General features: G+C 36.6%; 9 protein-coding genes, 3 non-coding genes and 1 pseudogene across 14 annotated transcripts; 7 read left to right on the plus strand and 6 right to left on the minus strand.

Moving 5' to 3' along the window:
- The first annotated feature begins 10,893 nt into the window (after positions 1-10,893).
- On the plus strand, positions 10,894-13,219 carry LOC126056841 (uncharacterized; annotated as a pseudogene).
- Positions 13,220-17,431: 4,212 nt separating this feature from the next.
- On the minus strand, positions 17,432-17,503 carry Trnaw-cca (transfer RNA tryptophan (anticodon CCA)). Its single transcript has one exon. It is a non-coding gene; the product is annotated as a tRNA-Trp (tRNA).
- Positions 17,504-18,215: 712 nt separating this feature from the next.
- Positions 18,216-18,288, plus strand: Trnar-ccu (transfer RNA arginine (anticodon CCU)). The gene has a single exon. It is a non-coding gene; the product is annotated as a tRNA-Arg (tRNA).
- A 39-nt stretch (positions 18,289-18,327) lies between these two features.
- Positions 18,328-28,013, minus strand: LOC110374084 (uncharacterized). The gene is made up of 12 exons (XM_021331657.3): positions 27,855-28,013; positions 27,568-27,742; positions 26,805-27,104; positions 26,019-26,299; positions 25,530-25,715; positions 24,990-25,280; positions 24,332-24,449; positions 23,600-23,739; positions 21,478-21,767; positions 20,482-20,694; positions 19,421-19,610; positions 18,328-18,491 (listed from the first exon to the last, which is right to left on the minus strand). Exons 1-12 carry the CDS (start codon positions 27,892-27,894, stop codon positions 18,328-18,330), a joined length of 2,388 nt encoding a protein of 795 aa, XP_021187332.3. The 5' UTR covers positions 27,895-28,013.
- On the plus strand, positions 18,730-18,803 carry Trnat-agu (transfer RNA threonine (anticodon AGU)). Its single transcript has one exon. It is a non-coding gene; the product is annotated as a tRNA-Thr (tRNA).
- Positions 28,014-28,830: 817 nt separating the features above from the next.
- On the minus strand, positions 28,831-30,934 carry LOC110374083 (phosphatidylinositol glycan anchor biosynthesis class U protein). The gene is made up of 3 exons (XM_021331655.3): positions 30,072-30,934; positions 29,618-29,889; positions 28,831-29,261 (listed from the first exon to the last, which is right to left on the minus strand). Exons 1-3 carry the CDS (start codon positions 30,833-30,835, stop codon positions 29,008-29,010), a joined length of 1,290 nt encoding a protein of 429 aa, XP_021187330.3. The 5' UTR covers positions 30,836-30,934; the 3' UTR covers positions 28,831-29,007.
- A 648-nt stretch (positions 30,935-31,582) lies between these two features.
- Positions 31,583-47,695, minus strand: LOC110374114 (circadian clock-controlled protein daywake). Its single transcript, XM_021331698.3, has 6 exons — positions 47,472-47,695; positions 46,671-46,840; positions 33,114-33,184; positions 32,786-32,925; positions 32,401-32,550; positions 31,583-32,027 (listed from the first exon to the last, which is right to left on the minus strand). The coding sequence occupies exons 1-6, from the start codon at positions 47,539-47,541 to the stop codon at positions 31,870-31,872; spliced, it is 759 nt and encodes a 252-aa protein (XP_021187373.3). The 5' UTR covers positions 47,542-47,695; the 3' UTR covers positions 31,583-31,869.
- A 5,701-nt stretch (positions 47,696-53,396) lies between these two features.
- On the plus strand, positions 53,397-59,282 carry LOC110374118 (proclotting enzyme). Its single transcript, XM_021331703.3, has 12 exons — positions 53,397-53,680; positions 56,389-56,468; positions 56,543-56,713; positions 56,791-56,906; positions 56,997-57,151; positions 57,236-57,321; positions 57,401-57,496; positions 57,618-57,784; positions 57,916-58,051; positions 58,136-58,277; positions 58,520-58,665; positions 58,872-59,282. The coding sequence occupies exons 1-12, from the start codon at positions 53,542-53,544 to the stop codon at positions 59,025-59,027; spliced, it is 1,590 nt and encodes a 529-aa protein (XP_021187378.3). The 5' UTR covers positions 53,397-53,541; the 3' UTR covers positions 59,028-59,282.
- Positions 59,283-59,341: 59 nt separating this feature from the next.
- Gwl (greatwall) lies at positions 59,342-63,703 on the minus strand. Of its 2 annotated transcripts, none has more exons than XM_021331689.3 (12): positions 63,509-63,703; positions 63,171-63,419; positions 62,863-63,091; positions 62,598-62,771; positions 62,407-62,525; positions 62,127-62,311; positions 61,539-61,748; positions 61,232-61,445; positions 60,951-61,108; positions 60,680-60,804; positions 60,209-60,421; positions 59,342-59,609 (listed from the first exon to the last, which is right to left on the minus strand). In XM_021331689.3, the coding sequence occupies exons 1-12, from the start codon at positions 63,599-63,601 to the stop codon at positions 59,563-59,565; spliced, it is 2,016 nt and encodes a 671-aa protein (XP_021187364.2). In that variant the 5' UTR covers positions 63,602-63,703; the 3' UTR covers positions 59,342-59,562. The 2 variants fall into 2 exon arrangements, with proteins under 2 accessions (XP_021187364.2, XP_021187365.2); XM_021331690.3 differs by having other exon boundaries at positions 59,344-59,609; positions 62,631-62,771.
- A 485-nt stretch (positions 63,704-64,188) lies between these two features.
- On the minus strand, positions 64,189-65,412 carry LOC110374108 (MICOS complex subunit MIC19). Its single transcript, XM_021331692.3, has 3 exons — positions 65,208-65,412; positions 64,761-64,997; positions 64,189-64,383 (listed from the first exon to the last, which is right to left on the minus strand). The coding sequence occupies exons 1-3, from the start codon at positions 65,334-65,336 to the stop codon at positions 64,282-64,284; spliced, it is 468 nt and encodes a 155-aa protein (XP_021187367.1). The 5' UTR covers positions 65,337-65,412; the 3' UTR covers positions 64,189-64,281.
- Positions 65,413-65,730: 318 nt separating this feature from the next.
- On the plus strand, positions 65,731-67,856 carry LOC110374105 (splicing factor 45). 2 transcript variants are annotated; one of them, XM_049835927.2, is made up of 7 exons: positions 65,731-66,098; positions 66,190-66,370; positions 66,517-66,635; positions 66,797-67,003; positions 67,112-67,259; positions 67,366-67,460; positions 67,563-67,856. In XM_049835927.2, exons 1-7 carry the CDS (start codon positions 65,943-65,945, stop codon positions 67,833-67,835), a joined length of 1,179 nt encoding a protein of 392 aa, XP_049691884.1. In that variant the 5' UTR covers positions 65,731-65,942; the 3' UTR covers positions 67,836-67,856. The 2 variants fall into 2 exon arrangements, with proteins under 2 accessions (XP_049691884.1, XP_021187361.1); XM_021331686.3 differs by having other exon boundaries at positions 65,732-66,098; positions 67,112-67,265.
- Positions 67,857-68,195: 339 nt separating this feature from the next.
- LOC110374082 (gamma-interferon-inducible lysosomal thiol reductase) lies at positions 68,196-72,531 on the plus strand. Its single transcript, XM_021331654.3, has 4 exons — positions 68,196-68,597; positions 68,997-69,182; positions 69,346-69,519; positions 69,637-72,531. The coding sequence occupies exons 1-4, from the start codon at positions 68,484-68,486 to the stop codon at positions 69,865-69,867; spliced, it is 705 nt and encodes a 234-aa protein (XP_021187329.2). The 5' UTR covers positions 68,196-68,483; the 3' UTR covers positions 69,868-72,531.
- Positions 72,532-80,787: 8,256 nt separating this feature from the next.
- Positions 80,788-83,846, plus strand: LOC110374117 (general odorant-binding protein 83a). Its single transcript, XM_021331701.3, has 6 exons — positions 80,788-80,941; positions 82,190-82,265; positions 82,573-82,661; positions 82,883-82,985; positions 83,302-83,372; positions 83,756-83,846. Exons 1-6 carry the CDS (start codon positions 80,873-80,875, stop codon positions 83,771-83,773), a joined length of 426 nt encoding a protein of 141 aa, XP_021187376.1. The 5' UTR covers positions 80,788-80,872; the 3' UTR covers positions 83,774-83,846.
- Positions 83,847-106,659: the final 22,813 nt, after the last annotated feature.

The following is a 106,659-nucleotide window of genomic DNA, read 5'->3' on the forward strand; positions in this document are numbered from 1 at the left end:
AAAAGGGGTCGGAGCGTCTGAGCGGGGCGAGGATAACAATACGCGCGCTAGCTTATAACTAAAAGTCGTAAGCGACAAAATGGTTTTGTAATTTTAATATTTAGAAATGATAATTTAATAAAAATTCCTACTACCATTTTAAAGAGTATGTATATACTCAACTACTAAAAAAGTTAAGAGGCTTAAATCGGTCCCGTTTGCCCATAATATGTGAATCTCTTTTTAAAAAGAGGTATGTTTGATATATTTTTCTCTGTTATAAAAGTTACCTGATCATGTTTCTACAACTAACAAAATAAGGCTTATATCATGAACTTTCAGGTAACCAAGTTGTATTTTGATCCGTTTTGTATTTACTGAGAAAAATTGACATCCTTGGCGCCAAAAATTCCAATTCGTCCTCTTAATTTGTGAGTCTTCAAACAAATAACTAAAAAAATTCGCGCTCGCTTCGCTCGCGGCTACTTGTTGCTTAACAATGTACTTAATCAGGTACTTTTGTGTCGTAGGCACAAAAAATTTCGCGCTCGCTTCGCTCGCGACTACTTGTTGCTTGACAATGTACTTGATCAGGTACTTTTGTGTCGTAAGCACAAAAAATTTCGCGCTCGCTTCGCTCGCGCAATATTATACAGACTTTCCTTTGTTAACTTCAGAAGCCAAATCTACGCTGTCTTACCTTCTATAAGTCAAATGTAGCAAAAATAACTTTTTGTGTACATTAATCTGTCTCAACTCTCATTACTTAAACCTGGCCAACAGTTTGAGCCTACAATGATTTGAACACTTTTTTATAGTCATTTATTTTTTTCACCTAGCAAAAAAGTTACAATCGTTGGTGAAAATAAACATAAGTAGGTAGGTAAGCGGGGCGGCATTTTTCAGTTTTTGCCCCGCCTAAAATAAATTGAAGATCCGGGGCTGCTGGCCAGTACAAATAAGTATCATGAAGTACCACCTACTGCGTAGCAATTTATCTCAGTGATCGACAGCGCCAATGTCAAATCAATAACAATCACTTGAAACATTGAATTATTTTGTAGGCGACGCACATCCATCGACGGTGACCTGATCTCTCAGTCCCAAGTTAACCTGCCGCTGCTCCACTTTGATATGTTTACTTTGTATTTCTTTAAAATATTAATAGATTGTAGGTATTCTACACGTGCATTCATGATTTGTTCTTCAAGGTATAGAGAACTGCTAATAGGCGTTACTGGATTCTGCTCTTCTCCTCTGAACATCTACAAAACCAGACAAGATTGGTAGTTCCAGAGACTATATTACCACGGTAGAGCTCGATAAACCATTCTTCAGCAAGCTTACGCGACCAACTATGTTAATTATCGATTTAAGTGGAAAGGTAAGTAACAGTTTCAGCTCAGAATGTTTAAACAATCAAATGTCTATTTTTAATCAATTCTCAGAATTTACGAGCCTCGTGATATTGTGTATAAACAAATAATCATCAAGCCCTCTAAAGCGTCATCATAATATGAAGCTTTGGACATGTGCCAAGTGATGTTAAGAAGTACAGATATCTCACAAAGATATGTGGATATAAACATAGAAATTATGTAATTTCATGAATTTCATGAATTTATAGAATATTCTATAAATTGTCATAGGTCGTTGCCATTGTAAATAACTAGGTAATGGTTATGGCAAAGAGCCAACGCTCTCATTAGAACAACTGCATATTTTAAATGTATAGAATTTATCAACGGCTACTCGACAACAAATGGAAGTAGTATAGTAGGTGTGTCACTGATAAGAAATGGAATGTTATCAACATTGTTTGTTTAGATACTACTGTGCTGAGTCGCAAAAACATGACACTGTAATTGCAATAAATAACCAGATCATCAGAGATAAACATCTTTTGGAAAATTTGCGTCAACCTTACTCATGACTATTATAACTCACTATTTCCAACAACCTTGAATAAAATCTCTGTGTCATGTGATATACTTACCTTGGAAAGAAAAAAACTGTTTATTTTCCTGAGCTAACTTGCCAAATGTCAACAGTACTGGAAGTTTCTAAAATTCAGTAAGTATCTACAGTAAATGGAATATAACGATCGGATAATGAAATAAACAATAAGGCAAAACAACAGAACAACTTAAGTTAAACAACAGAAGTAAGAATGAAGTTAAACTGGTTAAACTATTGAATTTATTAATAAGAATCACCCACAGTACTCTCTTCTTCTAACCATTTCAACATTAGGGTACAATAATTACCAAAAATCGTTTACTCTGTTTCAACCTGCAAGGAAAACAGACATGGAACCATGAATACGTTAGGTAGTTGTTTTAACTGTTTCCCAGAAATACAATTCGGTAAGAACGCACGTTGCTTTGTTAAAGACAAGAAACGCGACGAGACAACCCAGCCAGCCTTAGAGCTTACACAGTCTTGGAACTTACTACATGAAACCGGTATCGAAACCAAGATTCCTTCGAGGTGCAGACTTGTGGTGCTAGTTCGTAAGGATAAAATAAGCCCCTGTTATCTTGTTTGAGTAGTAAAAAGCAGGTTCATCTACGACATTCCTTTCATGATGTACTGGGTAAATGCCTGTAATATTAATATTACATAGTTGTAGATACACCGCTTGTAAAGGACCTAGGTATTAAAATAGAAAAATGCATCGACGCTCTTTGTTTGTTATTGTAATGTAAATCACAGGAAACAGTCGAAGGTGGTTTGTGCTACTAGGTATTAATTTAACTGACGTCAATTAACAAAGAAACAATTAACTTTTGTAATAGTTTGTGGTTTATTTTATTTTTAATCAATGAGTCTCCTTTAAGATGCCTTTCAATTTCAATATTTACGGTCTTCTTTATGGTTTTCCTTAGGTACTTTCAGATGATTCACTATATCGTAAGTCAATTTTCACAAATACCTACAATATCTTCAGTAGGTACGCTGAGCTATTATAATTTATATTATTTACAAGGAACATTACTTCCTAGTTTAGTTATTAGGTACTTAACTGTAAACGACCTCGATGCAGTAATCAAAATTTTTTCGCGTTTTTATCGTACGATCGATTCAGCAAATTGTGAAGTCAACGTCGCGCAAAATATTGCAAACATCACGTGCCTATTCAGCTAGCCTTGTAAACAACTCAGTGCTTCGTCTAAAAAGTTATTTATTAAATTGTATAGATCATAGTTGAGTTCCTAGTGTTTTTTGCTCAATCAGCACTTGAAGACTGTTATTTTGAGCGGAGCTCGGGGCGAACAAGGCACGTTTCGCCACACCCGGCCAGGCCTCCAATGCGAGCCAATCGCGCGCCGCCACCGCAAGTATAATCAGTACTTTCGATGCATCGGACTATAGACAGCCTTGGACAGTAATAAATAAACAGATATTGCGTCAGGTAATGATGATTATGACTATGCTATTTAATTTTATAATCATAATCGAAGAAACCGCGCTCTCGTAGATACCTACATGTTTTTACCTGCTTATCAAAAATTTGGCTGATGTAATAACCTGAAATAACCAACCTTAAAATGTTTAACAAGCACACTAATGCATGCCTTATTTGCTTTGTCTAATAAGCTCAAATGAACAAGACACAAAGCACTCCTTCCTTACAGCGGCTGCTAATTGTGTCGGAAATGTTTGCCCTCCTAATAAAGATTTGCGATTTCGTCATATTGGTTAACAAGGGTATTAGTCATCAGCTTATGGCATTCAATGCTGGATCTGGGAACAGGTACAACTCTAGGTAAGTATTTTATTTACGAGTTGTCTATCCTGCACAGGCTTTATTTTTTCTGTCCATTTTTGCTTTTTATTTAATGTTTTAGTTTTTTCAAATGCGTCCTGATTAGGGTTGCCAGGTCCTCAGACGCAAAAGCCGGACAGACCTGTGAGTTTGTCCTGACATTTGGGTAAAAAATACGGACATTTTTATAAAAAGTGTAAAACTATTTTTTTTTGTGCTAACATTCGGTCGAAAAACCCGGACGCCTCACATTTTTGAAAAATTTTGGTCAGTACAGCGGTCGGCTGTTCTCGGGTAAACTCGGCTAGCCGAGCGCGCGGCCGCCGGTCGCCGCACCCCGTGTCGCGCCGATACTCGTTCGGCGTGATTCGATCTCGATCCGCGCGCGAATTTCGAAATTGAAAAATCCTACCTAAATCCTAACAGGCCGGATGCCGCTTATTTTTGCCGGACAAGCAATCAAAAATCCTACGTATGTCCTGCTTTATCCTAACGCCTGGCAACCCTAGTCCTGATAGAACTAGGACGTGCACACGTCTACGGCCATTACGGTTTGCATGATAACTAAAACCATTTTGAACTTCAAATGCAAATTGAAATGTAAGTATCTATTCATTTCTTGAGAATCACTAAGATGTCTGTTATAAATTCAATATGTGAAGCAATTCATCAACAATATGGTCACTGTGACCGCCATCGGCAGTAACTTTCCACTCGCTGCGGCTCGCTGCGACCAATGGGTAACGAGCCGATGTTTATGAAACAAAACGCTAAAGAACATCACTGTGTACATACAAGGCGAGTATTCGCTGCAATACGAGCCTCGAGAAAATTCGCTCTCGTTTCATGTTCGAGTGCATTGGCGGGAAAGTAAAGTATTCTGGAACTTCAATTGAATTTCGCGGAGTACCGGTAAACATTGGACTACGTAAGCGACTGATGTTTATTTTAATGCCTGAAACTTGAAACGGCCGAATGAAATCCATCAATGTATAATGTGACGATACTATCCATATTTGGAAAAGTTTTTGGCAGATAGATACCAAATCAAGCCAAAAAATATACCTGCAGCCAGTATAATCTTTAATTAGTGAGAGTGATCGACTACAGCACGATGGCTGTAATGATGATGGTTTAAATTAAAACTCTCACAGGCAAGGACCAGTTTCCCTAAGAACGGCGGCGTCGCTGGGACCCGGTACTTATGTGGAATTGTTGATCAACTGGTACCTCTACTTACTGCATCATCATGATTCATTTTACTGAATCAAGTTCGACATTCAAAATTGAACCAACATCTGCAAAAATGGCAGAAGAAGACGCTTCTTTTATAATCTCTACATTAGTTATTTAACACTTAAAATCTAGGAGCATTTCAATTATTTAAAACTTCAACCTTTCAAGGAACGATACAATGTTTAGGGCGCCACATTGGATGCTTAGAGATCTTATTTAACAATCAGTACCTACTCTACTATGAATCGTTGTTCAATAATAGTGTTGCAGGAGTGATCTGTATTTATAATTTGTACATTGCTTCGATATTACGCCAAATAAAAAAAAAACTGAAGCCTAATTGCCAATTAAATTCAAATTTCGTGTCTAAAATCAGGTGTTGTGGAAATCCGCTAATTAGATAGGTATGCTAGTGCCTGTTATAAACTAGAATAGGTTTTATGAAAAAAAACCTCTATTAGAAGTTTTAGCAGTCTTATCTGATCACATAAAACATAGCATTGGAAAACCTCTAAGATTTACGACGTTATTAAATATTAAATTACGATCTACACAACGTACTTATCCTTTATAAAACTGACTGTTAGTTCTTTAAGTACTCCTGAGGATAACCGGTGCAATAATATTTACTTAATGTTAACTATCTAGCTAGGCAGTTTGCTTCGATCGTACCTAAGTAAGTAGGTAATGTTTGGTGAGGATCAGGACACGCGAGCTCAGAGATATATATTTTTCTTTACTTATCTAGGTACATACCTACAGCAGAAAGTGGATTTTCTTTAGCGAAACCCACACGAGGGATTGGTAGCATTTTTGTCTAATATAATCCATACTTGTTTTTATGCGCATAAATCGAGCAGATTAGTGTTACCCAAATATTTGAATGTGCGTCAAAAGACCAAATGTAGGCATGAATACTGAAAAACAGTATAGGTAAACAATAGGTACCTACCTACAGTACCTATGTTTCAGAGTGTGTACTTTATCAATCTATCCTTGATTGTATGTATTTCATGTCAATAATGGGCTATTTATTCCATTTTAAAGGCAAACGGAAAATTCCAGCCTTGATCAACAACAATTATATCAATCAATTGTCTGATTGTCCGTACGATGTCCAATTTCATGATTCGCTAGCACACATGAAACACTGGGCTCGATACGTGTAAATATGTCGCGTTTAGAATACCTAATAGATGTTTGTCTACAAATTGTCAGTTTCAGTCCAAAAACAAATGATTTACATAGTTGAATTTTTTTCGTTTTTTTCGATTAAATAAGAAACGATAGATGCAAATCGCAGCCAAAAAATATTACAATTAGATGTTAATTGATGCACATCTACATAGGTTTACATAACATATAGGGTAATAACATTTTTAACTATAAACGGTTTTCCTATTTCATTTTAGTGGTGTAGTGCTTGAAATTAATTTAGTCAAACTATTAGTTTGCCCAGTGAATATTTCATAGTTTTTCCATTTAGAACATAGGAGGGCAATATTGCTACAATTTTACTGTCGTAAGAGTGCCTACCTAATAATTACTGATTTGGGAACCCAAATTATTCCTCAACTTAGTTTAAAGTTAACAAACAGATATCGTAAAATATTTAAGCCTTTTCGGCAATTTGTACTTTTGTAGACCAAAAAGTCCCCGGCAATATCTTTTAATTTAATAAAAATTATAATGTTAACGTCTACATTGGTTTCTTAGATCAAGTTGGGTCATCTATTACAAGTTTTATGTCTGACCAAGTGTTACCTATTTCCATATGACATCTAGACATTGTTCTTATTTCATTATTTTTATCTATGGACTTTTTTTGTACCTATAAATATATTATTATTCTGGCTAAACTTCTCAATGAAACTAAGGATGAATACAAAATGATATGTCATTATGAGAAGGCATTCTATATGCATAAAAGCTCTTTATAAAAATAATATAAACTAAAACATGTTTCTAACATATTTTTTTTTTCCCAAATTTCCCAAAAAATTATCTAATTTCATCATTCATTAACCTACAAAGAGAAGCATACTCTGACTAGCTTGTTTGAGCGAACTTTTAGACACTTCACAGATGTCTTGACGCCTTGGACTTTGCTCCGCCACACCCGCCTGGTGTAGGTACCTTCCTATATACCTACTCACCAAGGCTTTGCAGGTAATTGACGACATTTCATCATTATTTACCAGCCTTTTATATATTCACCAAAAAATATTATTTCCATTTCCAAGAAACCTTAAAAATAGCGAATAAAGTCTGAAAAGTAACTATTATATAATCTGTGGAAATGGTTCATTATTATTGAACTTGTCCATACATGTTATACTTAGGTCTAACCTCAAGATTCTTAGTACCTTGGTAAGTACATAATTTGATGAAAAGATTAGGTACTAATGCTGTCAATGTGTATATCGGGTGTGTCGTTCATAATCACATTAAATTAAATGCGTTAATATACTAGTATATATGTGTCGATTAACACAAAGATAAAAGAAAAATACGTAAAAATAAAAAAAAATATTTTTTCAAACAAAGTAAATGGAATAAAAATGTGCAAAAATTAGAACACCATATAAAAGTCAGTCATTACAAACAACTGAAATTCTCCCTTGAAAACTGACAGCTGTCAACTGATCAAAACATACGATACTCCTAACTTTATCTCTGCTTTACACATGATGTTGTACATTATAAAAACTAAAAATGACTCATGTGGGTAAACCACTGAATGGATTAGGTTATTTTTTTTACAATTCGCCATAGAATATCATAAAGTATATGCGATATGATTTAATGTGATTGTGAACGACACACCCGATATACAAAAAATAAAGTCAGCAAACTTAACCAGAAGTAAGTACCTATATTACCAGTTTTTATTGTCCGATTTTGTGTGAGTATTAGGATAAACGTAAAATGAATGAACTGAAAAAAACTTAGGTAGGTATTGCAATATATTAAGTGCATGAGTTGGAAGGAATGCATACCAATAAATGCTGTAAACAATGTGTCACTAACTAAATACTGTGACGGAAAACACTAAGTGGAAATCCACTCGGAGCAATAAATTCCAAACATTTGTAATACCTCGCGAACGAGGGCTTCTTACAATTAATTGCGTCACTTCTCCACCTGCCAAAGTATCAACATGAGGAAAATTTGTTACTTCGGTGCACATACTCCAATAATTCGTAATATTAGGTATCATCAGGCTATTATTAAATCTTAATCCTGGTATTGGGATATACAAAAGTCTGGGTTTTCCTTTTAGATACTTATTCTTGTTTTTCAGGAACCCATAGTTTGATCTGCGGTTGTGAATACATATTTGGTGTAAATAACCATCTCTAGCTGCATATTGAAGATATTCGCTCGAAACACTAGTAGCATTTCTCTCTTCAATTATCTGAAATCAGTCTTGGCAGTCCGAAAATACTGCAAATCTAAAATTACATACTCACCACGAATACTGACGGACGAGGCGCCGTTCATCTGTTTTAATTACAGAGTGAGTTCTTTCTTTCTACCTACACTTGCAGGCGTAGGTGGTTCATCCATCGCCGATCACATGGTTGGCACAGTTACCTACAAGCTAAAAAAGGAGCAAATGCTGAAATTCGTTGGTTAAACAGAGGTCAATGACGTGTATTCTTAGAAAGCGATACGTTGCTACGAGCAAGTACTCAGGTACGCAGTGGAGGTGTGGCGCGCGCGCATCGCAACACGCAACCATGTGCAATCTGCAGGGTACCAACATACTCGTTCATGGGTCGACGCACACGCCTCCCGCAAATACACTGCTTCAATCTAATATTGTATTGCATCAGCAGCAGTAAACTATTTTTATGTGCAGACGTTTATGATAAGCAAGAATGAATTTAGCACAATTAATATGCATGCACCTAGGTATAAAAATTTCTGCAAATTACCGCAAGATAATTTAATATTTCTTTGTTTATAAGCCTCGAATGCATATCTGTATTTCCGTTTATCGTAAAAATGCGAATTATTTTTACTAAACCAAATAGTGACGAGTCTTTAAAATGGGGTTCATTACAAGTTCTTATCTGGTTAATTATGAAACAAATTGAAACAGCGATACCAGCATGCCTACTGCTCACACCCACACGCCGAGTTGATTGCCACATTTCAATTTATTTGCCTGAATATCGCCAAGGAAAAGAAACACATTGTTTTACGTCTCTGACGCATACGACCGCGGCGGGTGGCAGCAGCTGATTGGTTGGCACAACCAAGCCCCCCTACGTCACACCGTGTCTGTCACGCAGGCATAGCTCGTGACCATGGCTCCATATCGCTACACTACATTCATTGTGAAAATTATAGAATGTGTATATGTGTATAAGCATACGTAAAGTAAATACCTACTATATAACTCGACGTGAAACGATTGTTGCACGAAAACCATATACCTAGGTAATCTCGTGGATTTTAGAGCCATTACACGTGTCTCCGTCACGATAGTTGGAGAAGTCTGTAACTGCCGATTGGGTTCGCTTGAAATTTTGTAATTAGAGAAGCCTTAGACAACTATATTTCTTTGGCTCCTTAAAATATTCACCTAGGTCTACTATCTGTCTATGATAAAATCACTGACTGATACATGTTTATTTAATAGCCTAAGTAATAACTGTTGTGTCAGGACTGATGAAATTTTGCAAGTCAAGCAAGGACTATCAATGACTTACATTGGGTTCATGGATCACATGACTGAGTTGCTCAAGCGAGCCGCGAGCGTCATCGAAGAAACATGATGCTAAACTCGTGGGTGTGGCTCGATTTGACCTTGAAGCTACTTTCAATGATTTTATACAGCATACGTAGGATGTAAATAGAACACATATGTCGTGAAAGACACATACGACACAATAGGATAGTTTACTGGTTCCGAATGCCATATATGCCATGGCTAATTCTCCGAAGTGATCAGATCGAACTTCCGAATCACATGAGGTCCGAAAGCCGAAATTCTACGCTTCGATGTACCGAAACTCTTGACAGCTATTCTGCGCTGTCTTAAAACGAAAAGATGAAACAGACAAAAAGAGACATTCGACGTGAGAAGATAAGTTACAATGCCAAAGGCAAGAATGATCTTCGCTTACCGAAATCTATGTTACCCCATACTTTTCAAGATATTTCAGCCTTATAATTAGTTTTGTAATTTCAGTAGGTACTGTCTGAGCTGTAAACGTCCATAGGTTTTGGTCAGTTGAGTTGAAAAATATTTTTCCTTCAGGGAAAAAATCTTCATCTTTCCAGGAAATAGACTGCATAAATTAGTGTACAATTTATGATTTTATTATCTAGGCGAGGCAATCTTAGTCCAAATATTTATATTAGAGGTACAAAGAATAAAGTCCTCGGAAGCAAATTATTTACACCTCCTCTAATCTTGTGTAAAAAATGACTGTGGATTTTGAACTGTGAAAATGGATAAGGATAATCTTTTTTGCACGTTTTGTGATAGATACGCTTCGTTATCACGATTTTATGCTTTTGACTATCCGGTATTGACGTTTCAGCTCAATAACTGCTTTCAGTGACACAATTAACTAAGGTAAACGCGGGTGAAGTCGTCATGCCCCAATAGTCGTCAATTAATCAAAAAACTTTTATTTATTTTTTCTACTGAACTTAAAATGGGCCGGTGTATATGTCAACATATTGTTGATAATATATTGCACAATTGAAATAACAATACGGGGTTTTAACAGTCATGGTATCGGAGATATGTTAGTCGAAACGTGTGTGCCCTAACGAAATCGTTTTTTCTTGAAGTTCGGCTATCAAAAGTGAAGCACGGCACGTGGTTTTGTGTTTTGATTTACATAACTCCAGTGGTGTCTGTGGTATGTTTCTTTGTTTAATTGGATAGTTAAGTTTATTTGCTAACGATGTAATATGCAATTTGGAATACTTTTAACATAGAAGATATATTTTTTTAATGTGACATCTATTGGTACTTTAAAACTCCCATTTGACCCAAAACTCGTCAATTTTAGAATTATTATGACGACTACTGGGACATTGCACCTAAACTCGTCATAATGAGGATATTTTGTGTTTTACAGTACAAAATGCGAATAAATAGCTAATATCGGGACTTTTACAAAATTGTTAACTCTCTAGGACAAACATATTTAAGGTTTAGACTACATTTGTTGATAATACTGTGTTTGTCTTGACTTTTTGTTCGAAATAACTGCATGTCGTCACGCGTATAGCACCGCGTCTCCCTAACGTGTCTTAATAGCGCCTGTATAAAAATTATATCATTCAACTAGCTAACTGTTTTGATGCAAAAAATATTAAAATCAGTTTCAAAACTAAGATGACATAGCTTCCAGCGTTGTCACTTCTTTGCTTGTCGTATTCGATATTGATGGGTAAAGAGTAATCTTAAGTAAGATTTTTTAATTTAAAATTGTATGTACCCAGTGATTGCATGATCGTCATTTTAATAGCAGATCATGACTGTAAGAGACTACAAGCAAGAGGGCCTTTTAAAAGTCATAGAAGCTGTTTAGAATAGAATAATGAAATTCTAAACCGCCGTGGAACGCCGGCTTAGGCGTTCCCCAAATCATCCCGTAGGTGTCGTAAAAGGCGACTAAGGGACAAACCGGAGGTCGGGCAGCAGCGCCCTCCGTGTACCGCACACCCTCACTGCGATCGCCAACCCGCCTGCCAAGCGTGCCGATTAATGGCAAATTATGATTATGATAGGCACAGAAACCAGGCCCCCAGTCCCCGGCAGCTCCGCTATCCCTGGCGCGGGTAGCGGTCAAGGTAACGGCGGAGCAGGGGGTGCTAAGAATCCGCGGAAGAGATCCAGCTATCCACCCCCACGACGACTGGCCCTGGTAACACTCAACATACGCACATTGAGGACTGACGAAAGGATCTGCGAGCTGGAAGAGGAGTTGAGCAAGTTACATTGGGAAATTATAGGGTTATGCGAAGTCCGTAGAGAGGGAAAGGACACCGTAACCCTGAAGTCTAGTAACTTGCTCTACTACCGGGAAGGCGGCCAACAGTCCCAAGGTGGTGTCGGGGTTCTCGTTCACAAGTCCCTCGTGAGCAACTTAACAACCATCGACAGTGTGTCGAACAGGGTGGTATACCTAATACTGAGAATATCCGAAAGATATTCGCTGAAGGTCATTCAGGTGTACGCACCGACCTCGTCACACTCCGATGATGAGGTGGAGACTATGTATGAGGACGTAAGTAGGGCCATACATAGTTCCAAAACCCACTTCACTGTTGTTATGGGGGACTTTAATGCTAATTTGGGAAAGAAAAGCGGTGATGAGTTGAGAGTGGGGCAATTAGGGTATGGGAAACGGAACCCTAGGGGACAGAGGCTGGCCGACTTTCTGGAGAAAGAGGGACTCTTCTTGATGAACTCTTTCCTCACAGGAAATGGACCTAGTTAAGTCCCGATGGTTTCACGAGATAGACTTCTTCATGACCGACAAGAAACGGGTATTCAGCGACGTGTCTGTGATCAATAGGGTAAAAACCGGTAGCGATCACCGAATCGTTAGAGCCTCCCTGAATATTAATGTTAAACTTGAAAGGTCCAGTCTGATGAAGTCTACGCTCCGACCTACTCGGTCCCATATTCAAAACCCAGAAAGCTTTCAACTCGAGCTCTCTAATCGCTTTGCTTGCCTTGAGAACCTAGCATCAGTGGACGAGATCAACGACGGGTTAGTGAAAACTGTCCGCACGGTAGGGTCTAAGTTTTTTAGACCCTGTCGTAAAGATAGATCTCAGAAACTGACCGACCAAACCTTAAACCTCAAGGCTGAATGACGCTTGCTACAGTTGCAGTCTTCCAGCGACGCGAAGTCATATAGGCAGCTCAATAGACGAATATCTAAGTCCCTGCGACACGATGTGCGTCTTTTTAATACAAATCGTGTTAAAGAGACCATACAGCGAAACCAAGGCTCGACGCCTTCAAGCTCCTGGAATGGGAAGAACTTGGCATCAACATCAACGGCGAATACATCACTTATCTTCGGTTTGCCGATGACATCGTAGTCATGGCAAAGTCGATGGAGGAACTCAGTATGATGCTCGATAGCCTCGACCGAGTTTCACAACCGGTGGGCCTGAAAATGAATATAATGTCAAATGTCAAGACGAAAATAATGTCAAATGTCCCTGTTGAGCCCACCTCGGTCTCTGTTGGAAGCTCAGTACTCGAAGTTATTGACTCATATATCTACCTAAGACAAGTAGGTAGTCCAATTAGGTAGGTCCAACTTCGAGAAAGAGGTCACCGCTGAATCCAACTCGGCTGGGCAGCGTTCGGGAAACTACGCAATATCTCTGCGTCCGGCATACCTCAGTGCCTCAAGACGAAAGTCTTCAACCAATGTGTGTGCCAGTGATGACTTACGGCACCGAGATGAGTTAAACGTGGTCTCTCACTATCGGCCTCATCTCAAAGCTCAAAGTCGCTCAACGAGCTATGGAGAGGGCTATGCCCGGGGTTTCTCTATGTGATCGAATCCGAAATGAGGAGATCCGTAGACGAATTAAAGTCACCGATATAGCCCACCGGATTAGCAAGTTGAAGTGGCAATGGGCAGGCCATATTGCTCGCAGAGCAGATGGCCGATGGGGTCAAAAAGTGCTGGAGTGGCGACCACGGACTAGTAAGCGCACGCAGCGTAGGACGTCCACCAACAAGGTGGACAGACGACCTTATAAAGGTCGCCGGAAGACGCTGGATGAAGGTTGCCTCTAACAGGTATCTGTGGAGATCCAAGGGAGAGGCCTATGTTCAGCAGTGAACGTCCTATGGCTGAGATGATAAATGAATGTGGCGTTTATTTTTTGTGAAAACTGATTATTTTATTTTACAATTTAAATATTTTATTTTAATAGTAATAATTTTCCTCGTGCCACATGACTGCACGGTTATTATGATTAAGAAATATAACATATACATATTTTACAGATTGATTTTATGATTCCAAGCGTTTGATAGTTAGGAATATAAATTAAAATGCAACTATGTATCTGTTTTATTGAATACCTGCTCTTCTAACAGATTATGACCTGCTATTCTAAATAGGGATTTGATTTTCTATCTATCTACCTAATTTATTTATTTTAAGAAGGCTTACAGACTAATAACATAATATGTAACAAAAATATATTTTCCAGTTGCTAATAACAAGCCTCCACAGATATATAATATTTAATTATTTTTAATGTAAATGTTTCAAAGGCACAAGTATGCTTAACAAATTCAACCACAAAAAAAATTTACATAACTTGAACTTTATGTTCAAGAGCATAGAGTTTACATTAGCATTAAAAGTTGTCGAGTACTGGGAATATTTGACGAGTATCCGTACAAATCAGACGACTATTGGTACAAATCGCCCTTTTTTTACTTTTGCCTTAATAAGTACATAAACCCATCAAAATTATTAAAAAAACATTAGTTACTTAGAATAACGAATAAATTCTCTATCACGTCATGCAAAAATTTACATTTTCTATTGAATATTTAACACACAGTAGCGCTTCAAACTCAGTGATTTCCGAAATCCGACGAGTATTGGTACGTTTACCTTAACTGTCACTGAATTTTGGCTATTTATTTATCACTTCCCTATTTATTTATCTGACTGTCAAGACGGGCTATGTTTTATGGTTTCTAAATGAATTCAGATTATAAGTACCTAATAAGAATTTCTATTAATAATACGTTCACGATATTATTAATATAAATTATCTAGGTACCTAAATATTAGCCTCAACATGTAAGAATCAAACAATTTATGTTTTAATTATAATTATAAGCTACTCTAATCTGCAATACCTACCTGTAATTCAAAAATATCTTGATATCATATGCAAAAAAATCTGCGAGACAATGAAACGTATAGGTAAACATGCCTGGTAATTAAAACGAGCACGTCCTTAAAGCAGAAAAACATTCTGATTGTTCATGAAATGCTCAATAAATTAATGTTTATGACAGATGTGACTGTACTCACGCACAACCACTGGAACGAGGGTCAATTGGATCAAGAAGTTCACGAAAACTTGATAGACAATAACGAAGATATATTGGAGACGGTCGAACTGCGTCAACTTTGTTGTTCGTTGACGTCATCAATACTTTAGAAGCCTTGCATCGGGGGCATGCAAGGTTAGAAAAACAAACTGAAATGTCAGTCACGCTGAGGATAGTTAACGACCACAACGGCATACAAGACGAGGCCGTCATACAAATGCAATTTAAATAAGTACATATTTGCTTATGATATGAAAGGCCGTGCCCAAACAGTCTGCAGTCCTTATTTCGGCAAATCTGAAAAATCATCAAAATTGCACTTGACTAACAATTAAGAGAATCAGCCAAAACACTAGTTAATAACTGTTCACTAAAGAACGTGTATGTGACGATTGATAAAAAAGTGTTTTTACTTTGCATGAGCCTACCAGCAATCACTTTTTGGCCTCGAAACTGAACACAGACAAGCCTTCAGGCACACACACATAGACAAATTGGAAGGCGTGTTCGTGTACATGCACATAACTGGAAATAGTTATGCGGGAAACACACAAGGATATTCCTTGGTGGTAGTGCGATAGGGTTATCAATGCTATAGTGCACGATAAGTTTTTATTAATACACTCCCAAAACATACGTTATCTACATTACACAGACTACACTTCAGTGTCATACTATGCCTATACCGCAAGTAGGATAAAAAAATATTTGCATTTTCATGGATATGCAGGAAGACAGTCGTTTTCGAACTTGTATATAGGTAATTAACAATTATTAAGTAACAGTAAATAATTACCCACACATCATGCAAGCAAGCCAACTTACTATCAACTACATGAATTAGAAATACGATTCAGCAACCCTAGTCTATGTACAAGAATGCGATTCATTTGAAAAGGCGCCAACCGACACGTAAGCCAGTCACCTGACCGTCTGGAGCCCAAGCTCTGAAACCAAAAAGGCCGTAATGACTGCACTAAGTACTTAAATAGGCTTTATTACCGACCAGCAAGACTCATAATGTAACAACTTTGCTCAAGTCTGTGAAGCACAGAAAACGTTAAAATCTTGATTTTCTAGTGTAGATTATTAATTGATTATATTTAAAGATTTGATGAACTTTGAGATGTGTTAGTACGGTTATGGGCTTTTAAGGTTTTTACAAGAACTTTGAACGTATTTTTTGTGTTGAACCTTGATTTCTGTACAAACCGGTACCGTCTCACGACTGCGTCTGTGACGTAGAGCCACTCCCGCTTTTGAAAGTCACCGATGATGTGACGTGATGCATAGAGGACATACCTACTTATCTTATAGGTATGGGTTTTTCTATTTATGTATTCATATTAATTTACGAAAAATGTTTTATAAGTTTGTTTCCCTATTATTCAATACTCCAACGCAATTTCACAAAAGATAGGTAAGTACTTACCTACAAATGGGAGGCGTAGACAATACCTACATAAGGGAACATTGTCCTCATAACACCTGGCATCATAGGTTTATGTTAATGAAATAATGTTTATTTAATATTTACCTTGTTTTGTTTTAAAAGGCAATTTGAAAAGCTGTTTTGTATTCAACTGATGTCAATCAAGACAATGAATCTATTCAATTGAAAATCTATTAGTTTAACGCCTTAGGGATTGTGGTAAGTTTGTATCTAAAGTACCTACCTACAAGATTAGTTACATTTTGTTTTATTGTTCCTAAAATTAACTTCTTTTTATTATTTTCTCAAGTTATTCTGTTAATTATCATGCTATGCAGATAGGGAGGGGCAGATTCTTCTACACATTACATTCTGTCACTGTCACAATAGTGTAGGTATGTAGGTAAACAAGTTATTGACACAATATATTATTCTTATTCTAAAATAGGTAGATGCTGAATCTTAAGAATTAGATAGACCTCTACCTGTTTAAAATTCGTACTAATTAACATAATCTAAATGTATACAAAAATAAGTAAATAATGATTTAGCAGTTGCCACATTATTTATTATTGCAAGTGGTTACAAACAAAAACGTTTTGTCATGTATTTGCTAATGACAAAAGCAAACCAATTGGCCACGAAGTGTCATGAATATCCGACTGAAAGCGGACTGAACTGCACAGAAGAAGTTCTTTTATCATATTCGCTACTTCTAACCTGTTAATGCTAAATACAAGAGTTTATTTGCTAAAAGGCGCTAATCTCAGGTACTACAGAAAAGTTCAATTTGAAAAATCTTTCATTGTTAATGGTTCCAGAAAACCGCTGACTGAAGCTTGTTTTATAATATAAAAACAAAAATGTGAACGAAAAATACCATAGTTTGCATGTTATTAAAAATATCCTAAAAATGTAAAATAGGACGATTTGACCCCGACGTGATTTGAACACGCAACCTTCTGATCTGGAGTCAGACGCGCTACCGTTGCGCCACGGAGTCGTTGTTAATACACTTGAAATACAGCAATAAGAATGTATCTCATTAGAACTAATTCTGAATTATTGTTTTAAATATTTTTAGGATCGCATCACACCATGGCCAAAATTACGTAGATAAGCAGTTAAAAATTACATCTCTTAAACATAATGTTAAAGTTATTCTAACTGCAATAAGTAATAAAGTTAATTTCAGTCATCAGTTTATAAACAAGGAATTTTATTAAAGTATTTTTTAATGTACATTCAAATGTATTTGGATATCAAAATGTTTAAACAAATACTTAAAACATCTTAGCATTAGCAATTACCATAAGGCGACATCTGCAGCGTAAATTATGAACTATAAGCGAGTATGTAAGTAAGAGTATACACATAGATGGCGCTGTACAGTTCAAGCACTGTGGGATAAACATGCAAAAGTAAAGCTATTGGTAAAAGTAAAACTAATATTGTACTAAGCATATTAAATTTTAGTGTGACAAAGTGATTCTTTATTCAGTCATTCATAACAAACATAACAATACTGAAAAGCCTATACACAGATTTAAACTATGTATATGAAAAACTGGTATTGTATTTTCCCATAAATCATATTTTTACCTGAATCCTGTAAATTCAGGCAAAAATATGATTACAATATTATGAAACCGTAGATATTCCAAATGCCTAACAGAAGAAACGTAATGATTGTGAAATTCATACACATTGTGCAAGCCCCTGTGGCCTAATGGATAAGGCATCGGCCTCCTAAGCCGGGGATTGTGGGTTCGAGTCCCACCAGGGGTACAAACTATCTTTTTGCCTTTTAAATGAAACTCGTCAACGTTATTTTTCACTTATGTTTATTTGTAAAAATAATAGTGCTATGCTTATTAAAAATAACTCAATTGAAAGTTTTTTATTAAATGCATGTCCTCGCAGAGGTAAACAACGGAGTCCTCCGTGAGTTATGTAGTATCCCACTTGATGTGGCAGTCGGCAATCATTATCTGTAGATAAATAATTTGTATTAACGGTATTAGAAAATGGCAAATGTATTTTTTTCGTAATTTTTATCAGTAAATGAGTTAGTGATGACATAATGAATTACTTATCAGGTATAAATGGAATTATACTTTAATCTGCAATTGAATAAATAATGTAGTGGATTCTTATGGAAATGTGCTAATATATTATGTATTTTATTCTATTTGATATTTGAACCATAATTTAGCGCCAACACTCATCGGCGCCGTGGCTTAGTTGGTTAAAGCGCCTGTCTAGTAAACAGGAGATCGGGGGTTCGAATCCCCCCGGGGCCTATGGATGGTTAACTCTTTTGCATTTTTTTAACGATTTGCAACGAATTTACTTTTAAGGGCAACATTATTTTGAAATTATTTTAGTAAACTGATAAATATAATTTTTCGAGTGGTTATGCTATGGAAATATTTACTGGTGACAAACATAAAACAAAATTGTAACGATAATATGTTGAAGACTATGTAAGTTAGTTAAGAATATACATAGATATATTAGTATTATATGAGAGTAATATAAGGAGGTATTGATTATTGATATTGAGTATTTTAACCTATGGAACGGAATATTTCTGCTCATAAATTGAATGATTAGTATTGCATGTGTAGGTAATATGTGTATGTGTCGTAATACTCGTAATCGTAAGAGTGAATGTTAGTTAGGCTCAAGGTATTCTTCTAAGATATAAATATTAAATAAATTATCTGCACTACCTCATTATTAGAACCCAATGGAAATATTATAACAAAACTAAAAAGCCAATGTGCTGAAATTATAAATGGGAAAGTAGCTATCGTTTACCACGGAGATAGCGTAAAATTAAGGACATGGAGTAACATTTGGGGGATGTGGCAAATAACCAATTTGATATAACAAATATGTTCCTTAGTAAACTTACTAGCACAGAGATTGGAGGTGGAGGTAGCAGTGACGGTGAAGTAGGCCGGTGGACAGAAGTCAGGGGACGGGCAAGGTTTGGTCATGTTGAACACATGTAACCCTCGCTCCATGATAGCTTGACAACTGTGGGTCGCCTCCGCCCCTCGCCACATACACACCAGCAACTGTCCTTGGCCATCATTACGAAACTGGATAACAAAAAAAAAAGAAATTCACCTCTAATAAATACTTCATAGCAACGACCTTATTTAAAATTGGAACTGTTTAGTTACAATGTGTGAGATAACCCAAATGTTTATTTGCTTTAAATACACACAGAGTTTGTGCGCTTTTTAAAATTGATAGTCTTTTATTTTTATTAGACACCTAAATATTTTTTGTATGTGCTGTTAAAAAAATACCTGTAATAAATAAAACGCTTCCCAGACAACAAAATTGCATACATCGATATCTGACATTCTACATAGGATAAACTAAGACTAAAAATAAAGTTACAATCTCGCAACAAATTCTCCTAACCAAGGAACGCAAAACATCCAGTCCTGTAACCAGTTTTTCAAACTGGTAAGATAAAAATACTATCCCACCCAGACCAAAATAGATCACAGACGAACAGTCGGTCACCGATTAGTTGAACGCATAGCATGGCTGCTTACATTGAAATAGAGCTTGCAAGTCATGCAGATTATTATGTTTAGAACTAATATTCAATGTCTGTCAATAGGCAGGTATACATAGCCTGTGTGTTACATAAGAACTTTGAAAGAGCTAGACATTTTTTATGAGGGTACGAAACATGTCTATTTGGTACTAAATCAATTTCAATCAATTCTGTGATCTTTCAATTCCCTGTAATTCATCTTTTTTACTTTTTGCCTGGTAGTTATAAGCTACTTTATATTTGCTGTTAGATTACGATGCATCTTTGATACATTTTGATAAGCGTAGCAATGGTTAAAAGTTGGGTTTCTTCGAAGAGCCAAATTGGAGACCTCATTGGGGCAATAGCCTAACACTAGAAATATCACAACACAAAAACTTACACAGAATGATACCCACCTGAACGCGTATAACAGGCTGCATCCTCAAGTAAAAGGGGTGTATACGGTAATACGTGGGCCTATTCGGAAGCACAAAGTCTTCGAACTCGACTTGGTTGAACACCGTACCGTTGACGGGGCACTGGGCGCCTATCAACCTCTGTGGTATGGTGCTCTTTATGAGGTACACGTCTACCGCGTTTATAATGTCTTGCACGCTCGTTGATGGCGTCTGGAATTGAAACAGGAATCAGGAGTTGCAAAAATGATAAAATGCATTTAACATGAAAAAGAACTAAATAAAAATATGTAACTTAAATAATGGAAAGCGATTAGACATAATTAACAAGTCTGTAACATTGTAGTTTTGTATGCAACCGGTTGTAATAATTATAGCCAGATTTTTAAGGCTCGGCCTTGTTCGCTTATGTAGTTCAAGGAAGTAAAATATATTTGTAGACGCTACAAAATGACCAAAGCTAACAAAAATGCGCGGCTGATAATCAAAAGTAAACACAGCATCACATGAATCTTGGAATGTCGTTTAGTAACTCGAGGATCAACGCTCCTATAAAATTAACTGGCGTCTGCGACCAGTTATCGCAATTAGCTATGTACCTTAATTACACATTGCGGGTACTAGTTAGGTACACATACATTACTGCAATTTGTTTTCGCTTCAACAAGTGCAACGACACGCGTTATAATCTTTAGGAATATTGTAAATCTGAATATATTTTAGTAATTTTGAAATAGGTATTAAAGTCCTAGCTGTAATTTGTACCTCTTTGGCAGGCTTTAGGGTCAGAAATCAAGAGGACTGACAACCACTCTTTCACTCCAAAGGGAAATAACTGGGTTAGAAAATCAGATAAGCAGTTGCCCATGTAAAAAACGTCTATTCGGGTGCATTCGGTTAGACTGGAAACAGTTAATAACTGAGCTAATATACCTACATGAGAAAAGGCTGAACATAACGTGAGTGAAAGTGAAATCTTAGGCACACAAAACTTACTGTTAAAAACAGCTCCGAATAGTCCAAATACTCGTTGTTAATGTTTTGGAAGTCTGACAGGTCTTCAGCCACATACGTGAAGTACACATCGAAGTAGGTACTCCTAAGTGACGTCATCAGTTCCCTGGCTCGGTCCATCTCGGTGGCCGAGGGTCGGTCGCTGGGACTTATTACAAGGACCACAGTACTGGGGCCTGCGCTCGCGTTGTTTGCGATTTCCACTAGGGAACTGTTCAAAGAATGCTGCAGCACCGTTGATATGACCCTTGGTAAGTTGAGGCGGTTTGGCCCTAAAAGTTCATGAAAAATAATATTTATTGGTACAGGAAATCGATGAAAAATTATCGAGTGTGTTGCATACAGATAACGAAGTAGGTAGATTAATCGAACGCAGTGTGATAACGATGTTATTAACTTTTTGTAGCATTAGAGTGCTTGATAGAAAATTGGATGGCACTAATATGTAGGTAATCACGTACTTATTGTAAATTTTCACGACCTTAATTCTTTTCAAAATGTTTTTCGTTGAGTTGCGTTTTGAAATTGGTAGCAAGTAAAATTTATTTTTACAAAAAATTTAAAAGTAAACAGGTTTTCAGGGCTAACACACATTGTTTATGCTAAAGATACCCATTATGCCTTGGAATTATTTGTGGCATCCACCTAATTACATACGTTTTGCAGTAATTTCACTATATTGCATTCTAACAAGACGAAAGAAAAATAAAATATTTAAAAATACTTATACGTAGCTGAAACTAGGCCACGGTTCGATAATAGGTACCTCAAGCCGCGTACGCACGTACGAACAAATTTGTTGCGTTACATGATATGCAACAACTTGGTTCGCACGTGCGTACCACTATCGAACCTCGAACACTCTGTTGGTCAAACATGTTCGCGGCGATCCTTGTAGTGTGTTCTGTATGGACGGTGTTCGAAGCGCTTTAATAACTAAACAATCGACCACTTCCAACGGCGCCGTCAAGGCTACTAAGATAGAGTTCACGACTGTTGTTCGCGAACTCGACTCGAACTATGTTTGCGTTCGTGTTCGAATATGCCGTCCATACGTACGAACCAAATGTTCGGGTCTGGTGTTTGTGTTCGCTATGTTCGTGTTCGTACGTGCGTACGCGCCTTCAGGTGTGAAAATTAACGCCATGCAATGTCGAGACTGACATTTCGAAGATACATACTTATTGTTTTCTTACAAAACTAGTGAATACAAAAATAACATGAAAAATATTTCAATATTTTTGTATTGAAAAACGGAAACCTAATATTTCCGTACGTACCTACCTAATTATGAATCATATTTTAGAATGTTTTAATTGAATTAGTCGGAAAATTTTGCTGCAACAAAAATAACTTGAAAACCTTGAAGGACATAGCTAATTAGGTTTCCGCGAATGAGTATTACGACAAAAAAAATGCATCGCTAAGCACGTTCGTACCAAGAACACTGCACCAGCAAAACAATGTTATTAATAACTACGTAAATGGGTAGAATTTTTATGCTGAAATTAAAAATAATCATATATTGAATAGCTTTAAATTTTTCACTGTTCCATCCTACTAATATTATAAACGCGAAAGTTTGTATGTATGGATGTATGGATGTTTCTTACTCTTTCACGCAAAAACTACTGAATGGATTTTAATGAAACTTTACAATAATATAGCTTATACATCAGAATAACACATAGGCTACAATTTGTAAACATATTGTTCGAAATACTAAACCTGCGCAGACGAAGTCGCGGGCACCAGCTAGTAATCCATATAAATACCAATTTTTTCACTCAACAAAGCCTTTCCTTTGTCTCTCGACCAGGAAAAAAATTACGGCGTCAACATCATATTATCATTTGGATCTACCAATCTATACTAATATTATAAAGAGGAAAACTTTGTTTGTTTGGTTGGTTGTAATGGATATACTCAAAAACTACTGGATCGATTTTACATATTCTTTCACCGTTAGAAAGCTACATTATGTGCGAGTAACATAGGCTATATTTTATCCCCGTACGGACAGTAGTTACCACGGGACGCGGGTAAAACCGCGGGAAAACGGCTAGTACATAAATATATAAGAAAGTGTACTAAGAATACTTACATTCATCGGTATAATTCTTGATATAGGAAAACATGGTGGTGAGATTATATGACGGAGGAGCTATCCAATCTCCTGTGTTCCCATGAAGGAGAGATATTGAACCTCGTTGCATGTTTATCTCCAATGAACCGCCGATCCATCTGATAAAAATATAACATTTTTGCTTAATTTTTTATACGCGAACAATCTACTGCAGATTCGGATGGCAATTTTGATCCCGAAAACCCACTCATTATGAAGGATTCAATGAATCATGCAAGAAACCCATTTATCCTATTAATTTTTGAGACAAAAAGTTGTGGTTGGATTTCTTATTTTAACGTTACAATTCTGTAAAGTCATCAAAAATCCACTGTTTTTGTTTGTGACTATGTGTGTGTGAGGTCTCTATAAGTATACCTTCTCTCTCACATTTAAATGTGTGACAAATCTGATGGAATAATACCTTTGTGCTGTGCATAACATGAATACAACCAGGATGTTTTCAAAGCTCCAAATGACAAGCCTAAAAGTCACCGAACGAAAAAACAGTTTCGATAAGTTAGTTAACATTTTTTATAGCCGTAAATATTTACATACTTGCAAGCGTATGCACCGAGGTCATTCCAGCTTTATCTAATTTCCTGTTTGGGCAGTTTTTTGCAATCGTCTTTTAGTTTTAATAATTAAATTATGCACAATTACGTAACGTACGGCCTTGTGTCTGAGAGAGGTATTTAGTGTTGTACTCACGACATGAATTGTTCGACGTCGTAGCCTTTCCATGACCCGTCCGTGGCGACTATTAAGTCTATGACAGGAGCGCTGGTTAGCACTTGACAGTCTCGGTGATTTCGGCGCAGTAAGGCCGCTGCAAGTGAAAATTTATTTGCACAATTACCTTAATATAGTGAAATCAAAAACAAAGAACTGAGCATGTTTACGGACAGCATTCCAAAAGCAGGCTCGCTAAAAATGCAGTTCGAATGCAGTCGCATGCAGACGATCAACAAGAAATGTAACTGTATGTCGTCCTCAAGTGCCCTACAAGCCCTGTGGTGTTATTACTTTAATTCGTTACACACTGATGTAATACACGGATGTACCGTATTGATTTACGTATATCTTTGCGTAACCAAAAGAGAGGATCTTTTGAAGTGTTAGTATTGTTCTGCTTACATACACACCAACTAAGTTAATTTCCATAAGTATGTCGCAATGGAATATTGTAATGGAAAGGTTTTTATGAAAGTTTATAAATAACGTGCTGGGTTTTCACCACGGAGCCAAGCTCATGCCAGATTAGTCACAAAGACAACCGTATAATTATTCTGGTAAACAAAATAGATCTTATATATACAGTATGCTCTTAAAGACTTCATGTTGGAAATATCTCATAATATGAACTTACGAGCGTATTCCATGAAAGCAGTGACCGCGGCATTGGTGATCCTCTCCATCTCTTCAACAGGCACATACACAGTTATCTGCCTTAAAGACAGTACGTGAGCAAATCTAGAAGTTTCTATCAACAACTCGTCCTTATTCACTAAGCTCGAGAAGAGATTTTGACGGTTGCATGCTCGGATCGTGGGGTCGAATGAAACACCGCCGTCGGAATAGTACATGTCTAACACCTGTGATAGTCTGAGCGTACGTCTTTGTTCCAACCATTTTGGTATGTGGTGGGCTAATATGAAACCTGAAAAAAGATGTACACTTAAGAATTTATATGATGAAATGGAAAATGGACCAAAAAATCTTCAAGGGACGATATTTAATAATGATCTATTGCTAAATATCGTTTACCGAGTAGTCTGTCAGCAAAAACACTATTTCCTAATCATCATCGTCCTCCTGCCCTGGAGTCGGCGCAGCATGTTTTCTTTGTATATGTAGGTACATACCTACAAAAACACTATTTCCTATACGTATAATTTTCAAATCTTACCATCAACACCAGCCAATATCTCGGCGTCGGTAAACTGCCAGTCAGCCACTGTCAAGTTCTGCGGGAAGAGATAATGGTCTCGCGGCAGAAACGTGTCGTTCCAGCGATTGTTGCTGCCGATCACCATGTTCTGAGCCACCGAGCTCACGCGAGGGCCCTGGTTCACTACTACTTCTGCTAAATCCCCTGGAATTTAAAAAAAAAAATGCTATCATGTTTTGCATTAAAATTTTGGGTTTGACGAAGCACTAAGTAGGTACTTAGGTAACAATGCATTTGTGAGGTGTTCCATTTCATTAAGCAGATAAGTGTGTTGGTAAGTCTACATTTGGCCAGATTCTATAAACGGTAGGTTTGTTCATATCAAGAATTTATTAACTTCATATTTACAATTCATTAATTAGCGAGTCGCGACATAGTTTACACAACCTATAAGGAAGGAAATGGTCCTGATAAGTCATATCAACGTTTAAACAAAAATTTGCCTACCGGCGAGTGTGGCGACCCAAATGTTGCCTATGTCTGCGACATCTGACTGCCTTTGTATGGTTGGGTCTAATGTTTCTATATCTTCAAACCACTCTTGTTTAGCAGATACCATCAGGGGCTCAGCCACATCTTCTTTGAAAATGTTGGCGTTAAGTATGTCTGTGACTGGGACCCTTTGAGATTCCAATGATGCGGCTACTGCTGCCACTAATGTGCCAGATGCTACGGTTCCCCAATTCGTTTGTATTACGCCTTCTTCTATAGGACATCTGCTGATTACTCTGAAAATTTATTGGAAAACTATTAGTCTTAAGTCAAGTTTTATAAGAAATGCAATCATAAATCAAACCTCATTCAATTCTACTTAGTCTAGCAAAAACTGCACCCATTAATGACAAGCCAACAACGGCCCTTCCTACTCGCTGAAATTCTTGTCTAGTCATCCAATATACTGTGTAGTTATTCAGGTATTGTTGGTTAAAATAGGTCAACTACCTAAGTCCACCTTTGCTGACGCAAATACAAAAATCTTAAATAATAAAACCTGACAAAATGACGTCAGCAGTCTCATGTTAGTCGATAAAAATAATTTATCGATTAGGCACTGCCTTACTTTGTTTGTATACGGTAAATGGCAGAGAAGTCTTTTGACCTTATGATAGTAAAAGTGATTTATGAAACGTAAACAACCTACGTAAAGTTTGGCAAATAAATTACATTTCGTCATCAGTAGGTATGCCTACTTCTTTGCATAAGTAGGCAGTCAAAGTTTGTTTACATACTCACCTACCGGCACTCTGCGTTTGCATATTATTGGTGCCTTGAGACAGCTGAGCTGATAAGGGGCATACGAGACTTTCATCGCCTCGCTCCCATTGTCGCACTGTTGAACTCAGCATTTTGTGCAAAAGACATTTCTCTCCTATGGGCAGAATTTCGTCGGCTTGTAAGAGATTTTGGCTCGGCAGAAAAATATCCATTAGGATCTTGTATTTGTGGAATTGGAAGCTAGATGCCCTGTACGGTAGTATGAATTCGGTTTCCACGGCGTTTGACGACGACTGTTCAACGCCATCTAGCCGTAAGCTGGGGAAATAACAAGATATATATTTATTTTGGGCTAACTATGTTCTAATTTTCCAAAATGATTTGAAACCCTACCATGCAGATGTTACGCTACTTAGCTTTCATAATACTTGTAGCTCGCAATTTTCTTGTGATTACAAACTCGATTTAGAATTTAATTATTACAGAACTTGGCGAATAGGTATAGCTTTAGGTATCACTTAGATAAGGAGGTATAACACAGATGGCGTTGTTTTGAAGAAACAGTTTTCTTTTAATTTCCTGTAGGTAAATCACTTTTGAATGCGGCAGAGAATTCAAAAGCAGCCCCAGATGCAATGGCACATTTGAAATACAAAACTTTAGCTACAACTAAATTGTAGTTTCTGTGTCCTCTCAACACTTAACTATGTACATAATTGCAGTATGTAATATTACAGTTTACAAAAAAGTGATATTCAGAAGAAAGTATAAGAACTGTTACCTTCTAAGTAATGCAGAGCTATGCAGTCTCATATCCAGTTGTGAATATCGTTCGAGCTTCCTCAACAGCGACAGGAACACATCGAGGCGTCTCGGAGCCGGCAGCTCAGGAACTCCGGACCGGTAACAGTCCCGTAAGTGGCTCGGAATACTCGGCACTATTGCACATTTTGCAACTAACCAACAACGAATATTTTATCTTTATTATACTTTAAAGGTATTCGACATAAAAATTCATAATAAATAAGGTGTGGTTTAAATTTTCTTTGAGGACCGCGTAGTACTTACAGCTAGTTAACAATACAATATACAGTATAAGTTTCTTCATGACTTATGAACTCGCATTATATTTGTGGTAATAATAGAACAACAAAACACAATGCGTGTTGAAGCACGCGTAGGAGTGCTACTATAAAGATCACAGCGCAATGATAAGATAGTGATAATGAGTCGTTGCGAAACCAGGTTGTCACTATAGCTATTATGCCGTAACAGATTAACAAAATGAAGGGATATGATTAATAAAATAATTATAAAAATAATTTACCTTTTATTCACGATCCGTCTGTACAATATTAGCCTAGTTTCAAAAAAACTTAAATCGTTTCTTACATTATTTGGTATTCAAAGATTAGAAACAGAACACAATATTAAAACGTAGATAAGTAAAAAAATATTGTACGATAATTTTAAATGCAAATTGTGACGTGAAATTAATTTTGTGATGAAATTATTTTCACTTGGTAACACAACCAAATACGCTAATAGGTATCATAAAACAAATTATTTTCATATTTGTTCCCTTTCAAATAAAATAAAGAAGTATTATATTACAAAACGTGTAATTTAAGTAGAAAAAATAGTAGGTTTTAATAGGATTTCGAAGTACCTACCTACAGATGTTGACTGAAGCAAAATTAAACATAACGTCTCTTGCTAAAATTCTTAAGACCTATTTTAAATTAACATATGGTTGGTTTTATTTGTTCTCCAATAAATAATAGTAACATTTCGACATGTGCCTAGTGTAGCCACCCAAATATACATAAAGTCCACGTTTTCCATTGTTTAGGCTACTTCAATTTAAATGCAAATACCTGTATTGCCATGTGATATGGCTTGTAACTTTTTGAATGATAACTATGCAGTCATATAATCTCAAATACAACTTTAAAGACTAAACTTATATAAGAAATCATTTGTTCTATAAACCAGTCACAGTACATAAATGTTAACAGAATAAATATATGTTATTTAGGTCGCGAATGTTAAAATATAATAATACTATGTATGTTGGATGGATTTAAAAAGGTTTAATGCAAAAATGCACTAACCTTTATAACCCATGTTAAGCAAAATTAAGCTTTATGGAAATAAAACGTAAGTTATTCACAGCAGTGTTAAATGCTACATAATAAAAATACAAAAACATTAAAAACTATTATCGAAGTACTAATTTGGCCGGCTTTCCATCCACTTGACGTGATGATCCATGTTTTAAAGTAAATTCTCTCTTAATGTAAGCAAACAGTAAGTCTGTTATTAGGAATATTTGTGCCGTGGCGAAAGAGAGCGTGACTCCGAAGAAGAAGTTAGCGTTGGCTGATCCTGAATATATCCACAGATGCCAAACTGTTGGTCCGAGAGCAGATGTGATGATAAATGTGCAGCCCACTATGAATTTCTGTTGCATAACTGTAAATAGATAAAAGAGCACATAAATATAGAGCTTGTTATTGAGAAGATATTTGTGTATTTGCATGACATGGTGCTTGTAGTTTTGTACAAATAAAAAAGGTCCAACAGAATACTGGTAAACCCGTGGGTGGAAGCTTAATATAAAAGCAGGCCAGATAGATAATATTCCCTCAATACAGAGATAATATGTTTGATGTAATATAGCTCATTGCACAGCTAACATAAAGGTAAGCATAAATTAACATTATCCTGACTTGGTCTGTATTTAAATGCTAATTTAGTATTAAAAGGTATGATTTCCATAACTGTATTTGTTTGCTGAGGTGAAAACAATGCTTACACTACATACTTACATGTAAATAAATGTTTCCACATAGGCAATAATGCCAAGTAGAAGCCGACGTCACCCACACAAGGATAAGATCTGAATATTGTTGATAGGGCAATAAGCACGGTAGCAAGTAATACTGGTTCTCTCTTGAACCGCAGAGTGAGGGGTACCACGTACAGGGCCAGGGCATTTATTTGGAATGCACACACAAATAACACTCGGAAATGTTCAAACATTTCAGTGAAGAAGTACCAGAACAATCCAATGTTTGGCTTCAAGTCAGGCACCGTCAATCTGAAATAATATTGAAAAGTACATTAATTTAATTGGAAGACATTTTGAATCCATTGGTTTATTATGGTGTTCTTATAAAGCAAATTTTACTAAATTGTATTTTTTCATTTATGTACTGAGTTATATAAACATACAATGGTCACTTCTACAAAAAATATAATAAAACCACAGTTGAAACTTACATGAAACCATAAGTATTATAAACATATTTGTAAGATCCGTCCATAATGTATGCTGATAAATAAATAAGGAATCCCCAGCTCAACACAAATACTAGTAGTGTTCTGATGTAGGAGCATTTAGTGCATCCTTTGTTGACATCAGCCAGTAGTATAGCAATGGGCACAATGAGCAACAGCGGGTACAGTGCCTGGTGAGTGGCCAGTGCTATGAACACACACGCCACTATTCTCTGCCCACTTGATGCACCCCACAGAGCAGTAGCAACCAACAAATTCTGAACAACTGTTGTGGTCATGCCAGCACAATTCAAAACAGAGTATGGGTTAAACAAGTAAACTGATAACACATATTCAGCCGATTCTTTCAACTGGCTATCATCCAGAAGCATGGGCTTAGATTCCTCAGCTACTTCAAGCAGGTTCTTCTCTTGCGACTCCTTAAAAATCCGTACAAAAGCCTTGGAAGTCTTATAAAGAAGATGAGCAGTCAGGAGATCCAGTAACGTAAATAAAACTGGCAAAATAAATGGCACTTTCTTCATGATATAGTAGAACGCTAATAGCATTATAGGAGATTCATGAAATGAGTCTCCTTCGTAAGGGTTAATGTTATGATCATATAAATAAACGCCTTCCATTAACCTCTTCCATGAGTTTAGAGGCGTCGCTATTTCTACTCTCGTAGCTATTGTTTGCCAATAATCCAAATTTATTAGCCAGTAACGCACCAAACCGGCTACCACATACTTTAAAATAACACCCATTTTTCTGCAAAATACATAAATAAAATTGATATTTAATAAAACTCGAACCGATAGAGATAAATTATTTAAAGTGACATTTGCGTAAATTGAACCTGTTGACATTACGATTGACAGTTGACGCTGAAGACAGAAGCGTTTCATTCTACCGAGACTTGCAGTCAAAACTTTTATTTGTATCGTGTCAGTCTCAATCAATACTGGAATAAGGAGTGTCTATTTTAATCATTGCCTATCACGTAATATCATTATCTGCATAGACTTTTTCGAATCCAAACTACCAGTACTTTTCATGGAGCTCCTAAACCATATACTTGGGCATCCCGATACCTATCCCATATCGGCCATATCACATAGTAGTTAGTACATACTTAGTATATCAATTCGTCAAAGCCTTTATGAAAATATTATAGCTTTATATTTGCTAGCTTACTATCTCAGTATTTGGAAGTTTATGTAGTTTGAGCTTGTATATGTAAAGGAGGGAGTACCTACATGGAGTACCTACCTAACCGAGAACATACGGAAGTTTATAGGTACGGAGTAGATACTCATTTACTCCTTTGGAATACATACACCTTTGGAAGGTTCACAATAAGGTAACAAAAACATTAGTCTTATTTTATAAAATAAAAGTCCAAACGATCAATACAAAATATGTTTTATTTACCAACAGTATACAATGAGAGCAAGATTGCAATACCACGAAATCCTCTTTATCATCTAACTAAGATACATCGATTTTTTTTTTGAGCTTATTAAACAGCAATATGATGTACCTACTAAGCTTCAATCAACAGTAAGGACTTTACTTAACTAAGTAGAAAGTAGCCATTCCGGAAGCGTAGATTCGCATGAGACAAAAGTTGCCGGCACGACCATGAATGAAAAAATTAAGTTTCGACAAACCAGGTACTCAATTTTATTGGTAACGGTAATTTTTACCCTAGGAGTTTAATATTATTTATTTATCACAGAACACCGATTTATACCTTAAATTAAATTAAAATCAACCCTGAAACTAACTTATTTGAAAATCACGACGATGTAGGAAACAGTTGATCATAAGGAACTTTCAAAAATAGCTTGTTGGCAACTTTCGTTCCAATTTTATTCCAGTTCGCCTGGGCATAAGGTAGGAATTCTCTGTACAGGGTTCTCCAATTTTCGTTCGCGAATCTCGTTCCCAAGTCGGCTGAAAAATAAAATGGCAATGGTAAATGAAACACTCCCTGTTAATTTTCGAGAATAACGGTAGATATAGGATTCAAAAATTGATAACGAAATGCTATTAGGTAAGGTACGAGACCTGATTCAAGAGTCTAAAAATAGACTGTCTTGTACTGGTCTCGCCTTTCAGCTGAAGATAGTGGAAAAACATTTTCTCTTATGAGGGAAAGGGAACCAGGATCTTCTCTTACCAGGATCATTATCACGTAGATCACTAATGCTTATCGATTATATCGATTCCAAATACATGTCTAGGTATCTATCTAGGTATTTATCATGCTGTCATCTCGGTATAATAAGACTCAGAGTAGTTTAAGTGAATACTAGTTCTAACTTACTCAATTCCCTTGATTCCGGATTATCGTTCTTGAAATTGGTTACAATACTTCCAACGTCTGGCCTCATGTAGAATTCTTTGATACGGATGTACGTTTCTGTGCCGTTCTTTTCCGGAACTCCGTCGAGCTTCCATGTGTAAACTAAGTCAGCTGCAAAAGATATTATGTAAGAATATAATTTATAAAGCGTAATTAAGTATTTTATGTAGTCTTGTACGATGTTGAAGATCCAGCCATCCTGGACTGTAAGAAAAAACATATCTATCTTCCTAAGAAGCGTACCAGCTCTTGGGTTATTGAAGGGTGAATACTTCTGAATGACCGTCATTGCGATCAGAGTGTTGATAAGTATAGTAAGTCAGCATTGTAAAATTATTTTACTTACTCATGGTAGTATTGACTTCACCGAAGGCTAAAATCCTAAGAGAATTGAATTTTCCCTCTCCATGGTACTCAGCATGGACCGTAACTTTTGGACTAGTCAGGTCTACTTCTAAATGGAACTTGTCGTCATCTGCACGCAGCCTGTAATAAAATACGGTGTTTAAACTTGATTTGAATAACAAACTGTACCCAACATGATGCTTGTTCTATTTGTTGAACCCAATACATTTAAGCTAATATTCATTATAAAGTTAAAAATTATGATATTTCTCAGTACCTATATTTTTCTGGAATAGACGTATCATTTTTTTAAATCTGTTTTTCTTTACCTGGCATCATGAACCTTGGCAGCTCTCAAGCCTTCAACTTGTATATTTTTCATATTCAATTTTGCCGCTATCTGTAATGCATAAGAAAACATAATATATAAGTAAGGCGTAGGCAATATAAATTAAAGCTAAATTAAATGACTCCGTCGTATCTTATAATTAATTTGAATTGCTAAATACGTTCAAGTAGAATAAGGACTGCTTTGAGTTACTTGAGAGATAAGTAAGTACGTAAAGTAAAAAAAGTAAGCTTTATAGCGCGTCAAAATTCGAAACATAGGTTTCGCCCCGCGCTCCAATCGAACCGTCGACGCCCGGCGCGCAAGAGACGCGCACGATCCGCTTCAAACCGGCGCGCGGCGGGTGCTGCGTCCCCGCCGCCCGCCAGTCCAAAAGTCTAGTTAGTCCGCGACCCGCTCCGTCAGCAACAACACGCGCGCGCGCTGCCGCGCGCCGACCCTATAAGTCGTGTTTAGCTCTAGTTTTCCATGTTTAAGTTTTGTCTTGTCCTCCCATTGTTGTTTACACTTATATATTTTACTCATTATACGTCCTTTTTACACATTTCCAACGTTTTATTCATTAGTTCGCGTACCCCGAGCTATAACTGGCAGCCCAACGTGACGCAGTGAATCAGTGTTAATTTGTGTTAACTTTTGCATTACATAACAGTTTTGGAACATTAAATGTGTATATTGTGTAATTCGGTAAAATCAGTGTTTAAAAACAAGAACGTTAGTTGTCGTAAATAATATCGCGTAGGTACGCTACGCGCTCGCTAGGCTTGGTTCGTCCGGTATATTCGCTACCACCGCCGTGCGCCGGGGAGGCTGAAGAGGCGGGGGGAGGCTAGGCGGAGCCAAGCGTGCTTCGCGTTCGAAACATTACCATATATGGTTACGGATTTGGGCGTTCGATCGACGCGACGCGACGCATCAATATTATTTACGAGAGAACACTAGAGAGTGCTAAGTTGCGTGACGAACTGTTAACACGGGTTAGTGTGTTCCGCGGACTCAACTCAATCTTTTTCGGTACTTGTTTCGTACTGCGATGTGTAGTGCGGTGCCGACGTGACTTTTAGAACATTCTGGAACCTAGGTAGTGCGGTGACCTAGGATATCTAAGTAACGTTCGTGTATGTTTTCGGTACTTGCTTCGTACTGCGTTGTATAGTGCGGTGCCGACGCGAACTTTAGTACATTCTAGGACCTAGGTAGTGCGGTGACCTAGGATATCTAAGTGACGTTCGTGTATTTTTTCCGGTACTTGTTTCGTGCTGCGGTGTGTAGTGCGGTGCCGACGCGAACTTTAATACGTTTTAAAGCCTAGATAGTGCCGGTGACCTAGGGTACCTAACTGTTTGTACTTGTTGAACTTTGTTGGTACTTGTTTCGTACTGCTGTATGTTAGTGCGGTATCAACGTGAACTTTTACGCATTGGAAAAACCCAGGTTGTGTCGGTGACCTAGGGTACCTAAGAGACTTTTGTGTACGTCGTTTGGTACTTGTTTCGCGTCGTGTTTATCGGTGCGGTGCCAACGTGGACTATTGTTTATTCGACGTGTGTACGCGTTAGCTCCGAATAATGGTTCTAACGAGATCGCGTGCAGCGAGCCCGGCTTCGGCCGCCGCCCAGTCTGAGGACTTGGCGCCGCCGCTCGCGCCTGCGCCGGACTCTCATCCGCGCGGCGCTGCTCCTGCACAAATGGAGAACGCGCAAGCTGTCGCTGGCTCTGCTCCGGTGGCCATGACCACTGACCAGCTGCTGCTGCTCATCGAGAGGTTAAGTAATCGTCGCGATCCTGTAAGTACACCTGTTTATTCTGGCCACTTCGCGAAGTGTACTGCGCGCTTTGATGGGGACAAAGCGAGCGACGTCCTTGCATTTATTGACGCCGTCGAGACCTACAAGGAGTGCGTGCGTGTCGACGACGCTAACGCCCTGCGTGGGTTACCCATGTTATTAACGGGGCTTGCCGCCACGTGGTGGCAGGGTGTTAAAGAGACTACTTACACTTGGCATGATGCCGTCGAAGCATTAAAGGCTACATTCGGTCCAAGATTACCGCCTCATAAAATTTATAGGAAAATCTTTGAGCGTGAGCAACGTAACGACGAGTCCACCGACATATTTGTGTGCCACGTTAGGGCGCTGATAGCTCAGTTACCACCGTCTTCTCTGTCAGAGGTGGTACAGCTGGATATGGTTTACGGGCTCCTGAAACATCGTATTAGAGAGAAGGTAGCCCGCTCCAGCTTTGGTACGTTTGCGGAGTTGGTAGCGGAAGCGCGCCGTGTCGAGGACATTCTCGACGAGGGTCGGCCGCGCCCCGCTCCTGCTGAGGTTAAGTCGTCGACCTCAGCCGCCGCCCCGTCTTCGCCCGTTCGATCTTCGGCTTCTGTTCCTAAGGCCCGGCCTCAATGTAATTACTGCAAGCAGTTTGGCCATTTGAAAGAGGCGTGTGAGAAGTTAGCCAAGAAGGCCGCCGATGTTAAGGCGTCACCCGCGCCTGCGCCGACGCCGATCATCACGTGTTTCGGGTGTGGAGCACCCGGAGTCATCCGATCGAACTGTCCGGCGTGTAAGGAAAAGAACAGTGTTGTGTCATCATCAGTGTTTCAATCAGTGTCCGCGAGTGATACGCGCTTAGATTCGCGAGTGCGACCGATTCTAGAAGTTGAAGTGTACGGTGTTATCGGTAGATTAGTGTTGGACACTGGCGCTAAACATTGCATCGGCAGTGTTTCGCTAAGAGCGCATTTAGTTAATAACGGCCAAACATTTTCCAATGTATTTACAGAATTAAAATATGCCGATGGCAGAGTTTGTGCGCAAATTGTTGAAACAGCGCAAGTAAATGTAACTGTGCGCGGGGTGACACTGAATGTTGTTTTTCTTATGTTACCTAATGCTACAGATAGCTTATTAGGAATGAATTTCATACGGGATGCTGGCATGGTATTAGACTTCTGTCGTGATGAGTGGTATTTGCGTGATAATAGGGCCCCTCAGCCCATTATTTATGAACCAAGCGCGTTATCCCTGTCATGTTCGTCTGTGGGTCTTCGCGAGGACGAGGGCTCACATCTTGACGCGACTGAACGTCCGCGATTGTCCGACCTTCTGAATGTCAATGCAGACATTTCCGCTCCAGGGGGAGGACCGACTGATTTTGCAGTCCATCGCATCGACACAGGAGATGCCACACCCATAGCTAGCCCACCGTATCATGTATCTCCTTTGAAGAAGGATCGACGCTGGCACTGGGGGGAGTCCGAATCCGAACAGTGCGCGTTCGAGGGACTGAAGGTGCGCCTTTCCACCAGTCCCATACTCCGCCAGCGTAACTTCGAGGAACCATTCGTGTTAAGGACAGACGCTAGTTCGCGTTACTCAGTTGGTGACCTCGTCCTCGTGGAGAGCCATCGATTGGGTCAGGCCGCCAAGGGTTTCACAAGTAAGTTTGCACCCAGGCGTGAAGGTCCTTACAAGATAAAAAGTGTTGTTTCACCGACGATTTTTGAGATCGTTGACAAAAATGATTTACCGCGGGGTAAATACCATGCCAACCTCCTGACCCCTTACGTCGGCAGCGGTGAGGCTGTCGTTGACTCTCGTAGGGTCAAGGTTTCCAAGTCGGTTTCAGAGCCTTCCACCGACTTGGAGGGGGAGGATATAGCGCGTCAAAATTCGAAACATAGGTTTCGCCCCGCGCTCCAATCGAACCGTCGACGCCCGGCGCGCAAGAGACGCGCACGATCCGCTTCAAACCGGCGCGCGGCGGGTGCTGCGTCCCCGCCGCCCGCCAGTCCAAAAGTCTAGTTAGTCCGCGACCCGCTCCGTCAGCAACAACACGCGCGCGCGCTGCCGCGCGCCGACCCTATAAGTCGTGTTTAGCTCTAGTTTTCCATGTTTAAGTTTTGTCTTGTCCTCCCATTGTTGTTTACACTTATATATTTTACTCATTATACGTCCTTTTTACACATTTCCAACGTTTTATTCATTAGTTCGCGTACCCCGAGCTATAGCTTTTGGATATACATATTAATTTATTCTCATGAACAGGTATTTTAGGCGTAAGTAAATTCCTACCAATGACATTAAATCTACTGGGGCAAGGTCAACAGGAAATTATTTTTCTTTTCACGATATGAACTTGGGCTTAACCTACTTATAGGCGCCTTCCTATCATGTGTGGAGCGATAACAACTATGTACCTACTTAAAAAATACATTGATATGGTAGGCCTCATTAAGAAGCTCATTATTTTTAAACGGTTTTTAAACGGTTTTATTTAGCTCACCCAGTTTGTTTTATTTATTATTTATTCATTCTTGGGTCAAATTTAGTAATTCAAATTTCACCCTCTTCCTGTCAACCGATTGATCTGAAATTTTGTATACACCTTTAATTCCGATGACAATACATTAAAGTAATATCAATAACATTGTAAATCCAATATGGCCGCCGGCACAAAATGGCGGATAACGTAGATTTTATCAATCCCATCAATATGGGTATCAAATGAAAGGGCTCAACAAGCAGAATACAATATACTATAAAAAATTGAAATCCAAGATGGCGGCCGCTACAAAATGGCGGATAACGTAGGTTTTATCAATCCCATCAATATGGGTATCAAATGAAAGGTCTCAACAAGTAGAACACAATGTACTATATAAAATTAAAATCCAAGATGGCGGCCTCTACAAAATGGCGGATAACGTAGGTTTTATCAATCCCATCAATTTGGGTATCAAATGAAAGGTCTCAACCAGTAGAATACAATGTACTATATAAAATTAAAATCCAAGATGGCGGCCTCTACAAAATGGCGGATAACGTAGGTTTTATCAATCCCATCAACATGGGTATCAAATGAAAGGTCCCAACAAGTAGAATACAATTTACTATGCAAAATTAAAATCCAAGATGGCGGCCTCTACAAAATGGCGGATAACGTAGGTTTTATCAATCCCATCAACATGGGTATCAAATGAAAGGTCCCAACAAGTAGAATACAATTTACTATGCAAAATTAAAATCCAAGATGGCGGCCTCTACAAAATGGCGGATAACGTAGGTTTTATCAATCCCATCAATATGGGTATCAAATGAAAGGTCTCAACAAGTAGATCACAAATTACTATAAAAAATGAAATCCAAGATGGCGGCCGCTACAAAATGGCGGATAACGTAGGTTTTATCAATCCCATCAATATGGGTATCAAATGAAAGTTCTCAACCAGTAGAATACAATGTACCATATAAAATTAAAATCCAAGATGGCGGCCTCTACAAAATGGCGGATAACGTAGGTTTTATCAATCCCATCAACATGGGTATCAAATGAAAGGTCTCAACAAGTAGAATACAATTTACTATGCAAAATCGAAATCCAAGATGGCGGCCTCTACCAAATGGCTGATAACAATTTTTTATCAATCCCACCAATATGGGTATCAAATGAAAGGGCTTCAGAAGTAGAAAACTGTCAGTAACTCCAGCGGGGCCCAACAGGGCCAAGGCATGCCTGGGCTGCGAGATTGTTCGAAAGAGTTACCGCGGCCCGGGTACATAAAAGGCCTACGACGGAACAAAACGGTTTTTAGTCAAGAGTCTGGCACTCCCTCACCGCTGCTGACCCACAGCAAGAGAGGACATGTGATGATTTTTGGGGTTGTTAAAAAAAAAGTATCTGGAAATTGTCAGGTAAGAGACCGTGTAATAATGATGCACTAAATGAATTAGATAGAATGAGGAATATTCGGTAGGCATTTTCATTAAATACTAAAACTAGAAAATAAAAATCGGTAAAAACTTTTAAGTTAAACGGTTTTATCTTATGTGCACTGAAAACTAGAAAATAAAAAAATAGTTACTTACCTGTCAACCTACGTAGGTGGTCCCGGTCACAGTAAACTAAAATAAAAACGTGGGGCCCATGTGAATTCCTACCTATGGCAAAGCATATCTTTATACTTTGGTAGATCATGAGCTCGGCGTTCGCTGGTGATGCCGCTACGGCTGATTATTGATTGTCAAAATCTCCAGTTACGATTATAGTAAGTCGATGCAATCCACACCTATTATACCTCTAGAAGAAAGTACTACAGCAATAGTTAATGGGCCCCACGTTTTTATTTTAGTTTACTGTGACCGGGACCACCTACGTAGGTTGACAGGTAAGTAACTATTTTTTTATTTTCTAGTTTTCAGTGCACATAAGATAAAACCGTTTAACTTAAAAGTTTTTTTACCGATTTTTTATTTGTTCTCAGAACTAAGTAAGCAAGAGCAAAAGAAAGACACTGCATGCATACCTACTTGAGAACCTACACTGAGGTTTTGAATGCTGCGTTCTCATGATTATTCAACTATTGTTAAAAATTAAGCAATATATCCCTGCTTCCAACTCAATAATGCAGCAGTTAAATCATATACCTTTCAATGTACCTGCACGCTACTCTCTATTAGGAAGTATATATCCAACTTATATTAAGCAATTAGGTTTGTCAAGTGTTGTCCGCAATCAGATACAAGTATTTTAAAACAAGTATGTTTTTCAGTATTCATCAGTAAGAAGACAACTAGTGACGCGCTTTCGTACATACCGACTTTTGTTTCTGTATCTAAGCATAAACAGAATTAGTAAGTAGACAACTATGGTCACGGTTGGAAGGTCATGATCTTATTCCACTATGCATATAAGGTATCTGCGTATTTATCTTCATAAACCGTAGTTACATAGATAGTGGTATCTAGGATCAACATTAATTACAGAGTAGTTAGACCAGTTAATTGCATAATAACTTGAGGTAGGTATGGGGTTTTACTAGATTTTCTTAAACATAAAAACTATTTACTTAAGGTCACTGAAAAATATTGAAATTTTAGATAAAGAATATTACCAATATATTTTTCAAAACAATATTGTTAATGCTTTATTTGCTTGGTAAACGTAGGAGTTTTAGAGATATTGCCTATTTAATAAAATCAGTGAATTCTGTTCGAGTATTCAATCAATCAATATTTAAGGCACGGATCACAAGCCTATTCAACAATCGACTTATATCGGGTTGGTGATGCTATTTATAAAGAAATACTCACCTGCCTTAGTTATGAGTAGGGCTGCCATTTCGAATTTCGCCAAACCCGGACAAATATTAAAAAAACCCGGACATTTGGCGTAAATAGCATTTTTTCCCCGGACGAGTCCGATTTTTTTTGTTTAACAAAACAAGACCTAATTTTTAATATTACCATATTACTTAAATTCAATGAGGTCCTTCATGTAGTACCTAGTATTGAAAGATTGTGACTTAATGTATTTCGAAGGTCATAATTAAGAAAGCTCATATGGAAACTAGGAGTTACCTTCTTGATAGGTTAGACAAAAAAATTTAGAAAAACACAAACAACTGTAACGTGAAGTCGCCGCGAGCGCAGCGAGCACGAAAATTTTTGAGTTTTGGGTCACTAAAGCACCTAAACTTGTATAATAAAAAAATCCGCAAAGTGAAGAAGCCGCAAGCGAAGCGAGCGCAAAATTTTTTGAATATTGGGATATTAAATAGCTAAACATAAAGAAAAATGTGTTAAAAAGAAGCCGCGAGCGAAGCGAGCGCGAAAATTTTGGACACTTCGACTTCTGCATTATTAGACGCCCGGGTAATTCGCCTACCCAGGCACCATAGGTTAAGATGGCCCTATGAAAAATGTCCGGGTTTTCCCCGGACACTTCTTGAAACCCCGCCCGGACGGCCCCCGGACGGCCACCAAACGAGGACAAATCCGGGGAAACCCGGACGGATGGCAGCCCTAGTTATGAGTAATGTGTACCTAGATACCCATTTACGGTCTCCGAATACTGAATGTAAAACAACAAAATGACCTTCTATTTTTAAGTATCTGGTAGGTATTAGTTAACTAACTACATACCTAATTACCTAAAACCACATTCAAAAAGTTACTTCTCAGTTAATAAACATTTAACGATTATAAAATTATGCTACCATAACAAACAAGTTTGCAATCGACATTTTATTTTATTTTTATCAATTCCTATTTCCATATAATCCTGATTTTCTCACGTTAATATAATAAGTAATATTTGCTTATCTTTTACACCGAAAACACATTTAATAAAGACGAAACCGGTTTTGCCTTTTTTCTGAAGCCTTAACCAGCAAGTACCTACATTGGTATATTTTGATAATAAAGATTTTGAACGTTAGCCACATGATGGAACTCATGGAACAGGATTCCGCGAACAACAGAGCTACTTACCTATCTAATTTTCGCACTAAGGTATCATGGCTTTAAGTGTCAAATAAATAATAGGTATCTATAAAAAAAAAAACATTGGCTGATAATACTACACCATAAATTACCTATATTTAACAAAAAATCCTCAGCCAAAGTGTCATAGTAGAATGGAATTATGTAGATTTACCTATGTAGCTTTAAAAGGACACTGACGAAACCTTTATCACCTCTCATGCCTCACCTTGAACGCGAGCTGAATCGTACATATGTCGTTAACATTTAGGATTTAAAAAATAGGAAAAATAAGCTATGTATAGCCTTATATATTATTGAATTTCCTATTCGCCTTCAACTGCAATCCAGTTTATTATTTTCAACTCAGATGGCAAAGAACTGCTTGAAGGTTGGCACTGCCACGAGGTACTTATTCAATTTTAACCTTTCCCAATAAGTTGGTAGGTATGTAATTTGCTGACGGCTACATACAAAAACTTACGAAAGTGACTGAGAAATCAATACCCTAAATAAAACCCATTCCAGTGAAAGTAAAACTAAATTGCCAGAAATTATAAAAAGAGGTAGAGTCCGCGCGATTTCTTCTAACAAATCTATGAAAACTGCTGACCGTACTCGTTAATATTAACATGTAGAAAAAGAAAGGTTTTTTTGGTAAAATCCCTAAAAATAATCAAATGGTATTGTATAATCAAATGTCCGCGTTTGCATGACGCAACAAAAACAATTAATTTCTTCTATCTTCGAGTGATGAGTACAATTTAATCCGGACATTAACTAGTAATAAGCGGAAAATTAGTACGTATGAGTATGGTTGGTAGCCCACTGGTAAGTCCGAATACAATATATATTATGACTAGCTGTTGCCCGCGACTTCGTACGCGGATCCTGTCCCTTATGCCAGCGACTACGGGGTCAGCAAAATCAAAGATCTGAATAGTCTGATATTGAATTTTAAGGGACCGAAGAGAAACATTCTATATACTTAATTTTTGTACTTTAACAGCAAAAGCACAGCATACTAAACAAAACGCTGAGAACTGAACCGCAATAGACGTGACCATAGGGATAAAAGTAGTGATTCTAATTAGTCCGCATTTGTGTGTGGCAAAAATATTACACAAGTATTATTACGTAAAAAAACATTAAATAGATGACAAAGTCGTGGTGACTTAGTGGAAGTCGTTGTGGTTTAGTGGGTAGAGAACCAATCTCTCAAGTATGAGCGTGCGTCTTTGATTCCAGGTCTGGCAAATACCTGCTAATGCAACTTTTCTTAGTTCATATGTACTTTCTACGTATATTTTGGATACCAATGACCGTCATTTGGAGGGGATGTTAAACTGTAGGTTCCGGCTGTCATTGAACATTCTTGGCAGTCGTAATGGGTAGTCAGAAGCCAGTATGTCTCACCAAGGGGTGTTGGGTTGAACGGGTAACCGGGTCGTGGAGGTCAGATAGGCAGTCGCTCCTTGTAAAACACTGGTACTCAGTTGCATCGTGACTGGAAGTCGACCCTAACATAATTGGGACAAAGGCTCTTGAGATAATAACGACAATAATAATGAGATATAGGTACCGCAGGACATCTGAGGCTGGGAGACGGGGAGTAGCGACCCCACGGGGCTATATATACTGAGTTCTCCAGGGAGAGTATACTGTCCCCCATCTCCGGCCGGTCGGAGTGAATCATGACGGGGGTAGGTCTCACGCCTCTGGCTTGGCTTGGCCGTCCAGAGTGGAGTCGCTAGAGCAGGATTAGTAGCCCTACTCGGAGGGTAGGTGCCTCATGGTAAGCACAGGGAGCGCGTAATCTGCGTTTAAAGTCCACCGAGGTATCCTCACCCTTCAGCCGCTCATGTCCCTGTTGCCCTCTTGTTGCTATTCAGTGACTGGTTCCCGGGGGGCCAGTAAGTGAGGTGGCTAGTCTCCACCTGCCATTTTTAGATGTACTTAATAGGTACATTGTCATCCACTAACATCCCATCACAATAGCCCAAGTAGTTTTCCTCCATAGTTAACAATATTTTAGCACAAAACCGGGGATTGTCTTTTTTTAACGACGTCTACCGGGGATTGTCCTTGGGTTCATTTCTATAGTGTATAAAGGGATAATAGTCGGTTTTGTGTCACCATTTCATTAAAGTTGTCTCAAAAGGGCTTCAGCGAGTTTTCTTCGGCCCCACGTTTGCCTCCCAAAAATTCGGAACTCTATAGTCCCGAGGTCTGGAAGAGACATACAATATAATAATGAGATATAACGCAACAAAGTCGGAGAGTGGGGGCTCGTGACGCCACGTCTAGGTATGTAAAATTTGTACTAAGCAGTGAATTCAAGCGTTGTTGTATCTTCGTTATTATTTGTTTGTGAGAGAGAAAAGAAAATACGTGTCTAAAAGACGGACTAATTACTTTTTTGATTCACCATACCTATTTCATAACATTCATTTCTATACATTTCAAGTGTAGTATTGCTCCTGAAGTTCCACATCAGGTGTTCCAGATTTTCGATGTTTATACGTCAATAGAGAGTGCATCAGATTGAACCACTTTTGCTAAAACGTCATATCTTCATATGCTATAGTCTAGCTGGGCTCCTGGAGTTCCACATCAGGTGTAGGTGTGGTTCAATTTTTATAAGTCAACAGAGAGTGCTTATCAGATTGAACAACTTTTGCTAAAACGTCATACCTCTATATGCTATAGTCTAGCTGGGCCCCTGAAGTTCCACATCAGGTGTTTTAGATCTTCAATTTGTGTAAGTCAATAGAAAGTGCTTATCAAATTGAACAACTTTTGCTAAAACGTCATACCTGTATATGGTATAGAGAAGCTGGGCTCTTGGGGTTCCACATCAGGTGTTCCAGATCTTAAAATTTATTATCTCAGCTGAAAATGCTCATCACATGAAACAATTTTTGCCATGGCACCATTTTTGTATCTCTTATAGTTTTGTTGGTCTGTTGGTGTTCTGCATCAGGTCTTCAAGTTTCGGAGATAAATTATAGCCTATATGTTGACCAGACTTAATACTGATACAACAAAGAAAAAATCATTGAAATCCGTTCAGTAGTTCGGAAGATTAGCGTGTACAAATCTAAGAAGGTGTATACAAACTTTCATCCCCTATTTTATCCCCTTAGGGATGGAATTTATCAAAATCCTTTCTTAAGGGTTGCCTACGCCATAGTAGCTTTATGCATGCAAAGTCTCAGTCCGATCGGTTTAAAATTGACAAAGTTTCATACAAACTTTCATCCCCTATTTTATTCCTTTGGGGGTAGAATTGATCAAAATCCTTTCTTAGCGGATGCCTACGTCATAACATCTACCTGCATGCCAAATTTCAGCCCGATCCGTCCAGTGGTTTCAGCTGTGCGTTGATAGATCACTATGTCAGTCAGTCAGTCACCTTTGAGTTTTATATATTTAGATGAGCAAAAACAAAAGAAAGTGGATGTGCGTGAAATCAAAGTACTGCTGCAGCCATTAACTATTTGACTATCTATAAAAAGTTTTCAGACGTGTTGACATTTGTTCATGAAAACTTTGAGGAAGTTGTACCCCTAATTTGAACTGGTTCAGACATAAGATAATAAATCTCGCTAGGTACGTAAGTAAGTATTTGTCTTTGTTTGAGGTCGTACTTATGGTTCTTTAAAACCCTTCCTGTTTTACAAAGATACCATTATTATCTATGAAAAGATTTGTCGTCAAGGTTAACAGGTTTCTAAATTATAATTAATTTTGTTGAAACAAACTGTTTAAATAATAGAGTTTTATGAGGTTAGTAGTTAGGTCAAACACATAGAAATACACTTTACGACTGTAACATTCAGTTGAAGGAAATACGAAACGTTTGACGCAAAAAACTTTAAAAACATTTTAGACTTTTTATACATAATATGTACTCAAATGTTCAAAACTCTGTCTGGAAAAACGTTTTCAAAAGTTTATAAGGATCTATGAATAGAACTTGAATAAATCCTGATATTATTTGACGGGGATATGGAAGTACAAAATAAAAATAACAATTGGACCATCTACTTATGGATTTAGATCGAGCAAGCATTTCGAAAACGACGGATAAAATTACTTTTTCATCCCACCATCTCGGAAAGAGTAGTTTTACCCTTTGATATCTGAGCGCAAAAGTCGTTTTTATCCTCTAGAGCGGCAAAGTGATTTGAATTTAGAACATCGTGTGCAATACTCCATTTGTGACAATCTTGATAAGACTTTTCATACAAATACATATTAAACAAATAAAATACTGCCTAAAATAATTATTCAATTAATTAAGTAATTTTTATTATTGTTTTTACATAGATTTTTAACCTCGTTTCATTTTTAAACTGAGTTTTCAAATAAATGAACTTTATTAGGTACTTCTTTTAAATTTGACACTCATATGTGGGCGCCATTTTGTTTTTGTAATTTCCTCGATGAGGTGGGATGAAAAGTTACGTGTTGCACTCGAGTGCAAAGATTTTTCACCTTGTGCTCTTTTGATTCCCTCGCTATCGCTCAGGATTCTAATTATTGAAACACTCGCTACGCTCGTGTTTCAATTTTAGAATCCTTCGCTTACTCGGTCATCAAAATTGAGCCCGCGGTTAAAAAGCAACTTTGCACTCTTGTATAACAAATAACTATTTTAACTTGCTTTGTAGCTCAGTATGTAAGGACATTATTCTTTCATATCATATTTTACTACATGATTCTATTGTTTATTTTTGAAACACTAGGAAAGATATGTTATCCATTTTCATTTCCTCATTCGTTTCCGTCTTTTTTGGAGGAAATCTTGCTTCTAGACTTCTAATTAACATGGCAACAATTTGATTTGCCTAATTATCTAGACGGAATAATTATTATTTTAGTAAGGTTCTTTTATTTTTAGTTTCCTTTGTGCTTTATCGCATTTTGAACGATCTCATTGTTCTTTGTTACCTATTTTCTGTTATATTTTTTGTGCCTAAATCTAATTCATTTTAATGGTAATTTTGGATGATTTTTTACTACATTGAAAGTTCCAAGAAAATGATCATTACTTGGTAGGTACTCTATTAAAAATACCAAGGTGCATAATTAATAATTAACCTACATCATTTTATTACACTAGTAATAATTCGATTAACGTGACGTGCTTACCTAGATCGGTGGATTTTAATTAATGGCAAGTCCTTCAAACGCTGGTTAAAAGTCGGCTTAACAAAAAAAGGGTAAAACTTTTGTTGTACTTGTTTTATATGAAATTAATTTGGTACCTGATTATTTTTGTACTCCAAACGGAAATCCTTCTGCAGGTAAGGATCAATCGGGGGTATTCCCAACTCGTCTATGCCATTAATCATGACTGCAATGCCTTTTTGGACCGCATCTGCCATACAGTCATTTACATCTATTGCATTTCTGTTGCATGTCTTGAAATACTTTGCTGAAAAATGAAATAAGATGTCATAAAATATATACGAAAAAATTCTGAATAGATCAGAATAGATCTAGGATTTGACAGTTTTTCTGACAGTTCTAAATGATAGTTAAGTTGTTTTTCTTTCCGTTAATAATTGTTAGTTTTGCATAAATACGTGGAAATGGGTATGTCACTGAAATTAAGTGATTGTTAGCGTATCATGGCGCTAATTGTGGAGAGGGGACAAAGATTATAGGGTAAGGTAGTGTTGGTGGTCAATTAAAGTGTGCAGTAGACTGTTATTATAATTTTCAAGCATGCTCGTGTAAGCCGAGCATCTAGGTTAACATTTAGCGGAACTTAGTAGTGAATGTGATGTTAGAGGAAAAAATAAAAATAGAGGAAAGATGAACCAGTTCACGTTTAAGGATTTGGTTTGTCTTTTGAGCCATAGGTGCACACGTGAATGGGAATTACCTATAAATTAAAATAATTCTAAATCATTTTTTAATTTAATTATGCTAAAACTAACTTGTAGTTAAAATAAATTAAAAAGTAAGCTTTGGAAATAAGTAAGAGTAACAATTAATTATGAATTTTGTTAAACTATTATCAAAATGAATATTTATTTTAAAACAATATTTAAATTACTTACTGATATCAACTGCACCATAACAAGCACTTAACACGGTTAATAAATAGAAAACTCCTTTCGACGAAAACATTTTGAATTATTAAAAAAATATTTGTTATTTATGAAAAAAAATAGTCACAACAGACGAGTACTACGGTTTAAGTTGTGGCATCGTTTGTAAGTTTCGGTCCAGTGGTGCGCGCGCGCCGCACCGTCCACCGTACATTCAGCTGATTGCATAAAACGCAACCTACTCTTCAATGTCACTACTGGTTTGGTGAATACATAACAAAGTTAGGTAATGAATATTATCTTATCATATGCATATTGAGATTTTAATTGTTCCTAAAGTAGTACATAACAACAGGAAACTATGAACACAATCAAATAGAATGTGTCTAATTATTTTATTGCTTTGGTATTTTTGTTAACCTTCCTACACCTTCACTATCGAAATTTCTTAAAAGCGCCATCTGTCGCAGTCAGTGTGTGAAAATATAAACCTTTCAACTGGAAACAAACAAGTAGGCCGGCCTTACTTCATCCTTTTGAATCTCGCAAGGAGGTCTGAGCATGACCTAAACTGCATGCGAAGTTATTGATATACTTGTGTTTACATAAAGCCTCACCGCATCCAATGTAGGTTACGTCGTCTTTGGACAACCTTGATGCCTTCAATGCATAAAAATATTTTGAATAATATTTATAGAAGAGTTTAGCGTAATTTTAATCTTTGATAAGTCAAGGTTTTAGCCTAATATCACGGCAGATTTAAAATCACTGTCTTTTGCCCGGGACTTCCCTCGCACACTATTAACAGACTACTTACCTCTAATTCCAGGGTCTCATCATTTCAATGCTTTATTTCATACAAATCCGCCATTTCAGCGTGAAAGCGCAACACGTAAAAACCTTACTTTCGCATTTATAATTGTACCTACCTTAGGATTAGTAAGTTTGAAATTAAGCTCAGTTTAATTATGCAATCTTTGTGACTAATAATATTAAAACAAGCAACGTTTTGTTTTATACGTTAATAGATATAATTTTATGTTTAGTTAACAGTCTTCTACTAACTTTATTTCATTAGGTAATTACATTAAAAATACCGGTTAAATCGTCGAAGAAGCGGTTTCAGAAATGATATAAATTATTGATTTCATATTTATTAATTATATTGATGACAGTGGCAGTTACTTAATTTGACTATCTCTTATTTTAATTGAGACTTATTACCAACCCGATGGATGTTATAAATTAAACGATTCTTGTTTTTGGCTCGGATATTTTTTGATTTGCGGAGGAGACCAACCTGATGTTCCAAAAATGGTTCTTTTAATGTGCCAAAATTAAAACAATGATATCATAATTATGTCAGAATCTTCTTATCTAAAATAAAATGCGTTTTTATTTAGATTAAGATTTAATGTCAAGATCAGCTATTACCATATTTTTGCGAAAGACTAACTGCGCTGTTGGGGTACCAACTTTTTAATATACTTATTATCTACTTGTAGTTAAAAAAATAAAAAAAGTATTACTTATGATTTTATTATATGCACTTGTTTACCTTCCGTTCGTAACCTAATCAAATGGAGTAAAATAAAATTGGATTATAATAAGATGAGGCTTCATAAAATTAAAATATTTATAAACAGTAAGCACTACCTATCAATTGACATTCATTGATGACAAAGGTGCCTACGCAAGTTTTCCATATTCACCTCAGTTGTGGTTCCATTTACCGTATTTTATCAAGCTAATTCCTTTGAACACTTGCTGAATGTTTAAGCATTTATTTGTTCTTGAGGAATACTTGACGCCTTCTATAGTTCTATAATTATGAGGCAAAACCGTATTCTCACAACAAGCTGACTGTATATTTTTAGGCGCTTCATGATTGTGTTACGTAATGGTATCGACGCGGAGAGATCTTGGAATTACGGTTCTGCAAAAATGCTATATAATATCGAAGTGCTGCTTACTTGCTTTTCTTTTATTTTTTTAATCGTATCAAACATGACTTCGGTTGTGGTTCTCCAAAATACGAGATGCGATAGGTATTCTTGCCAAAATCATATATCAACGCTATCTTCGCGACGAAACCAATTTATGAAGATTCTGCTACTGTAAAGTGACCTCTATCAACCCGTATTGAGCCTGCTGGCTGAATTACAACTTCCTTCTCGCAGACAACAAGAAACCTTCATCCCGGATTGCCATAAAGCCAGTGGCCATAAATACGCTCACGTATGTAGGATTACTTATATCGTGAATTGTTATTAAAAATAAAATGTAGGAACTCGATAAAAGTTATTCCCACATAAACGGAGCTGTATCAATATCAGTCATCACAGTTAATCTTGTCATTATATTATTTTGAAATATAACATTTAACCAGTCCAAATATTACTTTAAAATAACGGTCAATGCTCACAGCTCACAAATTAATGTAACATGATAAGTTGTGACTGACATCGACAAAATGAGCACTACATTGAATGCTGTTATAATTATTAATTAGATGGATATAAGTCGATAACTCGTGTCGTATTTTATAGGTTGACGATCTTTCACCATTTAAATACTTATTTATTGCAAACGCATCCGTAGATCGGTAGTTAATTTCTTAAAATGTTTACTTGGACAGCGGTCTTTTGACGTAAAAAAGAGTCGGCGCTTTTCAAGTTTCAAAACCAGTCCAAATTGGATCAATTCGAGAAGTTCCAAATCGAAAATTAACATAATACGGCAGTTTTATAAATATATGAACGACACAAAAATAACTTCTCCAAAGTATGCCACATAACTGACATAACACCTTAACATCATAAGCATTCAATAACTTAACGAAAATAATATCTTTCTGAAAAACAAATCGTTAAACGTGGTTTTTGTGGCAAACCAATTAAAACAAAGCTTTCTTCTCAGTAAACAGCCAACACAGAATGGCGCGATAAAGGTAAGTAACGAGTGTCTATATGCACAACAGAACACACAACAAATATTTGGATAATGTTTAAAAGTTGTTGGTGAATCATAAAAACGAAAGCAAGACAATAAATTCAATTCAATCTACCTAGGAACGTAGAGCCTTGTGTGGTATCAAAACGTAATACATCAGGCAAAATTCAAACTCAACGTATGTCAGCCATTTAATTAAAGCAATCAAAAGTTCTTTCATATTTATCACCTTCGTCACCGCCCCATGTCATCACAACTCTGTACCTGGTGTCTGTAAACATAATAATTCTGCATAATTTGTTACTTTGGACCTCACGAAGCTCGAATGTTATTGCCCACGCAATGAACATTGTTTAAAATGTGAACGTAAAGTAGCGTCAGTCCGTATTACATTTTTGCACAGCACCGACTGATACTGATCTACGACATTGACATAACGGGACATTTAAAGATTAATGACGCTAATATCGTAGGTACGCGCTTCAGTCTAATCGTTCGGCTTGCTCCAGAACACGACGCGTGTGATTAAATCCACGTCTTGTTCTGTTGTGATCTAGACAAATTATTTACATTTGAAACACTTAGCACTATCAATGTAAAGCAGTTTCACTATAAGTTGTTGCGTAGGGTGTTATTTTTTAGAAAGGCTTTAGTTTATCATCACCAAGATGATTCCAAAGATGTTAGGATTGTTTGCATTTTGAATATAATATCAATAATATAAATCACACTGCAACCTTAACTTCTAAAGTTCGTAAAGCTCCGAACAATATTTCTACTGTATAGCTATATGAAAATTGAAGATATAGGAAAACTAAATAGGTACCAGCTTTCCGCTGAAAGTTAGTTGACCGTAAGATGTTTTTATCAAAATTCTTTTAAAAGTTTTTATTTGTATGGGACATGTATAGTTAGCCACGGATATCTTCTTACATATCGGCAGTTTAATGAACTTACATTGAAAAAAGCTCAGGTGACAAAATTTTGTGTGAGTACTCAATACACAAAACACGTATTAAAAGAAGCCAAAATATTTATTCCAGATCTTAAATTTTTGCGGCGAATCTGATGCAAAGCACATGCTAAAATTTTGTTGCATATATTATGTAGTATTAATTGTACAAAGTGAGCAAACAGTCGATACGGGATTAAAAGCTCCTTCGTTTGAAAAAGGTCACTGACATTAAAAATGAATGCCTGTTGCGGTTTTAGTACTCAGTTACATTTTAGACAGGTATGATAATCTTATCACATGCATCAAAATTGTGACGTTGTAAACAGGAAAAATCATACAATACTTAAGGGTTGGTGAATTCCATTACCTTTTTGGGATCCTTGTCAAAGGATAAACGTCTACTAAGTGAGTCGGTTTTATTTGTAGGGGCATGAAGATAAAAATAACTTTGGAAAAAATCCATAATCCATAATTTAGTAAATGGGCTTTGTTTCGATTAGGTTTTTATCAAATAAATAAATAAACTTCTTAATGCCACTATATCTATACTTATAATAAATCTGTAGAGAGGTCAATTCTGTACATTGAATATATTTCCAAAATAACTATTAGGGGGTGATTAGTGATCAATACTGATGCCAAAAATGCAATCAGAATTTTTTTTGTCTGTCTGTCTGTCTGTCTGTCTGTATTTTCGTTATGGAAACAAAAACTACTTGACGGATTTCAATGAAACTTGGTACAATGATTCTTCATACTCCTGGGCAGGTTATAGGATACTTTGCATCACGCTACGATCAATAGGAGCAGAGCAGTGAAGGTAAATGTTGGGAAAACGGGAGAAGTTACTCCATTTTTTAAGATTCCGTCGCGTGTGCAGCCCTAATGGTTACAGCTACACAGAAACCATGTATGACGGAAATGTTCTTCATAAAATTATGTAAAAAATATCCCATGACAGTATATATCTATCTTTTACGGTTGACTCACAATAACACGTAAAACTCTCGGTAGCTTAGCAGTTCGGAGTTTTCTGATTATATTTGTCTACTATTACGTTTATAACACTCTCACTCACACTAATTAAAAATAGTTAATAGTATTACCTATTCATTAAAAAAAGATTCATATAAATCGGTGAAGAAACACCAAAGTTATACATGAAAAACGGATAAGCCATCGCGCGTGAATACTGAATCACGCTATAAGGATCATTTTTGTGCAACTGTCGCCGCCTGCGCGAGTTTCATACAATATTTGGCTCTTGGTGCGATTGATGCGAATAGACGTTCAGAGTGTTCAACCTTATTGCGCGACTTTTAGGTTTTAAATAATTTATTTTTAACTTTCTTTTGTTGTTATTTTATAAAATAGGTTAGTACCTATTAGTTATTTTGGTAGTGTTTAAATATTCGTTCAAATTACAAATTATTATTAGTTTACATTTTATTTCTTAAAGTAGTAGTAGGTACGCATAGATTTAGATAATTGGAGGGGCTAGTGTTTATTATTTCTTTCTCTCTTTGCACGAAGTCCGACTCTAACGCGTTGATAATAAAATTTATTAAAACTGTTTTTAGCGATTTCCAGGTTTTAAGTAGGACTTTACAGTTTGGAAATTTACGACACTAGACCATGTATGGTGCTGATGGGCGCCACCATAACCAATAAATTTAAATAATTGCTTGTAGATTTGTTCAAAAGAAGACTGTATCAGCAAATATTTACATTTCGTCAGTTTTGTCACCAACCCAAATGAAATGTTACTATAGCCTATGGTTTTAATATGATTAATTTTTGAACAGGTTCATTGATCTCATAAACAATTCTTTATGTTAGTCCATGGTGCCGTGTGAATGCAGCAAAAATAAACACCATCCATCGAATCTTTTTCGGGCGTGCTGAGCGAAATGGTTGTCATATTTTATAAAAGCTCATTTGTATTGGACGGCAAATGTCAGTCCTGTACAAAAGGAGAAAAAGCTCTGTTATCTTTTTTAACCTAATGTAGAGCGTCAGTGCAAAATATTATAAAGGCGTGGAGTCAAAAGCCCGAAGCATTTTGCGAAGCGACTCCTTGCGGGCTGGACACCCGCGCGCGCACCTACTTATATCACACACTACTGTTCGCTACACTTTTAAGTAAATGTCGTAAGTTAACAAAGCGTTAAAATGTTGTTAGGAACGAAATTAACGATTGTTTGGGTGGGACTATTAGCGACTAGTTACGGTAGTGACTCCGACGTTGTTACGAATGGATTCTCGGCTGCTGATGGTGCGTTTTACACCGATGATGCGGTTATCTTAAATGGTAAGTGACTAAAATAATTTTGCCAATACTAAAAAAGTTCACAAAAATCAAATAGTTATAACTTAAGAAACGTCGAAAGAAACAATAGAATATTCTTTACTGCTTTTAATGGTTTTCTTTTACATCAAAATGTACAGTCAGCGGCAAATGTAGTAACCGTAAATAATAAAATTATTTTTATTATTTCATTTTATTTAAATACTTACATGTCATGATATTATGATCTGTTAGCATATTAACCCACGAAAAACATTCGCATTGTGCTTAGCTTATTTTTGTACCTATTTACAACTTTTCCATTTCGGTCAATAACTACTGCCTAAACATGTGCTAATGTGGACAGTTTAACTGTAACATAAAGGTTTACTCACTCACGTACGGCTTATTCATAGAATGAGTATAACGTCCAGTATTTGTATTACGGGGACTCAAAACAATGGACAACACATGTGGGTATGGGGTTTTGAGGCTAGAGAAAGTTAAAATTTGCAACTAAGATTTATGTTCATTGTAAAAACAGCGATCGATAGTACATTTAAAACTAATTTATCAAAGCCATTCTAGGATACACCCTATTTTTTGTCTTCATCATTATTTACTGGACTGTACTCAAGGAAGACGTTGGTCATCAACCCGTGACTGTGTTGATACTCAGAACTTCTAAAGCACGTGGGCTATTATTCGAAAATACCTACCTATGGGATCAATTCAATGCAAATTGTCATACGCCCACACATCCAAATTCGATCACATCAATCACATCATTGTCCATACTACGGCTCGAGTTGTTAAACTTTTTGTGACTCATTTCGAGGACATTAATTAGATCGGAGACCGGCGATTGAAGCGGGATGACAAAGCTGACATTTCCTCGCTATAGATTACTGAACCCGGAATCCAGAGCCAAATGTTAGGCGCTTAGATTAATATGCATTGCCGAGCAGACTTGTTATTGTTGTGACAAAGCCAGAGCACAAAAAACTTCGCCACATTGGCACCTCTCTGCTTTATTATTATAAGAATGCTAAGTTTGATATACGTATAGGTACTTTTATGACTAGAATTTATTGCTTTATAAACTCCACCCCGAAGGCAAATTAAATTACTTGTTATTGGTATCAAGTTCAAGGTGTCGCGCCAGTTGGCATACCACTGGCATGCCATTAAAATAGCGTTGCAGTCTTTATACCAGGGCAAAATATTCTGAAGCAACTTCATTATAAAGGCTACTTTTGTTTGACACCAACTTAAACGATTTTTTCATTTTAAATCTAGGAACCTTTAAAGGTCGTATATTTTCATTTAAGGCACTTCAGAATATCAGGTTTAATTATTTAGAACCCTAGGTCGTAATTCGAGTACGATTCAACATCAACTGCCAACATCTTCAAGGTCGGTTATTTACGCGTATAATTTTACTGGTAGGCTTTTCAACGAGTACATAACTACCACACGGACCAGTTGACTTTTAAATGGCTATCTACTCATCTACATCTGGCATCTCGATTCAATAACGTCTGCAAAAAAAAGTTAAAGGTTTTCTAATGACATTTTGCTGCAACAATGTTTAAAGTAAGAACACAGAGTACATATTTAGGTCATTTATATTATTTGCATGCTGCACATAGCCATCTGAGGTTTGAATATAACGGAAACCGTTATGCAGCAATCCGAAATAAATAACATGCATGTTTACGACACGTTTGGTACGCTGTTGTACTCAAGCTATGCTTTTAGATCGCCTGTAGAATAATAATTTTCCCGATGTTTACGATGATCGCTGGCAAAAGTTCGTTTACTCTACTGTTGATATTGTTCAAAATCAGGTACGGAGCATGTGGTTAGTTTTTCACACAAAGATATGTCATTCTGTTAGGACTCAGTTTACCCGAGAACCCTACTATTTAGTAGAAAGTAGTATTTCTATGTACTGAAAACCTTTATGTCTAAAACATCATCTAAATAAAAAAAAAAACAAAAGTTTAGAAGTTTTCTAGGAAACAAAAAACTGACGGGGCACAGTCAATTAGCAGCATTTATCGTCAAAGTAAAAACCTACGAGTCACTCACAATTCATAAATAGTAGTGAGAGGACAGGTTTTAAAGACGATAATTAATAAATAGAAGTTATACTTTTTAGACCTTAATACGGTACATGTTCATTGGACTTGATTAAAGAAACCGTTATTCATTTGCGTTGTGATGGAGCAAATCATAAACAACAGCCGTCATTATGTGACAGGTTCAATGGACCAAGCACATCAGTTTTTTACTTGAGAACATACTTTATATTTATTATGTAGCCAAATTGCGACGATTTATAAACGAAGCTGTTGATTAGCAATCATAAAAAGGGATTGAACATTTTATTTTTATTACATGTCGATTTTAAGATTGCAGTATAACGAATTTATAATGGCTTTTTTAGGGTTTAAGGGACTGAATTACAATGTACAAAAGTGGAGTATTAATTAAATTTGGGTGCATCGTTTAACAATTCCGAAGTTATTAATAAACTGGGATGATTTAATATGCGATCGTAAAAGGCCAGTATTTTAATTGTTTTATTTTCAACCAACTTTTGCGCTGACTGTACCTTTATCCAATAAAATATTTTGACGTTATCCTCTCTGTAGACAATACAATTTATGATAATAATAAAATTTAATTAATCAATATAAATCTATAAGATCAATTTTCTTTTTCAGCATACGTCGGGCGCGTTAAGCGCGACACTTCGAACTCAACACGAGATGGAAAACAATTGATACTGCTAAGGCCTAGACAGGTATGCATAAACATATTATCATTCTGGAATTTCTTAAGTAGATGACCGCTTCTACTTGTTTCTTATTTTTTTAGGCCGAAGAATCTTTCGGTACCGACTGCCAAACGACTCTAGGCAAGAAAGGGACTTGCAAGAGTTTTCGCGACTGCTACCCTCTGTTCAAAGTAGCCGACTTCTCCGGCTGGGATGGATGGGTGATGGGCCATTACGATACTTGCAGCTACATCAATGGGGAGAACATGGAGGTACAGCAAATAGTTCACTTTTTTTCATCTAAATCCAAGGAGTTGCCAGACCATAGAAGTATTTTTTTTATCGACAGGTATTCGGGGTATGCTGCACTGAACCAGTGGGCACACCACCACAACAAGAGCCTGATGTTCAGCGACTTGGCTATCTGCAGCCAGCTGTGCCTGTTCAGCTTCCAGCCTTTGCAGGGTATGGCCTTACAAAAATCACTGCAACTCAATTCAATTTGATCACAGGACTTCAAAACAACAGGTTACTAATAAGTCGTTTTATTGAAAGAATTCCAGGTGGCGTTCTTTCAGCGTTCTCAAGATGGTCCTACAATGGTGACAACAACAATTTCCGTCAGATCCCTGCGCAGTGGCCGCCAACAATCCCCCCGCTGCCCACACACCCTCCTGACCACACCGCACCTACTCACCCACCTTCTCTAGGTACGTATTTATTCAATATCTAGACTAGAGAACATAAATATTACGTCTTCTAGCTGCAACTACAACTCTCAATTTTGTCGACAGTTGCAGGCGTCACGACAAAGCCACCAAGTAACATCCCTGCATCATCAACGACTTGGGCAACTAGGCCTCCAAGCACAACGAAACAGGTAGAAGACAGTATTCAATACCCTTATAATTATTTTGCGAATATTTTTGATAAGATATTAATCGAGTGGTATGATTTAGACCTGGGCGCCAGCATACCCTACGAAGCCAAGTGTGCCTGCACAACCGGCTCAACCTGCAGTGGATGGATCTTGCGGTATTAAGAATGGACCTCAGGTAAAGGGAATTCAAGAATGTAATCAATCATAAAATATAGAATAACTTTGGTATTGCCTTCCCAGGCAAGAATCTAACGATACGATATGGGAATCATTATAACACAAGCAATTAATTACAGACTTACGAAAGCACGTATCAAGACGAGGAACGTATAGTGGGAGGTCATAATGCTGAGCTCAACGAGTGGCCGTGGATCGTGGCACTATTCAACGCTGGACGTCAGTTCTGTGGAGGCTCCCTAATGGACGATCGACATGTCCTTTCTGCAGCTCATTGCGTGGCGCAGTGAGTAATCTTATGCGAAAATGTTTAAGTATAATAAAATAAATAAACCAGGCACTTAACAATTCCCGTAGAAAATGTTGAAATAAGTAGTGAGTAAAATTCGTGATCAATAACGTATGAATTATTTCCAGTATGACCTCATGGGATGTTGCGCGTTTAACAGCAAGACTTGGTGACTACAATATCCGAACGAACACTGAGACTCAACACATTGAAAGGAAAATCAAGCGCGTAGTGAGACATCGAGGTTTTGATATGCGTACTTTGGTAAGTATTAAATCTATCATCACGTCCACTTTTTTAAATTATTTGAACTTATTATGAATTGTAATTATATAATATTTTTTTCAGTACAACGATGTAGCCGTACTAACAATTGATCAACCAGTATCCTTCACGAAAAATATTCGTCCTATTTGCCTGCCAGTTGCTGGCAGATCCACATACCAAGGCAAAGTTGCGACTGTGATCGGTTGGGGAAGTTTGCGCGAAAGTAAGTATCGTCACAAAACTGACTACACACGACTACAACCGACACGTCAACGTACATTATTTAGTGCGAAATTATTTTAAAGCAATATGGACTTCTTTTATTGTAACAATAGAAATTAGCATAATATCTTGAACAGTGTTGTTACAAAGAAAATGTTCCGTATTATTTAATTTAGGACATGTTTACGTTTTGTAAGGACATAATTATACATATTACTCATTATGTTTTTTTGTTGTGTGAAGGTGGACCACAGCCGTCTGTTCTACAAGAGGTATCGATTCCAGTGTGGTCGAACCAGGAGTGTAAGTTGAAGTACGGTGGTGCTGCTCCCGGCGGCATTGTGGAACATATGCTTTGTGCTGGAAAAGCTAGCATGGACTCTTGCAGCGTAAGTTTTCACAACTACCAACTTCTTTCATGACATGGGACATATTTTTGATATATAAATTTAATAACAGAGTAAATGAGGAGCTACATTTGCCAAAAACCTGTTTTGCAGTTTGGCAAAAGTAATAGTAACAAAACATTGTAGAATTTATTCGGAATAAACGTTTATTTATTTATTTTTTATTATTTAAATGTATTTTTTTACAGGGTGACAGCGGTGGTCCTCTCATGGTAAACGAGAACGGTCGCTGGACACAAGTGGGCATAGTTTCCTGGGGCATCGGTTGCGGCAAAGGCCAGTACCCCGGAGTGTACACCCGCGTCACCTACTTCCTACCTTGGATCCAGAAAAACGCCAAGTAGAATAGATTTAAAGCGAAGTGCGATTTCATAACATTAAAACTTTGCCACTTTTTGAACCGAGTACCTCTATTCGAAGTGAGCATTTTATATTTTAATTTTGTCAATCGTATCACAAATAATTTTTCGGACAATTATTTTGAGAAAAACAACCGAACCTTGCTTTTCTCAATTAATTGCAAAATTAACTTTGACATTATGGAATTTGTGCCAATTAATTTTAAGTTTCTAAATTAAATAAAAATATTTTATTTGGAATGTACTGTTATTTATTTTAAAATCTTAAGACTACACGATAAACACTGACTATCAAAAATCATTACCTATGAAAAATCGCTTAAATAGTAATTAATGAAATGGCATACAGTTCATAAATTCAGTCTTTAAATATATGGTTTTGATTAGTACATTATTGTAAGTAAAAAATTTGCTATAATAATCACAATATTAAAATCGATTATACGCACTACATATCACATTATCTACGAATACATTTGTTTAAATATTGAGTAATATGTCTACCTACAGTTACCTCCTGTTACATGTCGAAGTTCGAAACATGCAAATGTTGCAGGATATTGCGAGCTGAAACAAGAGAAAACAAACACCTTTATATAAAGTAACTGTCTTATAATTATGTCAACAAACTACTTTCTACTGTAGGTATGTGTCACAACTTTTCATCGCCTACATACTAAACTACAACAGCATACTTATGAATTTGGATATTATTTCGATCAAGCATCCTAACTAATATGTAGATAATATTTTTTCTCTGCTTACCTAATAAAAAACGGTGTAGTTTTTATAAGTCGGACTAGTGCGAGTCCGTCTCGCCCACCGAAGGTGGACTTTAGATCATTATACACAGTTAGTAAAGTTTGATTTATAAGTTTTACACCGTTTATTTATAGTATAAAAAAATATGTCTTAATTCATATTTTTTAAACTCATGTGTCTTTCATCAAAATACCGAACACCTGGTTAATGCTTGATGATCGTTAATATCGAAAATTATTAAATAATCAGCTAAATCATCGAGCGATTTAGATCACTCATAAAACACCATAAAGATCATCATCTCCTATCTCCCGAGCCTTTTCCCTACAATGTGGGGGTCAGCTTCCGGTCTTACTGAAAACGCCATTAAGAATCCAATTTAAAATAATTAAATGCAATAATACCTTGAAAGTAGCCAGTATCGTGTACATCATCGAGGGTAGGTACGAAGGGCGGCTCCACATTGAGTTGGTTGTCCCAGTCGATGTTGCGGAATATAGGCATTTCTTTCACAGCTGTGGCCGCCGGCCGCGCTGCCGGCTCCATAGTGAGTAACGCCTCGATCGCACTCACTGCCTCCGGGGATAGTGCTTCGTCGTCTTCTGGCCATTCGATGTCTGGAATAATTATACATGTAAACTATTTTGACTTACCGAACCGAACCGGATAGATTGTAACCACCTACAGCTTTTATTGTCATACAGGCAATTAAGTCTCTTCTTTCTGACTTGAAGTTATGAAGAAGAGGCAAGTAGTGTTATTTCAATAAAAAGGAGAGATGTGATAACAATTAAAAAATTACGACGAGTAGTACACCAATCAAGGGTTGCCAAAGTGCCAAAAAAAAAACAAAATCGTGGATATTAAAAACTTACTTCGTGACAGTATGTTCTTGAAGACTGCTTGTGGTGTTTCATCATTGAAAGGCGGAACTCCTGTCATGAACTCGTACAAACATACTCCCAGCGCCCACCAGTCCACTGCAGGACCGTGGCCCTTTCTAAAAAGACAATGATTAAGTTTACAAAGAACATACCGTGAATTCACGAAAGAATCCACGCACATTATCCCTAAAAATAACTTTTAATAGTAATAAATAAATGTAGACTTGATAAGAATTTTCTTACTCTAGAATCTTCATTTTACCTCAAAAGTAACTCAGGTGCTAAATAATCAGGAGTTCCTAAAATCCTTTGGTCTGAAACTAAGTTGCCTCGCCGCACACTCTTCGGCGTCCTGTATGGCGTATGAGCGGTGGCTAGCGGAGTCCTACACAAATCTGTAGGCGACCGACTTCCTTCGCCCTGTAACATAATTTAATATAGGTTGAAAATATGTATAATTTTTAGAGGTAGGTATAACTGAGTATAATTTGACCACGTCAATTTACGTGTTAAAACAAAAAAAGAATATTGCAATCCATTTACCTTACTTAACCTCCTAGTAGGAAATATTTCTAAGCTTGTTGAAACATGTTTGCCAAACATTATAGTTTTTTCCTTGGTCCCCGATGGTGGGTGATCTTCTTTGGGAAGATTGAAACGTGTTTCTTTCTTCTTTGTTTCCGGCGACTTGTTTGATACGGGCGTAGAAAAAATTACTCCTACATTGAAATGGTGGCTATCATTTTGCGATACCCATCTGTAAATAATTTAAAAGAAAAAAAATACTAAATAAATTTTTACTTTTTTGAAGTGTGTTCATATGAATTTTAAATTAATATTTTGTACCTACCGTTTCTTTAACACACCCTTTATAGGATTTTTGCGTTTGTCCGGCGTAGGGTGTATGGACATTCGTTTAGGTGTGTTCTGACTCAATTCTAACGCCATAATTTCTTGTGTAAGGCCACTGTGATTTTCTTTAGACTCCAAAAGGCTTGTAACACCTGTAGGGGTGTCACCATCACAATCCAAAATCCTCTTTCTTTTTTTGGCTCTGAAACTGTAAAAATAATTCTTTTCAACATTTCAAATAGTTAAAACAAGGAGGTATACTAATATTTGTATGTATTTGAGATACATAAAAAGTGACTGCTCTCTCACTGTCATTTCATATTGGGAAAAAATGTAGGGCATACTTTACCTACTCTATGATTTTGTTGAGCAAGGACTAATCAGCAACTTTATTCAGAGCTACGTTATACATCATTTTAAGATTTAAATAATTTGTTAATTTACTTTTTTTAAGGGACAATTTAACCCCACCCTTTCGGTTTTATGGGTATTTTTGTTACATACCTACTGTAAATTGCATCAAAATCCATTGAGCAGTTTAGGTTCACAGAGTATCTTTACTGAGGATATATATAATATTACCAACCTGGGTATTCTCTTCAAGGAATGTCCCCTACACAGAGGTGAAGTGGACTGATCATGCTGTGAATCAGACAGCATAGTGGACTCTCCCACTGAACTGTTGCTACTTGGGTCTGTAGATTTGTTACTTCTAGAGTTCGAACTGTTCTTTGAACTTTCACAAGTGTGATATGAGCCTGAGTCTTGAGACTAAAAGAAATATGGTAGTTTAATTGATGGTCATAAATTAAATATTTTTCAGTTTAGGTCAATTGCCATAATTATGTTATATGAATAATACATACATTTTCGAAATTAATGCTTTCCGCACTCATAAATGGATGTATCCCTGACATCTGTGATTGATTCAATAATGGTGAGCATTCTAACCCACTGACTCCATCAAAAAGGTTTCTCAGTTTGCCTGCAAAATTTTATTGGTTATACTATACATAGTTAATATTGTAGTTGGTGTATTAAAATAATAGAAGCATACTGGTCTCTTTAAGCTCATCAAGAAGGTTCTCACAAGCATCTGTAGACATGACAGAGTTGTGTGTGCTGTTCTCTCCGGAGCCAAAGGACAAGTGAGATGTGAGTGACAGCAGCTGGCCTGGTGTTCTCATGTTCAGGCTGGGGGTGCAGTTCACAAAATCTGATATCTCCAAATCTAAAAATTTAAAAAACAAATAGATTTTTATCACAATTTTTAATATCTTTTTCATGTGTACAAGAAAAATTAAGATATTGGATTACAATACCTCTATTAACTTCAATTTTGGACAAACCAAAATCAGTAAGTTTTACATGGCCTGATCTGGAGATGAGCATGTTATCTGGTTTCAGGTCTCTATGTACAATGTTGTGTTTGTGCAAGTAGTCCAATGCAAGAGTGACTTCTGCTACATAAAAAACTGCCATAGATTCTTCTAAAAACCCATAAACACCAAGCAATGATTTTAAATCACCACCAACCATGTACTCCATCACCTGAAAGTCATTGAATAAGTCTTAGGCAAAGGCTTATCAGCAAGGAAATACATAGAATTGAGTAGTTTATGATTCTCACCAGGTATATAGATGAAGTTGACTGCAAAGAATAAAATAAATGGACACAAAAAGGGCTTCTTGAGAGTGCCAAAGCATTTCTCTCAGTTACAACTTGCGTGACCATATTTTTGTTGATCATATCCGACTTTTTCATAACTTTGATGGCATACAGCTGATCCTTATTGCTCTTTTTGTGTGCTAAGAAAACTTTACCGAAAGCGCCACGGCTAATAGGTTTAATGATGGTGAAATCATTAATATCTGGTGCCTAGAAAAAAACACGTATAAATTAATAAAATGTAACAATATATATTAAAAGGAATTGTTGGCAATAGTGTTATAATAATAAGTAGGTACCTTGGTGACAACAGTGTCGTTTATTGAATTGATTTTATCCAAAATAGTGTGACATGAAGCATCATCTTCTACATTTGAATCGTTTGTAGCCATAGTGGTGATTTAATTTACTAAATTAGCCACACAAATAATAACATGATACGAACAAATCTCCACGGCGCACGATTTCGAATCCTCCAACGTCGGATGAATTTGAGTTTGACACTGACATCCGTCTTTTTTGACAACATGACAACTGAGATGACAATGCGTTCTGAATAAAATTTAAGACTTTTGAGTCTAGAATACTTTTATCCGGTAAGGCTCTAGACAGACGGACTGCATTTCAAGTGCAATCCAACTGCAATTTGCAGTTCAAGGTCAGTTTGAATGCAAATCAACTTCAGAACACGACTGCATCCCAACTGCAATCGGACTGCACGTTTGATTTGCAGTTCTATTGCAGTCGTTTCAACTGCATTCAAACTGCCCTTGAACTGCAAATTGCAGTTGGATTGCACTTGAAATGCAGTCCGTCTGTACAGAGCCTACGAAAAGAACCCCTGTGACTGTGATCAATATCAAAGTTGGATAAAATCAAACATGTGGCAGGGAAACGTGCAGGACATGGGTGAAGTAAGAGGGCCCTCTCTACCCACAGCGGGAAAGGTCATTTTTTAATTTAACAAAAAAAAAAGATGTATGGGGTATCGCCATAGTTTATTATTTGTTTTTATCAAAAAGTAGTAAAACATTGTCAAAAACAGTCCACACATTCAGAAATTCAGTTCAAATTAATCTTCTAGTCTGCAATTTGTGACACAGTTGGTAAACGCTTGGACTAACGCTGAACAAACCAACGGTTGATGAGTATTATCCTCGTAACATTTCATTATCTGTACAAAAAAAACATTATGTGTTATACTTTATATCAAGAAGTTATATATAGGTTCGGAAATATTTCGGAAACTATGTAGGTAAATCTTACCAATACTTAAGTAGGTACATAATATGTTACCCAACCATGCAAGACAAACTGCAACTGCTGCAAACTTTCGGAAAATTACACTACTTACTATTCTCTGGATATAAAGCTGTCTAAGCTATATACATAGGTACCTACTCATCAGCTATACATATATTATAATGTAACAAAATTGATATTTCGGATATTGGAGTTGCGTTAGTATGTAAAACAATAAATAGGGGTATTAAAGAAACAATGAAAAGGGTATTATTTCGACTATAGGAACAATGATATAACGAGGTATACCTTTACTCTCCAATCGAAACAGGGTTTAATTTTTTGAATCCTTTCATGCGTTATTTTAGGGGATTCAAATGTTTTATTAGTAGTTTCAATGTTTTTATCGTATTCAGCTTCAATAATCTTATTGATGATTTGATGTTCTTTCTTCAAGTAATCTATTCTATGTGACCAGTAATCCATTTCACCATCATCTTGGTAATCTACGCCCTTGTCTTTAAATAATAATTCATCTGTGGGCTCCTAAAAATACGACGGTAGGTAATTATTATAGCAAATGACACAGCTTTTGTGGATGATTCTCAAAGAAAATATTTATTAGCAAAATAAAGTATTCATACCGTTCGAAACCGAAACACCTAAGGAAATAAATTATCCAAAAATACAAAAGAATTGCAAATGGGGCCTGAATAAAAGACGAAACCAGATAAAACCAGCGATACAAAAACTTACAGGCGGCAGGTTATCAAAAGCTATCACATTTTCTGCTTCTATTGATTTTTGAAGAGATATAGGAGGACTAAATGCAAAAGTGTTATCAAAGCTAATACGTCTGGTATCTTTACTAACAAAAGTTCCCATTTTAAAAATTTTGTTCCATCAAAATGTTCAATACATACTGATTGGACAAGTCAATTTATGCTACAAAATTTGTCATTTTTGACAATCTTTTTCCAAAACATCAATCTTCTTTCAATCTTCATGATTCAAAAAGAAAAAAAAATTGATCAAAAGTTTGTGTATTCACTCTTTTCGCAAAATACTCTTTCATTATAGTTTTTCTTTACATTGTTAGTATTTTGTCTTTGTAAACTCTGGAATTACGAATTACTGAATTCCTACACTGAATATTTCCCGCCTTGGTTTCAAAAAGACCGGATGTAAGTTATCAAGATTTTTTTATAGCTTTTCCATCCATATGAAAGAATGAAACCAGAAAAAAACTTCAAGTTTTTGTCTATGTTTGTCAATGGCATGTTTGTTTGACATTTGACATTACATGTCAAAATTGTTGAATAAGCTCGGTGAACAAAAAAATAACATTATTCAATTTCAATAAATAATTGATTAGGATTACAGTCCATACAAGCAAGATATCATCGACTGTCTTTGATACGTTGTAGTTTTAGATAGGGGTACTTATGTCTCGTTTGTAAGTTATATTGTATCAAAATAATATAGGCAAGGATGTCGCTGTACGACGATCTTGATACAATCAAAGCTCGTACCACCGAAAAGGTTGCTGGATGGTCTTCTGGTATCAAGTTATTACAGTCTCAATTGCAATTAAAAAAAGCAGCAGTTACCCAGCCCAAGCGCGAGGCTTTACGGCGTTCCACGCAGGTAATGAGGCAGCAAATTTAAGTGAGGACAGTTCTAAATTGGATCTATTACTGTATTATTTTAAGGGGTTTTCCTTCTCATTTATTTCCAGGTTCTGACTCCTGTGATAGATTTGAAAAGTAAACCAAAAGATGATGACGAATCTAACTCCAACAGTCCCAAGAGTCAAGGCAAAACATTGACAGCATCACTGAATGTTCGTGATTTTGATTGGAATGTGGCTAATGAATATGACCCCATGTGGCCTAATGACTATGAAAAAGTTGCCAAAGGTATGAAATATGTAGTATATTATATTACTACACAATGTTATTGTTATTGTATTGATGATTTTTAATTCACAAAGTACAATTTTAGAATTTTACCAAAAATAAACATTTTCTCTCTGTATTTTTCTGACTTATATTTTTCATTCCAGAAATACAGGCAAAGAGATTGCAGCTTGATGGAGACCGAGGTGATCGATCAGAACGGAAACGAAAAAGCAGATTTGGGGATGAAGAAGATATTATACCAGAAAAAACGATGGTGGCTATGGTAATTATATTTCTGATTCAAATTTATAATTGATATTAAAATTTAAAAACATCTTTGGTACAATTCATTCAATTGAATATGATTAATATATCAGTCCATTAAAAAGCTGTCAGCATCGTGTAGTTTTACCAGATAATTAATATGACTTTTGTTTCATACAGCAACCAGAAGAAGAAGAAGCAGAGGAGATATCAAAGCGGTCAGCAGGTGCTGCGATAGCGCCGCCCCCTTCACTCACAGTGGAGACACCTTCCCCTCCCCCCATGCCACCGAGCATGCCCACACCTCCCCCATCAGTTGGCTTCTCTATCGGTGGATATGGCGCAAGCTCTGTTGCTGCTAAAATTATGGCTAAATATGGTTTCAAGGTAGGACTTCCATCAAAATAGTACTTTGAGATAGCAAATGCAAGCTTGCATAATTGCATGCAAGATGACAATAAGTCTTCTTATCTTTTGTTATTCTTGTATCTTTAGGAAGGTCAAGGTTTGGGTAAAAAAGAACAAGGAATGTCAGTGGCTCTGCAAGTTGAAAAGACTTCCAAACGTGGGGGTCGCATTATTCATGAGAAAGATGGTGGCAACGTTATGCCCCCTCCTGGATTCGCCATGCCCTCCCTGCCAGGTCCAGGTACTTGATTTGCAAATTGAAATAGCACCAGAGTTTTGATAACACTAATAATTATACATAAGCCGATGGAATATGTAAATAATTGGCTGTTTAATTTCAGATTCACCAAATGCATCTAATTCTCCACATTCACTCAACCGGGAGCCTTCTATCACAGAGATAATGAAGTCACCCAGCAAAGTAGTGTTATTAAGAGTATGTCCAAAAGTCTTAACTATTTTTTAAATATTACATTAGATCTTCTACCTGATCTTTCTCTGTGATTGTATAATTATACATTTTGAAATTCATTTTCAGAATATGGTTGGACCAGGAGACGTAGATGAAGAATTAGAACCTGAAGTCAAAGATGAATGTAACACAAAATATGGAGATGTTATAAAAGTGTTAATATTTGAAATGCCCAATGCTCCATCAGATGAAGCAGTCAGAATTTTTGTTGAATTCAAAAGAATCGAAAGTGCTATCAAAGCAGTTGTTGACTTGAATGGGAGATTTTTTGGTGGCAGACAAGTTAAAGCAGGATTTTATGACGTAGAAAAATTCGCCTCCCTGCAGCTGACTGAATAATAATTTACTGTAGTAAATAAACTCCTACTTTTATTTACCCTTACCTAAAATCAAAATTCACCAACTCACTCGGGAAAACCGAGCGGTACATACGCAACTGTGATGTCCGTCCGCGTTTTATTATTTTCAGCGCGTAGCTAAGCTGATCGCATGCGTGCGACATCTCGAGTTGGAATAGTTTCGCGTTCGATTTTCAGCGTGATTTTTTTACCGGAGAATATAAACATTTTGCTGTCGCGCGTGTACGCGCTCGGAAAATCCGCCAGTGTGCAAGCGCCGTTAAAGGAAACGCTTGGAAAGCGTTTACCATAGATTATAAATGTCACGAGTATAGACAAACAAACCAGTTGCTGTCACTGTGAAATCTCAATACAAATCGAGTCATGTCATTCTCATTCATTGTGATATAATAGTGTTTACTATTTCTTATTTGTAGTAGTAACTAAACAATAAAATAAGCAATGACTTTATTATAATTTGAGTGTATTGATTTCAAATCATACTAAAACATAATATCCTATAATCAGATATGGTTTAAAGGTGTAAACGTGCTTGTCTTATACCAGCTGCTAAAAGTGCATCGTCCCACTTATTGGTATAAGTGTATCGTAAAATATTGAATGATAAAATAACATAATATCAATTAAAATGGCATTTTATACATGTAATCGATATAGATTAATAGTAATACTACTGCTCGTGTTGATTATGTGGCAGTTCTTTCGCCTGTTGCCTGATAAATCTGCCACACAAATATCAGAGGTAAGCTATTTATCTTTCGCTGGAATGTCATTAGAACTAGATAATCTTTGCTGACCAATATTTTTCCTCTATTATCTATAAAACGTGATACGGGTGCCGTACTAAGTCAATAGATACAAATGCTCTGCATATTGATTTTCCTTATACATGCATAGCTTTATTATTCTATATTTTGTCATAGCAAATGTTTCAAATATTGAATGCTTAAGACAGTAACAAAATCAAATCTGAGCCACTCATTCATGTTTTGATTCAGAAGAAGTTTAGTTTTTAATGAAATAAATATGGCCCTATTATGTTCTGCTTATTACAATAGATCTATTTATCTCATTCTCTATAGAAGTATTTCCCATGGACTCATTTCATGAATGAACATGTTATTATTCTATTATTTTCCAGTCTGGTATAGTGGAGTTGGAAGATGATAAGTATAATAAGCATAAACAAGACAAAGTTAAAGTGAGGGTGTATTATGAAGCCCTCTGTCCGGACTCCAAGCATTTCTTTGTGAGGCATCTGGGACCAGTGACAGAAAAGCTATCAGAGTTCCTAGATGTTACATTAGTACCCTATGGAAAGGCTACAGTAAGTATTTTAGATTACTATTGAACATTAAACACTATTACATTGTGACAAAAATAATCCAACCCCAACAATTGAAAATAGCAGTAACAATATAATGTAGAATATTTCTAATTAGAATATTTAAGATTTCCTACTTATTATAATTTAAATGTTTTTATTATAGACCAAAGAAGAGAATGGGAAGTATTTCTTCCAATGTCAGCATGGTGAGGAAGAGTGTTATGCTAACAAGATCCATGCGTGTGCAATAGAGGCTGTGGCAAACATGACTACTTCTGTCAAGATAACTGAATGCATGATCTCAGACAATATGGATGCTGATGGTGCTCTTGCCAGGGTAAATTTCAAAATCTTGTTAATTTTCTTTTAAAGATTTAATTATAAAAAATACTTAATTGAAATATCACTAATAGAGTTTAAGGATAAACTAATATAATGTTAATTACTCTTACAGTGTGCAAAGGAAATGAAGATTGAAGCTGATCCTATCAGTCACTGTGCGCATAATGACCTTGGAACTAATTTACTAAAGAAACATGGAGATGATACCCATATATTGAAGCCAACATTTATTCCGACAATAACAATCAATGGTTCAAGGGACAATCAAGCTGCCATACTGAAAAATTTCCTATTAGAAGTATGCAAATTGATTGACATGCCTCTACCACCACCATGCTTGTGACAAAACAAATTTTATCGTCCAAACTTGCATAACATACTCCAGCATTTTGAGTAAATCCATGAATTCCAGTGTTTTGTTAATGTTAAGCTCAAATTTAAATTGCTCAGTTAATACTTCCATGAATTTTTTTTATACTATGGCAATTACCAATGCTGTGTACGCAGTATGCCTACATTGTACAATTTGCAACAGCTTAATCCTATTGATTGTATTCCATTCAAATAAATTACTCATGGTAAGCAATTAGAAATGCACTATCATGTGCTATGGTTGGTTAAGAAAATTATTGGTTAAGAAAATCATTTTATTGAATGTTTTGGGAACTAAAAAGGCTATTGAAGTATTATATTCAAAAATATAATTTTGGTGATATGTTAGATGTATTAATTGTTTGTTTATATAAACTAAGTACCTAAGTTGTAATGGGTTGTGTTTCCTAAACTTTAATGAGTCAATGAACAAATATTTTTAGAAATTTTCTGACCAAACAACTTTGGTTGTTATTGCATTTAGTGATAACTATTTTGTTTAACAAACTGTTGTATTTTTATAATTTTAATTTACCCATGTTTCTATAAAACCTTTTCCAGTCAATTTATAAAATGTAATCATGATGAATTTCTCATACTAGTAGGTCCAGTATAAACTAATATACTTACTTAATTAAATCATTCATGATAATATTTTACGCTTTAGGTTAAAAGTCTGAACAAACTATGTATGTATAATCCAAACTAGGAGATATTTTTAGTAACAGTATTTTTTTTAACTGTCTGTAAATTTACTTTTCATAAATCATAGCTAAAATGTACGTGGATATAACCATAACAGTAAGGGTTTCTTTTAAGGGAACATGTGATGAAAAACCCATTCATTTTACATATAATATTACGTATTGTTTCCAGCTTTTTGTAGCAGATCATTAATTTATAATATCATTGACATTATCATTTTTGTGGCCCACATTTAAGTTTTTACAGAGCCAGTGTAAGAACTTAAAAATGTATAAGGCATTTGCTTATGCGGTGGCATTGGTAAAAATACGTAAAATTCCGATATTACGGACTGTTTCAGATACAACATTCAAAATAATAAAAGTTATAGTGTCTTCCTAAGGTGTGAGATGAGACTAAAATTCCATAGATGTTTGATTTTACGAAAAAACGATTTATTATTATTATGCACTATATTTAAAGTCAATGAAGAGGCTCGATGTTTATCTTAAGGTAAAAGGGAAAGAAACTGCGATAGTTGCAACTCTTAGCAAGGTTTACTTTATTTCTGGGGTAGATGTAGTGGGAAAATGTCGTTTTGTTGTACTGTGCATAGATTGTAGAAATGACGCTGTGAATTTAATAATAAAATTATAATGTCTCGAACATAAAAAAAACCTTATTTGTAAACTATTGTGAGCCCTAGTCATGGTCTTAGCGATCTTCCCAAATATATAACATTATAACCTTGTTGCAAAACTAACTTTAATTTCAAACTTACACTTTACAAAGTCTTGGCGCACAATAAGTAGTACTCCATTTGATTAGGCACTTATAGTATAAAGATCTTGACAATTTGAACATTCTCTATGTCTTCTTAGTTCAAAAATAAAGTGTGGCTAAAAATCAATGTAACTACAACGATAACAATTAACTTAATTGAATCATTAATTTAAGCTGTGGCTTAGGCATTTAATAAGCATTTGTGTAAAAGTATCAAGATAATTAGTAACATAATCATTAACCAATAAACATGAAAACCACAAATGGTACCATCAGCAGTTGTTGTAGCTATTCTATAAAACTTTCCACAAGACCATCTTATACTGGTGGCAAGATTATTTTATTATTTTACATTTTAGAGGAGCAACCAACATAGAAAATATATACCGAGTAAACTATGCAAATTGAATTACTTCTTTATCTAAAATGTTCACAGTAACATTGAATACGTACTTCATAATGCGCAAAATGAATAAATATAATTCTAAAAAGCAATAAGTACAGAAATATTGAAATACCTACAGCTTGTTCTGAGAAATGGCGAACGCATTTATTGTTCTACGAACCGACTAATTTATACATGATTATTAAATTATGCGCTATTGTTGATTGGAAGCGAGTCAATTAAATACCTACCTACAATTTATATAATGCATTGCCGTTTGTCAGTATTTTGGAAAATGTTAGCGAAATGAAAGAACCTCCTCCTTTTTGGGAAGTCGGTTAAAAACTGATAACATGTTTATCTGTATTGCAGTAAATTGAGAACGTTTTTCTGCAATTTTGTAACCAGAAAGCTGAGTGAAACTGGGGAAGAAAATAATACTTAATAAATGTACTTTTTATTTGCTTACTTCTTTAGTATGTAAGAAAAATGAAAGGCAACATATGTTATATTGTTATTGTATTATGAATAGCGCGGCACTTTACATATTGTGAAGCATTATGTTTTAGCGTTGTTAGCCAATTCAGACAAATAAAATGTGGGTTGTATTTATGTACGGATATTATTTTTTTTTCTCTTGCCGTCGACCTTAAAATAGCGTTAATATATAATAAGTAGGTATTTTGTGAATGGGAAAGTAGATAGGTATTTTATACCTAAAACCAGTGTGATGTCGTCATGTGAAAATAATATTGCAAATTAAAATACTTACAAAATTTTCAATCATTTGTTTTTATTATTGATTTACCTGCCTTCAAAAATTAATTCGTTATTCGTGACTAATGTGGAACTAACCAGATTAACCGTCCGTATGATTAGGAACAATACCGATAGCGCCGTCTAGATCCAACCTGATAGCGCCGTCTAGATCCTTTACGCAGTGGCGTAGTGTGGGTATGTGCCGCCCGGGGCAGTTGTCGATTTTGCCGCCCCTTCCCGTGTATTTTTTTTAACAAGTGTTACTGGCCGTTTGTCATTTTTAACCGACTTCAAAAACAGGGTTTTTTTTTTGTATCAACGTTAAAAATCATCAAATGACCCTTCCCGCTGTGGGTTAGCAGCGGTGAGGGAGTGTCAGACTCTTAACTGACTAAACACGACGGTTCTTTCGAAGGCCTTTTATGTTCCAGAGCCGCGGTAACTCTTTCGAACAACCCGCAGCCCCGGCAGAAGGGGGTGGTTCTCAAGTAGATTTTTCATTTTTATCTTTGTTACTCGAATTCTTGAAGTTCTTAAAGTTCGAAATGCGCGAGCGAAGCGAGCGCGAAATTTTTATCGGACTTAAACCAAATATTACGTAAAATTTAGCCCAAACGTACTTAACTTTTTGTTTGTTGACAGATGTGAAAATAAGGGCATAACGTTTTTTAATACACGAGCGAAGCGAGCGCGAAATTTTTATCGACCTTAAAACAAAAATTACGTAAAATTTTGCCCAAACGTACTTAACTTTTTGTTTGTTGACAGATGCAAAAATAAGGGCACATCGTTGTTGGATACGCGAGCGAAGCGAGCGCGAAATTTTTATCGGACTTAAACCAAAAATGACGTAAAATTTAGCCCAAACGTACTTAACGTTTTGTTTGTTGACAAATGCAAAAATAAGGGCCCATTATATAGTTTTTGAATACGCGAGCGAAGCGGGCGCGAAATTTTTATCGGACTTAAACCAAATATTAGGTACGTAAAATTTAGCCCAAACGTACTTAACTTTTTGTTTGTTGACAAATGCAAAATTAAGCGCATACAGTTTCTGAATACGCGAGCGAAGCGAGCGCGAAATTTTAATTATTTTTTATTTAAGACTCAAAACCAAAATTACGTAAAATGTAGTGTCACGTGTGTTTTAAGTACCTGACAATAAATTTTGCCGCCCCCTAAAAGCTGCCGCCCGGGGAATTTGCCCCCCCTGCCCCCCCCTCGCTACGCCACTGCCTTTACGGCATCCAACATTTTTTTATTTACAGAACTTAAATTGTAACTTACAATTAGAATTGAGAACCTCCGAATTTTTACTAAGCGGGTTTAAAATAAGAACCGGCCAAGTGCGAGTCGGACTCGCGCACGTAAGGTTCCGTACCATCAAAACGAATATTCTATATATATTTATGGATATCGAGCAAAAAAGTCACGTTTGTTGTATGGGAGCCCCCGAAATATTTATTTTATTCCAGTTTTCAGTATTTGTTGTTATAGCGGCAACAGAAATACATTATCTGTGAAAATTTCAACTCTTAACTATCACGGTTCATGAGATACAGCCAGAGTGACAGACGGACGGACGGACAGAGGAGCGAAAGCAATAGGGTCCCGTTTTACCCTTTGGGTTCGGAACCCTTGAAAACCTTCCAGGTGCGAGTTGGACTCGCGCACGAAGGGTTCCGTACCTACCATTATGTTTTATAAAACCGCATCTACCTGCTGCCGTCATCGATATCGAGCAAAAATGTGCAAAAAAATCACGTTTAATGTATGGGAGCCCCCCAAAATATTTATTTTATTCTAGTTTTCATTATTTGTTGTTATAGCGGTAACATAAATACATCATCTGTGAAAATTTCAACTCTCTATCACGGTTCATGAGATACAGCCTTGTGACAGACACACGAACGGATGGACGGACAGAGGAGCGAAAACAATAGGGTCTCGTTTTACCCTTTGGGTACGGAACCGTTAAAAAAAGATCTTTTTACAATTCCTTGGATTTTAATAACTCTGTAAATAATTATTGGGTAGAAAATCGAATCAATTAATGTTTTTAAAACTTGAATTTGTTGGTAGGTATATCTGCTGTTCAATCATTTTCTTCGGACATATAGTTTCAGGAAAATCACAAAAAATCAGCCATTAAAAAATATTTTTAGGTTTTTGTGAGCGTATTTAAGAAACTGGCAATTATGACTACTTAAGTATATTACTCTCCTCTGAAATAAATAGTTGCTACTTTTCAATTTTTAGATACAAACAGTTTATATTGCCTTTGCTTTGTATGCAAGACTGTTTTCAATATTTTATATTTTCAGTAGAAGAAAATCTCCTGTAAAATGTAGAATTTTATTAATTAATGTTTGTTTCGACTTCCACTATTATTTCGTGACACCTACACTGGTAGGTTCAGTAAAACCGCAGAAAATACCTATTAAGTATGTAAAAATGAATATAATATCTAAATACACGAATAAAAGGGAAGAAAATAAGTAGGTGTGATGGATCTCAATGCTTCAATATTACAATCGATACGGTACTTCATAACTAGTGATGTTCTTAACGCAAAAGGTACGTAGGTATAGGTAATTAGGTAACTGCATCACCTAATCGCCATGCGGCATGCTCCGTAGCCGCAATACCGGCGAGTTAGCCGACGGTCATCAATCATTCGCATCAAGCTCCCACTTTTCTATATCGTGTACGAAGCCAATAAATTAGTAGCAGCTTTCCACCTTTTTCCGTGAGTCACCGTTCAAAGCAAACAAGGGACTTCAGTCAATTCAATTTAAAACCCGCTCTGACAACACCAATTTGCTTGCGTCTAAATGGCTACCTTTGCTCCGAAAACCATTTCAAACACAACAATAAATCTTCAGTGAAATCACGGTCTAATTTCGTAAAAGCCCTGTCTCGCTTTGCTAATTAATATGAATGGCATTTGCATCCGGCTTTTTCTCGCGTACACCATTTCCAACTATTGTTTTGCAAAGATTCTCACAATTTATTCCTGTGTTTACCCGACTGCTCAGGGAGAAGGAGGGGTTATTGAGATTAATAAAATGCTGTGTGTTTTATGGCTTTACTTAAATTAAAGCCTTTTGTTTTCTTTTAGTAATAAATTGGGTCATTCGTCAAGAGTGATCTTATTTATTTTTGAGTAGATCATAATTATTAACTAGGCGTAAAAAATAGATAGGTATAAGCTATATAAGTCCTATGTATGCATTGTACAGATTGTACTGTATCTACTTAATGTAGGTATGTAGTAGATGGAATGGGAAATATTACCGATACTATTGATTTTAATCCAAATTCCTAATCCTTGTTACACAAATGATCCTAGTAGCATAAGCATCAATTATTATTTATCTAGGTACATACAAGATTGACTAGGTAACTAGGTAGTTATAGAATTAAGGACGTATCTTAAGGCGAGGAATTGGTCAGCAATAATTCCATAACCGGCACGCGCATCTAAGGCGCCAAAAGGGGTCGGAGCGTCTGAGCGGGGCGAGGATAACAATACGCGCGCTAGCTTATAACTAAAAGTCGTAAGCGACAAAATGGTTTTGTAATTTTATTATTTAGAAATGATAATTTGATAAAAAATCCTTCTACAATTTTAAAGAGTATGTATATACTCAACTACTAAAAAAGTTAAGAGGCTTAAATCGGTCCCGTTTGCCCATAATATGTGAATCTCTTTTTAAAAAGAGGTATGTTTGATATATTTTTCTCTGTTATAAAAGTTACCTAATCATGTTTCTACGTCTAACAAAATAAGGTTTATATCATGGACTTTTAGGTAACCAAGTTGTATTTTGATCCGTTTTGTATTTACTGAGAAAAATTGACATCCTTGGCGCCAAAAATTCCAATTCGTCCTCTTAATCGGAAATCGGATATGAACGTCTGTGTTGTTAATTAACTACCTACTGCTTGCAGAAAGCTTATCAACTGAGATTATATCAATATCGAGGAGGGAATGGCATGGCATAGGTACGCTTGCTTACATGTACGTTCCGACATGGTATACATATGTCTCCATTAATCTCAAGTAATAATGCGTGTATGTGTGTTAACGTGTCTATTGATTACATAATCAGGGCGTAATTAAGTTATCTACTTAGTAGTTAGCTAATTATGACATTCGATAAACCAATGGGTTATTATTAATCAGTAGATCTAGATCTACCTACTTCAACGTACATAAAATACAAAATGCATTGAAATTATAACAACCATTCTCGTGCAATTGGAACAGATACACGAAACGGCTATCAGAGTGTTCACCTGTCTATTACAGTTCGGTGATGCTGATAGGAACGCAATAAAGCCGCTTACGCACGGTCAAGTGAGGGCCGCCGCCCGCCCGGCTAGCACTGAGCCCCACGTCGTCGTTCGTTAAGCCAATGCACAAATCTAATGGATTTTTTATGTTGCCTGAAATCGTAACGATATGCATAAAATGGAAAATGTACCTTGCCAAAAAGATTTTACCCGCGCGCAATAAATCAGTTTTATTTTTATCGAACTGACCGTTCCAAAATTGATGATTTTATAACACATCTATTGAACATTTAGATAAATTGGTCTGTCTATTAAAATACTACTAGATACTATAAATTAACTAGCTATTGCCTTGCTCATGGTACACCTTTGACTTTTCTACGATCTTATTACCTACATGTACTTGTGATAGATGTGATTGATCTTCCCCTTTTTAAAAAAATAATAATTTCAACAACCTCATCTACCTACATATAACATGTCACTCTGTTACTGACTCGTAAATATGAGATAGGTACTGGAATATAAGTAATTATTGCAGCTACATGGGTGCTGACTTTAATTTCATAGCTTGCTTTTTAATCACGGCTGACACGTAATATCAGGCGTCTTCGCTTAACACCTAATGGGCACATTTACTGCGTCCACTCTGTTATTATCTCACACGAAGGTTAGTCTTCTTATCGACACGTTCATTAAAGTAATTAACTACACGAGACATTAACTAAGAATGTCTACAGCTGCCAGTAATAAACAACATTTATATCGATTTGTGCGTGTTAGTAATTATTATATTAGAAAACTCAGACAATAATCGTAGAACATTGTGCTCACAATGGCAATATCAGCAATCGATATAAAGCAATCTTTGCCAAACGACCCAAGAATGCACATATACATTTATTTATGTTCTATTGTTGTCACTTAAGTACTTATCCATTAGGTTTTCAAACAATTCTAGAAAAAATAAAACGGATTAAAAAAGCTACCGACTTTTTATTTTTAACGCTCAGTTTGTGAGTACCAATCAGTTTATCGTGTATAACATAGCTTTGATTTCAGGTATATTTTTATATTGAATGCAACGGAAAAGGCATTGACTTGCATTATAACACGATGTATCCTTGACAAATTCAATAAGAAAGATACAAACTTAGTTTTTACCTACGTTACGTTTTAACTTTAATGTTTAGGGCCAGTCGTAATTAGATAAATATGTAGTAAGTCAGTACATGTGTAGGAGACAGGTCTAGATATATGTGTCTGTACGTGAACGCGGCGTGTACTCTCATTAAAACTTTCCTCAGGCTGGAGCTGCACGTGTTTTTAATTTTTATCGAGAGCACTCGTCGTTAGCGGCTGCGGGGGCTTGCGGCTCGCGCTGCGGCTTTCGGCTTTGATTGCGGTAATGACGTCTCCCCGACTTCCTCGCCACTTGTCTCTTCCCACTATCTTCAAATGATTATTACTTTACAAATTAATGATGTCCACGTTCTAGTTACGTATATTTTTTTTAATCACAAGTAGAGCTTCCTAAGTGTTTTTACTTTGCTGAAAACGTTTTCATTAATCTTTCGTGGTTTGTAGTTACTGTGAGACACCACTTATCTAATATTAAAAGGTTGTGAGTAGAAATATTTTCTGTTTGTGTATAAAAAAGAGAATGTGTACCGGCTTAATACCAAGTTTCTCTTATCCCCAAGTGAGATTCTCTTTTAAATTAAGTATATATATCTCCGACGAAAAATATAAGTTAGTCTTAACGAAGACTTTGGCTTTAACGTCAAAAAGTCCTATAATCCTTATCTATAAAATTGTCATAGTGACCAGCTATTACGATACTGTACACTTATTCAACTATTAAGTCCTGACAGAGTAGCCAGTGCCAACATTTATTGTCGGTGGGCGCAGGGGTCAGAAGACAATCCAATTGCTCTTTCTCGGTCGGTCTGTCCCGTCTATAGTGGACAAACAATACGAATTTATTGGTTTTCTACCACTATTGTGTTATGAATCACTGTTAAACTCCCTGTTGTTAAACACCTTCAACTATTTGAACTGTGGCAGGGCTCGTGAATCTTGTCAGACAAGTGGGTAGGGAAGTAAGTATCACTTGAAATATTACAGTGGTACTGCATGTTTTAACTGCATGTTTGAAAAAGTAACTTCTTAGTTATTTCAGAATTTTATCTTCAACACCACGAAAATTACTATGATGAATTTTCCTCTTGATCATGAAGTCAGAGATTGATTGTAGAGAGAGTAGCTTTGATTGTAATATGTAAAAAACTTTTTAAAATATAGTACTATGTATTTCAAAGCATTATGTAGTTATCAATTATTCAAATACAGGCCACATATTAACTAAGTATGCTTAGGGAGGGATGCAGTTGAGTTGTCCAGAAGACGCCTCTTATATCAGGCGGCCGTTTAAACTTGGTGCTGAACGCCCATGCACAACTACGTATGTGAAAGTTTACTTGTTACCCCGCGTCGCGTCGCCAATAGTCCGACGAGTTTACATACAATAGAAATATTGTAAAAACTTTCCTACCAAAACTAGTCAACAGTTTTGCTCGGATGCCGTATATCTGAAATTCACTATCGAACATTTTTAGTCATCGTGTTCGCTACGAGAAGTTTTTCTTAAAAGGTTTTTTTTAGTTTCCATATGTTTCATGGTTTTTTCAGAAATAGCTGCAGTCGATTAAGACATTGGCCTATATGGGTTATTATGAAAATAACTACATAATCCAACCATCCCGGAATAACAGTGAGTTCGTAGTTAGTGCCCGAGAGCAACGTGCCTACATCTCCATAGGAATAACACAATTTGCATTTCACCATGGAATGGCCCGTTGTATCGAGTTGTCGGAATGCGCATGCACAGCTAACGAATGCACAGATGCATGATGCAGCCGACAGGGAAGCAACAAATCCTCTTAGGCACGGTCACTGACGACGCCTATCGGCCCAGTTGCCGACGCAAACAACTCTAATGGATTTTTCATGTCGATTGAACACGGCATAGGTAGATATAAATGCGTGGAAGATAATCGAATATTGGAAAAAACACTATGCTGTGCTCCGGGTACGGATCAACCTCTTCGTTATAGGAATCCTGAATATGTTACGTGACGTGTCGTTGGCTTTCATTAAGCCTCGTGGAGATATTGTATTAGAATGTGAATGTCAATACATTTTTTCTACAAATATTAATATTTATGAGCATCTGTCTATGTTTGTGTAACCCCATCAAGAAAACACGAAGTAACATTAATTAGATTATTGCATCAGTAAACAAAGCCTATAAACACAAACGGTTTAGTTTTCCCTTCAATATGCTCGCTCACCTGTACAAGTTAAGCGTGATTTTCCAGGCTGTCTTCGGACCATTAATAATCATTAAGTGTGATATCGTCGGGGCGTATTGTGGCCGCTACGTCAGCGAGAATAGCAAATTATGACATTAATTTTATAATTATTATTGTGTAGGCACAATAGAGGAGGGTGCACAAAACACGTAAGCTTCACCGTGGAAACAATCATTGTTCCAAAGTGACTCAGGAAATACTCCTACTATGGCTCTTACATTAACCACTGTATTTATTTACGTAAAATAAATATACGGGTAGGTTATGAGTAATGTTATAAATTGTAAAATATTTGCTGTCGTAATACATAATTATCGTGTCTTCAGATTTTGTCAAGTTACTTACGTATTTTTATGACAAAATATTGTGAAAAAGTTTCAGAATGTACACGTTTACCTTACTTATAGTTCGCACCGTGTCAGACAGAATACCTAACAAGTTATGTTAAGGCTGAGTTGCACCGTGTATTTAGCTAGTTGCTTACTCATTCATGGCTTGAAAAGTTTCCGCCTCATGATTACCGCTTGTGTTGCAAGTAGCGTAACACCTTTAACGCATTAATTGCTGGCTTTAGATAACTGCCGCGTTAACTATCTGCCTTAACTGTGTGATTTAGTTGGGGTGGAGTTGGCGGTAATATAAGTCTTGTTGGCGAGCGTGGCGCTCTACTGCCGCAGAGGCAGCGGGGCGCCATGTTTACGGGGACTCTGCCCCTCGTAGTATTTTTGGCAACCTTTGCTTATGGTGGGAAAGAAAAACCGGTAAGTTGGCCTAATTTCTATAAAAGTCTTCTAGTTCTCCCGATGTTTTATTTTTAATTTTGTGAAATTAGAAACACCGCATCTCTAAATATTTAATTTGTAAGATTAAAATTCGCTATTACAAAAGCCTAACACACATTATGAATTACACGGAAGGTGTCTAGCATAGTGAACAAATAGTCGGTTGTCATAGTTTATGAAGTGTGAGCGGAGGCAGCGCGTGAGATGGATGGGTGACAAAGAGGCGAGCTACACTATTGCTCAACGTCGCGGCCGCGAATACGTAATGCATCGTGTGTGCCGCCTCTTGTCGCGCGAACTATCTCCAATGACACACGAAAACTAAGGAAATTGGTGAAATAAATAAAAAAGCTTGTTAAGTTTAATGAATATAGGCACCTGGCACATACATAGAAACTACAAAAATAAATGTGTCGATGTTGGTTCATACACTATTTTTGCAAAAAAATAGATTTATAAATTTTTTCCGATTGTTAAAAGTGACTGATATTAATGTACCTACTATAGTAAAATTCGCAATGAAGAATTTGTTAAACAATATTCATTTACCATTAATTAATTTAACATAATTTCTCTAAAGGCATTTGTCCAGAATTGTAAATTAAGACAACATAAGAAAGTTACAATGGAGACAGTCCCTCACCATTTAAATTAATATTTAACATTATGATACAAGTTGATGCGCATTGGGTTGTTCCCGGGGGAATCGCGACTTAATATTTTCTTTGAGAATGTTATCTCATTTTTAATATTGAAACGACTTATTTCCCCCCCGTTGTTCACAAAGGTAGTCGTGTAGATCAAGAGGCCGGGGTGTCTCAGTGGTTCGCCCACTACACTAAATAATGCAGACATAAAATGATTTAATAAGGAAATCTCGGAGAAGTTTGTGGACCTAATGTGTGGCAACTTCGTGGAGGTGCTTATATAAGTAGTTTGAGGCATCGCTTAGGGTGTGCTCGGCTTGCTCTTTTGTGCAGACTGTCTTATTAAACGTTGGTAAGACAATTGTTTTGACGTTTCAATTAATAACTTCAGTAATTTGTAATAGCTGTAGATTGTTTCAATTGTATCAGGAAACACGATTTAAAAATTTAAATTATACGAAATAAATAAATTCGTAACATAAACATACAACAATAGTATGCCACACAAACTTATACACCATTCTGATCCAACCGTCAAAGCAAATTGAATACATCTAAGTTAAACATATTTCTATTTCAGGTTTTCAGTGACGAAATCAAAGAAATAATACAAACTGTTCACGACGAGTGTGTTGCTAAAACAGGGGTCGCGGAGGGTGAGTGTTCAAAAGAAAAATTTCTTCCTCCTTTGTTCTATGTTAGCATGCGAATGACGCCGAGTCGTCGAGCAATCGGCACGGCTAAGCTACCCACCACAGTCTAAGAAAACAGCTAGAGAAGTCAGTCCACAATATATTAAATATGTAAAAGATAGCCCTGAATAGAATAATAAGTAAAGCCTTGAAAAAAGACAGAATGTTATATTTTTTGGTAACAAGTAAAACTGTGGCACTAGCAGTGTTTTCAAATACAATGTCACATGTTTACGAACATTAAAGAGTCTTTATTCTTACTTGCCCCCAGAGGATATAACGAATTGCGAAAACGGCATATTTAAGGAGGACCCGAAATTGAAGTGCTATATGTTTTGCCTGATGGAGGAAGCGAGCCTCGTGAGTTATCCCTCTTTTGTTTGTTTCTCTCTTCACCCTGTCGTACACAAAATTAGATACAAACAGGCATTTAATTTATTTTTAATTCAATTCGTTCGCTTTGCCTTTTAACTGTGTGGAATGTTACCTTGACTGAGGGCTTAAGTATTAGCTTACTTTGACTTTTGTTAAAATATTAATTTGAATTTCTTCTTATAAAATAATAAACTGTAAAATTGCAGGTAGATGATGATGATGCTGTGGACTACGACATGTTGGTCAGTCTGATACCCGAAGAATACGTTGACCGAACAACCAAAATGATATTTTCTTGTAAACATCTCGGTAAGGAATAAACATCTAGCCATTTTTATTCACAAAAGTAGCATTGGCATTGGCTCACTGAATAATTATAATTTTACTTTTTATCCTAGTAAGCTATTTGAGAAGTTATTTTTATTACTACTATCCAATTTATTTTTTCAAGGCAAGCTTTCATGATTTTGATTGGCAGACTCATTATTACAAGATCATTTTCATGTTTCCAATTTATACTTTAGTATCTAAAAATAGTCTACATATCTAAATACTGTAAGGGACTGGGTACGAGAGTTTTGTAGTGGTGGCTTCTTGCATTATATTTTTTGTTGTTTATTTGTAGATACTCCAGACAAAGACAAATGTCAGAGAGCATTTGAAGTACATAAATGCTCTTATGAAAAGGATCCTGATGTAAGTTTACACATAATTAATACATCATTACTGAACATCTTCTGCTAAATTGAAATACTTATAGCAGAAAATGCTAATTTAATGCGAAGTTAAAATTAATTAATGCAGAATTTAAAGATTGATAATGACGTTTTGAAAGTCTGTAGTATTAACCATAGGTATTAACTTTAAAATAAATGGCATATTTATCTTGCAATATAATATAAAGTTGTCACAACGAATTGTAATCATAAAGAAGTTTTACCTGGAAACAAGTGCGTTTCATATAACATATAAAAGAATATAAATATTAATAAACCCTGACATGTCTACATCAAGCTTATTTCATGAAGGTGAATTAGTTTTCCCAGTAATAAGGTGTTATAACGTGAATTCATTTTCAGTTATACTTCTTATTCTGAGAGCAGAGCGAGCAACTGGCGAGAGCGGAGATGATTGTGTTTCTACTAATAAAATAAACTTTATTGTCATGTCTCTTGATTTATTTCTCTCTTAACTGTGTTTTCTATTTATGTGCGCTCGATTTCATTATGTTTATTTAGTTGAATCAGATTTACACAGTTAGCACATATCTATTGCCGTTTAAAAAAAGACAGATTGATAGAGCGATTCTCATTGTGTATGTAAAGATTTCAAAACACGTTTTAAAAAGTAAAAATGTTTGAGAATTGAAGTTTTGCTAATTAAAAATACAGTTTAATGGATCATCATTAGTATACCTGTTTGATGTTATATTTTTTGCATTTAAGTAGCATCTACAGTTACAAATTATAAATTCATTTCTACTCTCCAATGGGAAGAAAACATTAAGGTACATACTTGTAAATAAAGATGTAATTTGCCGGTAGCCGCGGGCCCTCAGCCCGTCTATTTTTTTTACAAAATCTCGTTCAAATTTATTCAGATCTTGAGAGAAGTATAATGCTAAGGAATTAATTTGCTTCACGAGAAATAATTTGTTCGCGGAAAAATAAATGAGTCGGAATCTTGTAAAACGTGTAATTGTGATCTTTAGTGACCCTCCCAAGATTAAATTTAGAAGAAGTTTGTATGAAAGCAGTGGCGGCCACCGCATTTGCCCCACTTAACTTTTTGTTATTAATATTGCGGTTTAAGTGAACACAAAGGGCAGATGTAATAAGGTTTGAATACAAATAAAAGTAAAGGTTAAGAATTTCATTAAGTAAATTGGTTTCGTCTCGTTTTTATCAAAGTATATTCTATGTAATTTTTTATTTAATTCTAGCATTTAAATAAAGTACTGTGGAGTAAAAGCTTTCAAGCGTTAAGCTTAAAACTGTTTAACAACTATAGAAACCTAGCATTTCGGTTCTGTGATTCTTTCGCAATGTTTGCAATTCCATTTGAGTAGCATGTCGGTGACAATGGAGTCGGAAGTAGAAAGTAAACTTACAAACCCCAATTACAATAGAAGAGCAGGTTATTTAACAGCAAAACGACATTCAAAAGACGGAAAAACCGAGGGTCGGAACATCTGCACATAAAGAGGCAATTTGGAGATTGCCGGGGGCGCACAACCGCCACGGAGAATTGTGCTCAAATGTATTCAAAATTAAAAAATGAACAAAATATTGCAAGGAAATTCATTGCGGTAAAATAAACAGAAGTGGCTTGTTACTGTGGACAGCGGAGCCGGGACGCCGCCACGCGAACTTACCGCCGCACAAAGACCAACTCCGCGCCTCGACCCGACTTCACAACTACTGCAGGTGCTAGCTCCGTCACAAACGCTTTACCCGCTCACTAGCTGAGCGTTCCACAACTTCTTATCGATTGTGTCAAACAAAATAGTTGTACTAATTTTAAATGAGAAAATAGATTGCGCCAACTACCTGCAAGGTACGGACGAAGGCGGTCAGTCGGCAAAGGCAGCGGATATCGCAATTTGGCGCTGAGCCGCAGTAATGACGGCCTAGCTTGGACGTTGCGGTTGCGTACGTGCACTGGCTACACCAAATAGCTACAGTCCACTGAAATACTGTTCAACTTATTTAAAGAAATTCCAGTAAATGTCCCATGAAATGTGTTGCTTTCAAATGTTTAGATAGTGCGTTCACAAAAAACTTTATTTTATTTATAAAAAATGTTCACATCTTTTGAGGATAATCAATGTTTTACACCCTGTATATGTACACATAAATAAATGTGATAAACAAACAATATACAGACATGCAATTAAGAATTCAGTACGAACCTTTATCTTTACGTGAACAGACTGGAAAAAAAATAGAAAAAGCAAATGTTTCAATTGGTTAATTTTAACTTTAAGAAAACTTTGGTAACTAGTTATCAAATTGAATCAAAATACAAACATTAATTGAACGAGTTAGTGAGAAGTTAATCCAGTGCTACGAAGTGCTACGCGCTAGCTACGAGCGTAGTACGCCGAACGAATGCACTCGTAGCAGGGATAGAGGTAGCCGTAGCCGATAGACTCCTACTAATACGGCCGGAGCCGAACGCTGGACTTACCCCCAAATTATTCCGCTCCCTATTCAGAATATTAATAGCCCGGACCATAATGGCATAGTGATTTGATAATCACAAACAGTAGAGACGTCCAAACAAACAATAGATTCGTATATTAATACTTGGTTCATCTGTTTGAATGACCATTTTAATGCGATATTTGATATTTTATTGGACATTTCCGTTTGGATTTTATGGTTTCTTGAGATTGGACATATATCTTACGGAAGTGCTTCAGTTTCCTGATCGGTATATTCATAAATAAATCTACGTAAGACAAGGGATAGAAATAGATAGGTAAGCGGACACAGTTGATGTTAGTTCGTCACGTACTTAGTAATTAAATCAAGTTATAAAGTAATTGTTGTACAACAAATTATTACATGATGTTATCAAAAAACTATCGTTATACAGTGAAATAATTTATGTGAGTTGGGAACGTTAGTGAAACAAGGCAATTATCCAAATAAATTGAGTTAGCCGGTCTCTGCGCCCCCGGCATAGTTCGCTCAAAGGAAGCGCGTTATGCTCCTTGGCAAAGGTGTTTGTTTCGGGGGCGCGCCGCAAAATGAATATTGATGACTTCATGGGGTCCGGAGATGATTTGCTGAAAAATTAGCTTCTTTTCATCGTTTTATTGCCCTGCATCGTTTCGGAAGCGCGTTGATGAAGACTAATATAACCTTTAATTTTGCTTAGTAACGATCACGTAGATTTATTTGGGGTCATTAAAATTGTGGATTGTGATGGCTTCGTTTATTCTTCGTTTGTGTTCTGTTATCAAATATTGGAGTAATTTTGATGAATTACAATAGCAAATGTTTTGATTAAATACAGGTGCGATATATTGATTAATGTATTATTTTAATTATTTTTATTAGTTTTTATTTTATAATTGAATCAAGTGGTTTTAGTGACAGGATAAGTAAATATTTTCTTTCCATCTTAGTTACCAATTGTTACACATATTTACAAAAAAAGAACATTAATACTGAGAAGTGGCTTCAAATCCAGGCAGTCTGTACTTAATTATTTTCCATTAGCAATAAAGGAATTTATTTACTATATTTTCATCCAAAAAGTTTGCAATAGCTCCACCAAATATATTAGGCAGTTGATTAGTGTGTATAGATATAAATAAATATATGCAGTCGTGTTTACGGTGGCGGCCACATCATAGACGCGTGTCATCTTGCTCGGTATGACCAGAAGATACAATTTATATGCAAATTCAGCGCAAGATACAAGCCACTGATGTCAGTGGGTGCCGCCACTGTCGCGCGCCCGACGCCTTCTGTGATAGCCTTTAAAATTACTTTTGCGCACAGAATATTCATGTTGTATTGGTAATACACATGATATTAAAATATTGTATATTGCGGTGTGCTTCGAAACTCTTTATTATGTTCGGGTCTCGGAGGTTTCATTCTCAACGTGATTGATATCTGTAGTTATACATTCTTTATTAGGTTGGCATATTTTATGATAATTCTAATAGGCATTACTGTAACTGTATACTTACCCTATAATACACATACATAGAACTTTCTTATTAAGCTCTTGTAAAAAAATATTAAACTATAACGTGGAGTATATTTTAGCGGTGTTTGTTATAAACGGATTCTCCATTTGTTTTCTTCAACGTCTAGAGAAAAATGTAAAAGAAACAGTAAATTATATTTGCCTTGCGGGCGAGCCGTTGTATGAACCAAATTAAAAATCTACTCGCAGATACCTGTATTGTTTCTTTAAGCAGTCTTTACGAAGATAGTTTATTTTTCTTTTACTCGAGTTTTTTTCTTTTGTTAATCGTTTAAGGGCATGGAAGGTCAAGTAAGTGTTAACAGGCCTGTGTCTCAAGTTACAGTGATTGCATCTTCATTCCGGAACCACCCTGTCCGAATAATTCTGAGTGAAATTAACGAACGAGTAAATTAAATCAGATGTGGCATAGCTGCGATGCAATTTCGGGGATAAGTATAGGTAAATAGGGTATAGGTTAAAAATCGAATTTAAGAATTTTCTCAGTTTGTGAAATAAATAGTTAAATCATATTAGAGTTGCCACTGAACTAATTTGAACTAAATCAACATTTTTTTTTCTCAATCAAGTCTACAAAGCTTATTTACAAGCATGATTTCTGTATAAGTCAATTGTTTTCTTTGTGATTTAATATTAAGTTTGGGACCTCATTAATGGTCAGCCGTACCAACGAATTTAAGGGCAAAACTCCTAACAAAATTATAGAGCACCACAAAAACTATCCGAGTGATCGTGTTACAAAGTAACCAAATGCCTCCTCCTCCGACAAACTGAGTTCAAGTTTCTTTATTCCGCTGTGGAAGCGCGTCGGCGACCGCTGGCTAAGCCAATTAGTGTCCACTTGGGTAAACACCGGCTCGTTAGAGGACTTGTGTGTTTTATTCAATTCAATTTGCCAGTTCCACCGCCACTTATTGATAGGACATACTTTTCTTTGTTCGCTGTTAATTTGCTCTGGCTTCGTGCTCGCAACAATGGACAAATATTACCGATTGTGATTTTGCTTTGATATCGGACTTTTGGAATCCGTTTTTGTTCTGAATGTGAGATCTATGTAAGCTTTGGGTCCTATTTCAATGAAAGAGTTCTGTATTCGTTTGATAACCACAGCTTGCATATTAACTTATCTCACGAGTATCAAGTATGTTACTATAACATTAGTCCTATTCATAAGTTGCATTTTTACACAAACACAGTAGAGTATATTTTAATTTCACTTAATTTAAATTTGAAAACTGATTCGCAATCCTTGTACATTTAAATAGGAGTCCTTTCAATAGATCTGCTTATTTATCAGTATCTGGTGAATACCGGCGTTATATCGCAGGAGCAGTTCGGCGATCGGCACATCGGAGGATGTCGCGGCTCTCGGTAATCTAGTCCGTGACTTGCAAGTGGAATGCGTGGTTTTATTACCTCCCGCCGGGGGGAGGGGGGCGCCCCTCGTCGTTAGTTGTGCCGCATTGTGCCGGTTATTGCCGCCCGCGACGAGCCTCGCAGACTACCCGACGGAACCACCAACTGCCCGCGCCTGAATCTTGATACCGTGAACCGGTTCAATCTTGATTTTAATATGTTAGTCAAATTTCTAGACGTCTAAACTCGTATAAAATGTTGTACATCTCACCAGTCATGTCTGCGAATTTCCTCCACGCAAATGGCAGGAGGAAGAAAGGAAATAATCTCATGTATTTTTGTATTATACTAACGTAACCAAGTTCCTAAAATGTTCGCACAATTTAATAAAGAGTTCACAATTAAAAAGCAAATAAATTAATTCTCGATTACATGAATAGGCTTGATAAATATTACCCGGTTACGTTATCAAGTTACCACAGGTACCTTTCATTTTTCCATAATTCCTGGTGAGGCTTAGCACACAGTGGGTTACGTTCATTGAGTAGAAAATTATATGCAAAATCACGACGGAAGTCACGGCCTGACGGAAAGGTTGAGCGGGGAATAATTAATATTGAAGCTTTGTAAAGTTTTTTTCATAATAACGAAGCATATTTCCTTCAAAACAGATTATCCCAATTTAACGTAGCAACATTGTAGTAGGGGATTAATTTGGACCACGGCTATGCGCAATCCAGAGCCATTTTAAAAACATGGCGCGTCCATAATGATGGCTTGATGAGAGCCGCGTCAGTGTGCTGCACTCCCCCTCCCCACTAAGCCCTTCTTGCCTCTACATACACTTTTAGACTTTAAACCCAAAAAGAACTCATTTCCAAAGTTTTGGGTTTCAGTAACGATAGACTAAGCATCTTTATTCTTATTCGTAAATAAATCAATAAACATTTTTGCACACAAATTCAGGATGTAAAACACAGATAAAGTTATATTTATTAGAAAGCATGTCTACGACGTACCTACATATCATTTATGCTATGGTGAATAATTGCAAGATGTACGAAACGAATTTTCACGTTCTTATCTCAAATAATTGCGTCTAATATTTGTATGCAACTCTTAAATTTTCAAATAGTATATGCAACGTTTCTCTTTCACAGCAAATGAGTAAAAAGAATAAGCTCCGCTAACTTTTATCAAAACATGTCCACCGCTCAAGTAGCTCCTAACTACTAGCAGCAATTTTCAACTTAATCATATTAATAGCTTTTATACGAGGGCTGTTTGCTTAGGGAGCGACACGAGAGCATATTCTGAAGTTGTAGGTACTTGTAGTTAACTACATGTTAACATGTTTGTGAGTGAAAATTAGAGAGCAAACTGCGGGACACTTACTAGTTCAGCGATAGGCACACAACGGCCCGCTGAGCGACGGAATGTCCTAACAAGTGAACTATCCCAAGTCTGCAGCGAATAACAATGTATTGCATGAACAAAACATTCCCACGACAACATGCTTATACACTTTACTTTCACTTCACTTCTAAACTGCATAACGAGATGTACATTTTCAGTTGACAGCAACTTATTCATGCAATTTTCGTGTATAAAAAGCTCTTTTGTTTTTTGTTGGCATTCAACTTGTGTAGAATATTTTATTCCGGCAGCTAATGCATACATTCGTTTACACAAATTGCATTAAGTTATAAGATATCTTAGATTTTCTTGGACCCAAATTCTAAAACTAATTTTAAAATGTTAAATTTGATACACAACTGGAAATAAATCTAGTTGCATATTATTTGTATTAATACAAAAGTAAATATAGACGTGCAAAAAATCTGACTGATAAAAAGATATTATTTTAGTTTCCCCACAAAAAATATACACATACAACATGGTACAAGTTGAGCAGAGTTTTTCGAAAGTTTCCTTCTTTACTTATTTTGAGGACGGTCGGAGCGAGCGTCGAACTCCCTAACTCGTGTTATTGAATTTAATGTACCCTCCCGGTACCTAGCTCTATTCAGTGTCGATAAAATCACTTGGACCTGTTAGACATTACAGTGTGTGTTGATGCCGTACATGTACCTGTGTGTCTACCTACTAAGTGCCTTGAATTAGTGTTGCTCCAACGAATGAAAGGAAAGTCTGTTTGCTTTATTTCAAAGAGTTCCTTTTGATGTCTCGTGTTTACAAAACACACGTAAATGATAAAATGACACACGAACTAGACGAGTGGGTGTGTAATTTTTTTCCTTTGGTTAACCGCAAAAGGTTTCTTTAAGCTAACATTTGCATTTGGCGTCGCCTTCGGTTCGAGGTTGGAAGAGACGCACTTTAATCACAGAGAACAGGTGGGAAGAGCCGACGAGCAATTTTAATATTGGAATTTCGTATAAAATCCAGCTTTCGCCCGCAAATAGTACAAAAATATTTGTTTCGTTCGGGCAATTTTGCGGAAGATTCGTTTGTGTACTTTTTTCAAACGAATTCGAGTTTAATCTTCGTTTATCCTGATGGTTCATGGAATTAGCAATTTATTTGTCACAAAAAAATCATGTTCATATTATAACTTTTTTGTTTGTTTATGTGTACACTGCAGGCTCCGAAACTACTGAAGCGATTAGAAAAATTATTTTACTGTTGGGAAGCGACAGTATTACATATGGGAAGTTAAGGGTAGTTCTCACGGCACGCGGGTCTAACCGCTTGAAAAAAAGAAACAAGTAGGTATGTGTCTTCTTTGCGTAAATAGAGGTAAAAATATTATTTATAATAATCACTATACTTGCTTATGTCTCTTACAATTGTCAAGTAAAATAAAAGGGAATATGGTACCGATACATATTTTCCTTACAACATCAGCATAAAGTCTAAAATGGACAAAGTCGGGATCTGTGAATCGAAAAAGAAGCATGAGGACGAGGACGAGGGTCTAGCTGCATATTCAGACATTCTCGCACGACTTTGAAGAATGTGCTGTGTTTTGGTTGCTGAATATTATACTCATCGATAGAATTTAAAGACCCATGTACACCAACCGACATGGCATCGAAAACTCTTGAATGCTTGCACGTATTCAATTTTCTCGACAATATTTCACTTGCTGGCGTTCTTCGTTACTTTGCGAAGGCTCCACAGTAATTCTTCAATACATATTAATCTGGCGAAACGCAATTGGCAAAAAGTGTGTGTGTAATTGTGGTGTAATACAAAAAAATATTTTTATAAAATTAAAAATGTTTTGAAGTGTTTGTTTCGTATCAATATCCGGATTAGGTCGAATCAAATTTGGTTTGTAGGATCAGGATTTATGCAACGCTCTCAATTTCCTGCGACGACAGCGGAACATCCGGCATGCAACGCGCCCCTCGCCCCCGGGCTCCCCGCCGCCGCCGCAGCCGCCACCGGCCCGAGCGTAAAATGGAGCGCGGGCATTTGCATAGCGGCACTCGAGCCGAGCGGACCGGCAAATTGTTGTCGCATCAATGACTCGATCAATACGCCATATCTATCTTCGACTACTCCTGGTGTTTTGTCGTATTGTATTCACTGAAATATCAGAATGATGAAAATCTTTGCAGCGACAAAAGTTAGTTACGGGGAGAAGATACATCGTTTTCAGAGAAAAACTTCAGTAGAAAACATTACAATGAAGTTTTTTACTTTCTAAAATTGTATGTTCTTGTTGTTATTTTATGTGTGAAGTTTCAGTAAATTAAATTTTCTTTTCCTAACGTGTATTTACTTCTGAAAATCTCATTGTTTTTCCAAATAAATCCTGTATCAAACTATAAATTTAATATTTTAGATCCGGAATCAGATGTTGTAGATACACCTTTGTACGTCACCACCTCATGGAATGACATACACGTGCGCTAAGTCCCTATCTTTTCCAATAAACTAGTGAAAATTGTTAATACATATCACGCGGGGTGGCTCAACCAAATGAAAAATGATATTATATGGCAGTAATTGAATACATGATCGGAATATACGTCGGTGGCTGTTCGTGGCGCCGCGTCATGTGTGTACCTTGTTACTATTTGATTAACCATCTTTTAATTAAAAGCTACTATTTAACTATTATTTAAGTTTAATTTAACATTATTTAAGTTTAATTAAAGAATTTTAGACTTTATCATAACACAAAGCATAAAACGTATTTCATTTTAACTTCAAGTAATTTGTCAAAATAATAAGCCATAGATAAATCAAAGTACAATCCAGTTGAATGCGCAATCGCATTAGCAAATCCTTCAGTTTAGTCTGACGACGGTTTTGCAGTTGGCTAAATTCACCTGCGGAACTTGAATAAAGGGTTATTTCCATATATTTTTTCTGATATGCATGACTGAACGATCGAGCGCTGCGGAGACGTGCGTGGTTCGTTACTCGTCACGACTCGCAACTGGAATACACATTCAGTGCGTTCTAGGCTTTGATTCACAAAAAAATAACTGGATTTTTATCTAGAATACTTTATGTCGTTCTGCTCTTAAAAACGTTCCATGTTTGTTTTCTTTTTCGTTGCGAATATAACTAATGCGTGTGACCATGGTTAAAATGGTTAGGTCATCGCAAGATGATTGCAAGTCATAAGGTTGTTCAAATGTATTTTAGCCTACAGCGTGCAATGCCAATTTAAGTTGCAGAAAGAATTCGTCTCAAAACTAAAAACAATACAAAATCTATTTCTTTCCAATTTCACACGCAAATGGAAAAATCATATGACTACAATAAACATAAGCTGAGAATATTTTTTCTCCTCGCAGCTTGCCATGACTCCGAGTTCATTTCGGTTCGTTTAAGTTTGACATTTGTAAGTCAACTGTTTGTGGAGCCTCCGTGTATGTCGTACGATGACAGAATTTGCAATGAAAATTGACTGTGTCAACGTGCATTGGTATTGTGAAGTGACATCTGGCTTGAAACGGTACGTGCAATATATGCAATGTATGAGGCTGTGTAGCGGATATGTCGCGTATCTGTTGTGATTATGTTACAGATGTCACTTGACACGGATATAGTTTTAGTTACTGTATAAGTATGAAAGGTTAGTTGCACTTAGATAGAATAATAATTCATGATTTAGTATAACATAACCAAATTAAATGACCACTGAATTGTCATTTGTCATACATCCACACTGAAGCAATGTCAATACAGGTGTACAGTGTAAGTTGAATGGCACAATGAGTGTTTGGAGTGCGTAATTTAAAACATAGTAGGTATGCACCAGCATACCAAATTTACAATTTACCACCAGGTAAATTGTAAAACAGAGCTTCAATCGTTTGACGAACTTCCATTATAAAAAAAATGAAAAATATGTGTTTGAAACGGATAGTGAATATTTTATTACTTTAAACAATTTTAAATGGATTCTTGAAAGCTATAGGTATTAATTTCACCAAAGCCATTACCAACAGGCCTATATGGAGCACAGCGTTCACAAAACATACAACAGCTGCCAGGCTTTCATTCACGCCTATCTTTAATTTCAAATACAAACCGGGATGTTTGTTGTCATAAACGCACCAAGGTAAAATTGCTACCTAAATATTTTAAATCGTGAAATCTGTTAGTCCTGGCGGAGTGACGGCGTGTTTGAGCTGTGGTCCTAAACAAATAGCGGGGTTTAATGAGGCCAGAGTACCGGAGGGGGAGGCGCAACTACCCGCCGAGGTGTTTTTGTATCGTACTTACGTGAACAAAACCTCCATGTTGGCGTTTTTTGGTGCTATTCTTGGCGCTGCTTGGTAATTTTGTAGTTTCAGTGTACTGAGAAGATATGACGCATATATCATACGTCCGTGGGTGCACTGTATTGCGAGTTTTTGGTAAATGTGGCTGATGGCATCGTTTTTCAGATGTCTATTTTTAAGAGTAGTCATGTGTGAAAGAAGATTAACTCGACCCAAAGTAAAGCTTTTTTCAATGAAATATTAGAAATGCACATAATTGTACGGTTTAAATGTTGTAAAATATACGTAGTTATAAATTAATGTTGATAACTATTTCAAAGTCTTGCATAATCTACGTATTGTGTAAGTATGGATCTTCTTGCAATAGCTAAAACCCACGACGAGCCCGTTTGGCACGCACGTGAAGGGTTCCTTAGCTTAAACTTACGTATGTACCAATGTACTTATCTATATGGCTGTCTTTGGTTTCCTTGAGAGTATAATATATTACTGGCATCTTAAACTTAGACTTGCATCTAGTAAAGTGATCCTCATCCTCATCCTTCGAGCCTTTTCCCAACTATGTTGGGGTTGGCTTCCAGTCTAACCGGATTCAGCTGCGTACCAGTGCTTTACAAGAAGCGACTGCCTATCTGACCTCCTCAACCCAGTTACCCGGGCAACCCGATACCCCTTGGTTAGACTGGTGTCAGACTTACTGGCTTCTGACTACCCGTAACGACTGCCAAGGATGTTCAATGACAGCCGGGACCTACAGTTTAACGTGCCATCCGAAGCACAGTCATTGGTGTCTAAGATTTACTTAGAAAGTACATACAAACTTAGATAAGTTGCATTGGTACTTGCCTGACCTGGAATCGAACCCGCGCCCTCATACTCGAGAGGTTGGTTCTTTGCCCACTAGGCCACCACGACTCTCCATCTAGTAAAGTAGTAAACTTTAAATACATCTAGTAAAGTATTTAAAGTTTATTTAGTCAAAATAAAATATAAATATTTTGATGAATTTATTTTATTAAAATTTAACTTTTACTTTTAAGTAGCCTCATTACTCAGTGTGTTCTTTGATAAAGAAATAAATAAGTTCTAATTATAAAATTGGGATTAAGTTTCTAACTTGCGAAAAATATACAGGCTTTTTAAACATAGGTACGTATAGTTTGTTTAAGCTGCTCGGCGTAATAGTTCACATAACATGAGCCAGTATGGAGATCAAAGATCATATCTTCTTAATATGAGAAGAGACTAACAGTAAGCTAGTAAAGGCATGCAATGACAAAACTGACTAATTAACAGTTCTATTATGCAAATTACCTTAAGACATCACAAAATACACATATTCAGTGCAATATAAAGCAAGCAGATAATGAAGGAAAGCGCGAAGACGGTGGCGGTCGGCCGCAGAAGAAGTAGGCACTTAAAGAAACAGCTGCTGCGGCGTCGCTCTGCGCGATCCGGCCGAACATCAGCACGACCGTACTGGGAGCTGATAATACCACCACCGGACGTAATAAGGAATACTGGCTATTTTATTAGTATCCTTAAGAAAAAAAAATCGTAGTGTTTAATTTATATCTAGGAAGTATTATTTTGTAACAAGTCAGTAACTACATTTTTTTCTACTTTTGTGTCTGTGCATATACATGAAGACCACTTTTAACAGTGAGGTAGTATGAAAAGACGGGCCAATTAACGAGATTCTACAGATTATGCAAGTTACGTTAATACGTCACAAGATGCACATATTCAATACAATATAATGCAAGCAGATAATGAAGGAAAGCGCGAAGACGGTGGCGGTCGTCGGCCGCAGAAGAAGTAGGCACTTAAAGAAACAGCTGCTGCCGGCCGAACACCAACACGACCGTACTGGGTAACTTTCAAATAATCATCATGACATTTATCATCATCATCCTCTTCACTTACTCTTGAAGTTTACTGAAACGTTTCTTGAGAGATGACGTCACATCGAAAAGTATGAAAGAAGAATGCATCTCGCTCCGACCTCAAATAATATTGGGATCAAGATGCAAGAGGATGATCATTATTTTATTATGATTACAAAATTATTTCATGTAACTAATAGGACTAAACTGACAAAAAAAATGTACCTTTCAACGATTCAAATAAGTAATTATTTTTAGTATTATTTATTTATTATCAGCTCTGTATAAGCTCTGCGATGTCAGGCTTTCATTAAAATCTTTCGTTTCCGTATTATATGAACGTAGACTCTGAATACTAATGCACGTAGGATTGCACAACTTTATATTAATTAACTCGAAGAGTTTGCGATGCTCTCTCTGATTTATTTGTATTCATTACCGGGGATAGGCATGCCCTCCGTTATTATAAAGATTGCGGTCAGTTGCAAAGGGACTTATTTATCATACAGATAGAAAAATGTTTCTGGTTGCGAGATTGGAAACAAACCCGATAGTTGTATTACATAGTTGTTTTGGTAGTTCTGACGGGATATTTTCGTGATATTTTTGTTGGAATATACATGTGTACCATGTATCTATACACAAAGGTTGTTATCCATTTATAAATATTTAAAAGCATTGCTTTTACAGTACCAATATGTATGCACCTTAAAAGTCATAAAAGCCAAATGTGATTGTATTTCACAAGATTTTTCTCAGCCCTGGAAACAGAGAGAAGTGCAGTGGACCAAAGTTTAACTTTGTTCGTGTTTTCTACAATTTCATTTTAGTTCACACGTTCGTTGATTTCAACAATAGCAATAGGATGCGGTTATAAAAATTCTTCAACTGTAAAATTGACGCTCGCTAATAAAAGCTGCAATTGAAAATTTTAATTAGTTGCAACAGTTTGATAAAAGTTGTTCATTTTTGAGGTGGCGGTAGGACAGATGGTGAGAAGCGGTGCGGATCCAATTAAAAGCAACTGAATCTACTTCCCATTGAAAGGTCGCACGAAGCACGTAACGTTAGTGGAATACTCTGATGACTCCCTGGCTTAGGGCTGGCTAATGCTACTCGACGTACTTACTTGAGTAACGTCTGAGGAGCAAGGGTGCGTTCTATTATGTCTAGCAGATGTATTTATCCAAGGGTTTTAATTATGTCTCAAGCGAGTCTTTTTTTACGATTGTTGTGTGTATTTTTATATTTATAATTAAAAATACTATGAAGTAAAAAAATACGATTTGCAAGCTTTTATAGAAACATCAGGCAGTAATACATGTTGTTCGCCCAAATACTTTAGTTTTATTTTAATTTTACATGCAACTTAGTTTCTTCTTTTAAAGTATTATTTTAATAGACCAGTCAGTCAACTAACTGAAAGACTGACTATACTCATTAAGTATTCTGAAGTCAGAAAAGCGTCTTACGTTCAGCCCTAGCTGCGTCTACCACATGCATTCATTTTTAATTCGATACAGCCAAAGTTTGGCACAAAGCGTGCGCTCGCGACGTGCGGTGAATAGTCGCGTCAATCTCTTATTTATGTTTAGATACTTAATGAGCGAATTGTCATCTACTTTTCTACTTTTATTTTACAAAATGAAGAAATGTTTGTGAATCAATAGAATGTACTTTAGGTAGGTACTGCTGCAGTTACAAATCCGATAATGTCATAGCTAAGATTTGTATTTACAAAACAAGTACCGTACTGCGATTGATGATGAATTGAAATCAATAAACGGTTTGGATAATTTTGAACAGACAATTGTGCTCGTTCGAAATCAGCGAGGGGATTAATTAGAGTAAATTCAAGTTACATAAAGAATCGAAGAAGCCCAAATAACGCGTAAATTTTCTTGCGGCCGTATTTCCCCGGAGTGTAGGTTTCCAATCGGCGCTGGCGGGTCAGTCGAGAGTCAATGAAAAGCGGTAAAGTGGTGCTGCGGCGCTGATTAAAGCCTGGAGCAATCGCCCCGGAAAGTATTTATAGGTACACCTGTTCGTTAGCGGCGCGAGTCCCGGCCAACTCCTTGATTAGGCGCCGACGGGCGTTACTTCTCTTCTACAACAAATAAAAGATTTTTCCCCTGCACGCCAATTGAAGAATCGACTGTAAGACAAAAGGATGCGAAGATAAAAGTTCGATTTTCAGTGTATAATTGAATGGGGATGAATCAGTACTATGTACGAAGCTTTTAGCGTCTCTCATGGCTTAACAGCATTCGAAGTCACATTTCTAAATAAAAGTAATTCTAGACATTATTCAAGTCGCTGAGAAAGAAATCCAATAGTCGACATGTAGTTGGTAGAATGGTTGGATTTATGGTACTCTTTACTTTGGTAGGTATGTCGCGTTTTCGGTAAGGAGTTGATTTTGCATGTGAATGGGCCGGTATTCGGTGCACGCGTGGTGCGTGCGCGCCGCGCCGCCCCCTCCATCGCAACCCCGGTCACGGAAGCCCTTAATAACATCACGTTTGATGCGTCTCTATTATTATATTTTCATCTTCAGTCGGTCCCATGACAGGGAGCTGCGTCGCGTACCTAATATAAAAAGCAACAACTTTGAATTTTCACATTTAATATATCTATATTTATCTGATTTCTGTGATTCACAACTCATGTAATTTTCACTTACATTCATAATTTTTAAGAATAAAAAACTAGAAGTCGCACTACTCGAACAGAGTTCATTGAAAGTCAAGCCATTGAAGGAAACCTCACATAATACATTTCCTTATTCCCAGTTTCACTTATTCCTTCACTTGTCTAAGTTTTGTGGAACTGGTTCTATTGGATTCTGTGAACTCGTGAACGTGTTGAAAAAGTGTATTTTGTTTAGGAAGTAGTCCGTCATGCCCTTTCATCACCCTTAAAGTTTGTAACTCATGGTGACAGTTTTTTTTATTTATCTCGCAAGCGGGACAAGCGTGTAGCTAGGAGTAAGGCCCCGTGCATACTGTAGGCGGATCACGTTCCACGAAAGAAGACGCTTACCTGAAAGTTTTCCTACCCCTTAGCACATTAACCAACCGACGAGGCTTTACTCTAACTGACCTTGTATTACTACAGCCTAATGCCAACTTGTTATTGCTTTTATTCGAATAATCAAATACTCCGTTCAAATCGTAACGCATATACTTAAGGTACCTACTGATAGTTACTGCGGTCCTGAAGGAACGTGATGGCTTTTGATTACCCATATAAAAAAGGCACGTACTGATCTTTGGTAGATCGTTAAATAATTTAGTCCAAAACCATAAACTTGCATGATATACCCAAGTAAATATTGCAATGTATTCACAACTTACTCAATAAAATAACTTTATGAATAATAATATATTTCATGTTAAGCAGATTGATATGACAGGTAACGAACAATAACCCCAGATTGGAAAACGGATATTCCTCGTTCCGATAAAGAATGCGAAAATAAAATGAAACATGTTGACAAATGATTACATTCTATATTTACGTAGCGAAATGATAATGTACTCGCACAAAATGCTAACAGACAAATAACTTATCTCAACATTTTCCAGTGGCGGAGCTCAACATTACGTCTATTGTGTTCGAGTAAAGGAATCTCGTATTTGCATCCGACCGTACGAAACGAAAGGGAGCCCAAGAACGTACGGCACGAGACGAAAAAGTAATTTTTCATAAGGATCGAGTCTGGTTTTCAATAACACGCCAACTGAGTGCCGACGCAGGTAGGATTTTATGCGTACTTGCAATAATATTAATGGATTACGTATTAACTTCTTTGACATTAAATGGTACTACGGTTTTTTTGTGTGCATTTTGTTTTGTGACTGTCATTAATTTACCGTGCAATAAAGATAGCGTCCTAAAAAGAAAAAAGTTTTTTTTGTAAATTAAATCAAGTAGCAAAGTTACCTACAGATGAAGGTATAAGAAATTACCGTTTAAAGCATGCGTCGTCGCCTAAGTTAATAAACAAAAGAGTGAATTCATCAAGTCTTTGTTCTACGAAGATGAGTTTCTAGGCATTTTAATAAAAAAAATCTGTGTTAATGGTTATCTAATGGAATTAATAATAAAAACTTATTACATTTAAAAAAAGTATTTGGAATTAATCTGAAATAAATTATTTAATAATTAGATTACAAATCGTTAATGGGAAATCAATATCATTTTGGGTAGCCAATGATGAATTAACGAAATTCTTTAATTACAAACATAAAATGAAATATCTTGAAGCAATTCAGATAATTCATCCATTCATTAAAGCAGTCGCTTCAATAAGTTCATCGTTTCTGCGTTGACACCGCTGCACTTTGTCGAACACAGTACGGTTGAGCACCGTTGATATATTTAATTAATCAAAATACGGCATCCAATTATTATTTCAACGGAATAACAGAATCACCGCAGGTTCGGACGAGTCGTGCACTCAATGCACCTAGCTGACAGATGGAGGTAAATTATAGGCGACTTATTTGCGAGGTGAGAGCGACCCTTGGCGAGGTCGCGGCGCGGGCGGAGCGAGCGCACTGACGAGTTCGTTACGCACGCCCCACTGACTCCGCGAGTGACACCCTAGCCTCTCCACCACCGAATATCACTCGCAAAAAAATGTATTAAGTAAAAAACATACCTTTTCAACTTCTCAACGAGTTTGCGAGGACACAAAATTGCAATGTCACCTTCGAGAAAATTATTGTACCTTGATACTTATTTGTTTGGATTATCTCCTTTTCGTGTAGTAAATTCGGAGATTCAGATTTATATTCTCAGTTAAATGTTGTACATATAAAAGCAAAACGACTTTATTTATAGTCGATGGCATTTGACTTTCTTATGTTTGTCTACCTTTATGAGTTAAGAGAAACAGTAGATCGTTTCGCATAAAATAGGATATATATTGGTGTTTGCGTGATGTGGTACAACGTTTATGACAGCTGCTAGACAAGCCGGCGTATCTGCACGTCCCCTCGCGTTACGTAACAAGTTTATCGGCAGCAGCGGCCATCGCCGTGTCCGCCTCGGTATTGATACGATCGACATTGATATTTAACTTTCCGTCACGTCACGTCAGCTAATTCTCATTTCCAACAAAAACGGCCGGAAATTGGATATAAGGATCTGCGCGCTCGGATCCGGCTACGTGACGTTTGTCGAACACGTCACTACACTATGTGGTAATTTCCGCTCTATGCTCGCGGAAAATTACTTTAGCCGCATGAAATTTCCGATAGCATAAAATAAAACCATTAAAAATATTAGATAGCAAACTCTGGATAAACCTTCACAACATTTTTGAACGTGATCGAATGGTGTGATAAAGATTATCCAATCGTTCTTACAATAGAAAGTAGCTCAACTTTACGAATATATTTTATTACCGAAAAAGTTACTCCGAGAAAGTCACAAAAGATTATATTTTTTTCAATATAGGTTGAGAAAAATAGTTTACTAAAAACCTTAAAAAGTATATTTTTGTTTTTTTTTTTTCATTTTAATAATAATGAGTAATATATCCCCGCCGTGACTGGCCGGCGCGGCGTCGCGGCCGCGCGTGACAGCGGTGTCAGTCGTGACGCGGCGTGACGTCACGCCTCGCGCCTCGCACTCGCCTGTCGATGAACACGTCACATATGTAACGTGACATGTGGAAATAGTATTGCTTTATTTAATTTCGCCACTGTTGTTTTCTCAACTTTTACATAAATAATACGAATATTTGTACTTAGGTTCTAGAAGAGACGGCTTATCGGAAAAACTGTGAGTCGCGTTATCTTTTATTTCGACAAAGATACTACAATATCTCAGACAATACCACATCCATTTTATTAGCGGTTTTGTCATTAAAAACATAGCAATAATTTTGACGAAAATAAATGCAGTAATTAAGTGGTTCTACTAGCATGTAAATATCCTATTTATAGTGAGATAAAAAAATAATTTTAAATACAGCGTTATACCATAAATTATGCAAAAATTAGACCACTGATTGGACTACTACAAATTAATAAAATATAATGTGAATTCATAGACAGTAATTTCTTGTTTTTAGCCTACGCCGTAGCCGCTACAGCTACGAACTTACTACGACATCGTAGCACAATTTTTGTTAGCATTTTGATAGTTTATTGATACATTCCTACTTATTTATAAGAATAACTTTAAGTTTGATCATTAGGCTTAAAGATGAACTAAAGAGAGTATATAAAGTAGATAATGTTCCTTAAAATTAATGGAACCACGGTTATTTATGTTGATCTTTATAATTTTTTAATAGTCATTATTTCTACAAGAATAGACAAGCCAGACACTTAACAATCTAAATGGCATTTGTAAACGTGCGTCGTGTTAGTATTTGCAGAGTCATCGCACTACAGTGGACAGGCGAAGTGAAATTCTGAATAAGCAAAGCAATAGGGACCGGAACGCACAGCGGGCGCCGATGTTTGTCTACCTATTAATATTAGTGAAACAGAACAGGTTTCACAGATTACCATAATTTGCTTCGATGCATTTGAATAATGAGAACGTGTTCCCCCGGTTTCTCCGCTCAGCCTTTGTATATCTATCAAAGTTATTCAATTGTGAAACGTATTATCACTTGATATAATATCGGGTAATGGCATTAGCATCGATTCATACGTTTACACAGATTGTGAAGTTAATTTTCGTAGAGAATAGAAGTATGAAAGAATGTTTGAGTATAGAATAAGTGTGTATACTTACGTAGTCTACGTATATGATATCGGACGGCAATTTGTTTTTGTATAGACATAATGTCAGCCTGAAAATAGAAATACCAAAAAAATATGGTCAAATAGTATTAAGTTCAGAAATATTATTTGGTGAACTGTTCCAATTTAATGATAGAGCTGTTTGAGAAAAGAAACGTAAGTGTGTGTTGAAGCATGCACAATTAAAGGTTGCAACTTTATGTTCTAAGTGAATGAAAGTATAATATAATTCCATGTATATCATGGCTAATAAAACTACTTAAAATTAATCAATTTTCGATGAAATATAAGAGTCAATATTTAGTACTTCAGTTGAAAAGTGGTTTTAACTTCGCTAGTTCTGAAAGCTTTCATTCAAATTCACTTGTAGCTGATATTTTCAGACTTTATAATTTCAATGTGTCTCCATAGTCCTCATAGAGGCATACATGTGCCATGGACACACAATATTGACCAATCACGATAGACATACACTATGAATGGAATACCAAGCAAAATTAATTGAAGATTGTCTTGCGTGTCTGCGGCCGACAGTCGCTTAAAAGGCATACAGTTACACTACACACGAGATACTAGTAATCTCAGGGCACTGAAACAATATGTGTGTGACACAGTCAGCTATATGTATCTATCTATATAGTTATTAGACTGAAGTTAAGCATTATGATTGGAATTATATTTTGATTTATCTGATGTAATGCTATATTTAATGTATGTAAGTAGGTACCAGTTTTTAATATAATCCCAGAAATAGAACACCACAAGGAACACAAAGTACATATTTCTGGAATTATAATACGTGTATTCATAAAAGTGCGACTGGATATGTTATATTATAATAATTTCAATTTGAGCAGGTCTCATGACTGGTGGCGTGTAGTAGGACGTCGCTGGAAGGAAGGGGTTATTGTGATATTGCGGCGTCTCATATTGCCGGCGAGATTTATGTGCGGGCATCGGGCGCGTGCCGGCGCCGTCCCGCGCCCGTGCAGCCGACGTCCCGACGATCACGACACGACGCCTCTACCCTTCGCTACGTTTAATACATGGAAATTCGAATTTCCTTATTTCGTATTAATAAGCGGCTGTGAACATTATAAGGAGAGTTTACATCGCGCGGAGGATTATGTTTGTTTGATGTGTGTTTATTGTGATGGCTACCTGCCTGCTTTTAGTAATACAACGACTTCTTTGATGTTGTATTACGGGTACAGAGACTTCCGTTTCATTCAATTTATACTAAGCTGTTTCTTTATACTAACTCCTTGGTATAATGCGATTCAACTAAAACAGTTACAAACTCATTTATAGAAACCAAGACCTAAGAACTCTAACAAATGGATACTAAACATTGTATTATTGCAGTGTTCAGTTGGCAGCCTCTGCGACTGTATAATTCAAACTAAAAACTCAATTTGAATTCTATGTAAACAAGTTTGTGGTTTTCCAAACATATTCACATAAAATCATAATAACCGAACTTTATCAATAGCCCCAGAAACTATTACTGTAAACTATAGACTTTTGAAGTCGTTACAGCGTTCGATGTGCAAAAATACTGGCCAATAATTAAGAGTGTTCATGACAGTTATTGTTGTAGCCAATGCCACGTAGTTGAAAAAAAGGAATTAACTTTAAAACAAACTATCAAAGTATATGAGAGTGGCCCTCAGGATATGCATTTTAAGACCCCGTGGTTACGTAAATAAGTAACTTGGTGAAGACTAGGTTCGCCCTTAATTTTCATCCGATTTGTACTCGGTTGATAAGCAAAATATAAACGGGAGTTGAGTAATATCGATTTATCGAATAAAAGTTTAATTGCGAAAGTTGTTTATAGTGCGCAGACGGCTAGGCGACTCGTGCACGATGGTCTCAGAAACCCGCCGCTCTGTATCCTGCCAGACAATTACTAACAGTTCCTTAACTTGCTTATTCAATTTCGATTCAATAACTATCGATTTCTACGTGTAGAAACTTTACAAACTTGGTCCATTTCAATGTTTGTGAAAACTACGTGTAACGATAGTTTGAAAATGATGGATTTCATTAAAATAGACTGTTATGATCGGAACTAGATAATTTAGATAAAATTTTCTGATTTTGTAAGAATTTAGCAATTATCATCATCAAAAGAACATTGGGCAAGTTGTATGGGATTTGGTACCCGCGCCAACAGTAACCTATGATATATCATTGGAAAGGCATTTACGCGAAGAATAATAAAAACGATGGGGCTTCCCTTAATTAGCTGTCCGATCCGAGTTATGACGAATATTAAATCGAAATAGAAAAAAGTATGTTATCCATATATGAAAATTCGATAAGAGGCGTATGTTGGCGGTGTAATAATTTTAAACTCAGTTGATAGACATCTTACATTGTGTAAGATACATTCTATTATAATCTATGGTTCTAATAGTCCTTGGAGTCATACTAAGGAAACACAATCGTCATCTGATTTGACAAAAGTTAAATATATTTGAAACTAGCTGACCCAACAAACTTCGTATCGTTTAAAGGCTCGAGCAGACCGGATGCGTATGCGTAACCACGCGCGTAGTCACGCGCGTAGTTACGGCGTAACCATGAGTTGTAATGTATGGAAATGTATGAGACAGGCCACACCGCTTGCGTAACGACGCGCGTGTACGCATACGGTACATACGCATCCGGTCTGCTCGAGCCTTAAACCTTCCCTGGACCTCTACGAACATTTTAAAACCAAAATAACCCAAATCGGTCCAGCCATTCTCGAGCTTTAGTGAGACTTACGAACATTAATTCATTTTTATATACATGTATAAGATTACGAAGAAGAAGATACGGAACGCGGACGTCAAAAAAAAAAGGGGCAAGATTATTACTCGTAATATGTACTATGTTAGTATCATCTACGAATTTTCAGTTACTCAATGTGGTCCAAGGTCGTTTGATCACCAGACTTATAAACCTTAATGATAAGCCTGATGCTGGATGCTAATATGGTGGATGTTAATAATACAACACACAAGTTACCTTACCAGTTTTATTGGTTACAGTTGGATTTAGGTAAGAATTACAGCTATGTTGATGATTTATGAACATTCCACATTCTATTCGTCGTTGTCACACGAAATGGACAAGGATTTGCAACTAGTCGTCATAGTAAACTTTTTTTGCCTCGCCAAGACCTACGCAATGGTACTATAATCAACACTGTTGGACAAGGTGTTAAGTAATTACTATATTTATAAAAAGTTTGTAGGTAATCCTACAACAGAATTTTCACATTGGCGCATTTTCCGCTCGAGTTTTTGTTTTAACTTCATTTTTGTATCGTTATTTGTCAATTGTTGTACACTAAAGAATCACAGAAAATAATGCCTCTTGCTTGGTAATCGGGTAACAACAAACGGAGGTTTTATCGGTTGCCCTAAAGGCCTGATTTTTTAGCTTCTGATCGTGACACATTTAAGAACTATTTTTACGTTACATACGGTAGCGAGTGCCCTGACACCCACACAGTAAGTCTTTTTTTTTCTATGTACAACAA

This window comes from Helicoverpa armigera, chromosome 3 (genome assembly GCF_030705265.1).
Source record: "Helicoverpa armigera isolate CAAS_96S chromosome 3, ASM3070526v1, whole genome shotgun sequence".
Classification (NCBI taxonomy): Eukaryota; Metazoa; Arthropoda; class Insecta; order Lepidoptera; family Noctuidae; genus Helicoverpa; species Helicoverpa armigera.

Coding starts and splice junctions, on each gene's coding strand:
- LOC110374082 (XM_021331654.3), top strand. CDS start 68,484: ATGGCATTTTATACATGTAATCGATATAGATTAATAGTAATACTACTG. Junction 69,183..69,345: donor TACCCTATGGAAAGGCTACA/GTAAGTATTTTA, acceptor TTTTTATTATAG/ACCAAAGAAGAGAATGGGAA. Junction 69,520..69,636: donor CTGATGGTGCTCTTGCCAGG/GTAAATTTCAAA, acceptor TTACTCTTACAG/TGTGCAAAGGAAATGAAGAT.
- LOC110374083 (XM_021331655.3), bottom strand. CDS start 30,835: ATGGGTGTTATTTTAAAGTATGTGGTAGCCGGTTTGGTGCGTTACTGG. Junction 29,890..30,071: donor TATAATACTTATGGTTTCAT/GTAAGTTTCAAC, acceptor ATATTATTTCAG/ATTGACGGTGCCTGACTTGA. Junction 29,262..29,617: donor GTGGAAACATTTATTTACAT/GTAAGTATGTAG, acceptor ATCTATTTACAG/TTATGCAACAGAAATTCATA.
- LOC110374108 (XM_021331692.3), bottom strand. CDS start 65,336: ATGGGAACTTTTGTTAGTAAAGATACCAGACGTATTAGCTTTGATAAC. Junction 64,998..65,207: donor CTTTTGATAACCTGCCGCCT/GTAAGTTTTTGT, acceptor TCGTATTTTTAG/GAGCCCACAGATGAATTATT. Junction 64,384..64,760: donor GTTTCGATTGGAGAGTAAAG/GTATACCTCGTT, acceptor TTTTTTGTACAG/ATAATGAAATGTTACGAGGA.
- LOC110374118 (XM_021331703.3), top strand. CDS start 53,542: ATGTTGTTAGGAACGAAATTAACGATTGTTTGGGTGGGACTATTAGCG. Junction 57,785..57,915: donor GCAGCTCATTGCGTGGCGCA/GTGAGTAATCTT, acceptor AATTATTTCCAG/TATGACCTCATGGGATGTTG. Junction 58,052..58,135: donor GTTTTGATATGCGTACTTTG/GTAAGTATTAAA, acceptor TATTTTTTTCAG/TACAACGATGTAGCCGTACT.
- LOC110374114 (XM_021331698.3), bottom strand. CDS start 47,541: ATGTTTTCGTCGAAAGGAGTTTTCTATTTATTAACCGTGTTAAGTGCT. Junction 32,926..33,113: donor GCCAAGGTTCATGATGCCAG/GTAAAGAAAAAC, acceptor ATTTTATTACAG/GCTGCGTGCAGATGACGACA. Junction 32,028..32,400: donor TCCGGAATCAAGGGAATTGA/GTAAGTTAGAAC, acceptor TTTATTTTTCAG/CCGACTTGGGAACGAGATTC.
- LOC110374117 (XM_021331701.3), top strand. CDS start 80,873: ATGTTTACGGGGACTCTGCCCCTCGTAGTATTTTTGGCAACCTTTGCT. Junction 80,942..82,189: donor ATGGTGGGAAAGAAAAACCG/GTAAGTTGGCCT, acceptor TTTCTATTTCAG/GTTTTCAGTGACGAAATCAA. Junction 82,662..82,882: donor TGATGGAGGAAGCGAGCCTC/GTGAGTTATCCC, acceptor GTAAAATTGCAG/GTAGATGATGATGATGCTGT.
- LOC110374105 (XM_021331686.3), top strand. CDS start 65,943: ATGTCGCTGTACGACGATCTTGATACAATCAAAGCTCGTACCACCGAA. Junction 66,099..66,189: donor CTTTACGGCGTTCCACGCAG/GTAATGAGGCAG, acceptor ATTTATTTCCAG/GTTCTGACTCCTGTGATAGA. Junction 67,461..67,562: donor GCAAAGTAGTGTTATTAAGA/GTATGTCCAAAA, acceptor ATTCATTTTCAG/AATATGGTTGGACCAGGAGA.
- Gwl (XM_021331689.3), bottom strand. CDS start 63,601: ATGGCTACAAACGATTCAAATGTAGAAGATGATGCTTCATGTCACACT. Junction 62,526..62,597: donor TGATGAGCTTAAAGAGACCA/GTATGCTTCTAT, acceptor AAAATTTTGCAG/GCAAACTGAGAAACCTTTTT. Junction 60,805..60,950: donor GCACCTGAGTTACTTTTGAG/GTAAAATGAAGA, acceptor TTGTCTTTTTAG/AAAGGGCCACGGTCCTGCAG.
- LOC110374084 (XM_021331657.3), bottom strand. CDS start 27,894: ATGAAGAAACTTATACTGTATATTGTATTGTTAACTAGCT. Junction 27,743..27,854: donor TATTGTATTGTTAACTAGCT/GTAAGTACTACG, acceptor GTTGTTGGTTAG/TTGCAAAATGTGCAATAGTG. Junction 20,695..21,477: donor ATTCGGAGCTGTTTTTAACA/GTAAGTTTTGTG, acceptor TTTCAATTCCAG/ACGCCATCAACGAGCGTGCA.